This window comes from Phocoena phocoena, chromosome 5 (assembly GCF_963924675.1).
Source record: "Phocoena phocoena chromosome 5, mPhoPho1.1, whole genome shotgun sequence".
Taxonomy (NCBI): Eukaryota; Metazoa; Chordata; class Mammalia; order Artiodactyla; family Phocoenidae; genus Phocoena; species Phocoena phocoena.
Genome location: NC_089223.1, coordinates 126,146,628 through 126,290,806, shown reverse-complemented (window position 1 = coordinate 126,290,806; position 144,179 = coordinate 126,146,628). Strand labels below are relative to the sequence as shown.

The 144,179-nt window shown below is 42.7% G+C and overlaps 2 protein-coding genes and 1 pseudogene across 4 annotated transcripts in view; 2 read left to right on the top strand and 1 right to left on the bottom strand.

Moving 5' to 3' along the window:
* Nucleotides 1–52,843, top strand: part of SCLT1 (sodium channel and clathrin linker 1) — a 199,433-nt gene extending 146,590 nt beyond the window's left edge. The window contains 3 exon segments of the mRNA XM_065877281.1: nt 40,100–40,178; nt 48,696–48,791; nt 52,781–52,843. Coding sequence (XP_065733353.1) covers nt 40,100–40,178; nt 48,696–48,791; nt 52,781–52,843 — 238 coding nt within the window.
* A 16,528-nt stretch (nt 52,844–69,371) lies between these two features.
* On the bottom strand, nt 69,372–124,700 carry JADE1 (jade family PHD finger 1). 3 transcript variants are annotated; one of them, XM_065878322.1, is made up of 10 exons: nt 107,150–107,201; nt 97,174–97,259; nt 93,987–94,144; nt 91,842–92,029; nt 89,069–89,280; nt 85,937–86,104; nt 84,556–84,672; nt 80,369–80,890; nt 74,745–74,862; nt 69,372–71,293 (listed from the first exon to the last, which is right to left on the bottom strand). In XM_065878322.1, exons 1-10 carry the CDS (start codon nt 107,199–107,201, stop codon nt 70,383–70,385), a joined length of 2,532 nt encoding a protein of 843 aa, XP_065734394.1. In that variant the 3' UTR covers nt 69,372–70,382. The 3 variants fall into 3 exon arrangements, with proteins under 3 accessions (XP_065734394.1, XP_065734395.1, XP_065734396.1); XM_065878323.1 differs by having other exon boundaries at nt 91,842–91,993; XM_065878324.1 differs by lacking the exons at nt 69,372–71,293; nt 74,745–74,862 and adding an exon at nt 124,656–124,700 and having other exon boundaries at nt 79,918–80,890; nt 107,150–107,227.
* A 17,130-nt stretch (nt 124,701–141,830) lies between these two features.
* LOC136123654 (hsc70-interacting protein pseudogene) lies at nt 141,831–142,928 on the top strand (annotated as a pseudogene).
* The last annotated feature ends 1,251 nt before the right edge of the window (nt 142,929–144,179 follow it).

Below are 144,179 nucleotides of genomic sequence, written 5' to 3'. Positions count from 1 at the left end.
GGGTGGCTCTGAGCCTAGTACGACTTTTGGCAGCCTGTCTGTTGATGGATGGGGCTGTGTTCCTGTCTTGCTGGCTGTTTGGCCTAAGGAGTTCTAGCACTGAAGTCTGCAGGCTGTTGGGAGGGGCCGGGTCTTGGTGCTGAAATGAGGACCTCTGGGAGAGCTCATGCCAGTTAATATTCCCTGGGGCATCTGCTAGTATGCTAGTAATTGGCCCTGGTGACTCTCAGGCTTTGCTTTCACCAGGCCAGCATGGAGGCCTCGCAGACGGGATGGTGCCAGGGTGGTAACTGAGACATGCAAGCCCATTAGGCAGGAGGGGCCTGTGGTGGCAATCAAGGCGAGCAAGCTGCCCAGCCAGGGAGGAGCCGGAGGAGGTGGCGGCCAGGGATGCGCGAGCCCACTCCAGTGGGAACCCTCCCTAATACCTGGGAGGAAAGGGCTGGCTCATGAGGAGAGAGGCTGCAATGGTGGACCCGCCCTTTGCATGTCACTCAATGATGGTGCTTCGTTTCTCTGGTGGTCCAGGTTTCCTCCGTGAGCATTCCCATTTGCAGAGCTCCTCATTCCCATCCCTTCTGGCTGTATCCTCACAGCCGACAGCAGTCTCCTCCCCAGGTTTGCTCTCCAAACCCCATGTTCCAACACCCAGCCCCTGTGCGCACCGGCAGACACATGTCTCAGGATGGGATGCACAAGGCCGTGGTAAGGACCATCTGTGTAAGTCTCACTCTCTCCTGCCTGCATAGACTGGTTGTTGCACTCTCCTCCGAGCCCCCGAAGCTCCCCTTCGGTCCCAGCTGATCTCCCCACCAGTGAGGGGGTTTCCCCAGATGCGGGAACCTCTCCTCTCCTTCATCTCCCCACCAGGGGTGCAGGTCCCATCCCACTTCCTCTCCTCTTCCTTTTATCCCTTTTTCTTTCTTTTGTCCTACCTGGTTACATGGGGATCTTTCTTGTCCTTTTAGGTGTCCGAGGTTCTCTGCTAGTGTTCAGCAGGTGCTCTGTGAGAACTGTTCCATTCGTAGATGTGTTCTTGATGCGTTTGTGGGGAGAGATGAACTCCATGTCCTCCTCCTCCTCTGCCATCTTGACTCCTATATATATGTATTTTATTATCAAGGCATTTTCACATGATTCTCATGAGTTATCTCATTACTACATAAGAGCCTGTGAGTTGTGAAATTATCCATATTTTGGAGGGTATTATTAGTTCAGAGAAATCAAAGAATGTCTTCAAAAATTATAGATATTCTAGATTTTAAGTTATATACCTCTTAGATTCTGTACTTATATATTTTAACATGTAGGATTAAATATATTTGACTAATAAGCACCTTCATTTGTATGACATATGCCCTATAAATTCAATTCATATAACTAAAATTATTTTAAATGTTCTAAGATGTTTCATGCTTTTAAAGTAACCTCTAATATAAGTGTTCAGTGAAGGAAAATTTGTTTAGTTGTGTTTTCAATTATAGACAAATCAATGAATCTCATGAATTATTTTCCTCCAAAACATAAACTGAGGCAGAGATCTGGCATGGGCACAGACTATAAGTGTTCCTACATGTGACACACACAAAAGATCAAACTGGGGACTTCCCTGGTGGCGCAGTGGTTAAGAATCTGCCTGCCAATGCAGGGAACATGGGTTTAAGCCCTGGTCTGGGAAGATCTACATTCTGCAGAGCAGCTAAGCCCGTGAGCCACAACTATCAAGCCTGCGCTCTAGAGCCTGTGAGCCACAACTACTGAAGCCCGTGCTCCTAGAACCTGTGCCCCGCAACAAGAGAAGCCACCGCAGTGAGAAGCCCGCACACTGCAACAAAGAGTAGCCCCTGCTCGTCACAACTAGAGAAAGCCTGTGCACAGCAATGAAGACCCAACACAGCCAAAAATAAATAAATTTATTTAAAAAACAAAAAAGATCAAGCTAGAGAGCAAAGATGAGAAAGAAGAGTAGACTTCAGTCAACTTAGAGGAATATAAAAGAACATACCGTGACATTAAACCAACCAGATCGGCTATAATTGTAAAAAAAGAAAAAGTTGGATAAAATACTTTATTAGTGAAAATATGTGAGTAAATCTCAAAATATGAAACTGGTAACTGTGGTTATTTGATATAATCACTCAAGGCCTTTAGTACCTACTGATAATATTAACAAGGTGATGCTAGATTGGTAAAGTCATTCATCTTTTGGTAGAACTCTTCCTAATGAGCTAAGTCAAGATAATAAAAGGCTTCTTTGTTTACTCAAACCCAGTTTTCAAATATTGAGAGATGTAATAGATTTTAGGAATAAATGTTGATCTGGCTTGAGATTGAAGGTGGGAAATACACTGCAGAAGAAAAGATCCAAAGCTCAACAGTGAATGGTAATTTTGGAGGAACATATTTACTGGAACATAAAAATATTAGTAATCAAAAATTAATAGTAAATGACATCTTTAGTGATTCCTGGTTTATAAATTCTATAGTGACAAATGTTTACATAAATGAAATATGTTTACACTTGATGGAGGGGTTTTAAGGTGAAAACGGGTCTTGACACTAAAAGATAATTGAATGCTGAAATCTAAGAAAGAAGTATCACAAAAGGGAATTCTTGTTTGATTATATTATGGCATTACTATTCCCATAGATATTATTTTGATTTCATCTTCCCTGTTCAGGACTTCCATTATCAGTTTCATTAATGAATTACTAATCTCCTGAAGCTTTAAATGTGGCTCATTTGGGAAAAACATTATGACTTATGTGCCCAAAATAAAGAAACAAACTGATTAGCTCCTTCCCTTTCTCTCTCTCTCCTCTTGTTTAATAGTTTCATATGCCTATGCCAGTCTTTGAAGTGAAAATAGTTTTTCTTTCTTTTTTGCTCTTCTTCCCTGTGTTTTTAAATAATCCACCTTATTTTATCTGGCTGCTTCAATAATTTTTCTTTTACTTTTTTCTCTATTTTTAGGTACTCACACATAAACTTGAAATAACATAGACCTTCTGATCTCAAATTCTTTTCTTTAAAAAGATATCTATTCTTATACTATTAATTATCACCTCTTTGTTGTATTCTCCACTGTACCCCATCCAGCCCTACACCTTACCTAATGTTTGTCCTAATTTTGTAACTATCTATAGGATATTTACTATTTGTCTTGTTATTATCTTAATTTCTACATTCCAAAACCCAGTTTACAGTATTACATCTTCCAAATAGATTTCTACTTCTAATGGTCTTTTCTGTGTTATTGGTGGTACTGTTTCCCTAATCTCCTGGATATAAAACCTTTTAGCCATCTGTGACTCATTCTTTGTCTTCATTTTCTTTCAGTATCCAAGTACTGTTGATTCTTCTTTTGAAATGTCTCCTATTTTTCCACTCCTAATGCCGTGACACTAGAATTTCATTAGTTATCTATTGCTATGCAACAAATTCCCCTAAAATTTAGTTGCTTAAAAACAGCATTTATTCTTTCATAATGTCATGAGTCAGGGAATTTGGGAGTAGCTCACCTGGGTGATTCTGGTTCAAGTTCTCTCATGAAGTTATAATTAAGATGTGATGTGAAGATTTGATGGGAGCTGGACAGTCCACTTCCAAGCCCACTCACATGGCTGTTGGCAGGAGACCTAAGTTCCTAGTGGGTTGTGGCCACACCTCAGTTCAGTGCCATGTAGCCTCTTCACAGAGAAGCAAAAGTATCCTAATGACATGGAAGCTGTCTTCCCCCTTGGCAAACACTCCAAAAGAGAGAAAAAGGAAGAAATCATAATGCCTTTTATGAGGTAGTATCTGAAGTCACATGTCACTTGCACTTTATCATGTTCATTAGAAGCAAGTCTATGTCCAGCCCATATTCAAGGTGAGAAGAATTAGGCTCCACTTTTCAAAAAGAAGAATCTCAAACAATTTGGGGGCATATTTTACAACCATCACAAGACCAAATATGCATTGTTTTGCTCAGTTTACGGATATTGCCATTCCAGTTCAAGCACCATTATTTTCCTCAAGTTTCCTGTATTTCTCCAGTCCATACTAATATGTTCAGTAATTTAGAATGACTGAAGTTCTTGGAGTCCGAAACTATTTTTTATTAACTGTTTTTTAAAAATTATTTTCTTACCTCTTTTAGATTAGGGTCCATGGGCATACCCTCTTTATTCTTTTAAAATTTTTGTAATATAGTATAAATGCATAAAACATGTACAGTTTTTTAAAAGGTATATTGCAAACACCAATGTAACCACCTCCCAAGTCAAGAAATACCCATACTATTTCCCAGTTAGTATCCTGTTAGAGGAGTGATGTCAACATTATAATAGCATAAGACATCCTTCATTTTTGTTCCTCTCCCTTAAACAACAAAACTTTGTCATCCATCCACAAAAGTGCCTCTGTGGGAGTTGTGGGATCCAGGACTATACATACACGAAGTGACCCGGGAGGAGCCTTGCCCAGCCATGCATTGGGTAATAGAGACACAGACCTCGGTACGGGCAGTGGAACTGGCAGAAGCCTATCAACTGGCTCTAGCCCCTTTCAGCCACAATCTGGGAGCATCTGGAGATAACTGATTTGGGCAGTCACCCCAAATCAGTTATCTGGACAAGAGAGCCTTTGTAGAAGTCCAGATATTCAGAGGAGGAATTACAGCATTCTGTTAGAGAATATATATATATATATATATGAATTTTGACACATTGGAGTGGAATTGAGAGGAGAGGAATTGAGAGGAGACATATGAGCTTATGAATTCTGGAATTCTGCCACGAGAGGGAGCAAGGAGCATAAAGTAGGTGTATCCATGCGAGGTCAGAGAAAGCCCCAGAATCTGTATCAGGACTAACAAAAGGTATCTCTCACCTGAAGACAGTATAGATTGGAAGAGATGACTGCTACTTCAAATCCAAAATTAGTAACACAAAACTACAATGAACATGAAAAATCAAGGAAATGTGACATCACCAAAAGATCACAATTGTCCTCCAGTAACCAAACCCAAAGGCATGGAGATCTGCAATTTACCCAATAAAGAATTCAAAACAGCTGTTTTAAGGAAATTCAATGAACTACAAGAAAACAGAGAAAGATAATTCAGTGAAATCAGGAAAACAATACAGGGACAGAATGAGAAATTTAAGAAAGAGATAGAAATCGTAAAAAAGAACCAAGCAGAAATTTTGGAGCTAAAGAATTCAATGAATAAAATGTAAAATTCAGTAGAGATCATTAACAGCAGAATAGATCAAACAGAAGAAAGAATCAGTTAGTTAGAGGATAGGAACAATGAGGAGATATACAAGTATAAGACAGATAATCCAGTTAGAGGAGAAAAAAGAAAAAGACTGACAAAGAGTAAAGAAAGCCAATATGATTTATCAGACACCATCAAAAGAAACAATATCCAAATCATTGGAATTTCAGAAGGAAAGAGAGGAAGGGGCCAGAAAGCTTATTTAAAGAAATAATGGCTGAGAACTTGCTAAAACTGGGGAGAGATTTAGCTGTTCAGGTTCATGAAGCTAATGGATTACCCCATTATTACAATCCAAAATGATCTTCACATTATAATGAAACTATCAAAAATCAAAGGGGGGCTTCCCTGGTGGCACAGTGGTTGAGAGTCCGCCTGCCGATGCAGGGGACATGGGTTCGTGCCCTGGTCCGGGAGGAACCCACATGCCGTGGAGCGGCTGGGCCCGTGAGCCATGGCTGCTGAGCCTGCGCGTCCGGAGCCTGTGCTCCGCAACGGGAGAGGCCACGACAGTGAGAGGCCTGTGTACTGCAAAAAAAAAAAAAAAAAAAAATCAAAGAGAGAGAATCCTAAAAGCAGCAAGAGAAAAAAAGATTGTAACCTACACAGAAACCCATATTAGTCTATTAGCAGGATCTTTACAGGCCAGGAGAGAGTAGGATGGTATATTCAAAGTGCTGAAAGAAAAAATATTGCCAACCAGGAGCACTCTATCTAGCAGAGTTATCCTTCAGAAATGAAGACAAAATAAAGATTTTCCCAGATAAGCAAAAGCTGAGGAAATTCATGATCACTAGACCTGCCTTACAAGAAATGCTGAAAGGAGTTCTTCAAGCTGAAATGAAAAAATACTAATAAGTAACATGAAAACATATGAAAATATACAACACACTGATCAAGATAAATAATAAAATTCAGAAAACTCTAACACTGTCATATGATGGTGTGTTAACAATTGTAGTATAAAGGTTAAGGACAAGAGTATTAAAAATAACTATAACTACCGTAACTTGTTAATGAATACACAATATAAAAAGAGGTAAATTGTGACATTAAAAACTTAAAAGGCAGGGGAGTAAAAAGGTAGAGTTTTTGTATGCAAGCAAAGTTGCTTTCAGCATAAAACAGACTGTTCTATCCACAAGATGTTTTGTGTAAGCCTCATGGTAACCACAAAGCAAAAAACCTATAGTAGATTTGCAAAAGAAAAAGAGGGGAATCAGAGCACATCATCATGGAAAATCACCAGTTCACAAAGGAGACAGTAAGGAGGAAAAAAGGAGCAAAGGAACTGTAAAACAGCCAGGAAATAGTTAATAAGAAGGCATCAGTAAATCTTTACATATCAATAATTACTCTAAATGTAAATGGATTGAGTTCTTCATTCAAAAATAGAGAGTGGCTAGATGAATTAAAAACAAGACCCATCTATATACTGCCTACAAGAGATTCAGTTCAGCTTTAAGGACACAGGTCCAAAGTGGAAACTGAAAGAGAGGAGGGGTAGCTATACTTATATCAGACAAAATAAGACTTTCATGTTGCTGTTCCTTTTCTAACTTCTTGAAATAGAAGCATGTCTCACAGGTTTTCATATTTTTCCAATGCATGCATTCTTCTTTTTTCTTTTGCATTCTTAAATGTTATAAATTGTCCACTAGATACTGATGTAGCTTTAGCATACAAGTTTTGATATGTGTGGTATTTTCACAATTATTTAATTCAAAATATGTTTAAATTTTTATCTTTTCTTCTTTCAATTCATATGTTATTTATAAGTACATTTTAAAATTCCTAAATATATGGGGACATTTTAGTTATCTTATTGTTAATTACTTCTGTTTTCCACAGATATGTCTTTTAGAAACAATATATTGTTCTGTTTTAGACCATTTAGTTCATTTATATCCAGTGTAATCTAAAGTATGTTGAGATTTGTTTTCATTGTTTTATTGTAGTACATTGTATTCTGTCATTGCTTTCTTTCTCTTTCCTACCTTGTCTTCTTTATTGACTTAGTATTTTTTTCATCATTCCACTTCTCCCCCTAAGATTTGGAAATTATATACTATGTATTCTTTTGGTAGTTACCCTAGAAATTATAACATATATACTTACTATAGGAAAGTCTGAAGTTAATCAAAACCCTTATCCTCCTTCCAGATAATATAAGAATTTTGGAACATGTTAACACCAGTTATTTCCCTTGCCCAACTTATATATTATTGTTGCCAGATTTTAAAGTCTGCTTTGTAATGTTTTGGTTTCACCTTACTAATTGTTTTATGTAATTACAGTTCATTTATATTAGCCCATATATTTACCACTTTCTTTATTCTGAATTTCTTCTTCTATCTCAAACATTCCAGCTGGGACTACTTTCCTTATATCTAAATTAGATCTTTTGGAATTTCCTTTAGTGAAGATATGCTGGTGATAAAATCTCAACTTCTGTGTATCTGTGAAATACATTTATTTTATGTACATATTTGAATGATATTTTTGCTGGGTATAGAATTCTAAGTTGACTCTTGTTTTCTTCCAGAAAATTAAAAACAACAATCTGTTAACCTCTGGCCTCTATTGCTTCTGTTGAGAAGTTATCTGTCCACAGTCCTTTGAAAGTAATCTCTTTTCCTGTGGCTGCTGTTAAAATGTTCTCTTTGTTTTTCTATAATTTCATTGTGATGTGTTTAGGTATGGGTTTCATTTTATTTGTTGTATTTTGTGCCTTCTGAAAGTGTGGCTTGGCTTTGGTTCTAGAAAATTGCCAGGTGTCAACTCTTCAAATATGGTCTGTGGCAATCTCTACCTCCTGCCTAATGGAGAAACTGGTGCCAGACTTAACTTCCCACCAGAAACAACTAGAAAACTGGACAAAATATTTGAAACAATTGCTTTTCTGATCCATGAGAGACAAGAAAAACAAGATGAAATCTAGACTCACCTTGGATTTCTGCCTAAAGGCACTTTAAGGACCATAGTCCACAGAAGGGAGATTTCAGCCACTACCCAGTGATCCCTCTCAGTTGAGGAGAACAGAGATCAGAGTTTGATGCCTGAAACTGAAATTTGCAGGGCAGAGAACCAGAAAAGATGGAGTTACACAGAGAAAGAGATCTAGAAATCTGCATAGTGGTCCTCTTGAATGTGTTTCTAAAATCCAAGTCATGATGTATTAGAGTGAAATTCCTCCAAGAGGCCAGGCAAACAATGAGTGATGAGCTGTAAGCTGGAAAACGTCAAGAGCTCACACAGGGCTAGGAAATATATTATAGTTACACCCAAGTACTGTGGACAATTCTTGTTGAATACACAGGGCGTGCAGTAAAGATTCCAGAATCACTTCACCTTAGAACTAAACCAGTCCAGAATTAAAAGTATTCTAAATTCACCTTGGCAAGACTTAAAACCAAGCCTCAAAATAATGAAGCTGTCCTCAAGTAATCTAACTGCCTGCCAGACAAGTCCAACACTTTTAATACTAGATAAGCAAAAATAGTTTTCATAACCAAGAAAACTCAGTGCGTAGAAACCCACCCAGAAGTGACAGAGGTGATGCAATCAATAAACAAGAAATTTAAGTCAGCAATTATAAATATGTTCAGTCATTTAAAGTAACACATAAAAATGACAAGGAGAGAAATGGAACCAAATGGAAACTTGGGGATGAAAATTATAATGTCGGAAATTTTAAAATCTACTGGATGGGATTAATAGCAAATTATACACTGCAGAAGAAAAGATCAGAGACCTTAAAGACAGGGGAAAAAAAAAACTATCCAAAAATGGATGCATAGAGAGAAAAAAAAGAAAAAAATAATGAGCATTGAACCTCAGTGACTTGAAAGACAATATCAAGCAGTATAAAGATGGGTGGGGGTGGGGAAGGAGTAGACATATTTTAAGAAATAAGGCTTCCCTGATGGTGCAGTGTTAAGAATCTGCCTGCCAATGCAGGGGACGGGGTTCGAGCCCTGGTCGGGGAAGATCCCACATGCCTCCGACCAACAAAGCCCGTGTGCCACAACTACTAAGCCTGTGCTCTAGAGCCCATGAGCCACAACTACTGAGCCTGCATGCCACAACTACTGAAGCCCCAGCACCTAGAGCCCATGCTCCACAATAAGAGAAGCCACTGCAATAAGAAGTCTGCGCACCACAAGGAAGAGTAGCCCCTGCTTGCTGCAACTAGAGAAAGCCCAGGTGCAGCAACGAAGACCCAATGCAGCCAAAAAATAAATTTAAAAAATAAATAAATTTTTTTTAAATGCCAAAATTTTTCCAAATTTGATGAAAACCCTTTATATCAGTTATCTACTCTTGCCTAACACCTTACTCTAAAACTTAGTGGCTGAGAGCAACAGACATTTATTATCTCAGTTTCTGTGGGTCAGGAATGCCTGGCTCAGGGTCTCTCATGGAGCTGCAATCAGGGTGTTGGCCGAAGCTGTAGTTATCTCAAGGCTCCACCAGGAGAGGATTCGCTCCCAAGCTCACTCTATAGCTGGCAGGCCTCAGATCTTCACTGCTGTTGGCAGGACACATCAGTTCCTTGCCTTGTGGGCGTCTTCATAGATCAACTCAGAACATGACACCTTACCTCCCTCAGAGTGAGGGCTGAGAGAGAGAGAGAGAGAGAGAGAGAGAGAGAAGTGTACAGAGAGAAGGAGGTAGGGGGAAAACAAAGGTCCTGGTCTTTTTTTTAACCTCATCTTAACAGTGACAGCCCATCACTCTAACCTTTTTCCATTAATTAGAAGTGAGTTGTTGGGTATAGTCCCCTTGAGTGTAGGGGTCTGAATACCAGGGGGTAGGGAAATTATGGGCCATCACACCACTACATCACACTATACATAAAAATAATTTGAAATGAATCATGGTCTAAACATAAAAGGAAAACAAAAACTTCTAGAAAAAATGTGAAGAAAATCTACAGTAAGCAAAACTTTCTTACGTAGGACACAAGAACAAATCATAAAAGAAAAAATTGATAAATTGGACTACATCAAATTAAAAACTTCTACTATTCAAAAGCCACCATTAAGAAAATGGAAACAAAACTGCGAAAAGATTTGCAATTAGTATATCCGACAAAGGACTTGTATTCAGATTATTTTAAAAAAAAAGTCTTACAACTCAATAACAACAACAGTTTGGTAGCTTACTACAAAGTGAAATGAGTACTTACCATATGACTGTGCCATTTTACTCATAGGTGTTTACCCAAGAGAAATGAAAATATATATTCACACGCAAAACTCATGCACAAATATTTGTAGTTGCTTTATTTATAATACCCCAAAATGGGAAACAACCCAAATGCCCACCCACAGGTGCATGGATAAACACTCAGCAATAAAAAGAAACAAACTACTGACACATACAGCAAAAATGGATGAATCTCAAAAATGAGATGAAACAAAAGCCAGACAAAGAAGAGTGCATCCTGTATGATCTCATTTATATGAAGTTCTAGAAAAGACGGTTCTAATCTATGATTACAAAACAGCTTGGTGACTGTCTAGGGCTTGGGTTGGGCTTGAGGGAAGGGACTACAAAGGGTCATGAGGGATCACGTTGGGGTGATGGACGTATTCTATATCTTAACTGTGATTGTAGTTACATGGGTGTATGCACTTGTCCAGCCTCACCAAGCTCTACACTCATGGTGGCTGCATTTTATTTTCCATAATTATACCTCAATAAGGTTGATTTTAAAACAAAAAGCTGCCTTTGCTCAATTCCCTCTCTCCCATCCTTCAGGGACCCTGTTGTAAGGTGTATTAAACTTTTACATTACATTCTTACCTTCTTTATCTCCATCTTTTTCCTTCACTGTGCTATATTCAGACAGTTTCTTCAAATCTATCTCATATTCCATAAGTTCTCTGTTTGTATGTTCAATCTGCTTGCTGTATGTGCCCACTGGGCTTTTATCTTAAGGTATTTTTTTAAGTACAGGAATTCTATTGAGCTCTTTTTCAAGTCCACTATTTTACATTTGTAAAGCCTCATGTCCTTTGCTGATATTTTCAAGTTTGTCATGCTTTTCTTTTAAAGTGGTAAACATTATTTGAAAGTCTGCATCTGATAATTCCAACATCTGTCATCAGACAGGCCTGTTTCTGCTGGTTTCCATGCATGTTGTCTGGTGTCTCTATCTGCTTGTTAGTAACTGCCCTGGAAAATTTTTGTAATGAGACTTTCACAGAGAGGCTTTGCCTTTGCTTCTTCTGGGTTCCTGGGAGCTCTACCAGTTCTGAGCACCTCAACCAAGGGGAGGATTTCTGTCCTACTCTATGTATTGGTTCTTTGAGGTAAATCGGTAAGATCGCTAGTCTGTGGCCACAACTTCTCAGGAATGTTTCTTTTTCCTTTTCTTTTCCTGCTTTGCTCATGCCCAAAATAGCTTCTTTGTAGTCCTATGACTAAGGGGAGGGGCATGGATTCAGATATGGTTCACCTTTATCCCGAGGGGATACCTCTTCAGGTCCCAGATCAATGTTGGAGAGGATCTCTGTAAACCACCCCTTTCTCTGAGTGATAATAGAACCAGATCCTAAATGTGGGGTATTGTAAATGCCTTCCAGGGCATAAGAAGCATTGGTGACCCAATATTCTACTTATTTTTCTCATTACAAACTTTCATTCAAAAATTGTCTTGGGACTTTTTGCTGTGCTATATTTTCATCTCGTTAATGCTTTTCAAGTGTTGTAGAGTTTTTAATGGGTTGATTAATCTGAATAACGTAGTGTGCCTTTACTGGATCCACACATACACTCTTTAAAAATTTCCCACCTCATTTGGCATAGTAATGGACATATCTTGGTGAAAACTAGGCTTTAGATAACTTTTGTCTTACACAGAATTTACACGTGTCTGTGGTCAGTTACAGATCCTAGAAGTTGAAATGGACAAAATAAATCAATCAGGACTTTTACAGGAAATTAATATTAGGATCATTAGAACCAGTTGTACTTACACAACATGTTACTTGTAATTAATAAACATTAGCAGTTGATGTTAGTATTATTTCTTAACTAAAAGAAATATTGTATATCTCTGTGTTTTAACCATATTACCTTGAGTGAGATATATAGGGAGGCCAGACGCAGATCAAGAGACAGACACCAGAAAGAGTTTTACAACTTCTTATACTCACAGTTCTCTGGGGTAAACACAGCACACCACACAGGGCCACACGGGGGAAGCACCAGGGTCAGTCACAGGGCAGAAGGAGTCAGGGATGGGGGGGAACAGTGGGCAAGAGCCTTTAGTGTGATTTCTGCTAAGAGTGAGGCAAGGTAAGTAGGTTTAGGACTGGCTAATTTGATGATTGCAGTGGGCTCGGAGCATAGGGGCTGTCCGTGGTCATCTGATATCTGTCCCTGGGGTGGTTAAGGCAGGTGTACAGTGGCCCAGAGTGTGAGAGCCCAATAAGGGAAGTGGTCGTGGTGTGAATTTAATCGGCTGCTCATGAAGGGAAACTGATGGGCCTCTAGCTGGGGCCTCAAAACTAAGTCAAGAAAACATTTAAAAACAACTATTTTATGTTTCAAAGCAACTAATAATGTAGAGTCCTAAGCCTGGGATATAAGGACAATTATTCTTTTTTTGTTTGTTTGTTTTCTTTTTATAGTTTTTATTTGATATTGGAGCATAGTTGATTTACAATGTTGTGTTAGTTTCAGGTGTACAGCAAAGTGACTCAGTCATACATATACATGTATCTATTCTTTTTCAAATTCTTTTCCCATTTAGGTACAGAATATCGTCCAGCACTCCCTGTGCTATACAGTGCGTCCTTGTTGATTATCTGTTTTAAATATAGCAGTGTGTACATGTCGATCCCAAACTCCCAATCTATCTCTTCCTCCCACCTTCCCCCACCCCATACCCATAAGTTCGTTCTCTAAATCTGTGAGTCTGTTTCTGTTTTGTATATAAGCTCATTTGTATCATTTTTTAAAGATTCCATATATAAGCAATATCATATGATACTTGTCTTTCTCTGTCTGACTTACTTCACTTAGTATGTGAAGGACAATTATTTTAATGGGGCAGAAGTGCCTAAATTTGATTTACTTGTATCACAGTGTTGAAATGAGAGATGAAAAAGTGTGTGTCATTATTGACTGAAATCTTAAAAAGTCTTGAAAAATGTAGCATAATTTGTAACTATGCATCTTGCTTAGTGAGGGCCTGCCCACGCTGAGGATGTCCTGTAAAGATGTAACATCTCATTTTCTAGCATAATAGCTTTCTCATCAGTCAGTATGCTTTGGTATTTAGAAACTGTAAATCTACTCAGAGAAAGTTGCTGTCACTTGGCAGGTATTTTGCATCAAGTTTAAGAGAAAGGCAGTGTCACCACTTTGGATCCTACTACATTTGATTTTTCCACAGTTCTCAGGAAAAAAAGTAATGAGTAAATCAGTTTGGTTTAATATTATCTTTGTATTAAAAATTACATGTAGATTATTTGATGTATGTTAACTCTGCAAGAATAGAAGCACATTAATATTTTATATACTTTATTATATTAGTAAACTTATCTGAAAATATCCAAATTGGCTCTGATTCAGGGTTTTTGTATACCTTTAAAAGTGTCAGCAAGATTACTAGCATCTTAGCTATCTGTCCTTTCATTCTGTTATTAAGATCAAAATTACACCATGCAGTTTAAAACATCTAATACTTCAGTTTGCAGATTTATGCAAGTACTTCTGGAAACAAAGCAGATACCAAAAAACTCCCTTTTTATGTAACAAACATTTCAGTGACTGACCACTCTTTTCTAAGCATTCTGCTAGATGCTAGAAACACAAAGATGAATAAGACAAGACCCTGCCCTTAAGAAGTTACTCTATCACATTACCCACTTCTGTTTCTCTTCATAGCACTCATCACTAACAATAATCACATTTTATATTTCTTTTTTTTTTTTTTTTTTTTTTGCGGTATGTGGGCCTCTCACTGCTGTGGCCTCTCCCGTTGCGGACCACAGCCTCCGGACGCGCAGGCTCAGCGGCCATGGCTCACGGGCACAGCCGCTCCGCAGCACGTGGGATCTTCCCGGACTGGGGCACGAACCCGTGTCCCCTGCATCAGCAGGCGGACTCTCAACCACTGCGCCACCAGGGAAGCCCTATTTCTTTACATTTTTTAATTTTTTCTTCTCCAGGAGAATATCAGCTCTATAAAGTAACTTGTCTCCTGTGCTCTCTACTGTATCCTTAGACTCTAAAAGAATGTCCAACCTTAATAGGTACTCAGAACATACTTCTTGAATGAAACCTAGTGAATTTTTTCAATTACTGTTTCTTTTCTAGGCCAAACTCTCCTTCCAATTTTGATCCTTTCTGCAGAACATACTTGTTGAATGAAAACCTAGTGAATTTTTTCAATTATTGTTTCTTTTCTAGGCCAAACTCTCCTTCCAATTTTGATCCTTTCTGCAGAACATACTTGTTGAATGAAACCTAGTGAATTTTTTCAATTATTGTTTCTTTTCTAGGCCAAACTCTCCTTCCAATTTTGATCCTTTCTGCAGAATTTTAATTTTTGAAATGCATTTGAACTTTGTGAAACATGATGATGTATAATGTGCCCCCACTATTCAAGAGACTGCATCTCCAAGAAGCTTGAATTCCCATAATTATACCACTGCCTTACAGTGAAACTTTTTTCCCATCTTGTAAACTTTTAAAAATGTTATTCATTCTAAGAATTACTGGGAAGATGTAGATGATAAAGGAATACATAGTTCAGGATGTAGGCACTAGGATTGAGTGAACTAACCTTTAAGAATTAGTACTGTTCATAATCAAGATCATACTTCCAGAGGAGAAAATATGACACAGAACAATGTGGCAAGGATTATTTATCCAATCACGCTTGAACTCATATTTGAACTTCTGTTCTAAAATCTAAATAAGTACACGACGGTCATAGATTACAGACCTCTGTGAACTGTGCGTGTATGTCCACAGGCACCATCAGCAGTTATTGGCACATAGTATTTTTTTGAATGCATATGTATATATGAGTATAAATACTTATGTAAACATAAAATCCATAGCATAGTATTGGGCATTTGGTAAGTATTCTTTAAATGTTTACAGGCGATTCATTTGAGAATTACTGAAATATGATTTTTTAAGAGAGTTTTTGCTAGCCGACAGTACAAGACCAAAGAAGAATCCCTTCAGCCTGAATTCTGGGGTGCAATGTCGGCTTTATGAGTAAGCAGAGTAGGTCGCCCTATATATGACTGGTCTACAGGAGTTTGCTAGAATGAGTCCTGTGCCACAAACTCTCATCAGTCCTGCCGCCTGTCATCACGCCATCGTAATGTAATTCTTTCGAACATTGGAAGTTATTTGTTTTTCGTGGGGTTTTTGGTGGTTGTTTTTAGCTAAAATTCAGATACTACGGAAGTAGCCCCATAGGTTCCAATAGTTGGCATCTAGAAAACGGTTTGGATACAGTCCACAGAGTAACTTAGAAGAGCCAGCTGCCTTGGCTCCTTTCTCCGTACCTCCTTTCCTTTACCTCCAGTCAGTCCTTGAGGCTGATCCTGCCTTCTTAATGGTTTTCAAATCCGTCTGCCTTTACTCACTACTCCTAGCTTAGTTCAGGCCATTCTCGTCTCCTACCTGGATTACTGCAACAGCTTTCTGATTGGTTTCTGGAACCTCGAGCTTGTCTTCCCTCTAATCCATTTTCCATACTATGTCAGAGATACCTTTTAGATTATAAATCTTGTTAACTCATTCCACTCTCCCACCCTTCCAACCCACAATTAGGAAGAAATTGGCCACAGGGATTTTCTGACCTAGCCCTTACATGTGTTCTAATCTCATTTCTTATCACTTTCCACTTTTTATTACTCTCTTCTACTTAAGAACATTTTAGAGAAGTCCGCATCACCTTAAGGACTACTTATTATAATAAGAAATTAATATTACCAGTTTTAAAGATCAAAATTATATCCAGAGCACCTAGTCCTTTAAAAATAGCTGCTAGGCGATAAACGAGCCACTCACTTCTCTTTGTTAAACCACAGGGCAGTGGTGGGAAGTGGGGGAGTGAAATGCTGTAATAACTGCTTTGCTGTTATCCAGCAAGGAATCATACCTTTTAAAAGACAATAGCAGTGAGCACAGCACAAAAACCCCCATCCTTATGGAGCTTTTATTCTAATACGGGAGGCAGACAGTCAACAGGAGAAATTAAGTATATAATGCAATAGATATAATTAAGTGCAAAAGAGAAGAATAGAGTGGAAAAGAGAATGGGCAGTATATGTATTTTTAGAGGGAGTGCAGTTTTAGAAAGGGCCAGCAGGGATAACCGTTCTCAACTCTCCTGACCCTCTTTCTTTTCTTCCAGACAATCCCTGGTTAAATCCAACTCCTTGCCCTCTCTGTACTTTCACCCATTCACCTCAAGGTGGCCAGAGTAAAACACAGCCACGCTGCTGCTGTCACTCTAAATCCATAATTTCAAATGGGCCCTTATCCTGCCAGGCAATCAGTCCGTATACTCCTTGGTGACTGTTTCATTCCCTCATGTCTTTCCTCAAACCTTTTACATCTCCTCCCCTACTGCCACTTTCATGTGATAACTTCAGTTCCTACTTCACTGAGAAAAGAGAAGCGATCAGAAGAGAACTTCCACAGTTCCCATCATTGTACTTGTATTCCTGTATGCATCTTTCCCCACATACCCTACTGTAACAATAGATAAACTGTCCCTGCTCCAGTATGAGGCCAGACTCTTCATTTATTTCATAGATGCCATCTCCGCTTTGCTATATTACCGCCTCGTCAGTTTCGCAACTGAAAACAATTTTCCGTAAAAGTAGAACGCCTAACGTAGCAACATGAAGTGGTTATCTGCCCTAAGAGAGCAATAAATAGAAAGAATCGATGGAATAACCAACCTTCTAAGGAACATTCCTACTTAAATGAAATCTTGGTGTGTAGATTTGTATAGACTTTCCACAGTGCTGGTGCCCCGGGTCAGATATGCTCAGCCGATTATACTAGGTAACAAGGTCTTGCCCGGACTAGCCACACAGTTTATATCTTAACTCCAGGAGTACGCTTGAATCCAGTAGATCTAACTAGTTTTTTCAGTTTCAAAGCTGATCCCCTTTTCTGTCCAGCCTTTAAAAACCAAGTGTTGGTAAACAGCCTTCCAAATCCTAAACAAGTTAAAACTACCAAATTTCCAGTAATTTCGTGATTTTCTTTTACCTCTTAGATAAAAGGAAAAAATGGAAATAGAATATTTCCTCCAAAATCAAGAGAATAATACCATTACTTGATACCAAACGTCAGTAGGATATTGTTTTTCTAATATTATGCAGTATTCTTAAAAATAGCCATTTAACATCAGCATGAAAGTGAGCAAACGTCACCATGCCATCAGAGACACTATGTTCTAGTTGGGGAGTCAGACTATAAAGATGTATACTAACAGAGGTTTACTCTGCTACTTCATTTTTAACAATTTTATCTCTACTTTTAGTGAACTAATTATTTTTTTTACCACTCCTGTGAATTTGAATTTATACCAAACTCAATTTGTATGTCATTACTACAAACTTACACTGTTATCAAAGCTTATTAAGTAGTCTCAGAATTACTATGAACTTTTCAAATCATCCATTTAGCACATAACTGAAGGCATTATGTTCATTTTATTTCCAGTTTATACAGAATCCTAGAGGATTGTGTATGCCTTCCCAAAATAGTCTCCATCTTTTATACATAACTCTTAATTTGACTTTTAAATATTGAAAAACATAAGCTTAGAATCATGTATTTACCAATGGCCTTAAACAAGGAACTACTGAAGTATCAGTTTTAAAGACCTAAAAATTTTCTCCTAAACATGAGTGACTGACTTAAGATCTTAGTGTAGGAGTCAGTTGGGTATATAAAAAACTAACACAATAGGTTCAAGTCCAAGGTCTGCACCACAAATGTGTGATTATCTATAAATCGATTTTCTCAATTCTCAATTTTACCATGTATAAGAATAAAAACTACCTTAGTTTGCTGGGGTTATTTATAAAATGGTGTAAATATCAAAGCATCTGGTAAACTGTAAAGCATCATGCAAATATATATATATTATTATTAGAATTAGACATATTCTATACTCAGATTTTTTTTGGTTTGTTTTTTAATCGCCTACTGTCCCCAAATTGCTAGTTCTTGACTCTCCTTGAGATATTTTCGACATCCTTTTCAATTCTTATCATGATCTTTTCCTTTCAAGTTTAAATGAACAGTGTTGTTACTGCTTTTCCTTCTGCTGTTCTAGTTCAGCGTAGCACAATTTTTAATAAATTCACAATAACTATATAGGGAAAGAATCCTTCGTTGAATGCTCTTTTTTTTTTTTTTTTTTGCGGTACGCGGGCCTCTCGCTGTTGTGTTGCGGAGCGCAGGCGCCGGACGCGCAGGCTCAGCGGCCATGGCTCACGGGCCCAGACGCTCTGCGGCATGTGGGATCTTCCCAGACCAGGGCTCAAACCCGTGTCCCCTGCATCGGCAGGCGGACTCTCAACCACTGCGCCACCAGGGAAGCCCGAATGCTCTTATTAAAGACAAGAAAAAAGAACTAGATTTTTCCAGCTATCACCACTCCTTTTGTGGCAATGTGGTATGATCTTTCTTCCACTGTTTTTATTAAATTTAGAAGAGCCCATGTCCTGTGACATTTTTGGTAGATTGAGGAAGATGACTTAAAATGGTTATCAAAATAAGTAGGTCATTTATTACATGCTTTGAATGTTTAGATTTAGTTATATTCTTTAGACATCTTTTTAAAAGGAATAATTATGCTTAAGTAATTGCTTAATTAATAAGCATATTTATGCTTAAATAATTATGTTAAATATGTCTTGGTTATATAATTTTTATAAAATTATTAAAATGTGAGAAAATATTTTCTAAAATATATAAAAGGTTTAATTGTATATATTCAGGATTTTGCATGGGAAAAATCCGGTTTTCATAGGGTATAGTTAACCTTTGCTTAATATGCGTTACGTTGGTTGTTTAAGCCATGGGATTGAAAATGGAGATACATTCCAATATACTAAGAAAACTTTTGGCATGTCTCTACTACGTCACTAAAATTGTGTTATCATGCTCTGACATGTCAAAACTAAAATGTTGTCTTTCAAAGTAGAAAATATTTTCACAAGATTTTGCATTAAGATTATTTCCTTTCACGAAAAGATTATATATTTAATAATGTTGAGAAACAATATAATATTTTTAGTACATAAAGAGGTAGCACAGTATTATAGATAAAGAGCACTATCTCAGGAGTCAGTCAAATCTGAATTTGAATCCCCCAAAAGCCCAACCCTATAAACCCCATGTGTTACTACAGGCTTTATTTATTTGGTAACAAATTTAAGGTATTAACTTTAACTTTATGCCTGGCGTGTAAAATATTTAGGAAGCAAACACTGGGCTTGGGGAAAAACCTTTATATATACTAAGAGATTGTTGTATTCAAAGTAAACCATGATATAATGCATGAGACCTGTGTATGGGAAGCATACATGCTTATTTCGTTTTTAATTGTACAAAAACATTACTAGTTCTAGAAAGCACTAGATTTTATATAGGATTTATATATATGAATTGTATCTCCTTCCTTTTTGGAGACATAAGTAACACTGAGGACTCTATATGAACTCAAGTCAAAATTCTTTTTGCAATAAAAAAAGTAGCTACTAAAGTATTTTCACTGACACATCTCTCCTATTGGTCATAATACAGAATTACATGGCAGCCACAATAAATTTATATTTTTTGAAGTAGAAAATTAAAATTTATACTTATTCCAATGACAAAAATATGAATATGATGATCTACGCTAGACACATTTACAACAGCATCCTTATTGGGCATTAGCAGTTTGATGTATGCTGTGTTGTACCAATAGTGCACCAGCTAACTGCTAGATGGTACTTCCCTGTCTCTGGGGAAGGAGTCATTTGCTCTCCATAGAAATGGTTTTGTTTTTAGAATGATTCAATGATGCAATCCCAAGTCTTCAACCCAATTAGGTCTTTTATTAATAATAAATTGCAAAATAAACACAAAGCAATACATTAAAAATGCAAGTGGCTAATTTTATGCATTTGACTCTCCCAGTAAGGATTTCTCTGTAGGTACCATGAATTCTACCATTCTACCATTCATGTAAAAAGTGTTTAATAGCTATCAAAAATGAGCTTTTTCATGGTAGGTCCCAGTATCCTGCTTCCCAATGTATTATTATTACACCATATTAAGCATCAAAGCTTTCTTCCTAAAAATCTGCCCTTTAAAAACTTCGTGCTAGTCTGTCTCACCAAATCTTGAAAACACTTGGCTGTTCTTCTCTGTCATCTCTACTTCATAGCAATTAAATTCTTATAAATTGGCTGTTATCTTGTTTGCTGTGTGTCTACCTATTTACTACAGTTAGGAGTATATTAGAGACTAAATCAAATACTAAATACCAGGATAGCCGCAGAACACTTAGGATGCTAGAGTCCTCTCTGGACTAGTTTTGCTGGCTTTGGAAACCTCTGCCCCTTCTGACAACTGACAATTAAATATGATTACCAGGTACCTGTGATTTCTTAAGATCTACCCATAAGCAAGTATAGCCATAGTTAAATGTAACACAAAATAATTAAATAAAATAATTTTCCTACAGAAGGAAGTATTTTATCTTAGTATCAAAAAGCTTAATGTAAGAAACTTTTTAAAGATTTGAGCTCCTCTGTGGTAACTTCTTTCAGTTTGAAGTTTGTTTTAATTTGTAAAATTGTATTAATTCATCTCTAATTATTTCCTCTTAGTTACTCTTTTATCTTGAAATGTATACAACACAGAAAATTTTGAGCTTCCAAGAGGAAAGCATTTTAAAGCTTACATATTAACATATAACATCTATAAATGTAATATAGCTGTACTAATCTTACTTGAATGAGAAACTATTGTTATTTTTATAGACTAAATTTTAAAACTTCTTATGGGAAAAAAATGGGATGAGATTTGCCCTACCAGATATCAAAATCTAGAAAGCTGTATGGTGGTATTGGCACAGGAATAGATAATTTGAACAGAACACAGAAAAACAAAGCATGTAAAATTGGAAATTTTGTTCATTATAATATGGCATTTCAAATCAATGGTGAAAAGATGATGTTGGAAAAATTTTAACTCATTTAGTGCACTCTTTATTCACTATACAAAGTAAATTACAGATGGATTAAAAAGCTAAATTTAAAAAAAGTATTAAAAGAAATAAGATTAATTTTATTATCCTAGAATGGATAAGTCTTTCTAATCAAAACACAAATCCAGAATGCAAAGATTGATTAATTTATTTCACCATAAAAATTAAAATTCTGTATGAAGAAAGATGCTAAACAAAGATAAAAGACAGGGGCTTCCCTGATGGCGCAGTGGTTGAGAATCTGCCTGCCAATGCAGGGGACACGGGTTTGAGCCCTGGTCTGGGAAGATCCCACATGCCGTGGAGCAACTGGGCCCATGAACCACAACTACTGAGCCTGTGCCTCTGGAGCCTGTGCTCTGCAACAAGAGAGGCCGCGATAGTGAGAGGCCCGCACACCGTGATGAAGAGTGGCCCCCACTTGCCGCAACCAGAGAAAGCCCTCGCACAGAAACAAAGACCCAACACAGCCAAAAATTAATTAATTAATTAATTAATTTAAAAGAAAAAGACAAATGACAAAAGATAAAACAAAAGATTAATATGCAGAATCCATGGAGTTCCATAATTAAGGAAATGAGTGACAGCCTAATAGGTGGGCAAAGTATGTGAACAGGTAGCTCACAAAAGCAGATATACAAAGCTCCTTTAAACGTATTAAACCAAATTCAGCCACACTATTACACACTAAAGAAATGCAAATTTAAACAATTTTGCCAAGCAATTTGGCAAAAATGTAAAAGATGGTTAACATGCAGCATCTGCAAATATATGAGGAAACAGGATTGGGGTGTACAGTATTGGTGGAAATGTAAACTAGCAAATCCTTTGTATAAGGTCATGTAACAGTAGCTAAAAAAAGTTAAAACTATGCATATCCATTTGCAATACCTGGTATCAGAATCTGTCCTGCAGAAATGCTTGCATGTGTATAAACGTGAAATAGCATACTTGTCCCTGCCATCGGTCAGGCCTTTTCATATCTTTAACCATGGCTGTCAAAGTAGCCTGGATCACCCTGGTTTCCACCATCACTTTTTTTTTCCACTCTATTCCATCTTTCACACTGCTCTCAGAATTACTTTCGTAAAAAGCAAATACAGTCCTGGCCCTGCCTGCTTAAAAATTTCTGTTTTACTGTTGCCTATAGGTTTTTTACGATCTTTCCTCCCCCTGTTATCAGCAGTCTGCCTGTTCCTACTTCATGAAGGGCATGTTCCAGCCACACTGAACAGCCGCCCCAATAAACCAGACATTGGTAAGGGCCAGCCCTTTTACCACTCCTAGTCTTCACTCCATTCACTCCTCACATATTTACGGAGTGGTGGTGCTATTCTTTAAGTACTAAGGATAACAGCAAAGCCTTTTTAAAATATTAGAGTATTGATGGGAAAGTGGAAATTATCGAACAAATAAATGTATACGTATAAAATCGGATAATAAGTATCATGCAGAAAATTAAAGTAAGCCAATGTGATAATGGATTGGTGGAAACCTGAGACTGGTAGACGAGGAAGATCCTGTGAGGAAATAAACCTTAAGATCTAATGGTGAAAAGGATCCTATCATTTATTTATTTTTGCGGTACGCGGGCCTCTCACTGTTGTAGCCTCACCCGTTGCAGAGCACAGGCTCCGGACGCGCAGGCTCAGCGGCCATGGCTCACGGGCCCAGCCGCTCCGCGGCATGTGGGATCTTCCCGGACCGGGGCATAAACCCGTGTCCCCTGTATCGGCAGGCGGACTCTCAACCACTGTGCTACCAGGGAAGCCCCAGATCCTATCATTTAAATGTCAGGGGAAAGAGCTGTTGAAGCAGAGAGAACAGCTAGTGCAATGACCCCAGGGCAGGAGTACACTAGATGATTGAAGTAAAAGAAATAGTATGCTAAATGAAGGCAGTAGTGTAAGATTTAGGCAATGTATTGTATAAAGTAATGCCAGCCGCCACAGCAAACGATCTCAGGGGCTTAACACAACAAAGGTTTATTTCTTGCTCCTATTACATGTCTAAGGTGGTTTGGCAGGAAGGCTCTGCTGGTAGAGGTTACATCATCTTGAACACATGGTCCTCTAAGATCACTGGAACAGGGACAGAGGGGAATGGAAGAACACTGGGTTTTAACTAACTCAGCTCTGAAGTGATGCACATCACTTCCTTTTACTTTCATTGGCCAAACTAGGCATGTGGACCCAATGTAACTGCATAGGAGCCTGGGAAATGTAAATGGAGCACGTGGCATGTTTGGTGAGCTCTCTCTGCTGCAGACAGGGACCTGACCTTGTAGGGTTTCATTAGCCAGGCTAAAGAGTTTTAAGTGTGAATGAAGGCCAGTGGACAGTTTTGAAAGAAATCCCCTGATCTGATTTTTTTTTTTTTTAAAGATCACTCTGTCTCCTGTGTGGAAAATGGAAGTGAGTAAAAAGCTGAGGAGGGACTTAGAAGGCTATCACAAGAGTGTTAATAAGAGATAGTGGTGGCTTAAACTAAGAAGAAAAAGGTGGATTAGTTGGGAGTCTTTTTATTTTTAGAGGTAATAGAAGGTGCTGATGGATGTAGAGTATGAAGGAAAAGAAAGGAATCAAGGATGATTCTAGGGGTAATTGGTACATGTTATTTCTTTCTAGGGATGTTCTTTCCCAACTCCCCACCTGAAAAAATTTTCTTCCTTCCAGGTACCCAACTCAAATATATTTTTTCCTATAAAGCATTCTTTATACCTCTGACAGAATGCATCTTTCCTTTTCCTATACTCCCATACCATTCTGCTCATTCTTCTTTATGACATTTACTGAACTGTAGCATAACTATCATTTACCATCCATCTCTTCTACAAAACCATGAGCTCACATCTTGCCTGGCATATAGCTGTTCAATAAAATTTTACTGAATAAATGAATGAATGAATATACAATGGCTAATATTTTCTTCTCTTGCCCAGTGACAGGACAATTCATATATATTTATATGAATTATACAGCATTCGAGCCTAAGGAATTCTCTTCAGTCTCTCAAACATTATTCTTGGCTGTATATCTGTAATGTTTGGCTGCCATAACTGCTTTTCTAAAATTTTTTTTTTAGTTTTTTTTTTTTTTATTAAATTAACAGAATGAGAGGCAGCTGCAGGTACTGGCAGATCACAAAATGCATAATTACTAAAAGTAACTGAAGCATATTACAGTATAATTCAACAGAAAAAAAAACATCTGGCACATGCTATGTTAATTTGTCATAAGAGAGTTTCAAAGAAAGCATTTGCTGCAGCTGGCACATCCATCATTTCCCTGAAACGAATAGTACACCTTTTGTTTTTAATTGTCTCGTATAATATAGAATAGAGCCTTATGTGATTTAATCTTTAGTCATCACTAAAGGATTTCATGCGTTGAGGAAATTTTCCCTTACAGTGTATCAACCAAAATACACATGACCCATCCTTAACTTAAACTGTGCCTCAATAATAACGAAATGATCTAAGCAATTACAGTAATTAATTATAATGCCTGAGATATTGGCCCAAATTTCAAACTCTTATCCCATGCCTTAAGGAACCATAACTTCTCTTATTTTATTTAAAGTATTTGTGGCATTTTCAGAGACTAGTGCATTGTAGGGAAAACTTTGCTTTTAACTTCATAACCATACCTTTTCAGTTATATATATACCAGTGATATTGAGAATTGAAGTATATTTAGAGTAGAAATTTTCTCTTTCAGCATGAGTTAGGATATCTATTTCTATGACAGAGACAAGCAGAAAAAGGCTAATTATTGTTATAAAACAGCTTCTAATGCTGACCTTTTTGAAATAATGTTTTTCCAGCTGTCTACTGAACATTTCCATAGGTACCTCACACTCAATATCTTCAAAACTGAACTCATTATTTCACACCTAGCCCAAGTCTTTGTTTCATCCTGTATTTTCCACTTCCGTGTGTTAATATCTACCCACTTGCTCAAGTAAAACTCTAGATGTCATCCTGAACTCCTCATTTTCCTCACACCCCTAAATATCCAGTATTACTAATGCTACCTTCTAAATAACTCTTGAACCTGTCCATTTCCCTCCAATAGTTAGGCTATCAATATTGCTCACCCAGATTACTGCTAAAACCCCCTAATTTACTACAGGCATACTTACTTGCTATTTTTCCTGCTGTAATCAGCAAGACTTTCTGATGTTCAAATCAATCATGTCACTTCTTTCCTTAAAATACTTCAGCGCTCCCCAGCGTACTGATGGTAAAGTCTCAACTTCCTGTCAAGACATATAAGATCCTTGTATTTCCTTGTATTACCTTATACATATAAAATCCAAGCTGTATTTCTTTGTGATTCCAGCTTTCTTCCTCTGTCATCCGCACTCCCATATCCTAGTAACACTCTGTTCCATTCATACTGAGCTTTCTTTCAGTTTCCTAAATTTATTATCCCTTCTTATTTCCTGGCCTTCACACATGGATTTGATTGTAACACTCTTCGTTACCCTGGTTTTGTCCATCTAACTTCTATTTATCTTTCATGTATCGGCTTACGAGCCTACTTCCTCTGGAGAGACAGCTCTAATCCCCTGATCCTCCATATGTGTTCCCATAGCACTGTGAATTTTTTATAGCGTTTACTACCTGTATTATAAACCTCATAGCTTTTCAGTATTTCTGGTAGTTCCTAAGTTTCACTGTGGCGGAGACTGGATCTTGTTCTTCCTTGTCTCCCTAGCACCTAGCAAAGGCACTCGCTTCAGTATATATTCAACGAATGAACTTTGTAATTCCCTCAGTCTTATCCTAAGATTAAAATTATATGATGTAAAGAAAATTCACACGTTACTTTGAAACTTTGAGTTCAAGTAACTTAAAATAAGCTTTCTATAAATGATTTCTATAAATAGAGCTCGGTAGCACGTTGGTTTTTGTAGTAGTAGTCTCCTGTATTTATTACACAGTTTGACGGCTACTTTAAAATGTAATCACTGAATTGTCGAATTAGTTGTCAGATGAGAGCAAGTAGATGGAAACTTTGAAAAAGCGAGATATAGGATATTAGAAATGTTCTTATTGAATGGACTAGTTAAGTGATTCTGTGGAATTAACTAAAATTTGTCTAGACTAAAAACCACCTTATGTGTGCCAGACACTGTTCTAAGCCCTGTGAATGTAGCTTCTCTTTTAGAGCTTTCATTCCAGGGTGGGGAGAGAAATAATAAGAAGGTAAAATAACAAATAAACAAGATAATTCTATGTATTTTAAATGGCATGAAGAAAACAAATGCGATGATGCGATAGTAACTCGGACAGTGTGGGAGCTGAAAGGGTTGGACTGTTTCTTAAAAAGTAGTCAGAAAAGGTGAGATTTAAACTGAGGCCCAAATGATAGAAAGAAATCAACTCTATGAAAAAGCCAGGAAAATATTCCAGGCAGATGAAAGAATAGCAAGTACGAAGGTGCGGTGTTAGGGAGCAGACCCATGTGATTAGAGTATAGTGAGTGAGGGGAGAGAATGCTGTCAGGTTGAGGAACTAGGCAAGAATCAGACCATGAGAATCTTGTAGGCTATTTTAAGTAAGCTGTTTGTACTTACTTTAACCAGGATATTTAAGTAAGTCTATTTTAAGTTTAAGTCCAAAGTGCAGCAGTAGGAAATCATTGGAGAATTTTAGACATTAAAAGACCACTTTAGCTATTGTGTGGAAAACAGACTAGAGAAGGGGCAAAAATGGAGTCAGGGAAACCAGATATTAGATTATGACAGTATTCTAGGCAATAGATGATAGTGGCTTAGAACAGAGTGTTGTGGGTGGAGATGGAGAGAAGTGGGTAGTTATGAAATATATTAGGGAGGTGTAGGGTAGAACTCACGATAAGTCAAATCTAGGGGATGAGAAAATGGAAGGAATCTAAGATGACGTCTAAGCTTTGACTCGAGCATCTGGGTAGATGGTGATGATGCCCTTTACTGGGAGGGAGGAAACTTGGGAAGGTATGGATAAGAAGTAGTTGCCATTTTGGACAAGTTGCATTTGAAGTGCTCGTTTGTGTTCCTCCTCAGTCATGGCCTAAATGAGATCACTTAGGGGGAATGTGCAGAAAGGGAAAGAATGAACCTGGGCCTATGACCAAGGGTGCTTGAATATATCTAAAGCTGGCCTGTAACCTGTGGTATTTTTAGTTAACTGAATTAGATTTGAAACCTTAGGATGAATTTCCTTTTTTAGTAGTCAGGTCTTTTGAAGCCACACACGAAGTCAAGGTCACAGTCTTTGCAATTGCTGACCATTTTGCTGCATACTCAGGATTAAATTTTTTTCAGAGAATCTTCACTTTGCCTTTTAGATCTTGATATTATATAATGCCACAGATTTGCTTTACTAACATCTCTTGTAAATGATTGGGCTTAAGGTAAGAGGCAGTGTGATTTAGTTGAGAGAACACTTTGATTAAAAGACTGGGTATGAAGCCCATTTTTTCCTTCAATCATCGCCTGACCTCAGGAACATTAAATAACTTTTCTGAGTCTTAATTTCTTTACCTATAAGATGAGAACAATAACTACTTTGCAATATGAAAGCACTAATAAGATCAGTATTAACATTCATGTGCAGTAGAAAACCCTCTTGGCTGATGTCCACTTCATCGTGGGCAACATGAACCAGTGAAGTTTCTGTACAAAGCATACTGACCAGGGCCCGAGACTTTCTCTGTGCCCTTACCTGGTCAACTTAGACACTCTGCACTTGCTTTACAGTATCAGTGTGATTGTTCCCAAACCAGGTTATGCCAGTTATACCTGTTTTAGAAATAGATAATTTAATTAAATAAACCAGTGATATGTGAGTACAAAAAGAAAGTTATTGTTTCTTTTTAAACTGAATTGTATACTTTGGAGAATTTGCTGTTGAATTAAGTCTGGATAAGCAACTATAAAATAGAGGGAATACTGTAAAAATCTAGAATATTTCTGTATTTGGACTGCTTGCCAAGTGCCTTTAAATTCTTATACCACCTTAATGAAAGCAAAAGTGGAATGGGCTTCCCTGGTGGCGCAGTGGTTGAGAGTCTGCCTGCCAATGCAGGGGACACGGGTTTGTGCCCTGGCCCTGGAAGATCCCACATGCCGCGGAGTGGCTGGGCCCGTGAGCCATGGCCGCTGAGCCTGCGCGTCCGGAGCCTGTGCTCCGCAACGGGAGAGGCCACAACAGTGAGAGGCCCGCGTACCGCAAAAAAAAAAAAAAAAAAAAAAAGTGGAAACGATTATAGATGATAACATTATGGATGTGGTTTGTGTAAGAAAGACATACAACATTGAAACACTCCAATCAGTGTGCTCATACTTTAAAAGAAAAAATTCTTTAAGAACTTTGTATATTCCAGGCAAAAAGCTCAGACAAAATCCTTATCCTTCCTTAGGCCTCAGACCTCTTAAAAGTCTGAGGAAATCTGTAGACCTTCTTCCCAGACTAGGTAAACACACAAGATCTTGTATATAGTTCAGGGTATTTGTGAACGTACTACCTGAAGCCTGTCCGTGGACCACAGAGGAAGGGCTCTTGTGTTAGGTGCTCACCCTTCACCCACTTCCACCTCCAGCTGAAGAATTGGATGACTTCCCAATGTTGATTCTAATATTTTTTTAATAGATACAGCATTAATTATTTTGTTTATAAATTATTTTATAAAATTTTACTTACACAGAACATAGTAAATCAATTATATTTTACAAATAAATTTTAAATTATATTTTGTAGGCATGACTAGGATTTTCTATCACATACACATGAATTAATATAAGTGAACTAAAAATATTTAGGACACTGATGGGCTAAGCAATTCCCAGTGATAGAATAAGGAATTCCTTGTTCTTCTACAGTTACATTGAAATCGGTAGAAGATAATTTTACCTTAAACCTTATGATATGTAATATGTCAGAAATTATAGAGAACCTGGGTACAGTTCCATTTAAATTTTGTAATTAGTATAAAGTACTCTTTAACTGCCATAATGTCATAAAGAAACTGGAAATGTCATCTATCTCTGTACCTTCTGGCAGGATACACTTAAATCATTCCCGATTGGTAAGGATGTTTCTGTTTTTAAAGATTTCCAGTGAAGAGATTATATAGCTTTACTTGGCAAGTGTTTGAGTGTAATACCACTGTGAAACTTTCTAGAAGGTCTTATTTTATGTTTATCCTAAGTTACTAATGACATAGGAAACTCTCAATTATATTCTCTAATAAAGAGACATTTTTCTCATAGATAATACAGAGTCAGATCATCCTCCTGGGTCTTTCTGTTATCCCTGCAATGAAATATCCTGATAGAGAAATAAGGAGCTGCAAAGTACTGACAGGCAGGCTCCAGGAAGGCCTCGGGGGATAGAGTTGGTGAAATCACTTTTCTCTCCACCCTTTAATACATTCTAAACTTTCATTCAGGAGTGAGACTGAAGGAAATGCTTAACTGAAAAATTCTCTTTTCTTAGGCACTTCAAATCGTTTGGAGAAAGTAGTAGACTATAAATAAATCTAAATAAATGTTTAAAAATTTTTATCTAAAGTATGTTTTGTGGTAGATTCCTCAGTAACTGTTGAGCAAATAGCGAATAAAATTTTCTAACTGCTAGGTTTCCTAAACCTGCAAATATTTATTAAATCCCTATGTGTAAAGCCCTGTGGTGTATACTGTGGAAACTAAAAACAATCCCCTTTTTAAAAGTCTCCATTATACTTGGGGGCCTGTGAGTATGTGTGTGTGTGTATAAGTGTATATGTATATAAACACATAGATAAACCACTAATTAGAATTATAGTACAGAATTGTTAAGTCTCCTACATAAAATAAATAATGCTTTGATGCGAGAAGAGAACTGTCTGGATTAAAAGGAACTGGGAAGGAGGCATAGAAAGAAGAGGAACAAGAGTGGAATCTTAAAGAATGGGCAGGATTTTAATGGGAAATCTTCAATAGAGGGTACAGAAAGTGATACAAAATGAACCTAAAGATGATACATCTGTGATTTATTGGTGAGACAGTGAGAGCCTAACTGAAGTAGAAGGCTCCTATTGGAGATAAGGTTGAAAAGATAAATTACACAAAATTTTGGAGGAATTTGAATGCAGTCTCAGGAGCGTGGACTGTTTTGTCTGGTAGCAGAGAGCCACTGGAGATTATTGCTCAAGGAAACAAATTATTAAGCTGGTGCTTTAGAAAGAGAAATACGCTAGTGATGTGTTAGGGGAAACTCCGCCATCAGCTGAGCACTGCTATGTGCACTGGTGGAAGCTTTACAGACAGCTTTTCACTTGATGCTGAGAAGCCCGAGCAGGTGGCTACTGCAGTAAATCTAAAAATTAAGGTATAAGAACTTCAGTTGTGATGGTAACACTGAGTAGTAATGAAGCACAGGGAATTCCCTGGTTAAGGTTCTTCCCTGAAGAATAGGGAATTCAGTGGTTAAGACTTGGTGCTTTCACTGCCGTGGGCTGGGGTTCAATCCCTGGTGAGGAAACTAAGATCCTGCAAGCTGTGCAATGCAGCCAAAAAATGTATATGTGTACATATACACATATAAAGGAAGTGAAAAATGGATGCAAAAAACACTGCAGAGGAAGAATCTATTTAGGGGCAAACCAGATGTTGCATTCAAGAGAAAGTGAGAAACAGAGTTGACTTTAAGGTTTTTAACCTAAGTAGTGAGGGCAGAGATGTCAGTATAAAAACTGAGTAGCAGGATGAGAAGTAGGTTTTCTCTTAGGACTTTAAAAAAAACAGAGAGAGAGAAAAGTAGGTTTGCAAGGGGATGCAAAATGTTTGATGTTAGTCATGTTAAATTTGAATATAGGACTGAACCTTTAGGGAAGAAATCAGAAAGATATAACTTGTCAGGTTTCCAAGTAAATGTGTAAATATTTCTATTCCTTACAGTGCCTAATACACACATTCACACATACATTCTCTTTCACTTATTCATCTAACAAACATTTAGCATTTGCCTGCCATGGTGCACAGTACAGGGGAGTGGTTAAGAGCACAGACATTGGAGCCAAAGGGCCCGGTTTTTCAATTCTGACTCTCCAATTGACAAGCTGTGTGAGTCTAGGCAAGTTACTTAACTTTATTTTTAAATGCCTCTGTCTTTTAGTTTTCTCATATGTAAAATTGGGGATCTCACGGGGTTATCATGAAAGCTAGAAAAGGTAGTTTACATAAAGCATCTGGAACAGTGCTGGGCACCGAGGAAGCACTGGGGGATTGTTCGCTGTTATTACCACTGTCACCAACATCTTCACTGTCTTGACGAATAGCAGTGTTGCTTGCTGTCCAGTGGGGGTGACAGCGGTTGATACACGATAGAACAGATATTTACACAGATAAAAAGTAACTTAGAGGGCTTCTCTGGTGGCGCAGTTGTTGAGAGTCCTCCTGCCGATGCAGGGGACATGGGTTCGTGCCCCAGTCCGGGAAGATCCCACATGACGCAGAGTGGCTGGGCCCATGACCCATGGCTGCTGAGCCTGCGCGTCCGGAGCCTGTGCTCCACAACGGGAGGCCACGACAGTGAGAGGCCCACGTACTGCAAAAAAAAAAAAAAAAAAAAAGTAACTTAAAGTTAATAATTTGTATCTTTGTGATCTTAAATTTTATGGGAAATTATTACTATCTAATAGGAATTATTACTATTATTCAGATAAATTGTCATGGGTAAATGAATAGCTTAGGCATCAAATTATGCAGGAGGTGTTTTCTGAAAAGGTTTTATATAAACTGAGTTTTGGCTAACTTTATAAATACAATCGTTGTATCGTCTTCCTCTCCATAGTACTCAGAGGTTATTTCTCATCAGCACTAATGTGCATAACTTTTACCTTTAGTTACATTCTGCCTAGAAGACGCCACATTAGTCACTTTGCTTTTCTTTGTTATGTCATGTTGAGGAGCAGCAGTAACTTAAACTACACAAGATACTTTAAAGGAAGCATAGTCATTTATCCCGCATTATTATTACCACCAAAATAAAGCTGAGGTCAAACATTAGAGTTTGTCGCGCAATCAGTGATAGATACTCAAGCTTCTCATACTCAGTGACATGTATAGATGAAGCCACTGAGTAGGAATAAGTCGTTTCCCCTTAGTCTGTAAGTTCTGTTGTGGCAACATCCATGTGTTGACCACCGCATGCCTTGCACTTGGCCGTAAAGAATGTTCAGTAGATATTTCTGGAATTGATTTGTAGACATGATTTTTTGTCCTCTTCTATGTATTTATAATAAACTGCTTGCTGATTTTAACAGCTATCCACTCAAATATAGGACACTAGAGGGACTTACCAGGTTTTTAGGTTCACTTGGAAAAAATTCAAGGCTCATAATTGGAAGTGTTGATCTATCGATTTACTTTAGAAGCAGAAGTAAGGTCAAAGGATAAAACCCAATCCTGAATTAACTATTTTAATACTCAGAAATTGATTTGATCTTGTTTAAAGTTATTTTAAAGACTACATTGTATCTGCTTCTAACCTGGGACCCTGGAAATTATCTTTAGCCAAAAGCAATATAATGCTTATATGTTGAACAACACCAACAACAAAGACAACATTTCTGTCTTCTGTGCATAAGATTATTCCAGCTAATAAAGCATAAAAGATATGAATGCATAAAATAAGGCAAATACACAACCAACCAAAACATAAACTTTAATCCTGAATGCGCTACATTGAAATGATGTTGACTGATTAACATTACCTTAAATTTCCGAGAGTTGAGCTCTGCTAAGAAGCACCATATATGAATCTTAAAAATAACAAACACTATATCTGTTTCATATGAATACACTTTCATTTTAATGCCAAGTACTACCTCAAGATACTGATATTAAAGAGACTTTGGCACTTTTAAAATATGTGTATGTGAGTTTTTTGCTTTTTTTATTGTGGTAAAATAAACATAATATAAAATGTACAAGTTTAACCATTATTTAAATTGTGATAAAAAATTTACAGTCTTAATCATTTTATTGGCATCTTTATTGGAGTATAACTGCTTTACAATGATGTGTTAGTTTCTGCTTTACAACAAAGTGAATCAGCTATACATATACATATATCACCATATCCCCTCCCTCTTGTGTCTCCCTCCCACCCTCCTATCCCACCCATCTAGGTGGTCACAAAGCACCGAGCTGATCTCCCTGTGCTATGCGGCTTCTTCCCACTAGCTATCTATTTTACATTTGGTAGTGTATATATGTCCATGCTACTCTCTCACTTCGTCCCAGCTTACCCTTCCCCCTCCCCATGTCCTCAAGTCCATTATCTACGTCTGCCTCTTTATTCCTGTCCCTCCCCTAGGTTCATCAGAACAATATTTTTTTTAGATTCCATATATACGTGTTAGCATACGGTATTTGTTTTTCTGACTTACTTCACTCTGTAGGACAGACTCTAGGTCCATCCCCCTCACTACAGATAACTCAATTTGGTTTCTTTTTATGGCTGAGTAATGTTCCATTGTATATATGTGCCACATCTTCATTATCCATTCATCTGTCAATGGACACTTAGGTTGCTTCCATGCCCTGGCTATTGTAAATAGTGCTGCAATGAACATTGTGGTACATGACTCTTTTTGAATTATGGTTTTCTCAGGGTATATGCCCAGTAGTGGGATTGCTGGGTCATATGGTAGTTCTATTTTTAGTTTTTTAAGGAACCTCCATACTGTTCTCCATAGTGGCTGTATCCATTTACATTCCCACCAACACTGCAAGAGGGATGCCTTTTCTCCACACCCTCTCCAGCATTTATTGTTTGTAGATATTTTGATGATGGCCATTCTGACCGGTGTGGAGCGATACCTCATTGTAGTTTTGATTTGCATTTCTCTAATGATTAGTGATGTTGACCATCCTTTCATGTATTTGTTGGCAATCTGTATATCTTCTTTGGAAAAATGTCTATTTAGGTCTTCTGCCCATTTTTGGATTGGGTTGTTTGTTTTTTTGATACTGAGCTGCCTGAGATGCTTGTGTATTTCGGAGACTGATCCTTTGTCAGTTGCTTCATTTGCAAATATTTTCTCCCATTCTGAGGGTTGTCTTTTCATCTTGTTTATGGCGTCTTTTGCTGTGCAAAAGCTTTGAAGTTTCATTAGGTCCCATTTGTTTATTTTTGTTTTTATGTCCACTTCTCTAGGAGGTGGGTCAAAAAGCATCTTGCTGTGATTTATGTCACAGAGTGTTCTGCTTATGTTTTCCTCTAATAGTTTTACAGTGTCTGGGCTTACATTTACGTCTTTAATTCATTTTGAGTTTATTTTTATGTATGGTGTTAGGGAGTGTTCTAATTTCATTCTTTCACATGTAGCTATCCAGTTTGCCCAGCACCACTTACTGAAGAGGCTGTCTTTTCTTGCCTCCTTTATCAAAGATAAGGTGACTATCTGTGCATGGGTTTATCTCAGGGCTTTCTATCCTGTTCCATTGATCTTATTTCTGTTTTTGTGCCAGTACCATACTATCTTGATTACTCTAGCTTTGTAGTATAGTCGAAAGTCAGGGAGCCTGATTCCTACAGCTATGTTTGTCTTTCTCAAGAATTCTTTGGCTATTTGGGGTCTTTTGTGTTTCTGTAAAATTTGTTAATTTTTTTTTCTAGTTCTGTGAAAAATGCCATTGGTAGTTTGATAGGGATTGCATTCAATCTGTAGATTGCTTTGATTAATAGAGTCATTCTCACAATGTTGATTCTTCCAATCCAAGAACATGATACATTTCTCCATCTGTTTGTATCATCTTTAACTTCTTTCATCAGTGTCTTATAGTTTTCTGCATACAGGTGTTTTGTCTCCTTAGATAGGTTTATTCCTAGGTATTTTATTCTTTTTGTTGCAATGGTAAATGGGAGTGTTTCCTTAATTTCTCTCTCAGATTTTTCATCATTAGTGTATACGAATGCAAGAGATTTCTGTGCATTAATTTTGTATCCTGCTACTTTAACAGATTCATTGATTAGCTCTAGTAGTTTTCTGGTAGCATTTTTAGGATTCTCTATGTATAGTATCATGTCATCTGCAAACAGTGACAGCTTTACTTCTTTTCCAATTTGTATTCCTTTTATTTCTTTTTCTTCTCTGATTGCTGTGGCTAAAACTTCCAAAACTATGTTGAATAATAGTGGTGAGAGTAGGCAACCTTGTCTGGTTCCTGATCTTAGTGGAAATGGTTTCCATTTTTCACCACTGAGAAGGATGTTGGCTGTGGGTTTGTTATATATGGCCTTTATTATGTTGAGATAAGTTCCCTCTATGCCTACTTTCTGGAGAGTTTTTATCATAAATGGGTGCTGAATTTTGTCAAAAGCTTTTTCTGCACCTATTGAAATTTTAGTATGGTTTTTATCCTTCAGTTTGTTAATATGGTGTTTCACATTGATTGATTTGCGTATATTGAAGAATCCTTTCATTCATGGGATAAACCCCACTTGATCATGGTGTATGATCATTTTAATGTGCTGTTGGATTCTGTTTACTAGTATTTTGTTGAGGATTTTTATATCTGCATTCATCAGTGATATTGGTCTGTAATTTGCTTTTTAGGTGACATTTTTGTCTGATTTTGGTATCAGGGTGATGGTGGCCTCATGGAATGAGTTTGGGAGTGTTCCTCCCTCTGCTATATTTTGGAAGAGTTTGAGAAGGATAGGTGTTAGCTCTTCTCTAAGTTTTTGACAGAATTCGCCTGTGAAGCCATCTGATCCTGGGCTTTTGCTTGTTGGAAGATTTTTAATCACAGTTTCAATTTCAGTGCTTGTGATTGTTCTGTTTATATTTTCTCTTTCTTCCTGCTTCAGTCTTGGAAGGTTGTGTTTTTCTAAGAATTTATCCATTTCTTCCAGGTTTTCCATTTTATTGGCATATAGTTGCTTATAGTAATGTCTCATGATCCTTTGTATTTCTGCAGTGTCAGTTGTTACTTCTCCTTTTTCATTTCCAATTCTGTTGATTTGAGTCTTCTCCGTTTTTTTCTTGATGATCTTGCTAATGGTTTATCAATTTTGTTTATCGTCTCAAAGATCCAGCTTTTAGTTTTATTGATCTTTGCTATGGTTTCCTTCATTTCTTTTTCATTTATTTCTATTGTGATCTTTATGATTTCCTTCCTTCTGCTAACTTTGGTGGTTTTTTGTTCTTCTTTCTCTAATTGCTTTAGGTGTAAGGTTAGGTTGTTTTTTTTGAGATTTTTCTTGTTTCTTGGTGTAGGAATGTATTGCTATAAACTTCCCTCTTAGAACTGATTTGCTGCATCCCAGAGGTTTTGGGTCATTTTCATTGTCAGGTGTTTTCATTGTCATTTGTTTCTAGGTACTTTTTGATTTCCTCTTTGATTTCTTCAGTGGTCTCTTGGTTATTTAGTAGCATATTATTTAGCCTCCATATATTTGTATTTTTTACAGTTTTTTTCCTGTAATTGATATTTACTCTCATAGCATTGTGGTCGGAAGAGATACTTGATACAATTTCAGTTTTCTTCAATTTACCAAGGCTTTATTTGTGACCTAAGATATGATCTATCCTGAAGAATGGTCCGTGAGAACTTGAGAAGAAAGTGTGTTCTGTTGTTTTTGGATAGAACGTCCTATAAATATCAATTAAGTCCATCTTTTTTAATGTGTCATTTAAAGCTTGTGTTTCCTTATTGATTTTCATTTTGGTTGATCTGTCCATTGTTGAATGTGAGGTGTTAAAGTCCCCTACTATTATTGTGCTACTGTCGATTTCCCCTTTTATGACTGTTAGCATTTGCCTTATATATTGGGGTGCTCCTGTGTTGGGTGCATGAATATTTACAATTGTTATATATTCTTCTTGCATTGATCCCTTAATCATTATGTAGGGTCCTTCTTCTTCTCTTGTTATAGTCTTCATTTTAAAGTCTAGTTTTGTCTGATATGAGAATTGCTACTGCAGCTTTCTTTTGATTTCCATTTGCATGGAATATCTTTTTCCATACCCTACTTTCAGTATGTATGTGTCCCTAGGCCTGAAGTGGGTCCCTTGTAGACAGCATATATACGGGTCTTGTTTTAATATCCTTTTGGGCAGTCTGTGTCTTTTGATTGGAGCATTTAATCCATTTACATTTAAGGTAGTTCTCAATATGTATGTTCCCATTACCATTTTCTTAATTGTTTTGAGTTTGTTATTGTAGGTCTTTCCTTGTCTTGTTTTTCCTGCCTAGAGAAGTTCCTTTAGCATTTGTTGTAAAGCTGGTTTGGTGGTGCTGAACTCTCTTAAATTTTGCTTGGCTGTAAAGGTTTTAATTTCTCCGTCAAATCTGAATGAGATCCTTGCTGGGTAGAGTAATCTTGGTTGTAGGTTTTTCCCTTTTATCACTTTAAATATGTCCTGCCACTCCCTTCTGGCTTGCAGAGTTTCTGGTGAAAGATCAGCTGTTAACCTTACAGAGATTCCCTTGTATGTTATTTGTTGCTTTTCCCTTGCTTCTTTTAGTATTTTTTCTTTGTACTTTATTTTTGATAGTTTGATTGTTATGTGTCTTCTTGTGTTTCTCCTTGGATTTATCCTGTATGGGACTCTCTGCACTTCCTGGACTTGACTGACTATCTCCTTTCCCATGTTAGGGAAGTTTTCAACTATAATCTCTTGAAATATTTTCTCAGTCCCTTTCTTTTTCTCTTCTTCTTCTGGGATTCCTATAATTCGAATGTTGTTGCATTTAATGTTTTCCCAGAGGTCTCTGGGACTGTCCTCAATTCTTTTCATTCTTTATTCTGTACTCCAGTTGCTATTTCCAGTATTTTGTCTCACCTGTCACTTATCTGTTCTTCTGCCTCAGTTATTCTACTATTGAACCTTCTAGAGAATTTTTAATTTCATTTGTTGTGTTGTTCATCATTGTTTTTTGCTCTTTAGTTCTTATAGGTCCTTGTTAAACGTTTTTTATATTTTCTCCATTCCATTTCCAAGATTTTGGATCATCTTCACCATCATTACTCAATTCTTTTTCAGGTAGACTGCTTATTTTCTCTTCATTTGTTTCGTCTGGTGGGTTTTTACCTTGCTCCTTTATCTGCTGCATATTTCTTTGTCTTCTCATTTTGCTTAACTTACTCTGTTTGTGGTCTTCTTTTCGCAGGCTGCAGGTTCGTAGTTCCCGTTGTTTTTAGTGTCTGCCCCCAGTGGGTAAGGTTGTTTCAGTGGGTTGTGTAGGCTTCCTGGTGGAGGGGACTGGTGCCTGTTTTCCCATGGGTGGGGCTGGATCTTGTCTTTGTGGTGGGCAGGGCTGCGTCTGGTGGTGTGTTTGGGGTGTCTGTGAACTTATTATGATTTTAGTCAGCCTCTCTGCCAATGGGTGCGGTTGTGTTCCTGTCTTGCTAGTTGATTGGCATGTGGCGTCCAGCACTGGAGCTTGCTGGTTGTTGGGTGGAGCTGGGTCTTAGCGTTGAGACAGAGATCTCTCAGAGAGCTCTTGCAGATTGATATTACGTGGGGCCAGGAGGTCTCTGGTGGTCCAGTGTCCTGAACTCAGCTCTCCCACCTTAGAAGCTCAGGCCTCACACTAGGCCAGAGCACCAATACCCTGTCAGCCGCAGGGCTGCCACGGAAATAGATCTTCTCTCAAGAGCCAACTCTTTTTGACAGATTTGTCAGTTCTCTAGATGAATTCATTTGTGATCTCCTGACGTTACCGAGCCTGCTTGGTTTTGCCTGACAGGTAGCAACCAGAACACTGAGTTTTCGAGGTTTGCAACAAACAGAGGGCTTATTCAGTAAGCAGCCAAGCGACAGGATAACCAGTCTCAGATTTGCCTCCCTGAAGACAAGGGGCTCAAGCTATTTTGGGAATAAAGAATAAAAAAATACAGCAGTCTGAGGTGTGGTGAGTGTGAGGCACACAGGGATTGGAGAAAGGTGCAGAAGTTGTCCTTCTGCACAGGCATAACTAAGCTCAAGTGGTGTGTTCTTGAGGGGTCCTCAATGCCCTCTTGCTGCAAATGCAAAACAGGCTTCCCAGGGGTAGAATACTTTGGTCCTTGCCAGCCAAGAGATGGCTTTTTATCATGCAGAATATTTCTCTGTTGTTATTATTATTGCTGTCTTCTTTTTCGTTTAGCAGTTTGTTACAGGTTATGATAAAAGATACACATGAACATCAAATGGACGAGATGCATAGGGCCAGGCATGGGAGAGGGGTACGGAGCATCTTTACCCTCTCCAGGCCCAAAGCTCTGCCCAAATTTCCACGTGTTCACCCACCTGGAAGTTTTCCATTCACTTTAAGTGAACAGTTCAATAATGCTAAGTATTTTCACACTATTGTACAACCAATGTCCAGAATATATATGAATTTTATAAAGAAATGAGTCATTTCAGATATGGTCTATTAAGAAGCAACTTTTATTTTGCACACAAGATATTTTTGTTCAAAACATGAACATGTATCTCACTAATAAAGATTCGATTTTGTTAAATTTTTGAACAGCTATATTAATGGCTTTTTCTTCCATTCTTTTTTTTTTTTTCCTTCCTTGTCTCTTGATTAATAGGAGTGAGCTGAGTCGACAGAAACTTCATACCCAAGAGCTGCTTTCTCAGCTGGAAATGGCAAATGAAAAGGTAGTTGAGGTAAGATAATGACCCTCCTGGGAAGTGCTTTCTGCTGCAGGTTGATCCACACGTTATAGAATTTTACCTGAACCCAGTCCAAATTAATTCTCAACTTGGAAATACCATATGGATGTGAGTATTTCTTGTAGAAATCATACATAACCCTAAAAGTGCACACTTAATATAATATGAATAAAAGCTTTGAAAGCTTGTGATTCATCATATTTAAATGACAAAGATAGAGCTCTTATTTCAGTTTCACCAGTATACCTTGTGCTTTTTCAGAATTGTTAGGATCCCCTTTATTTCTGTGCATGTCTAAGACTTTTTTTTAACCCAATTCCTCTAATTTTTTTTTTAACATCTTTATTGGAGTATAATTGCTTTACATTTTTGTGTTAGTTTCTGCTATATAACAGACTGAATCAGCTATACATATACCTATATCCCCATATCCCCTCCTTCTTGCATCTCCCTCCCACCCTCCTATCCCACCCATCTAGGTGGTCACAAAGCACTGAGCTGGTCTCCCTGTGCTGTGCGGCTGCTTCCTACTTGCTATCTGTTTTACATTTGGTAGTGTATATCTGTCAGTGCCACTCTCTCATTTCATCCCAGCTTACCCTTCCCCCTCCCCATATCCTCAACTCCATTCTCTTCATCTGTGTCTTTATTCCTGTCCCTCCCCTAGGTTCATCAGAACCAATTTTTTTTTTAGAATCCATATATACGTTTTAGCATACGGTATTTGTTTCTCTCTTTCTGACTTACTTCACTCTGTAGGACAGACTCTAAATTCATCCACCTCACTACAAATAACTCAATTTTGTTTCTTTTTATGACTGAGTAATATTCCATTGTATATATGTGCCACATCTTCATTATCCATTCATCTGTCGATGGACACTTAGGTTGCTTCCATGCCCTGGCTATTGTAAATAGTGCTGCAATGAACATTGTGGTACATGACTCTTTTTGAATTATGGTTTTCTCAGGGTATATGCCCAGTAGTGGGATTGCTGGGTCATATGATAGTTCTGTTTTTAGTTTTTTAAGGAACCTCCATACTGTTCTCCATAGTGGCTATATCCATTTACATTCCCACCAACACTGCAAGAGGGTTTCCTTTTCTCTACACCCTCTCCAGCATTTATTGTTTGTAGATATTTTGATGATGGCCATTCTGACCAGTGTGAGGTGATACCACATTTTAGTTTTGATTTGCATTTCTCTAATGATTAGTGCTGTTGACCATCCTTTCATGTATTTGCTGGCAATCTGTATATCTTCTTTGTTAAAATGTCTATTTAGGTTTTCTGCCCATTTTTGGATTTGGTTGTTTGTTTTTTTGATACTGAGCTGTGTGAGCTGCTTGTGTATTTTGGAGACTGATCCTTTGTCAGTTGCTTCATTTGCAAATATTTTCTCCCATTCTGAGGGTTGTCTTTTCATCTTGTTTATGGCTTCCTTTGCTGTGCAAAAGCTTTTAAGTTTCATTAGGTCCCATTTGTTTATTTTTGTTTTTATGTCCATTTCTCTAGGAGATGGGTCAAAAAAGATCTTGCTGTGATTTATGTCACAGAGTGTTCTGCTTATGTTTTCCTCTAATAGTTTTACAGTGTCTGGGCTTACATTTACGTCTTTAATTCATTTTGAGTTTATTTTTATGGATGGTGTTAGGGAGTGTTCTAATTTCATTCTTTTACGTGTAGCTGTCCAGTTTGCCCAGCACCACTTACTGAAGAGGCTGTCTTTTCTTGCCTCCTTTATCAAAGATAGGTGACCATCTGTGCATGGGTTTATCTCTGGGCTTTCTATCCTGTTCCATTGATCTATATTTCTGTTTATGTGCCGGTACCATACTGTCTTGATTACTGTAGATTTGTAGTATAGTCTACTATAGTCTATAATATAGTCTGTAGTATAGTCTATAGTCAGCGTGATTCCTCCAGCTCCGTTTGTCTTTCTCAAGGTTGCTTTGGCTCTTTGGGGTCTTTTGTGTTTCCATAAAATTTGTGAAATTTTTTGTTCTAATTCTGTGAAAAATGCCATTGGTAGTTTGATAGGGATTGCATTCAGTCAGTAGCTTGCTTTGGATAGTACAGTCATTTTCACAATGTTGATTCTTCCAATCCAAGAACATGGTATATCTCTCCATCTGTTTGTATCATCTTTAATTTCTTTCATCAGTATCTTATACTTTGCTGCATACAGGTGTTTTGTCTCCTTAGATAGGTTTATTCCTAAGTATTTTATTCTTTTTGTTGCAGTGGTAAATGGGAGTATTTCCTTATTTTTCCTTCAGATTTTTCCTCATTAGTGTATAGGAATGCAAGAGATTTCTGTGCATTAATTTTGTATCCTGCTACGTTACCAGATTCATTGAGTAGCTCTAGTAGTTTTCTGGTAGCATCTTTAGGATTCTCTATGTATAGGATCCTGTCATCTGCAAACAGTGACAGTTTTACTTCTTCTTCTCCAATTTGGATTCCTTTTATTGCTTTTTCTTATCTGATTGCTATGGCTAAAACTTCCAAAACTGTGTTGAATAATAGTGGTGAGAGTGGGCAACTTTGTCTTGTTCCTAATGTTAGTGGAAATGCTTTCAGTTTTTCACCATTGAGGACGATGTTGGCTGTGGGTTTTTCATATATGGCCTTTATTATGTTGAGATAAGTTCCCTCTATGCCTACTTTCTGGAGAGTTTTTATCATGAATGGGTGTTGAATTGTCTCAAAAGCTTTCTCTGCATCTATTGAGATGATAATATAGTTTTTATCCTTCTGTTAATGTGGTTTATCACATTGAATGATTTGTGTGTATTGAAGAATCCTTTCATTCATGGGATAAACCCCACTTGATCATGGTGTATGATCCTTTCAATGCGCTGTTGGATTTTGTTTGCTAGTATTTTGTTGAGGATTTTAATTTCTGTGTTCATCAGTGCTACTGGCCTGGAGTTTTCTTTTTTTGTGACATCTTTCTCTGGTTTTGGTATCAGGGTGATGATGGCCTCATGGGATGAGTTTGGGAGTGTTCCTCCCTCTGCTATATTTTGGAAGAGTTTGAGAAGGATAGGTGTTAGCTCTTTTCTAAGTGTTTGACAGAATTCGCCTGTGAAGCCATCTGATCCTGGGCTTTTGTTTGTTGGAAGATTTTTAATCACAGTTTCAATTTCAGTGCTTGTGATTGTTGTTTATATTTTCTCTTTCTTCCTGCTTCAGTCTTGGAAGGTTGTGTTTTTCTAAGAATTTGTCCATTTCTTCCAGGTTTTCCATTTTATTGGCATAGAGTTGTTTGTAGTAATGTCTCATGATCCTTTGTATTTCTGCAGTGTCAGTTGTTACTTCTCCTTTTTCATTTCTAATTCTGTTGATTTGAGTCTTCTCCTTTTTTTTTCTTTATGAGTCTGGCTAATGGTTTATCAATTTTGTTTTTCTTCTCAAAGAAACGGCTTTTAGTTTTATTGATCTTTGCTCTGGTTTCCTTCATTTCTTTTTCATTTATTTCTATTCTGATCTTTATGATTTCCTTCCTTCTGCTAAGTTTGGGGGGGTTTCTTGTTCTTCTTTCTCTAATTGCTTTAGGTGTAAGGTTAGGTTGGTTTTTTGATTTTTTTTTTTTTTGTTTCTTGAGGTAGGATTGTGTTGCTATAAGCTTCCCTCTTGGGACTGCTTTTGCTGCATCCCATAGGTTTTGGGTCATCATGTTTTCATTGTCATTTGTTTCTAGGTATTTTTTGATTTCCTCTTTGATTTTTTCAGTGATCTCTTGGTTATTTAGTAGCGTATTGTTTATCCTCCATATGTTTGTATTTTTTGCAGTTTTCTTCCTGAAATTGATATTTAGTGTTATTGCATTGTGGTTGGAAAAGATACTTGATACAATTTCAATTTTCTTCAATTTACCAAGGCTTGATTTGTGACCCAGGATATGGTCTATCCTGGAGAATGGTCCATGAGCACTTGAGAAGAAAGTGTGTTCTGTTGTTTTTGGATGGAATGTCCTATAAATATCAATTAAGTCCAACTTTTTTTTTTTTTTTTTTTCGGTACGCGGGCCTCTCACTGCTGCGGCCCCTCCCGTTGCGGAGCACAGGCTCCAGACGCGCAGGCCCAGCGGCCATGGCTCACGGACCCAGCCGCTCCGCGGCATGTGAGATCCTCCCGGACCGGAGCACGAACCCGTGTCCCCTGCATCGGCAGGCGGACTCTCAACCACTGCGCCACCAGGGAAGCCCAAGTCCAACTTTTTTAATGTGTCATTTAAAACTTCTGTTTCCTTATTGATTTTCATTTTCATTGTTCATTCCATTGGTGAATGTGAGGTGTTAAAGTCCCCTACTATTATTTTGCTACTGTTGATTTCCCCTTTTATGGCTGTTAGCATATGCCTTATGTATTGGGGTACTTCTATGTTGGGTACATAAATATTTCCAAATGTTATATCTTCTTCTTGGATTGATCCCTTAATCATATGTAGGGTCCTTCTTTTTCTCTTGTTATAGTCTTTATTTTAAAGTCTTTTTTTGTCTGATATGAGAATTGCTACTGCAGCTTTCTTTTGATTTCCATTTGCATGGAATATCTTTTTCTGTCCCCTCACTTTCAGTCTGTATGTGTCCCTAGGTCTGAAGTGGGTCTCTTGTAGACAGCATATATATGGGTCTTGTTTTAGTATCCTTTTGGGCAGTCTGTGTTTTGATTGGAGCACTTAATCCATTTACATTTAAGGTAGTCCTCAATATCATTGTTCCTATTACCATTTTCTTAATTGTTTTGGGTTTGTTATTGTAGGTCTTTTCCTTGTCTTGTTTTTCCTGCCTAGAGAAGTTCCTTTAACATTTGTTGTAAAGCTTGTTTAGTGGTGCTGAATTCTCTTAGCTTTTTCTTGTCTGTAATGTTTTCAATTTCTCCATCAAATCTGAATGAGCTCCTTGCTAGGTAGAGTAATCTTGGATGTAGGTTTTTCTCTTTCATAACTTTAAATATGTCCTGACACTCCCTTCTGGCTTGCAGAGTTTCTGCTGAATGATCAGGTGTTAAGGTTATAGCATTTCCCTTGTATGTTATTTGTTGCTTTTCCTTTGCTTCTTTAATATTTGTTCTTTGTATTTAATTTTTGATAGTTTGATTAATATGTGTCTTGTTGTGTTTCTTCATGGATTTATCCTGTTTGGGACTCTGCACTTCCTGGACTTGATTGACTGTTTCCTTTCCCATATTAGGGAAGTTTTTAACTATAATCTCTTGAAATATTTTCTCAGTCCTTTTTTTTTCCTCTTCTTCTTATGGGAGCCCTATAAATCGAATGTTGTTTCTTTTAATGTTGTCCCAGAGGTCTCTGAGTCTGTCCTCAATTCTTTGCATTCTTTTTTGTTTATTCTGCTCTGCAGTAGTTATTTCCTCTCTTTTATCTTTCAGGTCACTAATCTGTCCTGCCTCAGTTATTCTGCTATTGATTCCTTCTAGAGAATTTTTAATTTCATTTATTGTGTTGTTCATCATTGTTTTTTGCTCTTTAGTTCTTCTAGGTCCTTGTTAAATGTTTCCTGTATTTTCTCCATTCTATTTCCAAGATTTTAGATCATCTTCACTATCATTACTCTGAATTCTTTTTCAGGTAGACTGCCTATTTCCTCTTCATTTGTTTGGTCTGGTGGGTTTTTACCTTGCTCCTTCATCTGCTGCATATTTCTCTGTCTTCTCATTTTGCTTAACTTACTGTTTGGGGTCTCTTTTTTACCGGCTGCAGGTTCGTAGTTCCCGTTATTTTTGGTGTATGCCCCCAGTGATTAAGGTTGGTTCAGTGGGTTGTGTAGGCTTCCTGGTGGAGGGGACTGGTGCCTATGTTCTGGTGGGTTGGGCTGGATCTTGTCTTTCTGGTGGGCAGGGCCTCGTCCAGTGGTGTGTTTTGGTGTATCTGTGAACTTACTATGATTTTAGGCAGCCTCTCTGCTAATGGATGGGGTTGTGTACTGTCTTACTAGTTTTTTGGCATGCCATGTCCAGCACTGGAGCTTGCTGGTTGTTGAGTGGAGCTTGGTCTTAGCATTGAGGCAGAGATCTCTGGGAGAGCTCTTGCCGCTTGATATGACATGGGGCTGGGAGGTCTCTGGTGGTCCAATATCCTGCACTCGGCTCTCCCACCTCAGTAGCTCAGGCCTGACATCCGGCCAGAGCACCAAGACCCTATCAGCCACATGGCCAGGTACATGGGGATTTTCCTGCCTTTTTGGAAGTCTAATTTCTTCTGCCAGCATTCAGTAGGTGTTCTGTGGGAATTTTTCCACATGTAGATGTATTTTTGGTGTATTTGTAGGGAGGAAGGTGATCTCCACGTCTTACTCCACCATCATCTTGAAGATCCTCCTCCATTTTTGTTTTAGTCCATCACAAAAGACATGTAGAAAATACTTTTTCCTACTGGGATATATTAAAACATTCCTTTAGATTAATGCTTTAGAACTAAATATAGCAAGGGTTTATCATTTTTTTCCTTTGAAGAAAAAAATTTAAACAATTTCCAGATTATTATTAGAACTTTCTAGAACTCTAGTTCTTTGTTTGATGAGCAAACTTCGAAGGTATTTGTTGGAATTTCATTAACAGGCTGTATGGTCCACTAGGTCTCTGTGGCCTTCTATAGGAGCCATAGTGAAGTCATTACACTTCAGTTTTATAGCATTGTAAATTGACATGAGCCATTTAGAAAACAATTAAACAGTAACCTTTCAAAAACTCTTTGATGTGCTCCCACTTCCAGGAATCTGTCCTAAGGAAATAATTTTAAATTTGAAAAACTTTAAAGGGAAATATTCAACACAGCAATGTTAATTATTTTGGAAGCTCAAAAGCAACTAAAATGATCAATTAAAAAAGAACAGTTGCATATATTATGTTTTATCTAAGCTGTACTGTGCCTTAACCATTATGGTAGCAGCATAGTAAAATGTATATATAGTCTGATTATAACTATGAAAATGATTATTATAGATGATGGCAGTTTTTCCTCAGGTTTTCTCTAGTGTTAATGATGTGTCTCTTAAATTTAAGACTACGTATTTAAACATCTTGGTAAATTGGAAAAGCCAATATAGTTCTCTTCATACAATTTAATTTTGCTTTTGGGCACACTAAGAAATAGAATTAAGCACATTTTAGCAGGATACTGTTAGTTCAGTATTTTGTATTACTAGGCATGACATTCATTCTTATCACTTGTATGTTATGACATGGGAAGTACCTAGTTCAAAGAACTGTATAACAGTTTTACATGTGCAAAAACTTTTTTTTTAGGCTTGTTTGTATGGAGAAGGCTAATACATTTTTTAATTGATAGATTCTTTTAACTTGTCTGCATGACACCATGTTGTGACAGATTTATATTCATGATGCCTATGTAGTTGCCTGAGGCTGCTCTAACAAAGTAATACAGACTGGGGTGGCTTAACCAACAGAAACTTACTGTCTCGCAGTTCTGGAAGCCAGTAGTCCAAAATCAAGAAGACAGCAGAATTGGTTCCTTCTGAGGGAGAATCTTTTCCAGGCCTCCTTCCTAGCTTCTGGTGGCCTCAGGCATTCCCTGTCTTGTTGATAATGTTCTCCCTGTGTCTTCATGTGTTCTTCCCTTTGTGCATGTCTGTCTCTATGTCCAAATTTCCCCTTTTTATGAAGTCACCAGTCATACTGGATATGGACCCACCCTAATGACTTCAACTTAATCATCAACAAAGACCCTATTTCCAAATAAGGTCACATTCATAAGTACTAGGGGGTTGGGGCTTCAACATCTTTTTTTTAGGGACATAATGCAACCCATACCAATGCCTTAATAATGCTATTGACCCTAATACCTTCTGGAGAATACCTTCTGGAGTATACACATGTATTGGGAAACATGTAGACTGATTTCTTCCCCTTTTAAATAATACCGTAAGCATATAAATCATTTAAGATAAGTCTAGCTCTGTAAAAATCAGGATTTCTAGAATGAACATTTTCTGTTTCTTGACCTTAATAATGCGTAGACTATGTCACAGTTCCCCTGGAAGCTTGTCTAGCACAGTGGTTCTAAATGCGCTAGCAGACAGCATCGACACCACCCAAGAACTTGATAGAAGTGCAGATTCTCAGGACCATCCCACCCCTACTGATGCTCTGGTTGTGAGGCTCAGGTCTGTGTTCTCACACTCTCTGGGTGATTCCAAAGTAGTGATATAGGATCTCAAGGTTAACAAATCACAAACTGAAAGCCTTGGTCTTAACTTCAGATTCGCTTTGCTTTTAGATTTAATTCACTTTCTTTGGTGGCATGTGGTGGAGGGTCAGGGGAGGGGAACCAGTTTAGTCATAATGTAAAACCAGCTTTGAACCTTGAAGTTCATGACTTGAAAAATGTAAATTTGGAGATATATTATCTTTGCATTTTGTAAGTGGTAAAATGATGTCCAGATTTTTCATTGACTATTCCATAAAACATCTCCGTGCCACATATGGATTTCTAACTTGTTTGTCTTATATTTACCCTTAATAGAATGAAAAGTTGATTGTAGAGCATCAAGAAAAATCCAACAGACTTCAGAAACGACTAAGTGAGGCGGAACAGAGAGCTGCTTCAGCCTCCCAGCAGGTAGGGAGCTTCCTCGTTATCCCTGGATAACAATAGTCTGAGTAGAGTGGAGATAAGAAAAGCTCCTTAGAAGTTTCCAGAGAACTAGTAGTTTTATTTTTATTTGATTAAACTACTTAAAATTAGTCTCTTTAATGTTTAAGGTTGAAAAAGTAAACTTCAGAAACAGAAATAAACATCGGTCTCCGCCATTTGACACCTAAATCTGGAACTGCACTGTCCAATATGATAGCTGCTAGCCACAGGCAGCTGTTTAAATTAAAATTAAATAAAATTAAAATTGAAATCTTCAGTCACACTATTCAGATTTCAAATGCTCAAAAGTCACATGTAGCCATGTCATATTGGACAGCGTAATATAGAACAACTCTGTCACCCCAGTAAGTTCTGTTGAACAGCACTGCTCTAGCATTATGTTCTGTCTAAAACTAGGCAGGTATTCATTGACAGATTCGGAAGTAAATGACATGCTTTGAATGTAGTGTTTCAAATTGCAGTGTTTTTATTGCAGTTTTTAAATGGAAAAAAATTACCTAGCTTATAGGTTTAACTTCATTTAATGGACATTTGTATATGACCATATAAATCTAAAATACCATATAAAAGTCGTCCAATGGGAAATAGAGTAAAAAGTGCAGAACATCAATGAAATTATAAGGGGCAATTACTCCTAATGCACACGTATCACATAAATGAAATGGGCCATTTGTTCTAAAGTAGGAGCAGTAGTCTCTCCTGTTAGGATCAAAATGAAAAGAGTTTAGTGATTATAAAGATAGGCTTGAAACAGACTGTTTAGATAGATAGAGAAAAACAAACCGAGTTACTGTATTAATAATTATATAATATTTGGTACTGTTTCAATCAAAATCAACAGTATTCTTAGATTTTATTACAGCAGTGACTAACTCTAAATACTGAATTCAGTTTGTGTTCATGATGTTTATAGATTTTTTTTTGAAATCTACTTGTGGTATGAACATGGCATAGCACTTAAAGAAAATCCAATCATAATTTGCCCTTCAATTTTCCTGCCTCTTGAAAGTAATTATAGTTTTACCATGTAAGTTTAACTTCTTATGAAATTATGGATTACTGGATGAATTAATTAATTATTCAAGAATTCATTTAGATTATAAGGTAACAGGAGCCAAGGTGTATGGGACGGTATCATGAGAGGAGGTATTTTGGAGTCAGGCAGATAGCCTGGTGCCATTAAGTAGCCATGTGACTTCGGGCAATTTCATCTTCTCTAAGCCTCAGTTCCTTCATGTTTAACGTAGGATAATAACACCTCCCCAGTAGAGTTATTGAAATATCAAAGTAATTAGCACATACAAAGCACTTAGCATAGTCATTAAGTGGTAAATAAGATACTTATATGTAGAAATTAAATTTCTATATCACAGTCTTTAAAGGTTCAAGTTTACCTTTTTCAAGGACTGTGGTAAAGAAAATGCCTACCTGAAATCAACTACCCGCACAAGGGTACAGTTACAGAACCTTAACGATATAATCCAGTTGACTTCTAGTTGTCTCCTTCCTGACAGAATTAAACCTAAACAGTCCAACAAAGATGTTTCTCCTGTTATTTAAACTCCCTAATGGCAGAGGTTACACCATTCCCCTTGTGAGCCTTCTTTTTAATGTTTGTCGGTAACCACTTCACAGATTTTTCCCTAAGTTTTTTTCCTTCCATTCTGTTCTCATTTGAAGATGGAAAGTAATCATTCAGCATTTTCCCCATACACAAAAAGGAATTTATTCCCTGGAGTTAATTTTTTTTTCTATTTTAAATGTGTCCAAGTCATAAACTTTTTTATAAGACATATATTCAGTCTTTTTTAATCTTTATCTTTGCCTTCTCTGAATCCTTTCTAATTTTCCCATTTTCTTCCAAAAACTGGAAACTCCTGTTAAAAATGATATCCTGGGAAGGGCTTGATATTTAATGAAGTAAAGGCGTTTAAACAGAAATCCCCAACCCCTGGAACCGGGCCACACAGCAGGAGGTGAGCAGCAGGCGAGCGAGTGAAGCTTCACCTGCTGCTCCCCATTGCTCCCCACCACTCCCCGTCGCCCCCCGTCGCTCCCCATCGCTCCCCATCGCTCTCCGTCGCTTCCCGTCACTCCCCATCGCTCCCTGTTGCTTGCCGTCGCTCTCCGTCGCTCCCCGTCGCTCCCCGTCGCTCCCCGTCGCTCCCCACCGCTCCCCGTCGCTCCCATCGCTCCCCGTCACTTCCCATCGCTCCCCATCGTTCCCCACCACTCCCCATCGCTCCCCATTGCTGGCAGTACCACCTGAACCACCACCCGCCCTCCCCCAATCCGTGGAAAAACTGTCTTCTACAAAACCAGCCCCTGGTGCCAAAACGGTTAAAGACCGCTGCATGAAAAGATGAATATTGGCTCTCACATGTCATTCTTACCAGTGCAGCCAAGCATCATGTCATTGCTTCAGCACAAGCCCTGCAGTGTAGTCATTCAGTCACGCTCGAAATGTGCTGTTCTGATTAACTTTTTCTATATCTTCTTCATCCATCTCTGGACAACAGTTAGATGTTCCAAGTGTATCATTCTAAACTATTGAATGCCACACTGTGTTCTTTTGACGGGATGGGATTTTAAAAAATCAGTGAAGCCCTTCTCTGCAGGACACAAAACCTAGAAACTATGAAAAGAAATTAATAAATGTGACTATTTAAATTTCAGATTTCTGCAGAGAAAAGTCGTAAAGTCAGTGACAAAAGAGAAAAATATTTGCAAGACATATGACAAAAGGCTTGTATCCTAAACACACATAGAGTGGCTAATCAACAAAAAAAAAGGGCTGCAGTACAATAAAGTGAATAAAGGATAAAAGACAGATGGCTTTTAAACATTTTTTTTAAATGCCCAGCTCCTCCTCACCCAAAAGGCAAATAGAGACTTAAACTGTAATCACATATTATTTTTCACCTGTCAGGTTGTGAAGGTTGATAATGCATTGTGCTGGCACTTGCACACATCACTGACATGAGTGGGTATTGGTACAACCTCTTTGGCACCCAACTTGGCAGTATCTCTCAACAGTTGTAAACCTAACCTGGGACCTAGCAGTTCTAAGAATTTATTCTGCAGGTAGTGTACTTGCACCTGGGCAAGTCTGTGCAAGGAAGCACGTAAAAAGACTAATTGCAGCATTGCCTATAATTCTAAAAGATGAAAGACCATCTAAATGCCCATCAATAGGAAACCAGTTAAACTATGGAATAACCATACACGGGAAATTCTGCAGCTGTTAAGAGGAATAAAGTAGATTTAATGTGGAGCTATTTCTAAGGTAGATCATTTAGCAGGAGAAAAATATGAAAAGTGTGTATAGTACTTTATCATTTTTTAAATAAAAAAGGGTGAGGAAATATGTGCATGTATTCTCACTTAGAATATTTCAAGAAATATACTTAGAAGCTGGAAATAGTGGTTTTGCCTGGAAAGAGGGATGTGGAATGAAGGACAGAGATGGGAAGACTTCCTTTATGCTGTATACTCTTTTGTACTGTTAGATATCTTTTACCATGTGTCTGTATTATCAATTCCAATTTAATATTTAAAGATTATTTTCTTATTAGACTTACTGTGATCTGTCATCATCTTTTTATTACCAGCCCTGCATTGTGCTGGCTCACACTTAGTTTGTGTTCTAGCCTCTTTCCTGATTAACTTTTATCTAGATGTTTTTCATTCGTTTGTAAAATATGTTTTGGAATGCTCAGTGTATTACTGAGCTATGGAATGCCATATTTGACATGCATATCTCTAGGGTAATACAGGCATTTTAAAGTCTCAAGAGTAAAAGAGAAATGAACACAAAAAGCGACCTCTAACAAGACCCTTTACAATAAGATTATTTTCAATAATTGTAAGTTGTGATGCATTATACTTTGTATTAGTCTAAGATTTTTCCACAGAAAAAGTAGCTACTTACTCATTGTTTATTTCAATTGCAGCTCAGTGCGATTACAGTACAGAGAAGAAAAGCAGCCTCCATGATGAATCTGGAAAATATTTAAAAATATTCATAGTTTACTCACAGAACTTTATACTTGGGAAAGCTGTTGGACTAGAAGTTTATTAAAATGGTAAAACCTGCATAGAATGGTTAAGGCTTGTGTCGTTTTGCATAAGCATTTTCCATTCTGTTTTGAGGGTTATTGGAAAACAGAGCAGCTTCCTGTAAGTAAAGAAAAGGTAATCCTATATTGAGCTTCAGTAGAGAATAAAGCCAGCTGGGAAGAACTCATTGCCTTCATCAACGTGTCTATTTTTTAATTCCTCCTTTTTCCCTTGGAAGAGCGTAACAGTTTTCAAACTATGCTAATCATGAGAAAGAGTTTTAAGAAATTGCTTGAATTTTAATATTTCAGGTTCCAGAATTTGAGAATTTTGCATCTGTTACTCGTAACTCATTTTTAAAGTTCCCAAGTATCCGTTTTATTATTAACTCACATGTAATAAATTATGCACTTTCTAAAATGATGCTGTCATGTATTTTATTTTATTTATTTTTTAATTATAAATTTATTTATTTTTTATTTATTTGGTTGCATTGGGTCTTCGTTGCTGCACGCAGGCTTTCTCTAGTTGCAGCTAGCGAGGGCTACTCTGCCGTGCGCAGGCTTCTCGTTGCAGTGGCTTCTCTTGTTGCGGAGCATGGGCTCTAGGCGCACGGGCTTCAGCAGTTGCGGTGCGTGGGCTCAGTAGTTGTGGCACATGGGCTTAGTTGCTTGTGGCATGTAGGATCTTCCCAGACCAGGGATTGAACCCATGTCCTCTGCATTGGCAGGCAGATTCTTAACCACTGCGCCACCAGGGAAGTCCCTGTCATGTATTTTAATGTAATCATTGTAGTGATTCACTTTTACCTTACACGATTTTCAGTATTTATCAAATATTGATATTTAAAAATTTGGGAAGGTTTTCATTTGCTTGGGGTTTTGGGGGTTTTATTTTGTTTGTTTCTGCTATTACTCAAAGCAGTATTAATCAAATGGAATCTTAAGTTCTGAGACAGCGTGGGCATTGAACTATTGCAGTCCTATTGATTTTCATAGATCCATGTAGTTAGTCACTGTCTGCTCCTAGTTTGAACGTGGTGTACCCTGCTTTCTGGTGATTAGGGTAGATGGGTTTGCATCTGGACAACAAGTTAGGAGACCGTTGCAGTAGTCCAGATAAAAGATAATGAGTTGAGTTTGAGGTGACTTGAAAACATGCCTGTGTAAATATCCAACCAGCAGTCAAAAGTTTAGGACTGGTGCCAACAAACTGGGATAGTCATGAGGTCTTTGGCATGGAGCTGAGATTTGAAGCCGTGGAGTGTAGGGGCTTGCCTCCGGGCCTTATGTGATGTACTGACTACCTCTTCCCCTCCATTTCTCATGCTGTATCCCTGACGATGGCCTTCTTTATCTTCCATCATTCCATTATCCTCCCTCCCCACATAGGGTCTCCGCACATACTTTGCCACTTGCACATTCTTCAGATCACTACTCAGACAACACTGCCTCTGAGAGCCTTCCCTAGCCTCCAGACTGGGTTAGGTCCCCTTGTTGTACTGCTCTTAATATATGCTATATTTTTTTCCTGTATAGCACTTACCAAAATTTGTAAATAACTCTTTGAAATTTTTTTCTGTAATGTCATCTCCTCCCCAGCAGACTGCAAGCTCCTTGAGAGGAGGACTCATGTTTACTATCCTTCATCGTTGTATTCTTAGCCCTCAGCACGGTTCCTGGGACATGGAAGGTATTCAAAATTGTTTGTTCAAAAACTGAAGAAGAGTCTTTAAGGACAGGCCCTTAGAAAATGCCTTCGTTGGTTGAATGAGCTCAGGAAGAAGAGTCACTGGAGGAGACTGAATAGGAGCAGTGAGAGGCTGGTAATCAGGGGAACCCAAGATGACAGAAACTAAAGGACGGATGAAATCTGATCTTATAGGCAGGAGGGGGCAAATGCTTGCTAGTGTCAAATACAACGATGAGACCAAATAATACAGGCATGCCAGTTAAATGGTAGGTAGGCGCTTAGCTTATTTCCATTTCTTAAAGAATTTGATTCTCTAAGTTCCTTGCCGTGTCATTCACAGACTGATTTCCATGTGATAAGAGTTATGTTCATATTTATGTTTATAGGATATAGTGTTTATTTTTTACAACTTTTAATTAGAGAAAACGTTAGAATTATATCCGACAAAAAAATGAGACTGCAAGAGAAAGCACTTCAGAAACTAACATTGCAGACAAATGAAATATAAGTATTATTACCCTGTTTTAAAAAGAAAATCTAACTTTCCAGACTTATTTCTTTAAGGAAAAATCTTTCAACATAGCACTTTCTCCAAACTTCGGCCAAAGGTGCCTACTCTTGACATTTTAATACTAACAACCTCCCCCCCTCCAGTTGGCTGTCTTTCTTGAATACTTAGATATTCTCCAGGAAAAGGATAAGCTGCTAAATAAAATGCCGATAATAGGCCCTTCTGACCTCTGTTCGATTTGAAGAGACTTAAGCTATTAGCAACAGAACGGAGCGTGCATGGTTTTTTCTTCCAGAAAAGTTTGTTAGCTCATGATTTCTAATGTAAAAATGTCGCGTTTTTGACATTCCTCACATTGGTCAGTCTTAACTTCATTTACACAGACAGTAAGTATCATTTACTCTGTGAGCTTTATTTTAGGAGACAGGGGAAATGAATAGGAAAGGGAGAAAAGAAATGATATAAATCTGAAATTGGGGGTAACATAGCTAGTTCCTTTTATTTATTTGTGTGTCTATATCGTGTCTCCCTGAGGAAGAAAAGAGATATGATTACCTCTTCTTCACTTTGTATACAAATATGCAAATTGGGGCAGCCAACAATCTTCTAATTTCTCCTCTGGGGTGAGAACTATGGGAGAACATTAGTAACAATTCAGTCATTCGTTTATTCAGCAAATATGAATATTTCATAGCTGCGCAGTCTGCCAAGCCAACTCAGACAAACCAAGGAAGAGCGAAAATACACTTTTAAACATTTTATTATAAATTCTGTTCTTTAACCATAATGTGTTTTATCAATTTTTCCAAACTAAATCTGTAATAAGCTTTTTTTGGTAAACCTCTTAATCAAAAATAATGACTAATTTTTTTAGCTTACTTTAAAATGTATGTATACATATAGATATGTGTACAGAGAGGAGACAGACACTGCAGCACCCCAGTGTTGCCTATGAAATCTGTCCGCTACCGACTTTGGTTTTTTTTCCTTAATTCCCCAACCAGGGGTCGAACCTGTGCCCCCTGCAGTGGAAGCACAGATCCTAATTCCCCAACCAGGGGTCGAACCTGTGCCCCCTGCAGTGGAAGCACAGATCCTAATTCCCCAACCAGGGCTCGAACCTGTGCCCCCTGCAGTGGAAGCACAGATCCTAATTCCCCAACCAGGGGTCGAACCTGTGCCCCCTGCAGTGGAAGCACAGATCCTAATTCCCCAACCAGGGGTCGAACCTGTGCCCCCTGCAGTGGAAGCACAGATCCTAATTCCCCAACCAGGGATCGAACCTGTGCCCCCTGCAGTGGAAGCACAGATCCTAATTCCCCAACCAGGGCTCGAACCTGTGCCCCCTGCAGTGGAAGCACAGATCCTAATTCCCCAACCAGGGGTCGAACCTGTGCCCCCTGCAGTGGAAGCACAGATCCTAATTCCCCAACCAGGGGTCGAACCTGTGTCCCCTGCAGTGGAAGCACAGATCCTAATTCCCCAACCAGGGATCGAACCTGTGCCCCCTGCAGTGGAAGCACAGATCCTAATTCCCCAACCAGGGGTCGAACCTGTGCCCCCTGCAGTGGAAGCACAGATCCTAATTCCCCAACCAGGGGTCGAACCTGTGCCCCCTGCAGTGGAAGCACAGATCCTAATTCCCCAACCAGGGGTCGAACCTGTGCCCCCTGCAGTGGAAGCACAGATCCTAATTCCCCAACCAGGGCTCGAACCTGTGTCCCCTGCAGTGGAAGCACAGATCCTAATTCCCCAACCAGGGCTCGAACCTGTGCCCCCTGCAGTGGAAGCACAGATCCTAATTCCCCAACCAGGGGTCGAACCTGTGCCCCCTGCAGTGGAAGCACAGATCCTAATTCCCCAACCAGGGCTCGAACCTGTGCCCCCTGCAGTGGAAGCACAGATCCTAATTCCCCAACCAGGGGTCGAACCTGTGCCCCCTGCAGTGGAAGCACAGATCCTAATTCCCCAACCAGGGGTCGAACCTGTGCCCCCTGCAGTGGAAGCACAGATCCTAATTCCCCAACCAGGGGTCGAACCTGTGCCCCCTGCAGTGGAAGCACAGACCCTAATTCCCCAACCAGGGATCGAACCTGTGCCCCCTGCAGTGGAAGCACAGATCCTAATTCCCCAACCAGGGGTCGAACCTGTGCCCCCTGCAGTGGAAGCACAGATCCTAATTCCCCAACCAGGGATCGAACCTGTGCCCCCTGCAGTGGAAGCACAGATCCTAATTCCCCAACCAGGGGTCGAACCTGTGCCCCCTGCAGTGGAAGCACAGATCCTAATTCCCCAACCAGGGCTCGAACCTGTGCCCCCTGCAGTGGAAGCACAGATCCTAATTCCCCAACCAGGGGTCGAACCTGTGTCCCCTGCAGTGGAAGCACAGATCCTAATTCCCCAACCAGGGATCGAACCTGTGCCCCCTGCAGTGGAAGCACAGATCCTAATTCCCCAACCAGGGGTCGAACCTGTGCCCCCTGCAGTGGAAGCACAGATCCTAATTCCCCAACCAGGGGTCGAACCTGTGCCCCCTGCAGTGGAAGCACAGATCCTAATTCCCCAACCAGGGGTCGAACCTGTGTCCCCTGCAGTGGAAGCACAGATCCTAATTCCCCAACCAGGGGTCGAACCTGTGCCCCCTGCAGTGGAAGCACAGATCCTAATTCCCCAACCAGGGGTCGAACCTGTGCCCCCTGCAGTGGAAGCACAGATCCTAATTCCCCAAACAGGGGTCGAACCTGTGTCCCCTGCAGTGGAAGCACAGATCCTAATTCCCCAACCAGGGGTCGAACCTGTGCCCCCTGCAGTGGAAGCACAGATCCTAATTCCCCAACCAGGGCTCGAACCTGTGCCCCCTGCAGTGGAAGCACAGATCCTAATTCCCCAACCAGGGGTCGAACCTGTGCCCCCTGCAGTGGAAGCACAGATCCTAATTCCCCAACCAGGGGTCGAACCTGTGCCCCCTGCAGTGGAAGCACAGATCCTAATTCCCCAACCAGGGGTCGAACCTGTGCCCCCTGCAGTGGAAGCACAGATCCTAATTCCCCAACCAGGGGTCGAACCTGTGTCCCCTGCAGTGGAAGCACAGATCCTAATTCCCCAACCAGGGATCGAACCTGTGCCCCCTGCAGTGGAAGCACAGATCCTAATTCCCCAACCAGGGGTCGAACCTGTGCCCCCTGCAGTGGAAGCACAGATCCTAATTCCCCAACCAGGGGACGAACCTGTGCCCCCTGCAGTGGAAGCACAGATCCTAATTCCCCAACCAGGGGTCGAACCTGTGTCCCCTGCAGTGGAAGCACAGATCCTAATTCCCCAACCAGGGGTCGAACCTGTGCCCCCTGCAGTGGAAGCACAGAATCTTTTTTTTTTTTTTTTAATTATTGTATTTATTTTTGACTGCATTGGGTCTTTGTTGCTACGCGCGGGCTTTCTCTAGTTGCGGCGAGCGGGGGCCACTCTTTGTTGCGGTGCGTGGGCTTCTCGTTGCAGTGGCTTCTCTTGTTGCTGAGCACGGGCTCTAGGTGCACTGGCTTCAGTAGTTGTGACGCACGGGCTTAGTCGCTCCGTGGCATGTGGGATCTTCCCGGACCAGGGCTCGAACCCGTGTCCCCTGCAGCGGCAGGCAGATTCTCAACCACTGCGCCACCAGGGAAGCCCCAAAGCACGCAATCTTAACTGGACCGCCAGAGGAGTCCTCACTACCAGCTGTTAAAGTGTAAAAAATGTGTAGCTTTTTTGACAACATTAATGTTCTTAGTATTTACATAAGGAAGAACTAAGTAAATATGTATATACTTAGATAACAAAAATCATAGGATGGAAAGGCATTTTTAAAGTAATTTTTTACAACACTGGCACCCACCCAACCACCAAGAAAAAAATCTACACTAAGTGGCCCTGTAGCCCAAGGGTTCACCACAAAAATTCACACGTGCCCCCACATGCCTGTAGACGCTCCCAATGCACTAGCTCTAACCCTACACTTACTTCTTCCACTCAAAAAGTATTTTGGAATGTAAGCAAAGGAGAAAAACATTATAGAGATAACTTTGAACCTGCTCTAGTTTCTTCCTTTTTAAGTACATGTTCTTATAGCTCAGTCCTTTACTTTTAGTAACAAATTACCAGTGTTCCTGTGCACAGCTGTTGAAGTTCACGGGGGCGGGGAGGGCAGCTCCCTCTCCCTTGAGGTGGCCCAGTCCACTCTGCAACAGCCTTGACCACTAGAAAGTTCTTGCTGCTACTGAACTGAAACATGTCTCCTCCCTTCGTTCTGCCTTGTACAACAGAGTAAGTCTAAACCATCTTCCACATGGCAGATCTTCAGCCTTTTAAAAATAATTATCATGCTCTCCCTGTACTTAGTAAGCATCTCCATTTCCTCAGAGGACTTAGTTTTGAGTCCTTGCGCCAGCCAGTCACTGGTCTCTGAAAACATATATATCTTCTTTCACTCGTTCAATAGATATTTACGAGCATCTTACTCTACACCAGGTATGCTTGGGATGCCTCAGTCTTATGCCCAGAGCCAAACATTATTTTCACGGTACAAACTATTAATTCCCTTGTTCTGGATCGTGACTGGGAATGGTGGGGAGAGGGTAAGTGATACCTGCCCAAGGAGGGGGGGAGGACAGCTTATTAGAATCTCCAGGGAACTGTAGCTTCACGGTACATACCCTTCCCCTTTCCCTCGCCCCAAGAAGAGTGACATATTCTCTTACGGAAGCCTGCTTTGACAGTTACTGAGTTAGCGATTCAGGAAAATGTTCATATAATTTCTCATTAGTACTTAGGATGACAAAAAAAATGAGAATTACTGGTCTGGAGTCTACGCCTTCCATTAATTCAGCTTAAAATCATGTTAGCTGTTTTGGAAGTTGAATCACACTGTTGGACAGGTATTGAGCATATTGTTGACTGAAATCTTAATTTTTTTTCTAAAGGTTTTGTTGCTAAGCCAGATCTTTGCCCCAGAAGTTGGACTGGTCATTTATTGCTTTTCATTATATTATTACAGCGTGCTGAGGTCATTTTACCTCCTAATTCTGTCATCCAGTTTGTTACCTATAAGCATAGGAACTGTGTCTAATTTTGTTTTATTGCTATATTTCTTGCATCCATGACAATTTTTTATTTACAGTGAATTCCATCTACAGCTTTGATAAACATGCCACCCGTATTTTCATGAAAATCACTGAAAAAATGAGAACTAGACAGATCTGAGTACAGTCTCTTCGAGCATACCAACCACCACCTCCCATGACGGGTTATAATCAGGACCCATGAGGCATGGTCAGTCAACCTGTTTTTAATCTAGCCCATATTGCTGCTTCCACACTATCGTAAAAACATCAAGAAAGACCTAGGCTTCTGCCTAGGAAAGTTCATTTATGCTGCAACTGTCATACTTCCCAGACCTAATCTAGTAATCCTGTCTGAGAAGGCAAGTTAGATGGGTTTCTTCTTAGTAAATCCATGTAGCATCCTAGTAATCACTGCTTGTTCCTTTTACGTTTATCTAAAACCCTTTTGGTCCTTTAGTATGGCATGATGGAAACTCTCGGTCACAATTTTTATCCTTTTTTCAAAGAATAAGAAAGCCATCAGATCATAATATGATGTATGAGGAAATCTGTTGGCACTTAGATCTGTGAAGATTAAAAATATGAGACTAGGATTTCCTGTCATGTGAACTGTGTTCTAGGGGATAAGGGAGAATGAGAGTAGCTACAGTCATGTTTCTGCAAATAACCAAAAGAATCCATTGGATCCATTGGAGAATCTTCCCCTGGATCTACAGTAACCATGCTGATCTGTATTAATGTCTATTTATTGAGCACCTACCTTATACAAGCATTGTGCTAGCATTTTGCATTTATTATCTTGTATAATCCAACAACCCTGCTAGGTAGGTGTTGCTGTTAGGTCGGTGTTGCTGCTAGGTCGGTGTTGTCATTCCTTTTCTGAAGAGATAAGGTGTCATAAAAGTTAAACACCTGGCCCAGGGTCACAGAGATGGAAAGTAGCACTGCAGGCTGTCAAACCAGGTGTCTCCAACACCAGGTTCCTTCTGCCAACACTGCATCCTTAGAGTCTGTGGAATTTGTGCTTTTGACATCTCTCCCATTTGCTGACAGTGACCGGGCAGTCACCTCTACAGGTTCTCTGAGTGCCCCCGGGGTTTTTTTGTTTGTCTTTGTTTTGTTTTTTACATTTATTGTGTACTTCACTTCTATTATTATTACATTGTAATATATAATGAAATAATTATACAACTCACCATAATGCAGAATCAGTGAGAGCCCTGAACTTCTTTTCCTGCAACTAGATGGTCCCATCTTGGGGGGGATGGGAGACAGTGACACCGATGTGTGTTGCTTATGTCCAGTCTACTCTGTGATCTCGTTTTGGTCGCCGTCACTGCAGAAAACCCTGCTTCACAATGACTTTAATCCAGAACGTATGGAGATTAGAAGTTGTCTCAAACATACTTTTAAGGCCACCGTGATTCGCGATCTCAAGCGGTTGATCCTCTTCTAGCACGGACAAAGTCGATTCACCTGGCTTATTCACAGATGGGTCGCAGATCCATTCCTTCCCAGTTTGGGGTCTTTTGTGGTTGGGAAGTAGTGCTCAAAGTCTTTGGAAAGCTGAGATAGGTGATCATGCACCAGCTGGGAGAAAGAACGCCCTGGCTTAGTCTCTTTCAAAATCTCTGCTAATGTTTGAAACATGTCAAAAATCCCAGTGTTCACACGTCTTCTCTTATGCACAGAGGTGAGGTGGCTTCTAAAGGTAGATCACTGGCCAGAGCTTTTGAGTTACAAGAGCCACTTCAAAGATTTCTTTTAGAAAAACAGTCACCACTGGCAGCACGTTTCAGTGGCACAGAATGGGTCACAAAACTTGCTTACTTGTGTGGCATATTCAACCTGCTCAACAAACTCAATCTGTCACTTCAGGGGAGAACAACTGTGTTCAAGTTGGCAGATAAAGTGACTGCATTCAAAGCCAAACTGGAATTATGGGTGCCCCGGGGTTTAATTCCTCTGTGTCACGAGGCTCGAACTCACTGTTAACAGCTCGGTACTCTCAAACAAGTGCTTCACCCTAGACTTCAGGTAACTCTTACTAGTGTCCATTCTTTCCTTTTCAGTTCAAGGATTCGTGTTCTTGATAGAAGATACAGACACAAAATAGGTTTTGAAAAATTCTGCGTTCACTTTTTCATGCATCAGCCTTATTGTAACGATCCGGAGCTGCGACCGAGTCTTTCTTTGCCTTTTCTTACTCTTGACTCTAACCCAAAAAGCCCTTTTGGTTATCAAATTATATGCATTACATAGAAAACTTCCTAAGAAAAGCATCTTCATATCTAGTAGGATTTGGGTATTTTTTCAAACCTTGAAAAGAAATTGGCCATCACCTAAAAAGTCAAGTAACTTTAGTGAAAAATACAGATCTAAGCAAAGGAAGTTATATAAATTAGTGGGTTACCTCCTTTAAAGGTTTCCAGATTTCTTTTTTTTTTTTGATTGCCTTACAAAGCTTTCTTTTTTTTCAGTTGAAGTACAGTTGATGTACAGCATTATGTTACAAGTGTACCATATAGTGATTCACAATGTTTAAAGGTTATAAGTTATAAAATATTGGCTATATTCCCCATGTTGTACAATATATCCTTGCAGCCTATTTTATATGTAATAGTTTGTACCTCCTAATCTTCTACCACTACATTGCCCCTCTTCCCTTCCCTCTCCCCACTGGTCACCATTAGTTTATTCTCTGTATCAGTAAGTCGTCTTCTTTGTTATATTCACCAGTGTGTTGTATTTTTTTAGATTCCATATATAACTGATATCATACAGTATTTGTCTTTCTCTGTCTGACTTATTTTACTTGGCGTAATACCCTCCAAGTCTATTCATGTTGTTGCAAATGGCAAGATTTCTTTTTCATGGCTGAATAGTATTCCATTGTGTGTATGTGTGTGTATATATACACATACATATACGTGTGTGTCTATATATATATATATATATATATATATATATATATCCTTTATCCATTCATCTGTTGATGGACACTTAGGTTGCTTCCATGTCCTGCCTGTTGTAAATAATGCTGCTCTGAACATTGAGGGTGCATGGGTCTTTTTGAATTAAGAGTTTTCATCTTTTCCAGTTATATGCCCAGGAGTGGAATTGCAGCATCATATGGTAGCTCTGTTTTTAGTTTTTTTAAGGACCATCCAAACTGTCTTCCACAGTAGGGAATTTACATTCCTACCAACCACATCCTTGCCAACATTTGTTATTTGTGTTCTTTTTGATGATGGCCATTCTGACAGGTGTGAGGTGATACATCATTGTGGTTTTGATTTGCACTTCCCTCATGATTAGCAGTGTTGAATATCTTTTCCTGTGGCTGTTGGCCGTCTGCATTTCCTCTTTGGAAAAATGTCTATTCAGGTCTTCTGCACATTTTTTAATCAGGTTTTTTTTTCCTGATGTTGAGTTATATGAACTGTTTATATATTTTGGATATTAACCCCTTATCAGCCATATCATTTGCAAATATTTTCTCCCATTCAGTAGGTTGTCTTTTCATGTCGTTTATGGTTTCCTTTGCTATGCAAAAGCTTTTAAGTTTAATTAGGTCCTATTTGTTTATTTTTGGTTTTATTTCCTTTGCTTTAGGAGCCAGATCCAAAAAAAAAAAAAATACTGACAGATTTCTTTAATAAGTGGTGACAGTTTCACCAAAAAAAATTTACCAAATATCTACCAAAAAATAATAAATATGTTAAATTGTGTTTAGCAGTTATAAAGTGGTTGATACTATATTATATGATTTTCCTGTGTCAAAATAAGCATGGTATTTTAAAGCGAGGTATTTGAAAGGTATTTACTTACTTTGAGTGTTTGGGACTCTTTGAGGCAAAGATATGACCACAAGCATTTGACATGAAAAAGAGAAGCTCAAATGATTCAAACGGTAAAGCTGGAGCAGAGCCAAAATGAACAAGAAAAGAAGGAAGGCACGTCTGAGGCTGCTACATGGAGGAAGGAAACACCAGAGGAAAAGATTTGCTTCATGAAGAAATGGCCTCACGCTGATGATAATCTGGAAATTAAGCCATCAGCCAGATTAATAGGTAAAATAACCATAATTAACCCATAATTATAAACGTACTATTTAGGACTCAGCCGTATATAAGCCAAGTAGTAGTGAGAGTATCAGGATACATTAGTGATACATTAGGAATGATGGTATACATTTTTTTTCTTTTATCTTTGCTATTTAATTTGCTTGACTTATTTATAAAAGCTAACCAGATTTATTATACTTTATATCACAAAAATACTGATTCGAAGGTTTTGCATAGCATGAGAGTTTTAAGACGTTAGTCCTAACTGCAGATTCATCGTCTAGAAACAATGTGATTTTAAATAATTCTCTTCAACTTTCCAGGTAACGTGTCAGGATATAGAGAAATTTATTCTTTGAGTTCTTGATAGCAGTGCTATTTTTTATCATAGGCGTATATTTTATATCTGTAAATACGTGTGTGCGTGTGTGTTACATAAATGTATAGGACACTAAATTAACTAATTCCATTCTCCCTAGAAGAAAGCAGGGACGAACTGACTACAAGCCAACGATATTGCTCTTTATCCATTAGGTTATGTTCATAGTCATTCAAGCAGTTACATTAACATAATATTTTAAACCAAGGGAATTAGCTTTACTTTACAGAAATTCATTCAACTGAAAGTTCACATGTATACTCCTCCGTATACTCGAAAACACATGAACTACTTTATGTGAACTCTTTTTGTATTCTGAGAGGCAGTAGGGCCCAGGGGGCTTAGTTGCAGCCTGGCTAGGATTGACGCCCAGCTCTACCACCTACTGACCTTGAGCAAATTACTTAACTTCTGTGCCTCTGTTTCCTCATCTGCAGATAGATAATAGTGCCTTCCTCACATGCTGTGAGGCTTAAACAAATTAATACGCATAAAATACCAAGCAGTGCCTTTGCCATTTGATAAGCCTTTTGTAATCATGTACAGAAGCCTGGAGGTTCTCTGACGAGCTTGTGGAATAACAAAGCCAGTTTTTATTGTGGAAGTTATCACTACGGAGATAGCGCTGGCAAGACCGCAGCTAACTGGGAGCAGTGATTGATTTCAGCAAGACTTGAACCAAGGAAACCAGGTAAGAGGCTGCTGTGACAATCCAGGCAAGAAATGATGAGGCTTGAACACTCTATGGCAAGCGGTAGTGGGATTAAGAGAAGCAAAAGTTGCTGAAGAGATACTACGTATAACACATAGATCTAGATCAGCATTTGGCTACAGGAGTTGAAGAAATAACAGGTTCCAGGCTTGGTTGGCATTCTCTTAAGGCAGGATATAGAAAAGGATGAATTCCAAAACCTCAAGCACCTGCATACATCAAAGAGGAAACGCCCAACAAGCGGTCCACCAGAACTCAGGAAAAGCTGGATTGCAGCAGCATCAAACTTAGCAGCACAGGGAATGGTCAAAGTCAAGGAAGGAGATAACAGATTTGCTTTTACCCCCTTTTTCAATCAAAGGTCTGTTCTGCCCCGGACTGGAGCACATCATCTAAGGCAGTTCTGAGCACTGAAGGGAAGTCATATTGAAGATTTCAACCTTGAAGTTAACTGCGAAGTTTGCTGCAGACGGCGAATGTTTCAAAGGTAGAAACCGTTTTCTAAGTCACCTGGCTAAAAACACATACACGAGTCCCCGGTGCCACGTTTCCCATCACATGTTGCAGAATTGCCAGCGATAGGCCCTATCCTCTGGCTCCTGGGGACTTAATTTCCCTAGAGAACTATCGTGGTTATTCAACTTTAGACCTTGTAGGAAGAATCACAGTTATTTCTCTCTGGGGTCTTACTCAGAGCAAGCTATGTGGAAGTGAATAGTCACTAAGGAGGAACAAGGAGAAATAAACAAGCTTTTAGCCAAATGTATGAACAATTCATGTTTAAAAAAACTGGCCATGGGCTTCCCTGGTGGCGCAGTGGTTGAGAGTCCGCCTGCCAACGCAGGGGACACGGGTTCGTGCCCCGGTCCGGGAGGCTCCCACATGCCGCGGAGCGGCTAGGCCCGTGAGCCATGGCCGCTGCGCCTGCGCGTCCAGAGCCTGTGCTCCACAACGGGTGAGGTCACAACAGTGAGAGGCCCGCGTACCGCAAAAAAAAAAAAAAAAAAACTGGCCACATTTTTACAAAAATTGTAAATTAGGGACTCTGTACCGCTACCCTGTTGTGACTCCTGTACATTGTAATCTACATGAGAATATGTAACCCTCCCAGCTCTTTGCTGTTCCCAGCACAAAGGTGCATTTCATTATATGCTAATGCCTGCATGTAGGGGTTGAGTAAAGCCTGTTTCAGGCAGGGAGAACACCAAACTAGGAATTAGAACTAGGGCCTTGGCCCGGTCCCGCCAATGCCTAATGCTATGATCTTGGACATGTCTTCTCTGTAGAATAGAGATACCTCTTCTTTGCCCTAATGTTCCAGAATTCTGTGATCAAAAGAATGCATTTAATGAAACTGCGCCCTTTGAAAATTATTTTTTAAGAGCCTTATAAACAAAGTCTCCCTGTCATTCAGAAATAACCTTTTTTTTTTTTTTTTTGCCTCAGAAGGCTTATCAGTCAACATTATGTTGAAGAAGTCAGTGTCTTGTTCCTAATCATAATAGCCAGACATTTACCAAATGCCTACTACGTGCTTTATATGAGATGCTCTATGAGCTTGCTTTAAATATCACAGCAACCCCAGGAAGATAGTAGGATGTCACTGTCCTTTCACAGAAGGGAAAATTGAGGCTTATAAAGGTTAGGTGACTTGGCAAAGGTCACACGGCTGGTGAACTGTATGTACTTCAGCCTCTAAACTCAGGTGTCTCCAACCCTAATGTGTAAGTTGCTTCAACTGGTTGTTTTCAGCTCTTAAACTGTATTCTGGAAAGAACTCCAGGTGGGGAACACTAAAATCAAACCATTATCGTATATCAGTGTCCCACCATCAAAGTTGAGCCAGAAAGCAGCCTAGTGAATCTGTGCTCTTCCACAGTCTTGGTCATGTTCCCTGCAGTTCGCGTTCCTGATCTAAGCTGTGAGACTGTCGACATGTACCATCATGTGAGACACCACATACATATGCAGCTAAGTCATATACATCCAAATATTTAGCAAAACCAGATTTCAAGACACTCTAAAATGTACTGCAAAATGTACAGCATTTATTCACATACAGACAAAAAGGCACAAATTCTACTAAATAGTTCAACAAAAAAATACAGCTGTCCTCAACTAGTTTTATAAATACTTTCAAAAAGGGGGCAGAAATAAATACAGGATTGGGCCATGTAATATAAAATAGTCATCTCTACATATACTTTGTTTAATTCTGATTTTTAACTCTTCATGCACCTTTTTTTTTTCAACTTTAGCTGAATGGACACCAAGCTAGGCACATAGTGAAAAATCCTCTGTACAAGGTTACAAATGTAATGACAAGTTTGTCCATTTCAAAATAATTAAGATTTGTACACAACACATATAACCCTTCATTTAGATTTTGTGTTTATAACCTAACAAATGACATTCCAGGCAACTTTACAAAAGTTTAACTAGCCTACATTTTGACATAATACATTGATCATAATCAAAGATATTTCTTGGTCAGGATGCACAAGGAAAGATAGAGAAAGCTTTAAAAAAAAAAAAAGAAAGAAAAAAAGGAGGAGGAGAAGGAGAAAAGAAGAGCAAATGGTTCCGTACTGAGTGCAGGTGGGCAGGTTCGGCTGGCTGGTTGCCGCTCGTGCGGCCTCGCGCATACAGAGTTCCCAGCAGGACCTGAAACTCACCCACTCACAGAGCTATCATTACACTGTGCCAGAGAAACTGAGCCCTGTACCATTTGCATTTCAAAGCAGGAATTAAAAGTGTGGGCTTTTTGTTTTGGGGTGTTTAGTTCTTGTGTGGGTTTTTTTTTTTATTTTTATTTTTTGTTTTGTTTTGTTTTTGGTTCAGCATAACTTGGAACGTTTGAAAGCTTTTCAACCTAAATGTGGGGAGAAAACAGGTAAGGCATTATTTTTGCACAAAACTAGCATTCCTAATAGTGCAAATGAATCTGGTACCTCTTATAATGGTGAGAGGTCATACACTTCACTAGAATTAATTTAGATTTTCTTTTTATGGCTTGACAAATCATCCCTCTATATAGTCTACTCTCACCCAGAGCTGTTGCTGTAGTCAAAAGATAACTGTAAATCGAGTCCACCTTCTCCTGTATCCAGCAAAAGGTTTTTTGCTCATATGCAAAAAAAAAAAAAAAAAAAAAAAAAGATTTTTAAATTATGCCGAGTTAATGTACAACTTGGATTCATAAGAAACTTCTAGTATCTGTAGCAACAGTTTATCTGGACAACAGTCTTTGAAAAATGAGCCCCATAGCTCAAAAATAGTCAATCTAAAAACCTGGGTCATTCTTTCCCCTCCCCTGAATTAGCTACTAAAATGTATTCGAAAAGTTAAGACTTGGTTTGAAAAATGTCATACATACAATGGGGATGTATCAGATCCACTATTTGATCATCTGATAAAACTTGCATAGCAAGATGGAATTCAATAAGCCTTTTTCCTTGTTGACAATCGTCCGGAAGACTTGAAAGGTAACTACAGAACTCAAAGCATTACTCATTAAGTATCAGAATGTCCCTGCCACATGGAAACAAATGTATAAATGAATCAGGAATCTGAATACTGATATTAACAAACTAAAGGATAATTTAGGGGAAGTTGGGCTTGTTCCAAGTGCCCATAACTCTAAATCTCATTGCTACTTAAACTTTCCTTAAGTTTGATTCACAACTACATTGAATTCCAAAAAAAAATTAACAGGACCTTAACACTATCCACTGTCTTAATACATAATGCACTGCAGCGAGTGCAAAAACAGAACATTGTACTCAAATTTAATGCTAAATTTATTATTGCTGATAACTTACTGGTTATTGCCGTTTGCAATTAGAAAGTCCAAGTTACGAACTAGAGCTTAGAACTCTGACTCCAGAAAACCTATTACACGTCAATCTCTTTCCTGTATAACCTTGGTCAATCAATGGTAAGAGGTTATCGCAACTTATTGCCTTTCTTTTTTTTTTTTAATATAACCTATTTTGCTTTTTTTTTTGTTTTGTTTTTGTTTTTTTTTGTTGTTTTTTTTTTTAAAGGAATCTGTTCATGTTGGAAGGCCGGATTCCCCAACATATGCACTAGTGGTCGGCTCTGGGAAATATGAGTCACCAGAGTCTGGAAGTTCATCACTTGAACTTGAATAGCCATTGTATTGTTGGAAGCCAGATGGCCAGTTTTTGCCAGTGGCCAGCGAAATCCCAAGCTGGCCCGAAAGGCAGTGGTTAGGGAAGAGAAAGGTCAAAAGGACTGGTAAAGAAAGACGGGACCTCAACTGCCCTCTCTCACAGATGGAACTTTGTAATGGCTTCACCCTCCACCGGCCCTATATCCACAACACATTCAAGGGCTTCTGGCAGCAGGACCTTGCTTACATTTACCCTAAATCTCCAAGCTCCAGCGGCTCTACCCTGTCCCTTCAGAGCTTCCAGTAATGACTTTTAAATTTTCTCTTCCCTCATCTGCTATATTTACACATGAATTCCCTAGAGTTACTGAAGCTTCAGAGCTACTGCCCGTACACTATAATGAAACAAAAACAGCCTTGTGGGCCAAAGTAGAAATATGATTTCAAGATCCACCACAGTCCTAGAAAATAAGTTTTATGGGCTATTAAATGGTACGTGAGCGTTTCTCAAGAACCATATCTGATTCTGTATATTCAGGTAACCAAGAGTTTGTGCTTTGGGAAGAATACAGAGGGCAGTAAAAACTCATGAGGCTTATTTAGAAGCCTTGCCCTCTTTAGGAACTTAATTCATCCATTCTTATTATTTTAGTGTTTAATTAATTCAGCCTCTAGTCTTAGCAGTGTCTTACGGTTACAATCTAACTCTTGTGTTTCCTCAACAAGTTGCAAATAACACACTTCTCACAACAATGATTTATAAATGACTCAAAAAACAAAAAAATTCAATCTGAATTGCAAGTAAATGTGTTTGTGCAGGAGTGACGGGTTTCTGCTCGTCCCCCGTGTCTGAACTCTCGCCTACCCCGTGACAAGCCCGTGGTGCTCCCAAGCCATCTCTGCTTCATCAAGAGGCCAAAATGCTTCTCCTGATAATGTCTGTCCTCCTGTTTATGGTGCTGCTGGCATGTATACATTTCTTTTCTGATGCCTCGCTCTCTGAGTCACTCATCTCTACATCAGGGACGTACCCGTCATTCTCGTTGTCAGATTTCAACTTGCTCTTTGCCCTCTCCTTGGCTGGAACTCGGCCTAAGCCCAAATAGGGGTAGTCTGAGTGCTGCTGGTGGCAGGCCCCCTCGTGGGCCTCTCCCTGCTGCTGCCGTTCCCCCTTCTTTGGAATCCGGAATCCTCCCCAGTTTTTCACTGGGCTGGCAGGTGTTGTAGGCACTTTGACTGCAGTCTGGTTATAGTTTACTTTGATTAGGGAGCCGTTGCACTTGGGCACCGTCTCTTTCCTCGTGCCGGGTGCTGACTGCCCCACCCCAGGGGAGGTGGCAGCTCTTGTGTTGTCCACATGCCTCTGGGACATGTCTGTGGACCTGAGAGGCTTGTGGCTCTGTTTGAAAGGTCTGTCCTTCAAGTCTCCCTTACCAAGATCACAATGAAAACGATGGTCTCTTCTGTTCCCGTGGTCTGGCATCACCACACCATTTTTCTGTTGTGCTGATATGAGACGTGCTTCTGCAAAGGTCTTTTCAAAACTCAAAAAGCTCTCTGGGACCACCATCCCCTCCCTTCTACTGCCCAGGTCTGGCTGCTTTAGCAGGGTTTTGCCTTCACTCCCAGCACTGTTCTGCAACGGATCTCGCTTATGGGGCTTTTTCATCGAGTGAACCAAGGAAGTACCCATTTGCTTCCTGAAGAACGCAGAATGCCACTTCAAGTCCTCTATCTTGGGGGCATCGGGGCCCACAGAAGGGCTGTTAAACAGAAGCGTGTTTTCCAGTGACGAGGAGGAAGACGAAGGCGGCGCACCTACGAACACAAAAACCACACGTCAAGGAAAGTTACAGCAGAGGCAAATCCAGAACAATAAAGTTCCAGACCCTCAGCAGGGCCTTCCCACCCAACAGTAAAACACACAGCCACCCACTTTGTACAAGTTCGGTATTTATAGTAAAGGTAATTACCTGCCGTGAAATCTGAATACTCAATATCCTCTATTTTCTAAAACAGCTTAAGTTCATGTACTTTTTCATGAAACAATGTCTTTTCAAGGAATACATTTTCCGTCAAACAAAATAACTGATCTGATTTTCAAATGGGATTCACTGCGGAATCCGTCTGCGGTGAAGCAAGCACTGCTTCCACCCCGTCTCAGAGCAGCGCCTGCCAAGAGCTGCCACCTGCCACGCCTACAGACTGGGGGGGGTGGGGGGGGTGGGGGCTGGGGGGACTGGGGCTTTTAAGGTTCTTTCTCCAAATTATCTACACCCTCACGGCGCGACATGGCTATGATGAGGATAAATACACGTCAATTGTGAAATGAATAAAGGAAGGTGTTTGAAATCGTTCTTGACACAGAGTACATCTGTTTACTCTCATATGTAAAACCCATTTGTGGAACTCAACTGAATTGCCATCCAACACAAGGATAAGTTAAACTGGTGTTTTCCAAACATTTCTGAGGCAAATCACAGTAAGAACTAAGTTTCACAATGTAAGCCAGTAAAAGCTCACTTTTCCTGCAATCCTATTAGCCTTCATGGCCTGATAGGCACTCTGACAGTTTCTGTTCTATTTCACGTGTTTTAATGCTAGTGATGACCTGCTAAATTCATCTCACAACCCGGTAATAAACTGTAACCCTCAGTCTGAAAACTACAGGGTGAATTCATAACGTACTAGAGTTCATCAGAAGGACCACGTTCCTGCAAGAGCCTCCAGAGCACCTACAAAGAGCAGTTTTCATGTTTCCCGAGTTATGAACCACCAGGAAAACAAGGTTCCACCCCAGAGTAGCAGGCAGGAGCCCACGTGAGAGTTTAACTGCTGAGTGGAAACGGACACTGCACGTAAACAGAACAGAGCTAGCAACTCTAAACGTAAAATTATCATGACCGTAGGCAGGGGAGGGTGTTTTACAATCTGCTGGTTTAGAAATGGCTGCTTTCTCAATAATCAAACTCAGGGTCAACCATCACGCCACACGTCTTATTTCTTTCATGCAGTCAACTAATGTGGGAAAATAGGAAGGTTAAGAGGGGCTATTTTCCAAGCTCTGATTTCTCTCCTGACTTGGGATCCATGTCTCTGAAGGGCCTCTGACTCTCCTAAGTATTGTCTCCACTGAGGACACGCATCCAGCAGAAGGGCCCTGCCCATTCTCGGAACCACGGGACAGTTTAAACTATGGATCCTAGTGACACATGTTAAGTCAGGGCCATCTCTGCCTCACTCGGAATCCTCTCTCTTACAAGGTAGGTCAGTGTGAGGCACGAACGACACAACTGAAAGTCTGAAACTGGAAGAAGAAAAAAGGCATCCCAAGGGGTTTCCACTTCATTCCCTGGGGCAGTTCACAGGGAGATTACCATTGCTTCCAACCCGTCATACCTAGTGTGGGTCACTCCTCAGAGGGTGGTGAGGACCCCTTTTCCTGTTCTGGAACAGCAGTAGGACTTCTGAACGTAGATCTGCATTACATCTGTTACACAAAACACTTCCCAACCTTGTTGAGAAGCCCAACCACTTACCAAAAAACCTCAGCCACGAAATACAAGGGAAAAAAAAAACAAAAAAAAAACTGCCTGCAATAACCGTGAAAAACGACTCGAGTGAAATCAGATGAAAACGTTCTTTACAGCTTATTTTCATAGGTAATCACTCATTACGTAAGGACTTTTAACAAGAGTCACAGAAAGCCCTCCACTGGCAAAGCTCCACAGACACAACCTGCACTAATGATCCCGGGCGGCGGCAGCTCGGCCTCTGCAGCCGGAGGCTGGGTGACCCGCACCAGACAGCCTTGGGGTGGGGGTGGGGGGGCCGCTGTTTACACAAGGACACACCAGGGGCAAGGGAGAAAACAGGTCCCCTATTTTATCTGCATTCAAGTAGGAATAATGAAGAGACAGAAGTTCACCTTAAAGAATCTGAGTCAAACTGCTTGTACTCGTGACCCTAACTCAGCGAAATCTATTTTAAAAGTTTGACAACTCTAAAGTCTAGCTGACGATATAACACTTGATATATCTGGGAAGTATTTACTCTTGGGAAGGAAATTACCTAGGATGATATTATTAATACGTTAATGCTATCAGAACAATGTAACACACTTCAAGAATATCATTTAAAACTCCCCAAGCTTTTTCTCTCTTTGTTCGGCTGACCAGTTTGCCTCTAGTCACACATATCCAGTTAGTTTTAGGTCAACCCAGAATGTGGATTTCAACATAATAGGTTATAACAACTTCTTTGTTGTATCTGTGTTTCCTAATCTACAGAGACGAAAAGCCACAGAAGCAGAAGGAGAGTAAGCCGGTGGACTCTGCACAAAAGGCAAGCAGGGCAGACACTGCTGCTCTAACTTCAAAGGGCAGCAGACACGAGGTCCCCTAAGACCCGCCTGCTCGTGGGTCATGGTTCTGCCTCATCCGCACTCGACAGACTCTTCCTCCTCTGAAATCCTTATAACGCCTGCTTTCTGGGGCTTCTGATCACGGAACGCTAGTGTGGAAAAGCACTTCAGAGGGCAGGATTCTGGACCAAACCTCTTACAGACCAACAGAGTCCCGGAGAGGTTAAACAACTTGCCCTCCTAGGCACTTGATCTCAAAGTCACTCAAGTGTTCTCCGGAGGTGGGGGAAGTCCATGTCTTGGTTTTCTTTTTCTCTTTGCCAGAGCAATGCAGCATAGGCAGCACTAAATACATATGTTGTGCTGAATCTCGAAAGTATTCAAAATTCCAACTACACCAAAAGAATCCACTGTGAATGTTACCTAAACATGGATATGTACCTTAAGTACACAGTCTTAAGATATATTTACCATATGTTACAGGTAGATCCAAAGGCTAGATAATTATAAATCTTTTTAGGTATCCCCATGATACTTTACATTTATCAAGTGCTTTGCAATATGTAAGTTACTCTTTCGAGTCTCACAGTTGTTCCCAGGAGGTAGCAGGAGATCTCATCCTCACGTTACATGTGAGGAAACGAGGGAGACTTGGAAAACTTAAGACCTGCTTGTGTTGAGCCTTTAAGTAGCCAATACAGGATTTGACCCATATGTGAGGCCCAGTTCACAGCCCTCTCCTCTAGACCACGGTGCCTCGAATGCCTAAAGATTTTCTTCAACAACAAAAGCCTTTGCTTCTTCTACAGTATAAAAGAAAATTAAAGAAACTAGCATTTTTTTCCCTTAACAGAGGGCTTACAAACCCCTGCCCTATTGTTTGACCTACCAGGGCTTAATGCATACCTGAAACTCTTTCTTGCTCCAAAAGCTTAGTGTAAAGATTGAATATCTGTTCCTGGACTTTGCACACAGATCGTTTAATCTTTTCCCTGCGGGTCACCATGTAAGTGAGGTTCCGAACCTAGAACGTAGAGAATAAAGATTCTAAGTAAGCAATACATTATAACAGGACTTTGGTGTTTTTTGTTTTTTGTTTTTTTCCCTCTTTACCTGAGAAAATTTTGTCCTACTAGGTCCTTGAGTGACTTTTGATATCCAAATGTACTTTAAACATTTTAGCTAATCTCTCAGCCTCCCTTTGGGGTGCTAACAAGTATTCTGCGTATACCCCTCAAGGTGGGTAGCAGCACAAAAGAGGCTGTCAGAGGAGGTCCTGCCCCTGCACCACACCTGGCCACAGGCTCCTCCTGGCGAAGAGACAGACGCCCATCGGTGTCCAAGTCCAAACATGCCAGCTCTTGCCAAAGGACTCTGCTCATCGCCCCTTCAGTATCCTCTTCCCAGGAATTCTATCGTCAGAGGCTTCAGAGCAGTTCAGAGCCACCTCTGCTTTACTTTATCAAGCATCTTCTGAAGATGGAACTAGACAGCATTAGGGTCGAGGGCCATCAGAGGGAGAAGCCCCTCACAAACAATGTCCCCACACGGGGCTCACTAGAAGGCCAGGTAGTCACCAGGAGTCCAAGTAAACTTCTTTTGTTGACACTGAACTCCCTGAAGTACCTTGGAACTTACAGGCCGCTGTGTTCCTACAGCGTGTGAACACCTAGGGAACATCCTTCTTGCTTTGCCATTGACTTGCTAGCTCAGCCTCTCAAGGCCAGCTTTCTGTATCACCACCTGAAAAACTGAAACTGCCCTCTTCTCGATTCATCGGTCAGTAACCGAGAAGACCGCAGCACTAGGAGCTCCGCTTTGCATCTGACGTGCAGCCACTGGGGAACGGCATGCAGGTGCTCATTCACCAGTAGCAGCCAATCAACACTTAAACTTGTTCCCCATTTTCAGAGCCACCTGTGATCAGTCAATATGGAATCAACTTTTAATGACTTAATCAATAAACCCCCTTAAATCTCTCAGTCCTAAAGCCTGCCGGTCAGACCTGATTAGATTGCACGGGCCTGAAAACACAAAGGTCAAATGCAACACAGCAGGTAACACAATAAACCTTTCTTCAGGAAGATGTGGACAAGACCACCCCAGTAAGCTCAGTGGCAAGACTGAAAACAGGGACTGCGTATCCCCATCAGCTCCTACACCAAAGGCATGACTGCACTCTCCTAACGCTTGGGCTATCCCTTCTCCTGCCACCTTCCCCCAAGGCCACTAACCTTTCGGCAGCGAGAGTGGCAACAAGCGACACACACAGCCCTGCATTTTGGCTTCTGTACAGATACACCACCCCTGAAGGACCCTAAGAATTCCAGCTGTTCTTCCCCAGCTGTGTTCAAGGCAGCCTCCTCTCCAAGAGGACACGAGGCATTAAGAGGAACAGGTCAGCTGGCTTTCGCATTTGCATTGCTCACGTTGTACGTGGTATAGTTTCCTGGCCTAAAGCAGGACCACCAAGTCAGGCTTCTCTTGATCCTAACCTATTCGCTATTTGTTTAGGATCTTCCTAACACTTCTTGATAAAAATAAAAATTATCTTAAAGAACTGAGAATAAAACCACTCTTCCTGTCTCAAAGTAAATCTTATTTCAGTGTCATTCACCCTGGTTAAAGCACATTCTTTCTGACAGCCACACACCCTCGGGCCAGGAAGTAGGTGTCCTTTATAAGAATTCTGACCAGCTTGGGGGTGGAGGTAGCTAATAGGCGACCCTCTTTGATAAATATTGCTCCACCCAGGGGAGATTAAGAGTAGAAGGTCAGAAAGAGGAAGGGGCCGAACCTAGATCCTCATCACAGGCTCAAAACAACTGGAAAACATACAGAACGGTTTTTACATTAAGACAGGGAATCCAACTTGTGGAAATAGGAAATGGAAACAAACTCTCTGACATCCTAGGAGTGGACAAGGTTACTCTCCTATTCAAGTCAGATGTACAAAAGAGATACATCGTTTTTTACTTAAAATTGTCAATGGAAAGAGCAGAGCCAGAGAACCTGAACTTCGTATATTACTCGAATTTAATTTTGGTGTCTTCACTTCCCCCAGGAAAGACTTCCACCCTGGCTGTTAAGTGGGAAATTCCCCACTTCCATTCCCCATGATTTCTGATACGAGACATCTGTGACCCCCAAGAAGCAAAGGTCTGGGTTTTCAACTGGAGCAAATCAGCCCCTGAATAAACCAGGCCGGCTGACCACATTAGCACGGTTGAGTGCCCTAATCCTTACCTCTCTCATGCACAGAACACCCTAAAGGGCAACTTCCATAAGCAGCCCCTGTATGTAGAGCTGAACGGAGGCTCTGTCCTCATCACACACCCTGCTTGGCCCTTCCTGTACACTGCTAGACTGCTAGACCTAGCCTCCCGCCCACCCCCGACCCCCCGCTTCATCTTCTCCCAATCGCCAGCGAGGTGGTAGGCAAAACCACCAGCCCTCGGCTGCCACCCCTCATACCACGTTAAACCCAAGAGTCAGGCTTTCCCCAAAAGCAGTGGTTCCCAAACAAACACGTAGGGGCCCTAAAACACAGAATGCTGGCCTCCAACCCCACCGTTTCTGGAGTCAGAGGTGGGATCCAAAAACCTGCAGGTCACGTTGCTGCTGGTTGAGGACCACGTGCTGAGAACCACTGCCCTCAGGAACTCGATAACGACCTCAAGTTTTCCTGAATCCCAAACATTGCTTGCAACACTAAAGCTTAACATGCCTCTTGTTCGGGGACAACTGTAGCCTCTGTCAGACTGTCAAGAGGTGACCATTCCACCAAATGTTGAGTAAAATGGTGCCCCGGGACCTGACCCCTTTCGATGCCCCAGGCAGGAGTGCAGAGGTAGCATGTTTTTTTATCTGAGCAAGTACTCATTTGCTGAACTCACGTTTATTGCATCCTTTAGAAGACAATGTTTGGGGGAAAGGAATCCCACCAGAGTGAAGTGGCAGCCCTGGGAACTTGGCATGGCACCCGCCATATATCGGCAATCGTGTCTTCAGGTTCCCAAACCCACCTGAGTCCATTCCTGTCATCTAACTTTCTGATCCAGAACTGGAACCCGGGTGTGCAAAATGCCCCACAGTGTATATCTGCAGGAAAGAGCCACTACCGTTATCACTCAGAGTTGTCTGCCTCTCTAATGAAGGGTACTCACTTGTCAGTTCTGAAGTGACCACACGCCTTGATCACAGTCCCACATTAACCTGCTACGAAATGCTGTTGTGTGAACTGGGCTGGACTTTAAGTTACTTGAAAAACAGACTTATGATTTATTCTTACTGTCACCCCTGCCCTGATGAGTCTTTGGCCTAATACACTTCTTGTTTATAATCACAAATAACTGTGCACTCTGGGGCACGGCGGCCAAGATTTCCACTTTTTAAAGCCTCCACCATCGCAGGCCTCGTGGAACATTCTGGAAAACACATTTTTCATTTTAATAAGCCCGTTTTAGACTGACGCTAAATGCCCTCACATCTCTTAGACTCTTTAATAAAGTAAATATAAGTAATAGCACACACACAAAAATCCTGATTTATTCCCTGTTTCTCATACATCATTGGCATCATTCTACTTAAAATGCAACAGTGATGACTCCAAAGAAAAAATGTTTATAATTTAATCGTAAGTGCGTGTTAATCTGAGTAACTTAAGTACAGAAAAGAGTTAGTACACCACAAGCATTTTCTACACTTTTATTTTGTGGTGATTGCGAGACAAACACAGTCCAAACATGAGACTTTTCGTCCTCCCTCCTGAGGACTATCTGACTCCAAAGCTCATGCACCCCAAGTACAGCAGTTGTCAGGCTGGGATAAGGCTTCTCACCAGGATTCGAGTTTCTCCCTTCTGAATCCCTTTCTCATCTCTAACAAAAAGGCCACACATACATGTGGTTGAGAGGCGAGGTCTTCTTTACACTCACCACCGGGGTGGGGGTGGGGGGGGCCCAGGAGCACAAGAGCCTCACACACCCTCTTCCCGCCTGGCCTCCGCCTGAACCCGCCTGAATCCGGAACCTTAACCTGGTGCCTGGAAGGGGCGTCACAAGCAGCCCGCCCGCACTGTCAGGTGCTCAAAGGGTCTCTTCTAAGGAACACTTAGAAACACTCTCACTGCTACGCCTTCTCTACCAGGGCAGGGCAGGTCTCTGTGAGAGCTCGGTCTTTCGGTTCCATACTTCTCCCCTGTCCCTATTCTTTGCCTACACTCCCGCTGCAAATCACCTCTGAGTCAGATTCTCTCCCAGGCAGGTGAACCACAGCCCCCATTAATAAGTCAGGTGCCTGGGGGAGACGCGTTAACCGTTTCAGGACACTTAGGTGCCTTGCAGCACGGGCTGCTGTGGGCCCGAAGCCTTCGTTCCATCTGTGCACTAATGAGCTAATCACTGTCGGCGGTCGGGGCAGTCAGGGGCGCTGACGCGAGAAAGCGCTCTAAGACACATCGCCGACTAGCAAGCTTCAGTCACAGACTACCTGCAGGGAGGCGGCGGCCCTGGGGAAAAGCCAGCCCGCTCCTAGAGTTATGCCTGTAGCCGGAAGGGAGGTCCAGACTGGGACTCCAGAGGTACTGGAGAATGGGCGAGACGCCAACCAGCCAACAGCTGCAGGAAGGCGCCACCAGCCGAGGCTCCAGGCAGCCACGGGCCACCACACGGGGCAATCCAGTGGTGAGGGCGTTCGAAGCGCGCCGCGCGGGACGGCGGGGGGGCTCCCCGGGTCAGATCGGAGGCCCCTGTGCACCAGGAGTCCTGCCCCACGCCCACTCTAGACACAGCACACAGACACACACGGACACAGACACACACGGACACAGACACACATGCACACACAACATATACACAGCCTGAGTGATGACTTAGCACCTCACTGCCGGAGTACCCTGGGGAACAGATATGCACGTGTATGGCAGCTCATGCCCACACATCAGCACCCACAGCCTGCTCTGCTCGGCGACTGTACCGGGAAGGCCCCCGCCAGTTAGGCAAGAGGCGGAGCTGGGTCAGAGAGGCAGTGCTTCCCTCTCCTTAATGAGCCCATGACCAGCACCTAGAAAGTGTTTCCCCAGGTTCAACAAGAGACTGCCCTACCTCGGCCCGCCCCACCCACCCCCTCACCGTTAATTAAATCCACTCTGGTTTTCTAACTCAGTCTGTAAACAATTCTGAGCCCACCCCTTGGGCATCTTCCGGGGGGGCTCAGTTCCCTCTAGCTCTAGAATGAAGGGGGGCGGGGGAGGGGAAGACACACCCCATTTGATCTTCCAGAAGAACAGTAAGAACTAACGAGGAAGTGTTTAAATCAGAGAGGCTCCCCGGGCTCTGCGGCCGTCTCGTGTGTGCGCACAGTGAGTTTACCAGCCCATAAATAGATTCAACCAACACGACCTCATGCTGAAGTATGTACAAGGGTCTGAGAGGAAATGCACTGGCTACCACTCCTTGCTCTGGGCAAGCGGTCGCCTCTTTGCAATCTTCTTCTCTACGTCACCACAAGGTGTCAGTGTCGACCATTACCCTCTCCAGGTCCTGCCGCAGGTGCGTGAACAGCTGCAGCCTCCTGAACAAGACATCCTGCTCCCGCTTCGCGAGATTGTCCTCTTCGTCCTTCTTTGGGGTGATCAGGGGCTTGTTGAAGTTGACCTTCCTCTTCAACTTCCAGTACTGGTACAGGAAATCCACGACCTCCTCGGGCAGCCGCAGGGCCCTGGCAACATCCAGCAGGTTGACGAAGGTGTAGAACTCATCCTCCAGCTGCTGCAGCTTTTGCTTCCGGACACTCACCCGGTGGGCCTCCTCCTGATTCTGCTCAAGGCTGCCAAAGGGCTCCAGCGGGTCCCGGGGGGGGCGCTCAGGGGCCCCGTTCTCCCGAGCGGCCCCCTCACCGAGGCTCTCGTCGGGCTTGCGATGTGAGCTGTGCTTCGGGCAGTAGGACTTGAACTTGACTTCGTCGTTCTCGGCCAAGATGGTCTTCATCTCCAGGCCCCGGTCGAAAGCACAGGTCACGTGGAAGGCTGTGCGGCAGTTCTTCACAGAGCACTGGCAAGAACACGCAGACAGCAAGAGGAGAGACATTAGGGAGTGACAGTGACTGAAGCCCCGGGTGCCAGGCACCCCCTCCCTACACACGCACGGGAAGAGCTGCACTTGGAGCTCGTGCCGGGACAGAGCAGCTTCACGCGGATTCACCCTGGCAGATCCAGTCGTGTTTTAAACAAGCTACAGCTTGGGATTTAAGAGAACTCTTTTTTCATAAACCGAACCATAACTCTCCTGGAAAAGCAACTGCATCCAATAACCGCCTCTTAAAGCAGACACGATCACACAGATGGCACGTGTAGACAAAGGGGGCCCTGGCGCTCCGATTATACTCAGAAGAGCGTGTGCCCAACATGCAGAGTATATCCTGAGGCAGTCATCGGTCTCTTCTCATAGGTCTGGGCTTTTTTAATGCTTATATAAAAAGCCTGAGTGGCGAGAATCTCCTCAGGGAGAATGACCACCAACCAGAGTTTTGAAAGGCACGTGGATCCTCCTTCCTAAGCCACAGCCAGGACGAGTCCCAACACCAGTGGGAAAATAAATGGCACACTCCTCCTCCAGCAGCGAGGGTTGCTCAAGACTGAGGAGGGTGAATTAAAAACTCCCAAAGACTGGAAAGGAAGAGGAGACCAGGACAATCCAGGACAGGAAGGATGGGACTGGTCTCCGCACCCGAGGAAGCTTCCGCCAGGCGCAGACGCTTCCAGGCCAGTGGGGGACAAGCTCTGAGATCTGTGTGCGCTTCGCCTGGCAGGGCAACCGTGAGGGACCTGCTGCCTGTGGGTCGAAGGCAGGTCAACGTAGAGGCCAGGCATCACCCAGCTCTGCCCCGGCCTTACCAAACACCTCCCACCTCCCTCCCACCACCCCACCAGGGGGACCCCGTAGTGCCTCCGATCCAGACGGCAGGCCAGAGGCCTAGCAGGAGAAAAGTGATTTCTCCCCATCTGATCTTGCTGGGCGAATTCCTGGAAGGAGGCTCCCTGTGGTGACTGAAGCCAGTCCCTTAAAAAGCAACAGTGTATTGTGTGAGGCCAAGGGATCCGGGCACGCCAGGGCTGCAGACAGGAGCAGAACTGAGTGGCCCCAGGCCAGCTGAGAAGCTTAATTAATTAAACGCATTCAGTAGGGCCCTGCACAGCACCACCACAGATCGCAGCGGCGTGGGCTGGGGCTTCTTCCCCTAATCATTGCAGTCCTTAAGAGGTGACTCGCTGCCAGTCGTGATTTCTCCCATTATTAAAAGTCGCTTTCACCCAGAAGTACAGAAAATCTAGCTCCCTTCACAGAAAATCAATTCCCCCACTGAAAACACTTAAAGCGCATGAACTAACATAAATCTGTAATTTTATCTATAATAATAACCTCAATTCCAAGGAATGTGTCAAATCAGCTTTAGTGGCAGAACACACACAACCTGGTCACTATCAGTACACACACACACCTGGTCACTCATTATACACACACACACACACACACACACACACCTGGTCACTGTCAGTACAAGACAAAGTGCTCCTCCCTCCTAGCAGGCAGCCAAGTGGGAAGTAAAGTGGGAACAGATGACGGAGACACTACCAGTGTTTGGCTTAAACGACACTTCAACTCAGCGCCCCGACCTGAAATGAGGAACTCGCCCCGGCAGAACATTTATACGGGGCTTTGTAAAGACGCCAAATGGCCTTCCTCTGGGTTTTCCTATTCAGGTTGACTCAGCAAACAGATGTTACAGAAACGTAAGCCAGAGCCTTTCCAGCTGCAGACATTTCAGACAGGAATTCTTTAATAAAATCAGTCTATTCTGTGAAGATATGAAAAATCATCAAAAACTTCCTTGGCCTCTCCTCCTTCAAATTCATGTTCTGGGAAAAAGAGGTCAACGGCAACAAAAAAGTCATTTTATCGTCTCTCTTCAAAAGAGACACAGAGATCCCAATCGACCGCCTCCTGGAAACATCAGTGAAGGACCTACTCAGTAAAGGGCGTAATTTCTATCCTCAGGAGAACATCGGGTAACTTGGAAGAAAACGATGTCCATTTTCCTTGGTTTGCCCCAGCCTGTTCCCTGCAAGTGTTTGCACGGGCCGTCTGCACACACACACACACACACACACACACACACACACACACACACACAGCTCTGTGTCTTCTTTTATTTTGTGGCTTTATAACATTTCTCCTTCACTCCCTCCTAACACAACGCTCAGGCCAGAGGCTTTTGTCATGTTTTAATTTTAAGCAGATTCCATTCACATACAAAAATCTGCACTATTTTCAAGGTCCACAGCCAAATCCCACCAGCTGTCTCATGCCTCACCCTCTGAATATTCTGTTACATTTTGGATTCTTGAACACCAGTGGAAGTGATAAGGAAGAAAAAGCACAACAGCTTGGCGTGTAAAATGAAAACTTTTAAAAAGAAACACCAGTCAGTGGATACCTTACACAGAGAAATATTTATCAGCCAAAATACAAGTTGAGTTTGCCAAATGAGGTCATTTCTTTAAAAGCCCCGACCGGCAGTTTGACCGAGCTTGTGGAGTGAGTGAGTGAGAGAGAGAGAGTGTGTGTGTCTGTGTGTCTGTGTGTGTGTGTGTGTGTGTCTGTGTGTCAGTGTGTGTGCCAAGCCGTTGCGTGTCCTGCATCAAGAGGGCAGCCGCCCCAAACCGGCACCTCTGCCCACGGACTGTGACGTGGGGACCAAGGAGGGGCCGGCGTCCCTGAGCTGGCGGCCCCACAGAGGCAAAGGGCCAACGGCAGCCGCAGACAGCATCTGGAGACCGCGGTGGGACAGCACCTCAGGCCTCCGAGGTCACGCCTGTCTAGACGCCAAAAGCGTGAGGCCCGGAGAGGAACTTCTCAGGCAGCGCTTAAGACAACACCAAGAAACAGCGCGCCATCAACAGTCTCTCCGTGATCCTGTTATCTGCCTCATGGCTGTCTACACCTGCCTGTACGTGGACACAGAAAACGCAGGCTGGCTTCTTACGCACAAGCTCCCCTCCCCCAGCCCCACCCTCCCCCACACTGTACCGTAAAAAAATCAGATATTCAGACTGGGCAGAACCCCTGGTGCAGCACCTCATGGGTGTCCCTCCACCCACCCGGTCGGTGCTCCAAGGAGTCCCCGTTTTGCCCAATGCAAAAGGGTTGGCGTGCCAAGCTGATTTCCAACAGTACGCACCGCACCAAGACACCCCACGCGCACACCTCCGAAACCAGCGGCGTCGGGGGCAGCCACAGAGGCAGGGCTGCCGCTCGGCAGGCGAGAGGGTGACTAAGCCTCCAGTGCCGAGACTCCAGTTCTTCCCCAGAGCTGTCGGCCTGTGGAAAGAGCTGCAATGCCAGGCTTTGGGCAGGGAGGGAGAAACCAGATACGAACTGGAACTGCCCTGCAGCTCGGGCGGACTTCTGAGTTGCCCTGTGATGGTTACACAGCTGGGGCTCCGGTCACACTGGACACTATCCACCAATAGAAGGTGTGTATACTGGGCTGGAGACATCCCTCAGCAACCTCAGAAGGGCTGTGAGAACCTTGTCCTGCTTCCTGGATTCTAGCCCCATCTCCAAACCCTGTGACGGTTAGCTCACAGAGCCCTCCCCCGTCCCGCTCCCTGGAACACAAGGAAGGGTAATAATGCCATCCCGACCAGGCTGGTTACCTGTATGGAGGCCCCAAACTTCTCATTGCAGAGGCTGCACACCAGCGCCCACCGACTGCTGGGGATGTGAGACACCTTCGTGATGGGCTCCATCTTCTCGGGACTGCCAATGCTCACCTGGAGGCCCAAGAAATAACAAGACAGGGTGGCAGAGGTCGTCAAGACAGGGGCCGAACACAGACAGCAGCAGCTCAGAGATCCATTCCTTCCCCACGGACCTCCTACCGGAGGATGCCAAGGGGCTCTCACCCTCCGAGCGCAGGTAAAACCCCACTTTAAGGCATCAGGACAGCACAGGGACCAGCTAGGGGCCAGCTCTGGGCCAACTCTACGCCCTCCTCGGGGGGTCATCTGACACAAACGTCCTGTTTGTAAAAACACTCAGACACCCCAATGCTCACTGCTCACCCGAGTGACAGCAAAGACAAGGTAATCCACCTACTACACCTCTGGTCCACTAAGAAGTGGTCAGGACTGGAAATCCGTCTTCAACATATTGCAATCAGTTGTGAACGATGGAGCAGAAGGAAACACTGACCACTTTTAACCTCTCTCTCACTAAAGAAAGCCATTCTCCTCAGTCAGAAACTATCACTACACACAAAGCGGAAAGCTACCAAGATAAATAAGGTCCCCTCCCTCTCCCCTCAGCCTGGTTCACTGAACTGCATCCCTGTTAATACCAAACCGTGAGATTCCCAGGCTACCAAGACCCGAGTCGTGAAGCCTCAATCCAAATCACTCCCAGATACTTTTCCTCGGGAGGAAAATGCACCAAAATCATAGGCCAAAGAAGGCTGAAATCTGAATCACAAATCATAGTCTCAGAGTGAGCAAGCAAATTCAATCAGTCAAGGTCTGGGACTCAGAATAAATTAGACCAGACCTGAAATTAAAAAGGTTGAGGTAAGTAAGAATTTTAATAAAAAAAAAAATCACAAAAATGTGACCTAGAGCAGTGGTTCTTTAACCGTGACGGTGCTGTATGCATGGCTCACCAGGCCCAGGGGTTTACGGCCCATCCCGGGGAAAGGACGGAGCCACACCCAGGCCGCAGCGCGAACGAACGCCGCGGGTCCGCGGGGCCGCTTCTGGGAGCGTGGCAGCAGCGGAGGGTCAGCTGCAGTGGCATCAGAAGGGAAGTCTGAACACCTCCACCCAGAGTCCAACTCACGGCTGCCTCCAGTTAACATTTCCACAAATTTACACACCACTGACCACATGACAGCATGCTCGAGGTTCAATTTAAGGTGGGAAAATGGGTAGCAACTCAAAGGTGTCTTTTTACTCGTCGGCTACAAAGTGGCCCAGTGATGAATGCCTCCCTGTGAGGATGAACAGCCACGGGCTCCCAAGGGGAACCACCAACACGGGCACCCACCTCGGGGATCCACAGCGCACAGCTGACGTGGACCCACTTGGTCCCACTGCGGGTAGGCTTCATTGCTCCACCTTTCTTGGGACACAACAAACACTTGGGCTGAACCCCCAGGGCACACGTCCGGCACAGCCAGCTGCCCTCTGGGACCTTGAGAATTCCGTAACAGGCCTGTAAAGCCACAGCACATCCCCAAGGAAAAGAGAGAAAGAGAAAAAAAGAGTTATTTTTACCCTGTCTACGAATTTTAAAACGCCTAGAAAGACTTTAACAGAAGCACCCCCAAAATAGAGGCACTCCTTTTAGGAAGAGTGCCGGGCAGCCTCACAGCAGCAGTCAGGAGGTGGGTACAAGGTACGACGTACTTACCTACCAGAGGGTGGTCCTGAAAACTACTTGAGGACAGAAAGGTTTGTAAAAGATCTGCTGTGTTGCTACAGATACCCATCTATATCAAGTTTCTAAATACTTGGGCAGTAAATCCTCAAAACTCTCTCCAGGGCTAGATGGCGGAAGGCATCCCTCTCTGATTTACTGATGTAGGTGGGCTATAAAGTGAGGGAAAAAACACAAAGCAGTTGAAAGCCTCCCAGAGCTATTACACGAGACACCAGTGAAAAGGGGAGGGAACTAAGGACCAGCCTCGCTCCCTGGGCTAAGCAAACTCTACTGACCAGGCGCCGACACCCCGCCCGCCTCCCACACACAAGGGAGCACAACAGGCGCAGAGAAATGAGACATTCTAGACAAAGAGAATTTGGTCTCTTCGGCAGATATTTAAAACAAAGCCTGCTTTGCGTAAGACGGTAAATTACACAAGACAGCAAAAACTGCAGGAATCAAGGCAACTTAAAGTCATTAAGACGGTTCAGAGAAAGAAAAGGCAAACGTTAAAGAAGTGAAGAAACAAAACCATGATGGTACCAGGAGCACATTCAGAGCCTTTTAAAAACACCAAACTGTTCAGAACTTTATCCTTAAATGAACTACAAGTCAGGAAGTGGAGAGACAGTAACGTAGTTCCAATTCTCCAGACAGGAAAAACACAGCCACTGGGCAATCTGAATATCCAGGGCGCAGAAAGGAGACCACAGGATGACAGTTCAGGGAAGCTAAGTGACACTAAGATTGGAGCCTAGGAGCACTGTGTCGGTGCCATGAATGAGCCACTGTCAACACAGACTTGCTGAAGGAAAAAAAAAAAATTTGTTTTTAATAGAGCTAACTGACACTATTAAGGTTTCACATATCAGAAAGGTCTGTATCAGGCACTCTAGACAAAGTCTCATTTGAAGAGGTAATTTTTTTTTTTTTTTTTTTTTTTTTTACCGGAAAAGCAAGTCTAAGTAAAACAGAAGATTAAATAAAGGACGCCTGAAAGACAAGTCATGAAGAACATCTCAAAAGAAGCAAAAGGAACCACAGGAAATGCTAATAGGCAACGTGGTGTGGCTGAAAGAACAGCAGACCAGGCTCGGGGCAGGGGTGTGGGGGTGGGTGTCGTCCAGAGCTCCCCGAGTTCCAGTTCCAACTCTGCCACACAGTGGGACGCTGAACAGCCCACCCTACCTTCAGTTAACTCATTTATAAGCAGAGGGTTTGAGCAGTTTTCAAGCAGAACCCTTTTTTTCAAACAAGATTTGTCTCGTGGGGGGGTGGGGGGGGAAGTAAAATGGCAGGAAAAGAACTGAAACATCATCCAAGGAAATGGCACCAACAACGTAAAAGCAGCAATGGCAGCCACAACGCTCATGGTCTTGAAACAACAAAATCTCTCTCAGAATTCTCCATTATCCCAAGGAAAGCGCCTAGATAACTTGAAAACCCAGAGCTACAAGATGGGCTATGACGTGACTTCATAAGCAAGAGACCTGTGGTCTCCCCATCAGGATGAGACGGGACAAGGCCACTGCTGGTAAAGTCCTCACGCAGAAGGGAAACCCAGGGAGCAGACACATTCTAAAGAAAACAAGTCAGGAACTTCACAAAGCAAACCTGATTCTTCTTGCCAAGAGGTCACCCAAGCCACTGTCCCACACAAGCCTTTAAGTTGGTTGTAAATCTCAGCATCAACAGGTGAATTCAAAGAAAGTACCTCTGGAGAGCCTATTAACTAAAGAGTGTATGTGAACACACGTCCCCACAGAAATACAAATTACTTCATTATTGCATGAAAAAAAACAAACGAAAGAGGTAAGGGTCCAGACTAAGATTCTCCCGAGCTTTTAAAATCACCCAGTGCCCAACCTTACTGAAGCAACCGCCAAATCCTCTCGACATCGCCTAGGACAGGAAATAACTTTCAAGAAAAGGGGACCCTTTCCGCTTGTTCAAGGGCTCCGTTTATCTACTAACATGTTAGCAAATGTTATGTGTTGACCAGTGTCCGAAAAGTATATGTTAAAGCAAGTCCTAACACCCCAGGTACCTCAGAATGTGACCTCGTTTGGAAACAGGGCCACAGGAGATGTAGTCAGTTAAAATGAGGTCACACTGGAGTAGGGTGGGCCCTTCATCCAGCGTGACTGGCGGCCTTCCAAGAAGATGGCGACGTGTGAAGACACAGATGCGTGGAGAGGACACAAAGTGACGGCAAAGCCAGAGACCAGCGTCGTGCGGTTGCAAGCCAAGGAACGCCCACAACCGCCAGCAAACCTCCAGGAGAGGCGAGGAAGGGTTCCCCGTCCAGGTTTCAGAGGGAGCGTGGCCCTGCCGACACCCTGATTTCAGACGTCTAGTTTCCAGATAGCAAGACAATAAACTTCTGTTCTTTTAAGCCATCCAGCATTGTGCAAGGGCAACGAACACAGCAAACTAACCACCTTTTCAAGAGTCCCCCCGCCCCCTGCCCTCCAGTGTTCTCAATAGCTATAAAGCCAGGTGTTGGAGCAGGGCAGAGGGGCTCATACAGTCTCAGTAAACCTGACTTCTGTGGATGGGAATAAAGACACTATGCGAAGAAAGAATGAGGTCCACAGAGGATCCTATTCTCCTGGTTGTAAAAGTAACAAGAAATACTTCAAACACTAAGCACCCGTCAGCAACAAAAAAGATGGGCCCACGTCTTTAACTCATGGACCCTGTCTGGAGGAACCACTCCAGGGGGCCTCCTTCCGGGCCCCGCTGCCCACATACCTGGTGCACACAGATGTTGCATTTGTCACAGAACACCATCTCATTGCCGTCCTCACCGTCGGGCGACTGGCAGACGTCACAGACAACGTCTTCGTCGTATTCAATCCCCAGGCCTTCTTCAGTCTCTATAGCATGATTCATATTATCGTAGCATCGCTGTTCAAATTCCTCCAGGACCCTTTCCATGGTGTATTCATCTAACTCAGGCATTCCTGGAGGGAAAATGCCACAAAACCATTTTAATAAACCCATATTAATAAATATAATACTATTTATACTAATAAAAATGCACAATGAATAAATAATATTATCAACAAATCTATCCTGAGTGCCCCCCAAATATTTTCTATTGGATGTCCCTCAGACCCTTCCAAGGAAGGGTCTTGAAATTCAAAGGCAGAAAGAGACTTGCACCCAACAGTTTGTTCCTTACGGTCAGGCACTGAAGATGGAGTGCTTGCTGTAAAAAGAGCATTCCCCAAATGGTTCCAGGCTATTAAATGCATATATTGTTAGACTGTCGTTTCATTACAATATTATATATACCAACTAGGGTGTAAGTGGCTTCAAAGCCATGACCACCTATTATGGTTTGGGCATTTTTTTCCAAAAACACATTCCATTCTTGCTACGTAAAATGGTGCTCTGAGAACAGATTTCACTGTGAACGCTCAAATGTTTTTTACCTGGTTTATCCCTCCTCACCCTCTGAATTTACTACGCTGAGATGCATAGTTAGTCAGACACATGAAAGACGGAAACACAAGGGACGTCTCAAGCAAAGGAGGCAGACAGCTCCTGGTGAATCAAAGAAAATGCATTCCTATGCAAGAATGGCCAAAAACAAACTTCAGGCGGTTATCGTGGTGTGGTTACGGCTTAGTGGTGGGGATGAGACTTTTATTTTCTTCCATCTGTGGACGTATCCCAAACTTCCTACAATGAAAATACTCATGCAGGACAGAAAAAACAGCTTGTAAAAAATATTCAAACACATGTAACTGGCAAGAAACAACAGAAGTGTCATTAGGGCCAACAACAACTTATATGCATTATCATAAATTTCATTAACACTTCCAAGTTTTTGAAAACTTGGAGCACACATTAGCGCTGACACTGTGATAAGCCCTAAACACACAATCAAAAAAGCCACCTATCATCTCAAACCTTATTTCATGACGAGGTCGTTTCTGCGCGGCCAGGAGGTTTCATCTCAATTCCTCCTACCAGTTCCGAAAACACCACTGGCTCTGAAAATACAGCCCTATGCCCTATAATTAATTTTTACCATTAAAAAGGCCAATAAAAGCTAAGACAAACGTCTTTCCGCATGCGTTCTATACATGTTATACAACTGCATCGCTTATCCTGCCCAAGTATTCAGCACCGCCTTGCAGTCTGATGAGTAAGCCCAGCACTCACCACGTAGACCATCCACCGAAGCCCCCGGCCCCTAGCCGTCTGTCCTTCTGCCTTAACACAGGACACCCAGTCAGTCCAGTGCGTTACAGTTGTCTTTACAGAGTAGAATTTTATAGTCTATGAAGCTAAAACATAGTATTCAGTTCCAAGAGAGCACTGAAAACTTCTGAACAGACTGCCACCTCCTAGCCTGCTAACATCCTGGCCACTAATACCTAAAAACCAAGGACCAAAAGAAAGGAAATCTACTTTATCAAAATATCAGAGTAACAGCTTTCCCAGCTCAGTCCACACCATCATTCCCATTCAAAGGCTGGGGAGCAGCATGCATGGCAGCATCTGTCACATGCCAGGCCCTGTGCTAGGCCCAGGCTTCCACAGGAAACAAAGTCTTAGCCCTTCAGGCCTTTGAAATCCGCCATGAAACACTCCGTAGATATTTACCATGTGCTAGACTGCAAACAAACAGCCTGTGCCACCACTTCCCGACCTTGACCTACACACAGCACAACGCTAATTAAGCCTCACGTCTCTCACAGGAAGCCCAGACGTGGTCTCCCTGACTTGCCATCACCACACTTTCAGGCAACTCTTAGCAATCGGAAGTGGTGTGTGAGCCGAGATCCAAGTGTCATCCTGGTCGTGACACAAGGAGATGCAAGCAGACGAGGTCCTCTGAGCCGTACATACACAAGAACGGTTGACTTGTAGAAAAGATCGCAATGGGCAGGGCACCCAGCTAAGGTAGGGCTTCACCAAAGGAAAGCCAGGACAGATCGACGGGTGAGAGGAGAAAGCACTCAGGTTTGGAAAAGGACCTAAGGGGAATCACTGAGGTGAGAACACGAGGGACGTGCTTGGAAAATGGTGAGCTTTGGCTGGAGTGGCGTCTCCTGTGAGAAACTGCAGGCCACGGCTGAAGAAGGCGGCATCCGAATAGCACTGCCGGAGGGGGAAGAAACGGAACACCGGAGCAGGAAACTGTGGACCAGACCCTTGTGCGATCTCGGGGAAGCGCTGCATTTCTCTGGGCCTCAGTTCTCTTGAGGTAACCGGCAGGGTTGCGGGGTGCAGGGCAGAACTGGGAGCCCCCGCTTTCCTGCCCATGGAAGACACCCCTCCTCGATCCCACCTCTCTGTCCGCGAGATGCACACAGACTGAGTCCCTCTCAGCACACCTGCTGCAGCAGGACACGCGCATCTCCAGCAAAAAGCCCGTGATCCCGAGACCAGACTGAGGCCGAGATGGAGCTGGCGTCGCCAGTGGTGAGGAGCCTCGCCCCTGAAACGCAGGCCTCACGCACTCGCCGCTCGTCATCCACAGCCAAGCAGCAGAGCCCCCGCCTCTCACCCATCTCCTTGAACTCCTCGTTGGTCAGTTCCAGCCATGCAGCGTCCATGTCGTTGAGGTCGTAACGACACACGCTGTCGGCCAGCGTCCGGATGTCAACGTAGCCCAGCTCTGGAGGCTCAGAGCCCGACGAGACGATGTATTTCTTGGGCCTGATGAACATGAGGGACTTCTCTTCAGACACGACCCTGGTTAACAAGAAAACGAGGCAGCCAGGTCACCCTTCCTGCCACAAGAAAGGAAGTCTGCCAGGAGGCCCCCAAGTGAGCTTCCACCTCCAACCCCCAAACCTTAGGTCACTGCCGGGTTCAGAGAGTTAAAACCCTAACGCCACCGCTGACAAAACAAAGCAGGAGTCGTTAAAACCCCTAAAATAGAAAGAGATGCAAGTGAAAACGCTGCAGAAGTCTTCATAATCAGCCTCTCCCACATGGCCTCCCAGGACGCTGCCGTGCCCAGCCACCAGCTGTGACAGCAGTGTCAAGGGTTAAAGATGACATCCCTTTCCACTAACCAGGCCTGCCCGCCCCTGCTGGAGGCCACCAAGCCCTGGGTTCTCAGGGACACGGAGGCGGCCAGAGCAGCCGCATGGCAGGGCACACACAGCAGAAGGCCGGGAAGCCAAGGGGAGAAACCCGTCACCTCTGGTTCTAGAACTCAGACCTTGTCCATCACTAAGCAGTCTGAGAACCAGAGTCCCAGCCACGGGCGGGATGCTCCCGGCACAGCTGGGGACCCAGGGAGGAGCGCAAGTCCCCTCCGCTCCTGCACGTGCACCCTCGCCCCGGGAACGCCTGGAGAAGTGCCGGGCCCCGCGAAAGCAAGTGCAGGAAGAGGGCAGACCACTGCCGACGGGGAGTGAGGCGCCTGGGGAGCACCACACGGCCACCGGCCCTCCACCTGCACGTCTCAGCGTGCCGGCAGCTCGCGTTAACACCCAGCTGTCCAAAGAGGCCGTCGAGGTGTTTCCATCGCCCTATGATTACCAGGGTGGCTTTACCTACAGGACACGGAGACAGGCACGGTTAAGGAGTTATTCGTCTCACTCAGCTACGGGCAGGGTTTTAGCTGACACTTCCATGAGCTGTGTCAGCGTTTACTCGTCTTGTGCTGGGCTCTTAACCCCTGGATTGGGATCGTCAGTGCTGCACAGCTAGTCGGTGCTGTGCCCCAGAGGCAACCCAGAGGCAACCCTGAGGCAACCAGACCGTGTTTCTCCTACAGAGCCCAGTGAAACACTCCGTCCACTCCACAGGCTGCAGTCTGACCTGTGGAGGCATCAGAGCGGTCATTTCAGCCTGCATCTTTATGGGGACATTTGTCACAGAGATCCCAGACACAATAACCAGACTCGACCACCGCCGGTGCCTGAGGGACAGGACGTGGGTGAGGGCCAAGGGGTAAGTTCAGTTCACACTTGGCAACGGTGAAAGAGGTCATTTCGCAAAGCAGGCAGGTGACTGACCACGCAGCGGCGGCAAAGCCGGCTGCCAGCTGAGCACAGAGGGCACTCAGCTCCCTCGCCCCGCGAGGAGCCTCAAGGCCAGTGGAGCCGGCCGGAGAGGAAACAAGAAAACCGGCCCAGCTTCACGCTGAAGCCGGTCAGCAAAGAGCCGACCCTCAAGACCCCTAAGGAGAAGAGTGGTTAGAAGTAAATCCAAAGAAAGCCCATGCGAGGAGTACACATCGACACACTCCTCCTCTAAGCTCCCCGCCCACGGGACCCGAACCTGGCAGGACTGCTCACACCCGTCCTCCCCCAGAGGTGGAGGGACCACGGCAGGACCCAACCGATGACAGGCACCTCTCTCCAGCACAGCGGCCCTCCAGAGGGAGGGGGGAAGCAGCTGTGCAAACATCCAAATGTCCCTCTCCCCCAGCCAGCCACTTCCCAGGGAGCCTTGGAATTTACCTTCCTCTCTAAGAGAGAGGCACCTTCCCAATTGGCTGCAGTGTTAAGTTCGGAGGCCCATGGCCCTTAAAAGCACCACCTTCGGACCTGAGGTGTGTTTCTACTGCATTTCTCTTTCCCCAGAAGCCTCACTGCTGACCCAAACACCACTGCTCCTCTCAGGCACCCGGCTGTCAGGGCAGAAAGGCAACTGTCAGGGGAGAGGCGGCACCCCTGCCCTGGGGCACGTCTACCTGGCCACGGGCTGAGGGATGGTCCCAGGGCTCACCGGCACCTGGACCCCTTTCTCCCACTCCTGCCTCCAGGGATCTGCCAGCACATAGTACTCATCCGGGTTCAGCTGGTAGGAGTCATGCAACTTCATGGCAGTGATCAGGTCTGTCCTAAACACCTGGAAAGGGAAAGAAAGGGTCACTGACACTGGATATTTGCATTCTTACTCAGAGCACTGGCAGCTGCAGGGTAACCATGGAGCTGCCACGTAACAAGGTCACTGTTTCAACAGAGAACCAGTCTGACCTATTACAGGAAACCCCTCGGCCTGCCACGCCCTGGGCCTCGCTCAGGGTCGGAGGTGGCAGCAGCTCACGCTGCCCTCCCTCCCTCGCCAGCTCCGAGAGATGGCGACGTCCGCACCAGCTACTGCAACACAGGAACCTCGCTGCCGTCCCCGGAAAAACTTCTAAGAACTCCCAATTCACCAAGCAGGCTGCTGAAAACACGCGCCTAAAGAATCCCTGGAGGGAGATATTTCACTCAAGGGTGACTTTCTTGTAAATGTTTAAGAAATAAAACTCCACTAACCATGTAACAACTCCAAGCCAAAACCCAGAGCCACCAGGGACCCCTCTTCTCTACTCAGACTGCCTCTCCCCACCTCCCGCCTGCCCAGGCACCCGGGCTTAACAGCAAGGTGTCCAGGGAGGGCGGGTCCTGGTTGGCTAGAGCCGGGCAGAGTACAGGATGGAAACGTCTGGGAGAGAAGCAACAACACACCAATGGAGGCAAGGTAGAAAATGGGCTGGTGAAGAATGTGTTTGCACACCTTCACCGGGCATAACTTCTACTAGGAAAGCAGCATTTGTGGGGAAAGGAGAGGAGGGAGGGAGGGGAGGAGACAAGAGAGGAAGAAAGAAGAGAGCAAGCAAGCCACCAGCCTCTCTTCACCCTGCCACAAACAGACGCACAAGACTCAAAAGCGCCCCTCAGGCCTCATCTGGGCCCAGGAGGGGAACAGCACCAAGGTGGCCCCTGCGTGCCCGCTCCTCCTGGCAGGGCGGGAGGTGGCCGGAGCCCAGCCCACTCCTGTCCCAGGGCCGCACGAGGAAGCTCTGACCCTGGCATTAGCGCCGGCCCAAAGCTGTATTTGGCACCAAGCGTGCCTGCATCTGTAAGCTACACTCCCTGTTTACACAAGTCACAATGCTGAACTCTCTCTTCTTGGGACAGGGAGTTCTTTCTTGTGCTACCAAGCACAGTTCACACTATATGCCTGCTAATAGGTCCGTATTTGTTTCTCCCGGTGGCTTTTCGGGCTGGTGATCACTTAAATGAACGTCACCGTAACGAAGTCTGAGGCAGTGTCTGAGGAAGAGGGCCACGTCTCCAGCCGGCCGTCTGGGGCCCGACTTGCCCCCAGTCTGCCACTCCTCATCTCTAAAGTCCCAGTAACAAGCAAGAAACCGGATGTGCACCCCCCCACAAAAGCACAAGATCAGGCCCCCCTGCAGCACCAAGCCCTGCGGCAGACGCCCGCCCGCGCCCCGGGGAGCATTAACTTTGTCAGCCGTGCCCTGCAGACCCCCAAAAAGTCCTTTCAAACAAAGTCACAGATCTACACCTTCAGGAAGCACATCAGTTAAAAACACGTTCCAGCTAAGTCTGGTAAGTAATAAGTAAGGGATTTTGCCCAAGGAGGAAAATCAGACTGAAGCAACAAAATGAGAAAAGGCAGCCCAACGTTCCTGCGCTCAGAGACTTGGACGAGGACGGTCAAGGACTGAGACAGATGCCCTCACATGGACGTGAGCTCCTGAGTCCCCAGCAGGGCTCCACCTTAGCACTCCATCCAAAAAAAAAAAAAAAAAAAAAAAAAAACAACAACCCTGGAACAACAAAACACAGGTCAGGGACAAGACTGGCGCCATCCACACTTGCCAGTGCCGACTCCGGGAGGGGTTTCTAGCTGCACCCGGGGCACCGCTGCTCTCACACAGGTATCAGCTCCCTGTTGGAGCACCCTGTACTCCTGCCCTGAAATAACAGGAGTGCGGTGTGGACATCAGAAGGGTGTTGAGGGGGTTGTGGAGGGAATTAAAGAGAGAAAAAAGAGCAGCAGAGTCACTCCCGATAACCAGAGGAAAGGAAGGCAGCGCTGCAGGTTCAAAAGGACAAAGGCCTGGAATAAATCAAGGTGATAAAACGGACACCTTCTCATGAGCATCTGATCTAATGTTTAAGTGTCCCCTGGGATGGTTCTGCACAATTCTAAAGTATATTATACGCTACTCCCTCGTGGAGGAAGTTATTCCACAACTAAACAATCCTACGCTCAACACAGCGCCCCCGGCTTCCCTGCTACCGACGAAGAAGTTCCTCATGGATGGCGGCCTCTGCTCAGTCGCTACAGGATGAGGCTGTCTTTGAAGTCATCCCACTAAGAGGCAGTGCAAAACCAAGGGGCTGGACCGAAAACTCTCTTCCCCATAACCTGCTCACCTAATCACTGTGACCAATTAAAATGCCTTTTCTTCAATCACTTAGATCCTCAGAGCCCAGTCCAAGGTTTTCAGAGAACACAGATCTCAGGAGTGGGAGGGGCCCCTAACCAACAAAAGCCACAAAGAAACTCACCCAAAAACAATTTTGGATAGATAGATGACAGATAGGTAGATAATAACAAAATGTGAGGGAGCAGGGAAATGTAAGGTGAGAAACAAATTTCAAAAGAAGGGGAGAAAGCCTTAAGCATAATCCCCTAAACAGAATCCCAGAATTACACTGGGTTTTGCCAAACAAACCACAAATGCATGACTAAAACGAACTTGAGGCTGGCAGTGACCGGCAGCAGCTGAAGATGCTGATCTCCAGGCCATAGGAAAAGTTGTTGGGAGCCAGCAAAGGTGAAACAGAGAAGGAAAAAAAAAAAAATTAAAAGAATTAATAATAGCTAACATTCACTGAGCAGGATTTACCTTCTACATATTAACCCACTTAATTCTCACAAAAATCCTACGAGGTGAACACCTGTATTATCCCCATCTTACAGATTTGGAAACTGAGGCACAGAGAGGTTAAGTAACTTGCCCAAGAATGCACAGACTGACACCAATATCAACCAACCAGGCGTGTGTGTGTCAACCATATGTACTCACGCACACACATACGACATGCACAGTCACGCCAGCATTCAAGAAATACCTCCGAAGGCTTTCGATCTTCATGTCTGGAGCATGAACTTCTCCTGTGCTGGGATCTGGAATTCTGTGACCAAGTAGTTGACAGGCCTAAAGAAACAAATATCCGAATAGGAATAAATTAAAAGTACACAAATCACTGAGGGTTCACAGGGTTCTTTTTTTTAACCAGACTCAGCAAGGCACCCCTCAGCACCACCCCAGGAGACGGCCCGATGCTCTGCCAGAGCTCTCCTCTCTCCCCTGGAGCTCCTCCACCCCCATCGCTCATTTAAACGCTCACTTCCCACAGCAGGCCAGCAAGACCACTCCGCACACACTGTGTTCGGGGCTGCGGCGTCACAGGTACAACTCATGGGGGGAGAGGCCTTTCAAGAACACCGTGCAGGCAGAGCCTTCACCCATAAGCCTGCACTTCCTCAGAGGTTCAAAGCCTTGCATTGGTAAATATAAATTCAGAAGCTTCTCTCTTAATTTCCAGTAACTTTTTAAACACTACCATCATTGTGCTAAATCCTAAAGCCATGCCCCAAAAGGTCTGACTCCACAACAGAACTTAGCAATCCCTAAAAAAGAGAAACTCAGACCCGCCGTAGACTAGGTGCTCCGGCCAAATCACCTTTAAAATTGCCTACTCCCCTTTCCCAGAGAATGCCTGTCAGCTCTCTTCTGAGCTCTGAGGACAAGATGCTCTTATCCTCTGTCGTGGGGCCTTTCCCCCGCCAAGCCATGGAAACTGGAAGCCCTACCAGGCCACCTATGTCTCAACTGCCACCGAGTCTGAGCTCCTTTCGCGCCTGAGACCCCTCTGCAGCACCGTCTCCACCCTGCCTGAGACGCTCCCTCAGCCGCAGCGGCAATTCTCCTTCCTGGTGTCCCCACTGTGGGTCCCTGCCCTCCCGCATGAGCTCTCTCACCTTCTTGCTCCAGTGCCCTCCCCGGGGAGCGCCCATCCACGCCCATGGTCTTACCTGGCAGGCCCAGGAGACTGTGAGACCTGCGTCCCCACACTAACCTCCCTCCCCGGCAGCAGGTCCACGTTCACCCTTCAGATCAGACATCAGTCAAGCCCACGGAGTTCCTGAGGTCAGTCAACCCCAGCACAACAGCGACTGGGCTAGACATTCTACTCAAACCTGCTCTCCTAATTCCTACTTTGACGCATATCACCACCATCTCTACCTGAATTCCGAAATCAGAGAGCCATTCTAGTCTCTCTCCACTCAGGACACAGCCACTCCACGGCCCAACAGCTCAGAGCCCAGCTCCTCTTCTCTGCCTCTGCCACCGCCTCTTGTCCGTGGGTGCCGTACTGACACCAGAGATCTGAAACAGCCCTCCTAACCACCTGTCTACCTTCCCAGTAACTTGCCTCCATGGTGAACAAACTGTACCATTTCCCAGAAATTAACAACTCCCCGCCCCAAATAAAAGCTAAAAACTGAGGGAACTGCCATTCTACCAGTAAAATCACTTGCCACTCAAAACAGGAAACCCTTATCTCTATAGAGTCCAGAGACAAGGGACACAGAATCAAAGCATCCTTAAGACCTTGGGGGCATTAGGAAGTAGGTTCTGCCCATAAGCCTATCATCAGATTTGCAATGACAGAGACTAAAGGGGATTGCCAAGCTTCCCTCTGACAGGGAAGGGCACGACCCTTGATGGCCAGTCCTGAGGCTTGTTTACTGGGTCAACTGACTGACGGTCTGCTGCTAGGCCAGCAGAATTATATTTCCTATCGGTGACCCTACCGCACTGCTCAGTAACAGTCTAGAAAATTCTTCTTTAAAAAACAATCCTAAGTATGTCTCTTTAGACTCCCAGATGAACAAGAATAAAGTTCACACCCACACTGAAAGAAATACTCTGGGCACACTGGGTTAAGCCTGACTCGTAGGAAGCTCTGAATCTGGTCACCACTGGAAAAAGGAAGACAGAAGCCGAATGAGGAACCTGATGAGGAAGGCAGCTGAGCAGCTCATGTCTCCAGACAGGCCTCTCCTCCACCGTCCGGTCCTGCAGGCCATGGTCTGGCCAGCCCACAGGCGGTAAGAAGAGACGGGGGGGGGGGGGGGGGGGGGGGGAAGCACAAGACAATTGTAGACGGGACAGCCCCGGGGCTCAGGGAGGGCGAAGAGGTGCAGGGCAGACAGGGATGCCCCCTTTACTGTGAATCACTAGGTACAGGGTTATAAATGACAAGAAATTTTAAGCCATTCCATCCCTGTACTTCAATGACTAACATGGGGTCCGGGGACACAAGCGCTCACGGCGAACACTTTCAGAGTTAGAGCAGCAACAACAAATTCATGCATTCTTAAGTTTTATGACACTCTTTTGCCTCCTTTTGGGTCAGGATCCCTCCAGGGTGGTTTCCAGGGTTGCCAGGAAGCTTGCAGCTTTGCTGGCACAGGACCCATCCAAGTAATTGCAATCATTTAGAAACTTTTTCCAGGGCTGCTTCTATATTCTTGAAAAATGTTGCCTGCTTTTAAAAACAGATATTCAAAAAAGCCACAAATCTGGTATCTGATGGTATTACCCAAGAGAAATTCTGGTCCACCCAGAAAGTCTGTTCCTCTTCCTTTTAATTTGCCTAATGCAAAAAGAGGAAGAGAAAAATTAATCTTATTAAGCTCACTTTGCAGAAAGGGAAAGACTGGGGGGAAAGCTAAGTTTAAATTATCACTGGCATAAGGAATGTTCTTAGCTTATTTATAGAACCACCCAAGCATCCACTGACAGAGTGAATGAATAAACAAACAGCGGCATGTCCATACCACGGGATACTACCCAGCAACAGAAAAGAACGAGCTGCTGATACACACAACACGGACGAATGCAGGAATAATTGTGTGGAGTGAAAAGATAAAAAGAGTATGCACTGTATTATTCCATTTATATAAAACTCTGGAAAATATGAATGCAGGAATAATTGTGTGGAGTGAAAAGATAAAAAGAGTATGCACTGTATTATTCCATTTATATAAAACTCTGGAAAATATAAACTAATCTATAGGGACAGAAAGTAGATCAGAGGTTGACTGGGGACAGTGGGGAGAGAAGGGTTATCGTGAGTTTTATGGTTTCATGGGTGTAAACGTGTCAAAATGCATCAGAGTGTACAAACTTAAATGTGTGCAGGAAATAAGTGATGGTCTCTACCGTCCACTAACAGTAAAGGAACAGAACGCGCTCCGTTTTGCCCTGCACAGTCGTGTGTGTAAAACCTAGACTCTGCTGCTAAACCGTGAGAAGCTGGGTCCTCCCACATCCAGCAGCAGACAGCTGTTGATGGTGATTTCCTCCTTCTAATTCACTTTAAAACTGTGTAGTAACTATTTACAACATACAGTATACCTAAGTCAGTGCTGTGCACACAGCAGATCCTCAATTTTTTAAAAAACGTCTTTAAGTGAACAGAACACAGTGTCGTTGTTTGGGACTGTAACTCAAGAGCCGAAAGCGGCTCTGTTTCACCTATGAGAAGTCATGCTTTTGATCTCGAGGAAGATGAGGCCATGGAAAACAAAGCACTAATGCCTTTAAAGACAGCATGGCAGGGGCACTGCTTCCCGACTGGAACACACCTCCATCTACAAAGACATCCACGGCAAGTCCACAGGAGACTCCAAGAAAAGTGCCTTGACTCCTACGCCAGTTCTCCTCCCTCACCCATGTTCCCTCTGGATACTTCCCCAGAACACGATCCAAGCAAAAATAATTCGCACCCATTTTAATTTTAAAAAGTTATGTCACAGAACATTTTTTTTGAAAGTATGTTGGAGGAAAAAGAATTTTAAGCCAGAAATTAAGAGTATTTCAAACACCAAAAGGACTGGCAGATTCTGATTTACACTATAGTAAAACACTGGCCACTTGTTAGTTCTTAAAAACCACGTGCTAAGATTATGCTGGGCTGGTGCTGCATTTTGTTGTTTTCAGAATGCTAACATTTAATGACAAGCTAAATTAAGAATATGGCAAATAGAGCTTCCCTGGGAGTCCGCCTGCCGATGCGGGGGATACGGGTTCGTGCCCCGGTCCGGGAGGATCCCACATGCCGCGGAGCGGCTGGGCCCGTGAGCCATGGCCGCTGAGCCTGCGCGTCCGGAGCCTGTGCTCCGCAACGGGAGAGAGGCCCGCGTACCGCAAAAAAAAAAAAAAAAAACAAAAAGAATATGGCAAGTAAAATTTTGTTTTATTTTCTCGTTGCTTTCAGGAGAAGTTAGGAACTCTAAAAATTTGGCAATAATATCTAAAATTATCTTATTGCCCACACACAAGATATTACTACCTAAAGTTAAGTCTGCTCTAGTGACAAGTGTACGTGACTTTTAAATTCTTGACATATACGCTGTTTGAGTATCAACAATTAATCTCCATGAAACACTGAGAAGAATTAACAGAAAATAAACCCTTGCTTTGTTTTACTATCCCCAACTTCCCTTAAAACAGAAAGGTGGGGGGAATACTAAAAGTTACAGAAGGCTCACAGGTCGCAGCATTGTGAGCGTGGCTCCTGTGTGTGCACTGCGTTATGAACCCTGCCTTCTGGTGCTATTATGCATTTATCTCGAACACTCTCCTTTGAAATATTAAAAATAGTCACGCTGTCTTGCCCTAGATCTAAAATAAGGAAGAAAACCTCAAGAGCAAATCTAATACATATTGCACACACCTCCGACATTTGGTAGTTCGTGTGTGTTAAGCCTCCCAGGTGGTGCAGTGCATGAAAGGTTCAGAAATGAGAATGAGTGGCAGCCTGGGTGGCTGCTCACGTCACCACAAATGCAAACTACAAAAGAACCTCACCACTGACCAAATGGCGAATCTCCTGTGTCTCAGACCCCGCCTCTAGATGCTAAACACTACTCTGGTGTCTTCAGGAGTGTTAAACCAGCTTAACAAAGGAAGGTGCTCGGGGACCGGCAAGTGTGGAGCCCTGCAGGCCAGCTGGTGTCACCACAGCAGAGCAGACTGGAGGGAGCAAGGCCAGGCCAGCCCTGTGCCAGTAAAGTGGTGCTATGCAAAGTCCTATCCGAAAGAAGAAAACAAATGTAATGTAGTTCTACTTGCTTGAACCGCATGATAGAAGACAAGCCTCTCACACCACTGCTGTTTCTATCAGGGTCTGACTCCACGTCTCTCACAGCCCAGCCCTTCCATCCCAGCATGGCTTAGCTCTAACCGTCCAACTCACTTCCACCTTCCAAAAAACAAAGCTTAATGGGTACCTTAAGAGAACTGGCCCAGGAATGTTTCAACATACTTGGGCCTTTGACCAACTGACACAATGTTTCATGGTCACCCGGCCCTTCTGTTAAGTCCAAGTCCACAGACCGGATCATGCTGTGCTAGTTACTCCTCAAGCCCAAGATGATGCTCTGCCCACCCATGTCAAGGACAAGCCACAAGTCGGGTTTGAAAAGGGGTAAAGCCATCTCCATGTGCCTGGAGGAGACACGGGTACAGCCCACGTTCTGTAGTACTTGAGCCGAAAATTCCACATTTCAAGAATTCCTACACAACTCTGCGGTATCACAGGATGCAACTGAAGCGGGGAAAGGAGCAAATTAAAGGTACAGTCAAACAGAAAGAGAAGTGGAAGCAGAGTTAACTTTTATGCAAAAGAGATACCTCCAAGAAGCCTCCAGAGACTTGCCATGAAGGAAACCAAGCACAGCCAAACCAAAAACATGACAGCAAGTTATTAAAAAATGTAACATAAAGGGTCCAAAGCAGAGAGCACGTTTCACCCACTAAAAATTCTGGTCTTTCTTCATTTTCTATCTGTAAGCTGGAGAGAGCCCAGAAAAACAGAAGTCCTCACAAAACTTCATGTTTGCCACTCATCGACCTGCATTACTAAGTGCAGAATTAGTAGGTTTGAATTTTACTCAGCTATTCTCTGTGCCTTCGTTATCACCAGTGATGGAGCAGAAGCTGGCTGGATAACCGGAGAAGACAGAAGTGTTTCAGGGTCAGCGCAGGTGTGAAAAACCGGGAGACCAGGCAGGGCCCTCACAAGGTGCCTGGCCCCGGAACCCCTTGCCACACGCCAGGCCTTCCCACGGGGAGGTCAACACAGCCCTGAAATTTAGGGCATTAGGCAGGTGACAATGGTTCCCAGACCCAATTCCAACACGTGCTTGTGGAAGCTTCCCCACACCAACGAGCAACTGTCAGACGCCAGCGGCGTGTCCAGGAATTCAACTCAATTCTGACTCGGAGATAGAAATAGATTCCAGACCCAGTCCCATGAGACCAACTTCCACTTCAGATGCCAGTTGCCAAGCCCAGGTTATTACCCGTGCTTCTGACTGGCAGAGGTTCCCATGAGCCCCTCTCCTCGGGTTCAACTACTTTGTTAGAGCGGCTCACAGAACTCAGAGAAACATGTTACTGACTAGATCACCAACTTAACTCTAAGAGGATATTGAAGGATATGAGTCAACAGCCAAATGAAGAGATACGTAGGACAAGGCATGGGGAAAGGGCACAGAGCTTCCACGCCCTCTCGGCGTGCACCGTTCTCTCCCAGTCACCACGCGCTCGCCATCTGGAAGCTCTCCGACCTCTGTCCTTTCGGGTTTTTACAGAGGCTTCATTACCGAGGCATGACTGATAAAATTATTGGCCAATGATGACCGATTCAACCTCCAGCTCCTTCCTCTTCCCCGCAGGCTGGATGGAAACACCAAATATAGCAACGACCGATTCAACCTCCAGCTCCTTCCTCTTCCCCGCAGGCTGGATGGACCCACCGCCACATTTGCCAAAACCCCTAACACAGAGGACCATGGACTGGGAAGCAGGAAATAAAGTGCTCGTTTCCCCGGGCCACACCCTGGCACAATGCATAACTTCAGAGACTGGCTGAGCCACCCAGTCCCAGGAGCCCAGCAATTACAGACACAGCCTGCAAACACCCCAGTGCTACTTCATCCAACTGCCAAGGCTGGCAGTCCAGGGCACCTGGAGAAAGGCTTCAACAGCTATGACTGCAGCTGGATGAGGGCTTGCACTGGCACAGAAAATGCCGGTCCATCCCCAACTGTAAATACCACACGGGTATTCCCCTGGACCAGGCCAGAAATCAAAGCAAAGGGCTCCATCCAGCCCAGGAGGCCAGCGGGGCCTAGCCGTGACCGTGGCTGGTGCTGGGGCCCCAAGCTGACGTCCGCAGCTGCCTCTTCTCCACTTTGACATGCTCTGCATTGGGCCAGGAGCTGCTGCCAAACTTCCGTCGGGACTGCAGGCTGGAAAGGCTGGGGAGAGGCCACTGCACGGACCGCCCATCTCACAAGCAGGGCTGCCAAGTACTCAGACTCAGCTAAGGGCAGGCTCAGTTCTGTGCACCTGACTGCAGGGGCAGAAGGCACCTACCCACACCCACCACGTGCCTACACAAGGGGATGGGCTCCAGTGCAAACAGGCAGGCTGGTGGCAGAAGCCCACTCTGGGTAGCAGCTGCCCTCAGAAAGGGCGGAGAGTGTGTCCCATGGCGCAGGTAATGTACGTGTGTTCGTACGGCTTGGCATTCTAGGGGTCTTAATGAGAGCTGTTTACCACGACCATCATCCACCGTAATGACCAAATCACTAGGCCTGGACAGACAGCACAGCCATGAAGTGTCACCACTCGCTTCACACTGAATCAACTATAGGACACAGCCAGCTTGCCTCCTTTCCACTAGCAGCTAGCACCCTCATCCTCTACCACCGCCACTCTATTTCCATGTGTAGCCTGGGGTAGAACAAAACCCAGGTTGTACCCTGTAGGTATTTACCTTAGTCCTCCATCCCTGCCTTCTTCAGGGAGGCCAGCACACACACAGGCATATTAGCTGGAGGACGAAAAAGGCACATTACCAGGAAGATGACCTGATGGATAGACTTTTGGTGGGGACTTTGGGTACTCTCTTCCCCTAGAGTTCTGGGTGGAAATATAGGTTTAGATGAAGCGTTTGGTCTTCTAGGGCTGTTATGGGCTGAACTGTGTCCCCCAAAATTTCATGTGTTGAAGCCTAACCCCCCAATACCTCAGAATGTGACTGTATTTGGACATAAAGCCTTTAAATTGGCGTTTAAATGAAAACGGTTGGCCCTAATCCAACGTCACTGGATTACATTTAGACACACACAGAGACGTCAAGAATGCACACCCTCTAGTCCAGAAAGGGGAAGAGTCTAAGTCTGAGAGAACATTCCAGGAGAACCTTTTCTAACCCAGCTCTCCCAAAGTGGATATGAGGCAGTGCTGAGAGTCAACGAAGTGAGCATGGACCGGCTCCTCAACCAAAATCAGAGGAAAACAGGACTCTGAGCCTCTTACCAGGCACTATTAGTACACGGACATAACTCATGAACCCTTCTTCTGATTAATTCTGAACTTAAAAAGCAAGTTGTTTTCTTTTTTAATTGCTGCAGGACAAATTGTGTACACGAGCTAACAGCAAGCGTTTATTGAGTGCTTATAACTCCAGAGGACACTTTGACAGGCACCACAGGGGGCAGAAAAGAAATACCTAAGCATGTTTTTGCCTCAAGGAGTAAAGAGCCTAAGTAAGTAGAAGAAAACAGGTACTGAGGGCCGTGAATAGATAAGCGCTAAGAAGTTCAGGGTTCCCGAAGGCTCCCACAGACGGGGTACAGCCCCTTAATACCGCTCCCTGAAACAGAAGGAACGCCCCTCTCTCTGGAGTGCTTACCCAGCTCACTCCTCCCTCATGCCAAACATTAGCTCCCACCATCTGTCCCAAGAGCTCCCAGCCCTTCACCGTCCTCCGGTCTCAGCTTACTTCGCAGGTACCCCCGACACCCAACACCCACCCATCACCACCAGTTCTCCTTCCCACTGCTCCATGCCTGCACCCAACGCTCCAGTCAAACTGCTGTGTTTGAGTTCTTCTGTTTTTAATGTTTCCGGTGGCTGTCAGTGTGGCCACCTACAGCAAAGCTTTGCTTTCTAATTTGCCACTTTTAATCTGCCGAAAACTTGGAGCGCCGAAAGACAACCCTGTTTGCCTAGAACGATTTCAGCCTTCAGGACCTGCCCAACTTTTATCTCCTCTGTAGGTTTCCCTTGCCCTCCCCCTCCTGAGTTTGTGTCTACATATATACATTTCCACAGTGCATCAAAAAGGCATCTCCGACTGCCCTGATGACTTTCCACCGGAGCTCAATCTTATATGTGCCAAAGACAGAGTTCCTTGAAAGCGGGCCCAATACTTTTCCCATCACTCAGCAGAGCGAGCGTTCTTTCAAGGTTTCCCAAATTTGATCTGTAATATAAAACATAAGATAACGGGCCAGAGCTCAGGCACCGTGCTAGGTACAAAATTTCCTTGTTATCTGAAGGGAGCTCTTCCCCGGACCGTCTGTGAGCTTCCCATCACACAGACGCTGCGTGACATTTATTTTGCCCGCCTGGAAGCCGACTAACTTCTGGTTCTCAGCTGTGCTGTGAAAACACGAGGATGCCAGAGAGCTGAGATGCATACAGTAGTATTATTAAATACAGGCATGTTCAAATCAACTGAAGGCCGCTGACTCGTGTACTTAATATTTTCACATCACACTAGGCAGTCCTCAATCTCCCTTTGTATCGGGGGCTGGACTAGTTAATAATTAACTGGCTTCGATTAAGTTCCCTTTTCATAAAGGGCAACTGTGAAGTGCTGTAAATGATGTTTAGGAAAAACAGACACACCAGTGACTCTTGAAACTGGATTATCCATCTCTGGAAAACAAACGGGAAGCCTGAGGAATGCCTGCCTGCAGTCAACCTTACCCAGGAAGATTTGGTTACAGACCTGCAGTATCACACTCAGATGTGTTTCTCAGGCCTCAGCTCTTCGCTGACCTCCCTGATATTCGAAGGGCCTCGGCTATTTAAAGCATTACATTAAAGAACCATGTTTTTACACTGACCCAAACCCTGGTAGGTTCCAAGAACAACAAAGCAGGACTTACTGCCATTGTCGTCAGAATCCTCACTGCTGCTGGGAAGGCGACCTCGTTTCATGATCTCCCCGGGAAACAGCAGGCAGCCTGCAAGGCAATGAGACAGCACTTAACCCAAGATGATAATACACAATCATCAAGTTGTGCTTCAGATGGCAGCCCAGGATTCACAGCACACAAAAGCAAACAATCGGCTTTAAGTAGCGTTTGAATCGTAAGCAGTAGAAAGACCAAAGATACATAATTAGGTGCAATTATTAACAGAACAGGTTCAAAAAGGAGGGGGAGGGGTGGAGAAGTCACACATCAGCAGGTCTCCCCAAGGTGCCAGGCCTTCTCTCTTGTTCCTGTGACATTATCACTACGACTACTCCAGGAGTCTCTTTAGGGGACTGGCAGCGAGCTCTGCAGGAACAAACCCCTGGCAATGAGCACAGGGCTTCCTCACCACAGGCAGATTCGTATTTTACGCGTGTGCGTACGCGTGGGGACGGGGCTGTGCCGGGACGTGTGAATATTTACGCTGCTCTGGGCACGGTGATGCTTCTCGGGCAAATTTTGCTAAAAGCAGCCTAAAAGCTGAGTACCTGGAGTCCTAGGAACAAAACCAACGGGACAACTGGGAATGCAAATGTATCCTCTGGTCATCTCCAACCCCTCAGTGATCCATTGGGATCCAGAACCCTCCCCTTCACTCATTAGGAAACTCAGGCTTAAGCGGCCACTTACCCAAGGTCACATTGTGAGCAGGGAACTTCTAATCGCAAATCCAATTTCACTACCCTTCACCCCAGCTCCTTACAGGCCTTGTCCAACCTAACTCAGCCAAACTAAGAAAGAAGTTTGTGCAGACACCCAGCCCACCTTGCCAACGCCTGCCAGGTGGTAACAGGCCTCCAGCACCACAGGATAGAGAAAGCCTGCATTTAGGAACGAGGGCAGTGCACCGAGATTGAACGGCCACTCACTGAACTTACACAGGTGAACTCGAGGTTATATTCACACAGGGCAGCTTTCTAAACAAATCCGAAAAGCTCTTCCAAACTAAAACTACGGATCACCTCGACATCTTTAGGGCCCTGATCTTACTGCCAGATCAGTGACTCCCAATGAGGAAGGAGGGCTTTCCAAGTCAAAGTATGGTTGGTCATCCATTCCCTACCCATCCAGCCCCTCAAAAAAGTATATCCCAACCTCTCCCTCATTGGGAATCACAGCATTAAATGCGATGAGCTTCTAAGAGTGTGGCACACAGGAATGGTGTGGGAAAACAATGTGGAGAACCACCGTGCTCGAAACAAGACAGAAACTGTTCTACAGCAAGTCGGAAATTAAAAACCCAAAGGTACACTCTAAGTGGAACTGTAAAGCTGAAGTCAAAAAGGCAGAAAGCACCCCATTTTGCAGTCTGCTCCCACCTACAAAACAGACCTGTATGATTCTCTCAAATATGCAGGCTCCTAATCTCTATTTTATATTTTCTTTCTGAGACACTCACCAGTTAAAGTTTGTGTGTTTTTACCAAATGATCCTTCCAAAACCATTAAAAGAACTTCCACAAGGAAGCCCGGGGCGTGAGTCCTCACTCGGGTCATGGGCGGGGTCACAGTCCTAAAGTCCACCCTCACTGCCCCTCCCCGGCTTTGCTGCAGAGCCCCGTTCACCCCTAACTCTGACACCCAGCAACCTACAACTCGGCCTGGGGCAGGCCCACCCCCGGAAAAACTTCCGCAGACAACACACTCCGGTGGCCCCCTCCCCTCTTGAAAGGATTATCTTCCCCGCCCTGTCACCATGTGCCAAAACACCAACTGCTGACAGCCGAACCCTCCTCCAGCCTCCTAGAAGGCACCCTGCTCCCACTCCGGACCTGTCAGGATGCACAAGGAGGGGACGGAAAGGCGAAGACCACTCGTTCCCAGCAAGCGCTTCAGCCTCAGCTCCCTAGGGCCTACATTACAAGAGAGCTTTCCAACAAGAAGAAAAGAAAAGGAAGGTGCTACCGGAAGAGGAATTCCTTAAAAGTTAACAGCGTGAAGCAGCAGGGCAAGAAGAATGCAGTTCCCACCTGAGGAGCGGGTGTAAGAACTGTGAGTCACAGCTTCATTGACTTGGACAGCTAACGTCTACCTAAAGGGAAGAGTTTGGAAAACGGAGAGTCTTTTAAAATCAAAATGTTTTCCTGCTAGCTTTCATACACAGTTTCCCAGAGAAAGCACGCGCTTCCGTCACTGTATGCGGGATGCAAGCGTTGACCAAAGTAGAATGTTCCTAAACACACACACATACTCTCATGCAGAATTACGCAAGAGGAGTAAAAATAGTACTTTTGTTCCCATAAATTCCGTTTTCACCAGCCCTAAGAGATCTTGCTTGAGTAAAGAAGGTTGAGAATGCTGTGCTGTACTTCTCCAGGGAACCTGGTACAGGAACGGGGTGAGCACACGCCAGAGTCGCCTCCTCTGGGGCTCTGACGTACTTAATCCTTGACATCAGCCTGATGTACCTCACCTGGGGTTACTTACTCCACCACGAAATCCAAGTACACACACGTTACTGTCTTTAAGACAGACACTACAGCGGCTGCATGCTGCAAACATCTGTCCAATGAAAGCCAGTGAGAGAAAGCAGAGGGCCCTTAGCATCATTTAGGGCAATCACTGATTATTATCTAGGTGGTAGTAGGATCAGTAATAATCAATTAAAAGGGCTACTTGCAACACTCCAGAGAAAGCAGCAAGAAAATCTAACAGCATATATAATGCATCCCACGAACATCTGAATACCTAATATATTAGGAGGCGCTGGAGCAAAATGACTATCCCTGATCTTATGGAGTTCCTGGTCTAGCAGAGAAGACAGACAAGTCCACAGGAATTCAGTATGCTTAGTGCTCGACAGTGGTAAACACAAGACTCTACAGAAACACAGCTTGACTGAGTCGGAAAGATTCTGAGCCGGAGTCCTGAAGAGCAAAGGGGAGGTAACAAGAAGCAGCACATTTTGGGCAAAACGCTGTAATACTTAACATACATATAACCTAGCATATTCCTCTGTGCGGCAACTTCACGTTCAGAATCTTGCTATTTGCTCATTTATTTACTAATATACATCCCTTCTTACCTTTCTATTCAATTGCCAAGGCTTGTCATTTCATAACGTATGACCCTTTCCAGTCCCCCTACTGCCCCACGAGGTCTTCAGCCACCTATACCGAAGATTACTTTAGGCACCACCCTTCCGTTCTCCATGCCCACAATTTTTTACCCCTTCCAATTGTTACAACAAATTAAACCATCCTACGAGGTGACCTCATCGAGCTGTTCCCTATGCCAATCTCTCCCTCCATTCCACACTGCAAATGGGTCCAGCCAGAAACTCAGAGGTTTTCCACCACCTGGCCCCTCCCTGCTCTACCCAAACATCTCTCCTAACAAGCCCCTGTAACCAGTTTGCCTGGCTTCTATCCTTGAAAACGCCTCTTCTTTCCATCCTCAGTCTCTGCTGATGGTGGTCCTTTGGCCCTTTCCTCCCCCGCCCCCATCCATCCCAATCCCACCTCTTCTCCAGGGCACAGCTCAAAGTCACTAAGTACCCTGTCAACCATTCCAATTAAAAGCATTTACATTCTATACCACTCATTTCACACTTTTCCTTCTTTTAGAACTTTTTCACCCTACTTTTTAATGTACTATTTTCTTTAACAGCCAATCAACTCCTGCCTTGCATTATCACTTAAATGTTCTATATACGTGTCTCTAAAAGGTTATAGTAAGTTCCAGAAAAGAGATTCTCTCGAATTAAATGTGAAATAAAGACATCACAGAGAGAGGTCTTGAGCAAAACAAGACTTCAAAGGGCAGCTACAAAAGATACCCCCAGAACTCTGGGTCCAGTCCTCAATAGGGCTTGTCCTGACATCCTGTCTGATTTCATCAAAACTGGCTCAAAGTGATGCAATTTATAGGAGCCCGGAGTGTCCATTTGCCATGAGGAGCATAACAGCTAGGCAGACAAAACACTAATTATTGGGCATTTGGGACTTTGCCCAAAAAGCGAAAGATTACCTAGGAAGCCTGATTATAATCAGAACATTGCCTGGAAAGACCAAGTAAGAGGAAGTCACTGGCCAAAGACGCTGGCTGCATCAGTCAAGAGACAATCCTTTGGCAGCACGGAGGGACATGCCAAGACAACCAGGCACGAGTGGCAGCTGCTCAGAGCACCATCTCCTCAGGAAGCACAGGTAACATCCTACACGCAGATCACTCTTCCTGCAGCCTCTTCTGTCGCAGGGGTTAAAATGTGGTGGATTAGCTAACATATTAATTCAATGAAAACTGTATCAAGTTAGATGCCAGAAATATGGTGAACAAGATACGGAATGGCCCACAGGGAGATACAGTGAGCAAGTAAGTAGATAAGTAGCCTCAGTGTGATAACTACTATAAAGGTTACAGGATTCACGGATCATAGTGGGACATGGGATATGTATGTGAGACAGCAAGGTACCTCAAAACCTTCAAATTTAAGTTTCCTCAGACTGAAATGAAGGGGGGAAGTCAGCAGGCACTAAGTTAAGAGCAGCCATTAGCTGAAGGAACCCATCCCCAAGTGGTTCAGGAATTTGTAAGGGACCAAGTTCAGTGACCTGGGTGTGGTGCCAGGGAGGCAGGACTGGCATGCGACTCCAGCTAAGAAAGAATGGGAAGTGGCCTGGAGGACAAAGACAGAAGAGCTTTTACAAAGGAATAAGATGATTAAGAATCTGAGGATGTCTGTTCAATGCTACTCCCAGGAAGAAGACAGATGTGAGGAAAACAAACTGTCCAGTCACTAGAATTACTCTCTGTGGTGGAACAGGGACCATTTATCAGGCCATAAACTCTACAGCTACAATAAGGACTACACCCTAGCGGTTTTAATTATCTTATGGTTTATATGCAGAAAGGCTGTTTTTTTCCTTCAAAGTATCAGTTTTGTCCACTCTGTTTTCATTCTTATTTATTTCACTCTCAAGAAGTTCTAGAACTTCAATTCAATTAAAGTTCAATTAAAGACCTCTACATACTACTTCTCTATGTATTACCTAATGCAATGTATTGGATTAGCTATGTGTTAAAATAACCTATAGGATGAAAGACTGAGTTCCTGTACATAAACTGTATCCTATGTTCACTCAGCTTTATGGAATTTAAAATGCTTCACTTTAATATCTAAATGACCTTTCACTGGAGTAAGTTCCACTACTTTATTTTCAAATTTATAGGTGCCCTTCCATTCTCTGTCAAAGTTAGTGATCTAATACTTAAATGTACTACATTTTAAAGTGTATTTAGAAAATGTATAATATAAAAATGTACTTTAAAGAATGTATTTTCAGACACCAAGTAGTCTTACATAAAGATAAAGGTATTTTATAATGAGCCAGTTCTGCTTGCTAAGTTCACACAATTCAAATATTATTTCTAAACACTATGCAACTGATAATTTTATTGCTAAGTTATTGGTCATAGACTATTACCTCCCCTAAAAAAATGATTTACATTTCCTTAATGTCTTCTTTCTTTTTGTCTTCTATGAAGTATACAGTACCCAAGGCAACAAAATACCCAAATATAATAATGACCTATACTTCACAGTAATCTCCTATCCCTAAATGAATGTGAAGGAAATCCAGCTGGTTTCTTACCTCAGTTTTTAAAGCAAACATTAATCGCCTAGATAGTAAGTTTTCAAATTGACAACACTATCTAATTCATATGCTCAGAGCATAAAAATACTAGTGTGACTGTAACTCAAACCCAGATTTCTCACTTTAACCAAAGGGTTATATCTGGTCAAAAAGATAGTCACAGATTTGACTTAACTGACAAACTGCTTAGATATTAAATGTTAAAGTTTTAACCTTGTCTAAATATTTCAACCCAGAAAAACGGAACTTTTAAAAATGTGTCCTTTATAATGTCGTACATCAAAATGTGTTTAAAGGGGGCTTCCCTGGTGGCGCAGTGGTGAAGAAGCCACCTGCCAATGCAGGGGACACGGGTACAAGCCCTGGTCCGGGAAGACCCCACATGCCACAGAGCAACTAAGCCCGTGCGCCACAACTACTGAGCCTGCGCTCTAGAGCCCACGAGCCACAACTACTGAGCTCTTGAGCCACAACTACTGAAGCCTGTGCGCCTAGAGCCCGTGCTCCGCAACAAGAGAAGCCACCGCCACGAGAAGCCCGCGCACCGCAACGAAGAGTAGCCCCCGTTCGCCACTAGAGAAAGCCCGCGCGCAGCAACAAAGACCCAACGCAGCCAAAAACTAAACACATTTATAAAAAAGAAATGCTGCCCAAGCTATTATAGAGCCTTTGCAAAGACATCATACTTGAAAATATTCAGCAGAAAAGAGTTTATATTAGCAATAATCAACCACCTCTCCCAAAAGAAAAGATTTTAAGAACTGACCAGATAATCTTAACTGCAAGATTTACTCCTATGAAAGTTACTAATAAAGTCCAAGTGCTACAACACATTAGCTCACCATAAATTCTTTACAAATTATTTTTAAACTCAGACTTTAAAAGTTAATAAAACAATTTTTCAAGATTTTAAGGAATTTATAAGAAAGAGTGGTTCTGAATGAATTAGGCAGCTCCCATTTGGCAATTTATAAATAATCCAATCTCTGCTTATGAGTCCTAAAACAATCTATTAAACCCTTCCCAGGTCTCTGTAATTGATGACTCAATTAGAGTCAGTACCTAAAGAGCAGTTATGACAAAACACTCCAATCACTTGTATTTGTAATGTATCTTTTTTAACTTCCCTTTACATGAGAGTAAATGAATTCACCCCAAACAATAACAGCAATCAAGCACGTTGGCCTCCAATCCTGAGCTTCTATCCCTATTTCCATCTACCCCAAATTCCTTTCTGTTAGATCTATATGCTCAGATATGGAAGATCCCAAAGACATATCAAGAAAGAAACACCAGCAAACTGTGTGTGGGGGGGGGGGGGGGGATGAAATATCAGTCCATTTACATATAAAAAAGGAGAGAAGAGAATATATACACCAGATGCTTGCATACTCAGGGAAAATTTCTGGAAGAACATTAAGGTTAATAGTGTTTATCTCTGAGAAATGTGACTGAAGTGTTCGAAACAGAATAGGTTGGGAACTTTTACCTCCCTTTATGACCTTTTACATGTTCTTAATTTTTTACCATGATCCTGTACTACGCTATTTATAATAGTAAAGATTTAAAACCCAAAACCTTTCTTCCCTGCTCCTCACATTATAGAAGAGGCTGGGAACACAACTTCTTGGCCCCTGGCAGGCACCAGCCTAAAATGAGCAACCATCAATAAACTATATACATTCCACCTCCTTCCCGAGATGGGGTATCAAAGGCTTGTCTTGTTTCAAAATACCTGATAAAATAGCACAGGAGGAAGAAACAGAAAAGGTAACAGGATAGTGCTGTAAAATGCTACTATCACTCATTCACTATTTACTTCAAAAGTAAAGGTTTCAAAACATAAGAATATCCAGTGCCAGTAGCAGGTCACTAAAAACATATGCAATTAGAAAAACTAAGCCAGACAGGAAAACTAGGGTTTAAACTACCTTTAAAGAATAAATACTCAACTTCCTATTCACTTTAAGAGCAGTACTATTTTGGGAAAAAAAAGTAAAAAAAAAAAAAAGCTACATTCCAGAGATGGTTACCAAACACACCATTTCCTCTACCCATTGCAGGCAGGCATGGTTAATAAATTAGGTCACTCTCCACCCCCCCTCCCCCGCCCCCACCGCAAACCCAGGCGTGACTTCAGAATCCTCCTTAACACATTGCTATTAGTCAGAATTCAAATGAAAAACAAAGCCTATTTGCCCTATAGGTCCTCTTTTCACACTTTTCTTTTGACAATTTACCAGAAAAAACTAACGTAAGACCAAACTCTTCAGAATATCTTCTTGGGATCTCTGAACCAAATTCTCATTTATAACACACACACAAGCACATCTTCAGATCAGACTCTAAAACTTCATTGAAGAATAACACTTTAGAAAATACTAAGTGTAACTTAGCTAGCAGGAGATAATTCTGAATGAACCAAGGTAAGGATAAGGATGAAAAGGAGTCTACAACCCCTTATTCTACCCTTGGAAGAATAAGCCAATAAATGCCAAGTGATAAAGCGTAATTTTAAGAGATTTTTAAATGCTCAAACCAGATGTTCTTATACAGGATATACAAAGCAGCTTCTGCAGAAACCAGACTCAACCAGTTAATGACAATTACACTGCGCACAGATTGAGATGCAGCTGTTTTGAGGAACTTTGTTCCCTGATTATAGCCGCTTGTCAGAAACGATCAGTTACCACTAACAATGTTAAGTCACCAAAAATTGTTAAAGTACTGTTTAAAAAAAAACTCAGACTCCCGGTGTTGTACATTAGAAGACCAAGATGGCACACTTAAAACTGCATTTACACATCAGCTGAATTACGTATGAAAACAAACATTTCATCACAATTGTACAAGTTTCGTTATTATGGTCATGGAAACGGAAGACAGTCTCAAAGCCTAGCAACAAGGTCTGGAAAGTATTCTCCGAGGCGAAAGCCGAAGAGTCTCACCCTTTTCATGGATTGTGTCTACAGGAAACCCTCCCCCAAAGAAACCCATAAAATCATAATTGCGGCACTAGAAAACATTTTAGAGATAATTTACCTGTCCCGACTTTAAAAAGAGGTTAAGCAGCGTGAGCGGGGACACACGGGTAGGTAGGTCTAGGGCAAAGCCAGTGGCTGAACCAAAGACCCGTTCCCGAGATGGGTGGCCCTCCTGTGCCATCCACCCTCCTCCCAGCGCCTGAACCACAGGCTTCCCGCTCCTGGACACCTCCTGCGATTTAGAAAGAGGTCATCTCAAAGATTAAGGCCATGGACTACATGTTACCAGGGAGCCGACGACTAAAATGTACTAAGTAACAGTCTGTTAACTTGGAACTTGAAAACACGGTTTCCTGGAAGCTGATGTGAATGTGGCTGCAGATGCCATTTTGCCCGGTGGAGCCTACGAAAGGTAGAGCTGGAAAGAGAGTGTGCCCGTAGTTCCCTGGACACTATCACAGGGGTGTGAGTCCTCTGAGCAGCTGGCATTAACTTCTGATCGGTGACACATACACCCTACTCGGAGAGAGATTATCTTCCTCTGGATGTATCTCCCTCTGGAGATATTCCCAGGTTATAATGTATATCCCCAGGTTATAAATGTATACCCTTCTTGGCCTGGTCCCCTTGGAGGGTGTGACTCCCTAGCTGTGCTTTCCTAGGTACACAGGGTCCTGTATTACACATCCTAGCCTCAAAGGGGATCTAGGAATCAAAGAGTTAAGAGCCACAGCCCTCAGACTAGCCAACTCCCTCCATATTTATCAAACAAACTTCTGATTTCAACTTGCTACTGCAGATTCCTATCAGAAAGGGAATTCAGCCCCAGCAGAAACAATCTGGTGACTAGGTGATGCTGTTATCACTACACTGTACTACAGGTATATACTATAAGTCCATATAGTATGGTAAGGCTGCATGACTATAGATCAGGGGTCCATGTCTTTTTTTGTCCAGCCCCTAAGAATGTTTTTTACATATTTAAATGGTTTGGGGAGAGGGCATCAAAAGAACATTTCAGAACACCTGAAAATTATATCAAACTTCACTGTCTGTAAATAAAGTTTTATTGGGAGACAGCCACGTTCATTCATTTACCTCTTGTCCACTGATTGCTTTCGCAACAATGGCAGAACTGAACAGCTGTAATAGAGACGTCAGGCCCACAGAGCCTAAAATATTTGCTATCTGGCCCTTTACTAAAAAAGTTTACTGATCCCTGCTATAAATCAACAGACTGGCAGTAAGGGGGTGAGAGGGAGGGGCGGGGTGGTGGTGGTGGTGCTCTAAACAACTTAAATAAAGGCCAAGAAACCCATGAATTTTTCTCAAAGGAAAACCCCTGAGGCTCCTACTTGGGGCCAGTGCACACTAAGTTATAAAAACTTCTAACATGCTTATCTGATTTTCAAGCCAGTGACCAATAAGCAGAAAAATGACTGTTCTAGACAGGCATTTTAACTACAATACATGGTTAACAGGGATGTAAAAGGATCAGAGAGAAATCATAAAAAGAAGTCACCAGAATTTAAATGCTAAACTGAAATCCCAGGATGCACTTAAAGGTATTCATCCAAACCCGGAAATGACATGCAAATTTCGGTGCAACTCGCTTTTTCTGTGGGAGAGATTCCACAGGTTTTGGAACTCAAGTGTCCTTGACATAAAAAAGTTACAAGCCACCAGAACTCAGCCTCCACATCTTTAAGTGCATCATTTTATTTCAACAGTGAAATAACTGATGCTTATAAAAATGACCATGAGTCATTAAGAAAAACCTTAAACCATGTTATGTGTACTTTGTGCTAAACAAATGCAAACCAGGTAGCTCAAACTCCAGCAACTTGTTAACCTTGCCAATTCTTGCTGCTTACTTACCCTGGAGTAAGGAGTAAAAGAAAAAAAAAATGCTCTTTTATTCTTCAGTTTGGACCCTCAGCCATGAAACCTTCACTTAACTGCTTAGAAACTGTCTTAGCAGCTGTCATGAATTTTCAAATTAAAACCTCCTGTGCAAACATTAAATGCTCAATATTAAAAAGTACATATTACTGCCAATTGGAAGAGCTTTCAAACCAAGAGAAAACTGTGGATTAATTCCTTCAGCAAATAAGCCCAAAAGAACCTGAAGTTTTAAAAATGAACTTACTTCAACTGTCCTCAGTCACCTTATTATGTCTTAACTCTACCTGAAGAACCAAAAGCAAAAAGTTAATATATGACTTGTTTTAGAATATTCATCAAAAGCTTGGTCCTTGAACATCTGTTAGGCACACATAATACACCACTGCTCTAGAGTTAATAAAGGACTCAAAAATGGAAATACCCAGTCTCTTCCCCAGAGACCAGGCTTTCCATTCCATTTCTGGCAATCTATTTTTGTAGCTTTCAGGTAAGGAAGACATCCTTAATAATCATTCAAGGTCTAGGCTAGATAACGCCAGGCCACAATAACATGGCTGGAGTCAGGATCAATAATATCCTCTTAGACTAGATTTTCTCTGTTCCATGAGTTAACCCTAGCTAAACTTAGAGACAAGATGCCACTTCCAACTCAAAGGTAAAAAAGCCCTCCAAGGCCACTCTTCCATTTGTTAGGAATGCAGAGTTAACTTATTCCATCAGAGCCCACCAACTGTGAAGACATCAAAATATATACCCCTCACAATCACAGAACAATATTGCCGTATAAGTACACCAGGCAAATGGCAAGATTCTGTTCCAATTAAGTCTCAACTTTTTGAAATATTATATACTACAAATAATAAACATATTAATTGTCCAAATTTTAATTCATAACCAAATAAGGTGCTGCCGGGTCTTGAAAAGAGACAAAATAGACTGAACACTAAAACGTTCAAGGAAACAAACAACTTACTGTCTCAGGAACTAAAACTTTCCCAATAAAGGTTCCTACCAGGCTTCTGATACCACCTAAGAAACTAACAATTCCAAGCAAAGCCAGCCTTCATTTGAAAAACAAAAAATTCTTTTTTTAAGGTATCTTTAAACGTGGTGACAGTTCTAGCTATCACAGGCTTGCACAAGGAGGGGAGGAAAACATTTAACCGGTATAACTCCCACTGTTTGAACAATTTTTAATTCCAATCCAAATAAAAAGCAAGATATTGGCTAAGATGTCATATTTTCCTCCAGAGGATGTCTTACTGTTATTAACCATGTGGGAAAACTGGGTTTATAATGCAAATTCTGACAGACCATTAAGAGTGCAACAGATGCCCCGCATCACTAAATGAGGAAAGAGCTTCCCCAACAGAAAGGAAGCAAACAGAACCATGACATTCTTATGTCTCCTCCTCAACTCCTGACAAACCCTAAAGATAAAGTATTTGGTCAGTACCTGATGTCTTTTTTTTTTTTTTAACATCTTTATTGGAGTATAATTGCTTTACAATGGTTAGTTTCTGCTTTATAACAAAATGAATCATTTATACATATACCTATGTTCCCATATCTCTTCCCTCTTGCGTCTCCCTCCGTCCCACCCTCCCTATCCCTCCCACCCTCCCTATCCCACTCCTCTAGGTGGTCACAAAGCACCAAGCTGATCTCCCTGTGCTATGCGGCTGCTTCCCACTAGCTATCTATTTTACGTTTGGTAGTATATATATGTCCATGCCTCTCTCTCGCTTTGTCACAGCTTACCCTTCCCCCTCCCCATATCCTCAAGTCCATTCTCTAGTAGGTCTGTGTCTTTATTCCTGTCTTACCCCTAGGTTCTTCATGACTTTTTTTTTCTTAAATTCCATATATATGTGTTAGCATACGGTATTTGTTTTTCTCTTTCTGACTTACTTCACTCTGTATGACAGACTCTAGGTCTACCCACCTCATTACAAATAGCTCAATTTCGCTTCTTTTTATGGCTGAGTAATATTCCAATGTATATATGTGCAACATCTTTATCCATTCATCTGTCGATGGACACTTAGGTTGCTTCCGTGTCCTGGCTATTGTAAATAGAGCTGCAATGAACATTTTGGTACATAACTCTTTTTGAATTATGGTTTTCTCAGGGTATATCTTGATGTTTGCTGTTCTAACCACCTCAGTACTGGAACACAAACAGGTGATAATTCTTTTTCCAGCAAGTCTGTGGATAAAAACATCACGCAAATGTCTTTAAAGTAGTTTTCAAACAAATAATCTCCAAATTGAAGACTTCCAAATTACAGTAAAATGCTAGTTTAATTCCAACTCTTTCAAATCCAGTCATGATTGATTCCAAAGGCATGCCTCCTCAATGCCAGAGGTTCTGTCAAAGTTACTACACAGACTAAAACCTACTTACGGGAAATAACCAGATGCAATAAATGATCTCTGACTGGACAGCGTTTTAGACAAAGCTGCTGTGTTATATTTCGGGGCCAAGTGAGGAAATCTGAATATCTCCCAATAAGAGACAAGCTTGCTAACAGGGGGAAAAAAAAAAAAAAAACACCAAAAAGCAAAAACTCCTTACACAACTGTATAGCCAGTATGACTCATTCCGATTAAAACATACGTACAAACGTATACACGATTATCTGGAAAACGATACAATGCTGATTTCTAGATGGTAGGAATGTGTTTTTATAGTTGCTTCTCTAATTTTCAACAATGTACACGTAACACCACTTCTGTAATAATACTTTAAGCCACTAAGGGCTCCTTGAAGTCCAAAATCAGTATTTATGAAGGTGAAACACATGGAGATCTGCTTGTATTCTCACCAAGTCCTCCAAATTTTGTTTCTGTTTTTAGTTAATCCTTCTCCCCACAGTGTCTGGGCTAAGCAATTGTTCATTTCTAAAATACAACATGTCCTTAAATTCCAGAAAGGTTTCTCTCCCTGGTCTCTCCAACACACTCATCATTTCTCACTGTTTTCCCTTTATAGCTACTCTTTCAACCTCCGTAAGAAATACAAAACTAAAATACTAATTTATAGGCTGAAAACCTGTCAAGTGATGGAGGAGGAACTTGGGCGGGGGGGGGGGGGGGGTGATCTTTTTCTTTCTAAATGAACATATACCTACCTTTGTCAAAAGTTAAAAATCTGTGACAACCCACTCAACTTTTCTTCTTGAAAAGCAGCCTATGACCTTAAGATGGAATCAAGTTCAAGTTCTACTGCCTTTATCTCTGGCTGGTGTAAGGAGGAAAGGAGATGTGTAACACTTACGTAGCTGAAAATGCCAGGTCATCAAAAACACATATAAAAATACACAAACTTAAGGAAGAAAGCAAAATAACCAAACAATCCGAAAGTCATCTGAGTTAAAAGTGACATTAGATGAGACTGAAACCTTTGGGACAAAAGGACACTAAGAATTCTCAGTTCCAGGTATCTGCTAGAGTGTCACACACAGAACATCCTGTTAGCTCTCCAGTGTGTGTTGCCCACTCTACTACCACACATTATTGTATCAAGAGTGTTGTCTGTGGAAGTAAGGTCCAGTTACACCGAACGCTTCCTTCCTCCACCTAAAAGCGATTAAATCTTGATTAGCTGTGATTTGGTCAAATACCACTTACTAAAGTAGTCTCCAACCATTGGTGGATCACTGCCTAAATCAGCTTTCACGGAAATAATTTCTCTGGATATTAAAACTAGTTCATTAACTTCGAAAGATATTAGCCTCGAGCCACGTAGGTAACTAGAGAGCTAGCCTTTCGCAGCGGGTTTTCTAAAAAGAAAAAATAGTTCCCTAATAAAAACCTTTGGGAAAGAAGCCCCTAAGCATTGCCATTAATGGAAACTTCAGATTCTCTCGCAATTTCCTAAAAATGTGGCCGCGCCAAGTCATTCAACTGCAGCTATCACTTTACAAAAAGAAAATTTAAATTCCCCCTCGGCTGTGGTAAACAGAGGGCGGCAGACCTTCGCCGCCGCCGAAGCGAGGTGGGCGCCTCCCTCCTCGTTACTAGAAAACCAGCCCAAGCTGCTTTTGAACGGTCTCCGGGTGACGACGCATTCCTAACGGGTTTCGAAGGCACGTTTAAATCGCCCGCTTTTTTGTTTGCACGCTGCATTCACCGGGTGCCGGGACTACGGCCGCCCCCGTGCGCCGGGGAGGGGGAGCCCAGGGTGGGGAAGCCGAGGCGAGGGTGTACGACAGGGCAGGGAGCACCCAGGGCGAAGGACCCGTGGATGCGGAACCCGTGTGGGAGGGGGGGAGAGTGCGGGTGGGCTGCGCAGAGAGAAAGCTGAGGACCCCAGGAATGGGGAGGGGGGTCCCGGGGAGGGGAGAACTGAGCCGCCGCCCCGCACCGGAGAACGCACCGCGCGGCTCCCGCGGCCCGCTGGGGTGTGCGCAAGGCCGCGGCTTCGCGCGGCGACGCTGCCCCCTCCCTCTCTCTCTCTCCTCCTCCTCCTCCCAAGGCGACAGAAACAACAGCGCGGGAGGAGGGGAAAGTAACTCCCGGCACCTCCGCCGGAATTAGCCCCGGTGCAGTGATGACACCTTCTCGTGGCGCAACCAAGCCCCGCTCCCTCCGCAGCGGCGTCCCCGCCGCCGCCCTCTCCATTTGAAAGTGGCCACCCCCCGCCGCCGCCGCCGCCGCTCCTCCCGCCCCGCCGCCGCCAGCTGCACCAATCCGCTCGGCCCCAGTTGCAAATCAAACGCTCCCTCGCGTGTAGAAGCCACTTGCGCCGCTGGAAACGGCCGCGCCGTCCCCCTCCCCGAGTCCCTCCCGGGCGGCACCTTCGGGCTGGGGCGGGCGCGCCGGCGAGAAACGGTTGTGAGACGGGAGCGGGAGCTGCGGCAGCCGCGAGCAGCTAGGAGAGGGCTCGGCGCCCGCTCCCGCCCCCAGACAGTTCTGGAAACTGTGTATCACCTCTGTCACAGGAAGCCATCCGACGAGGAAGGCGGCGCGGAACCAACAAACAAACGCCTGCGGCCGCCCGCCGGAATCAGCGCGGGGACGGCGACGGGCTTCGGGCAGTTCCCCAGGCGGGAGCGCGGTGGCCGCCCCCGCGCCTCAGGCTTTGTGCGGGGTTCCCGCGGCGCGGGCGCGGTGGGCCGGGCGTCCCCGCCCCCGAAGCCCCCCACCCCGGGCCCAGCAGCTCTGCTGGGACCGTTAGGTGACGCTCCAGCCGCGGCCGAGAAAGCAGCGCCTCAGCCGCCGCCCGCCCCCATTTCCACATGGAGCCACCTCTCCTCCAACGCCAAAGGCGGGCCACAAAAGTTGGCCCCAGGGCCACCCAGCACCTGCCCACGTGCCGCGGAGGCTCGCTCCCGGGTATCCCCCGTCCCCTTCCCCCCGCCGCCCTCGGCCGCCAGGTCACCTATTACCGGTGGGAGGGGAGAGAGGCTGCTATTTAAACGCCCGCGGAAGTTGAGGCACCCCCACTGGCGGGTGCCGTGCACCTGCCTCCCGCCGCCGCGCTCCACCACTTTGAGCAGCAGCCGCGTCCTCGGCCCCGCCTCCAGCCCGCAGGCGGGCGGGGGGAGCGGGAAGGAGGTGGAAGGGATCGAATTTCTCCAGCAAATGGGACCGTTCCGACAGGATTCGGTTCCCCGGTCAACATTCCACATTCCATCCCTCTCCCGCATTTGCAAGCCAGCTCCAACAACCCGGAAAGCCTGCTAGCTATCGAACAACAGCCCCCAACTCACAAATACACACTCGCAGGCACAAGACACGTGCACTGAAGGGCTTTGCAACTTGCAGTCCCGGGGTGCACACTGCACGTTCATTTCAGGCAGCGAAGACCTAGCGATACCACCTCCACAATTTGCAGATGGTGCCAAAGGTTGCAAGTTGCAATCCGTTTTAAGTTCATGGTTAATCGGTAGTTTGCTCTACCAGTGCAACTCCTTCCTAATTTCACCGATAAAGGGTTTTACACTTCACAGGCAGTCTCGCTATAAGTAAAAGGTCTGATCATTGGAAACCCAATTTGGAAGAATCTAATTTCTAAACTGTCCCTCCACCCCCCACCACCACCCCTCCCTCACTGCCCTTGAATTGATGCAATGAATATTTTGGACATGTGGTGACGCGGTGACAAGAGCTAAGGCTGCGGCCACCCTACACAGATGTACCTATACACACACACCTATGTTTGGACAAATACAGTCGTCGTCCCTTCCCCCTGCACCACCACCACCATCACCACCACGGTCACACACACTCTGGATTCATATATGTACACGGACCTGTGTTCTGCCATTGCCATCTGTCTACCAAGTTGCTACTATGCTTTCCACTTTCATACAACCTAATGCACTTCGGCTTTTTAAAAAATTCTAATAAACTAAAGCCAACTAAACTGGGCTTCTGCTTCTGAACGCGTTTTAATTGATGATTGGCCTGAAAACCGCATGTTCTTCACAAACCCAAAAGAAGAAAAAGCTCTAAGTCTTCAGTTCCCCAAAATTGAAAAATAATCATAATAAAACTTACTGATCCAACATAGATCAATTCTCAGGATCCAAAAATCATCCTCTCCTCCTCCTCCGGCCCCCGCCCCGGCAATGCCCAAGTTACTGGTGGGATAGTAACGCTGCACTCGGCGGCTGCGTGCCCTCCCTCCTCGCTACATATCGAGAACCCAATCTTTTGGCGCCATATTAATGACGTACTATATTATTTCCACTAGGCAGCGACCTTCGGCATTAAATTACTCCCGAGAACTCCCGAGCAAAGCAACAAAACCATCAAATATGGCTGAGCCTCTCTGCTCGTCCTGCCGCCGCCGCCGCCGCCGCCGCCGCCGCCGCCGCCGCCGCCGCCGGATCGGGACGCGCACACAGACCCACACGCGGACACGCGCGGACCCTGGCCCGGCGCACCCTCCCCGCGCGCCCCCCGCGGCCCGCGCGCGTACCTGCTGCGGAGGGCTTCGGCCACGGCGCTGGGCTCCTCGCCGCTCGCTCCGCGCCGCATGAGTTCGGGCCGCGGCGGGCGGGCGGACTGACTGGCGGGCGGGGAGCCGGGCGGGCCCCTGCTCTCGCCCGCGCGCACACACCCGGCGCTCGCGCAGGGAGGCACTCTCGGACGGGCGTTTGGCTGGTTATGGAGGAAGGACTGTGTGAATCAAACTCATTTCTGGGTCACTGCTGCCACAGGGGGGAGCACTTTAATCCCTTGCCAAAACGAGAGGGTGGGGACAGGAGGGCGGGGGGAGCGCGCGGAGAGCCCGAGGCGAGGGGGGCTCGGTCCCTTGTTAACTCTTCGCGGCCCTCGCCGCAGCCGGCTCGGCCTGTGTCCGCAGGGGCTTGCCAAGAGCAGCACTCTTCAGCTTTTAAAATCTCTTCCTTCATATCCCTTGTGAGCCTAGAAATTCTTGAGGTGTCTCCAAGCAGGGGGGTGGGCTTTTAAATTATCCCTTTCACACTGTCCCAGTTCCAACTCTTGTCTGACATCACTGCACTAGAAATGGATTCTTTCAACTTAGTTTAAAATTATGTAGATTAAAATGTGGCTATTAAGGAGTGTAGTTTGGGTGAGAGGTTTTATTTTTAGGCTGAATGGCATAGTTCTTTCGTAGTAACAGTTTTGGGGAGTTGCGAATTAGAATGACATTTTTAAATACAGAAAATCCAGTTTTGGAGCCGGAACCCATCTTTAAGTTTGTATCGAAATGATAGTTGTAAATGATCACTAATTCATTAGGAGACAGTAATTATTTATAAATTGACACCACCTTTATGTTACACAGTGTCACAGAACTGGACATCGCCTTGCAAATATGAGAATTGGGCTTAATTCTAAAACTGGAGCTGCAGACTAATATAAAATTAGTTACCAGAGATTAATTTAGGAGTATAACTTACTTTTTCATTGGAGTTTAACATACGTCTTTTGTGGGTCCCCAAAAGAAATGAGTATATATGACATTCAGCTTCAGAAAGGAAAAGACCTGGGTACAGATTAAAAATCCCATTCAGTAAACAGGAACAGAGATCGCTAATTACAAAATTCAATATCAAACCCAAAGGCATATTTATCCACTGGGAGAATTGTTCTGAATATATCAGGTTTGATTTCACACAATCACACACCAACCCATCCACCCACATCAAGAACATAATAAGCTGATAAACGTGGCAAAAGAAAACTAATTGAGCCTTCCAAATATTTTTCAGAAAGCAAAGTAAACCAAAGGAAATCTTAAGTATATGTCCTCTTTCTCCCTTGCCTGCTTCACTAATGAAGAGTACAAAGACAGCCTATCAGTCTTGTTCATGTGCTCACTTAATCCCGTTCAAAGAGAGCACATATGTAAAGCACTATGCTATCATTATTACTGTTATTAATATTGCACTGCAGTTACTGTTATTTTCATTGGTTCACCTTTCACATACTCTACTGCAAAAGTAAAAGGGCACAGGCTTCGCAGCCATACAGACCCTGCATTGAATCTGACTCTACAGGTTATCAGCTGTGTGACTGTGGGGTAAATTACAAAACTGCTCTGATCCTCAATTTCTTCATGAGTAATAAAATGAGGTTAACAGGCCCTATACCTAAAGGGGTGTTAAGGGGAATGAGATAACTCCATAAAAGTGCCCAGCAGAGGCTCTGGCAGTAGGAAGGCCATCCCTCCCCATCTCTCTTTCTTGGCCTTCTCTCCATTGAAAATTGCAACTTTTCTACATTCCAGCCAACCTTACTTCACTCATTCCCCTGCAAAAAAAATAAATTAAAAGTAAAAATAAATCACATTTGCCACTTAGCTTTTAACTTATTTTCTTCTGACTATCCCCACTCCCAAAACATCAGGCGACAAAATGAAAGTGTATTGAATAAATGGATGAGAAAAATAAAGAGGTAAAATGGCGCACAAACTCCCAACACTGATAACGTTGATCAAGACTGATGGTCCCAGAAACATCCTCTCAGTTACGCCACACTGTTTCAGAATACTGATCTGCTGAGGTAGTGCCATGTGCCATAAATAGCCCTGGACTAAAAGTCTGGAGACTCCCATCAACTCACACTATAACTCTGAAAAATTTCTTTGGGTCTTAGTTTCCCAACTGAGATGATAGACAAGATGATATCCAACATCCTTTTCTCAGTAATTTCTGATTGTTCTTACCAAACTTAGAAGGTAATGATTATTTGTAGAAATGGAGGACAACTTGAATCAATAAACAGCATGTAAAAACATTTTGTCATTAATGATCAGCCATTGACATTTTTTAAATAGATGTCTTTTGCCTGACCACAAAGGAAACTTGTATACAACCTATTTCTAAAATGGGACCCGCAATGACATGGTTTGCCTTGTGGCAGCACATTTAATACAGTCTAGAATAAGAAGTACTAAGCTGGCAATTAGGAAAATGAGTTTCTGGTTCTACTCTGTCACTTATTGTCTTAATTTACCAAATCATCCATGATCACCATTTCCTGGTCTCTAGAAAGGTCCTGTTAATTCACACTTTATTATCAGAGATAAAAGGACATTCAAGAAAATAGGTACAGAGTAGTCAGTGCAGTTGAAATATCGAGATTCTAGTCTTTCTTTGTCTGATCAGTGTGCATGGTCATAATTAAAATTTTATATGTCCCTTTCATTTTGCTGTAGGCATACAGTTTAATTATTTTCTTCCATAATTATAGATTTTTATAGAAAAAATTTGAATATATATTCGTATTCCTGATTTTGAAACCATACATGATTAAACCCATAAATGTTTACTTAGTTATTTCATTTGTTTCTACTCTGTACGTAAAGAATTACAAGGCCTAGACACAAAATTCAGAATTGTTCATCTTTGAAACGAAGTAGATACATATGCCAAAGTCCTATATATCTCATTCCTTAAAGAAATGCGCAAGAAATTCTTCCTGGCAAATACCATTGCCAACTGGTATATGTTATGACAAATAATGTATACACAATATTTATTGCACAAGTGCTCTCATGGATAAAACAGGTTATGTTCTAAAAGTTTATATGTACTTTAACTGTTTGGAACTTTGAATTTATGCCCCAAATAAACCTTGTTATTAAGAGAGCTTAAGTTGTCAAGCAGTTTTTTATTTTAATAATTTTAATAAATAAATTACAGAAAAAAATAATGTTTTTGAGTGATATTATTTGGCTGGGAGGGGATCTAATTCAAAGAGGGATAAGTAGGTAGAACTCTGTACAGGAAGAGTAAAGTTGGGAGCGATCCTCAGCACATGCCTGACCCCATGAGAAGAAACAGGAGGTGATGGGTAAGAGATTAGGAATAGAGCTCCCTGACTGACCAGTCGATGAGGTCACCAGTCATGAACAGCCTGGCAGGCAGGTGGTTACAACCTCCAGGCAGGTGGTTACAACCTTCCAATATATAGAATGATCGGAAGGCCGATGACCAAGATACTTTCTTGCTGGTGTCAGGACTGACTAAATTATTTCTCTTCTTCAGGTTCTTTCTTCCTTTTCTTTGTTTTCTTTTGCTTCTCTTTGATTTGATTATTTTAATTTTGTTGATTTTCATACTTCTGGCACAGTTTAAGATGTCAAAGAGAAATAAGTCTGACAGAGGGACAGAAGAGGAAATAATTTAATTCAGCCAGATGGAAATGCCCAAGACTGAGGAGGTTCAAAACAGGAGAAGCTTTTCTCAGTCATTAAAGGAAAACAAGATGATGGAGAGAATTTTTGAAATTTAGAAAGGCGAAGGAAGGTGATAAAACTCACCCATCGGGATAACTGTTATAAACATTGCCATATCTTTTCAGGTTTTTTCCTAGGCATTTTTAATAAAATTGGAATGATGGTACATATTTCATTTTACAATCTTCCTTTTCACTTCTTTCATCTTTATCATTTCAGTATTTTACTTTTTAAAGTAACTTTTTTCCAGGTCTTTGCCAGCCTGCATATCATTACTTCATTTACAGGCCACTTCAACCATGTATTCTCATAGTTACTCCCTCAAACTTGTCAACTATTGGGAAGTTTTGCCAAATTTAGTATTGAATTCAAATATCTCTATTTTAGCCATACCTCCAAGACTTCCAAAGCTTGTTTCCCACCCACCTTTCTTCTTATCTGAAAAGTCACTCCAATCTACCCCTCCAGTCTTCTCTAACTAGATGCAGAACGGTAACTCAAAATGTGATCTCCAACCAGCAGCAGCAACTGGTCCTGAGAACCTGTCAGAGATCCATTATTTCCGTCCCCACCACAGACCTACTGAATTGGAAAGGGGGATCCAGCAATGTGTGTTTTAACGAGCCCTCCAGGTAATTCGGATTCACGCTCAAGTTTGAGAACCACCTGAGTAGATCTTGCTTCCATCCACCACATTCGAAGCACGGGAGACAAGGTTGCAAGTAAAGAGGCAAATAGGTCTATTCTCTGCCCGTAGAGTAGTTAAAAACATAAACAGGTGATGACGATTAACTACAGGGTGCGGGGGAAGCATATACACCTGAAAGATGACAGGTGTTAGCCAGATTGGGGTTGGGGTGAGGATGGGGGTCTAGTGGGGTGTTGTTTGGGGTTTTGTTTTTAAACAAAACCTCTGGCTTCTGTGTGAGGAACGGATGGTGAAGGTGACACGAGGCAGGAGGCTTTCTGCAGTTACCAGGTGAGAGACGGAGGCGTGGAGGACAGCCACTGATCACGCACGGAAGTACGCAAAGCAGCCTGTGATGAAGGCACGCTTAACGCTGTCCCATTCCTCCGGAGGTCTCTAGCGCGCCCCGTTCAGCGCCTGCTCCGGGCAGGGCTGTGAGAGCTTCCCCCAGCCATCTAGGTGCCCAAGGGATGTTGCTGGGGCTTACGGGGTCCCTGTGGCGTCCCTGGAGGGAACAACGTCTGGGCAACCCAAGGAAGGTCCTGTTGGGCAGTGAACAGGTTGAGCTGTCCAAGCCCTGTCCCTGCACGCAAAGCGGGGGGCGGACAAAGAGCCGGCCACGGTCAGGAGAACTCGGGCCCCTCGCAGGGTCCTTCTCGGCCCCCCTTCTCGGAAAAGTCTGGGTCAGATCCCAGGCCCCTCCTCCCTCGAGTCGCGGGGTGCTCCTCCACAGTCTTTTTATCCCTCACCGGAAAGCTCCATTTTCCTCTTTTCTTCCACAAAACACCTTAATGGTCCATTATAACCTGAGCCCAAATCATTAGCAAATGAAAAACTCGCTCCCACTTTCTCTAAGGCTGCAGAGGGGGAGAGAAAGCAGGGAGGGAGGCACCCCACACACACTGGTTTAGTTCCAATTTTAAGGAAGCAAAGAAAAGGAGTTAAAGCCAACACTTAAGTTTCTTTGTTAAAATTGTTTGATAATTTACTTTTTTCTTTTTCCTGCCATGAGGCATGTTTAGTTGTGGACACGACTTGTGTGAGATGGATTGGATGTTAGAGGTGAAGAAGTTGGGTTAAAAGATGACTCCCAGGTCTCTGGCTTAGAGAACTGAGTGGATTCTTCATTTGAAATTCCACCAGACATTCACTAAGCGCTGAGAGGCTTGCGTGGTGAAAACGACAAACCCCTGGCTCCCGGAGCAAAGGAAAGGAAGGAAATTGCTGAGGAAAGGAAATGCGAGAGTGGAAATATGATGAGTTCAGCTTCAGGAGACAACTGAAGATGCCCGCAAGGCAGATGGGCTTGAGAGTCTGCTGCTCTAGAGGAAGGCTGGGTTGCAAACATTGGTTAAGGATTCATCAGCATAGAGAGGTTAACTGAGGCCATGGGAGTGGATGAGATCAACTGGAAGTGTCTATAAAGTAAGAAGAAAACAGAGTCTAGGCTCCAAACTCAGGAGTCATATTTAAAGGATGGCCAGAGGGAGCTGCAAAGGTTCAGTGGTTTCGTTAACGACAGTCCAGTTTACTTGTCCTCATGCCTAAATCAGGACTTCAAAGCATCATAGGAAAAAAAATCACAGACCTGTGCTGGTTGTTTCCACGAAGTTTTCATTATCCTCCACCACGTCCTGAAATCACTCACTATTTCCCCAGACAGTTCAATCTCCCGTTCTTATTGGGATCTTTTTGTGTGTGTGTGGTACACGGGCCTCACTGTTGTGGCCTCTCCTGTTGCGGAGCACAGGCTCCAGACGCGCAGGCTCAGCGGCCATGGCTCACGGGCCCAGCCGCTCCGCGGCATGTGGGATCCTCCCGGACCAGGACACGAACCCGTGTCCCCTGCATCGGCAGGCGGACTCCCAACCACTGCGCCACCAGGGAAACCCTCTCATTGGGATCTTGCTCAGAACTTTCTCCCTGTCCTCAGTCTGCCATCCTGCCACTTACCTAGGCATTTTCAGCAGAGCTCCTAACCTTCTACATAACAGATGTAACAGAAGCCACTGGAGAGGAATGCCTCTGACCTTCTACCACCAAACTTGCCAAAGGTCTTCCGTGCAGGCTCACCCTCCCCCTTTTCTATCACAATGGGAGGCATGTGACCTTCCCTTCACCTGGGCTCAGTCTCTGCAGGCTGGCTTCACCTTTTTCTGATCTCTGACTCAAGATTAGCCCTTCTCTTTCAGGTACCTTCTACTTCTCTGGCTACTGACTCCTTCCTAAACATATTTAATATACTTCTGCCTCCCTCTAAAATGAAACAGCCTCAAATCTCCCTTCCCCTGTCTTCCCCTTTGTAGTCACACTTTTTGAAAGAATGGTCTGTACTCACTCAAGCCTACTGAAATCTGACTTATGCCCCCCAATCACCCCAGAGAAACTGCCCTTGCCAAGATCACCATTGACATTCTTACTGTTAAAATCAGGAGCAATTTCTCATCCTTGTTTTACTTGACCTTTCACTCACATTTAACACTGTTGTCTGTTCATGCCCTGTCTCTTGAAATACTTTCACCTGGTGAAAGTCTTCTTTCACATAACATCAACACTCTTCTGGTCTCTCTCCTATCTCTGTCCTCTTCTAATTCTCTTGCAGGCTCCTCTTTCTCTTTTGTTACAGCAATGCCTCAGACAAATCGTTTCTGAGTAAATGAGAGGTTTTTTAGAAAATTCAACTGCAGGAGTAATTTTGGTTGAGACATTTTATAAGAAAAAAGGAATGGTTCACCAGCCATGTTTAGAAATGGATACAAAAAAAAAGAACATCTGGTTAAAGATTATTAGGCTAGTCAATCAGCTGGATGGGTAACCCTAGCTTCCCAGAAGGAGTTCTCAGTCTTATTAAAGTCTGTCAGAAAACTGTTCACGCACTTTATCAGGAATGCTAATTGCTTCCCAGAAGGAGTTATAAATTACATCACACAAAAAATTTCTGTCCCAGACGAGCTTTGAGTCAATTTGCTTTTTCACTTTCAGTCTCTTAAATGTTGGTTTTCCTTAGGGTTCTGTCCTAAGCCCTATTCTCTTCTCATTCTACATGTATCTCTTGGTGTTCTCATCTACTCTCATGACTGCCCCCCAAAACATACATCTATACTTGTATCTCCAATAACTTTCTGAACACCCCATTGGACTACCCACAGGCAGTCCAAACTCGGTATAGCCAAAGTGAACTCATTTTCCCTCCCACTTTGTGCTTCCTCATGTGTTCCATATCTCAGTTAGTGGTACCACCATCCACAATTTGCAAACCCAGGAGTCAAAACATCATCCTTGACTCTTGGTTTTCCTTTGACATCTCCTCCACTATCATCACCACCACCATCAATCCAATCTATCACCAGGTCACATCTACATCAGGCTTCATCTCTCCATCCCTACAGCCACTACCATCTTCTCAGTGACTTAAACCACCATCTAACTTGTCTCTCCCCCTCCAATCCCGTCCTCCTCTAATTCATTCCCTACTCAATGGTCAGTGTGATCTTTTAAAGCAAAAATATGATCTTAGCATTCCCATTTAACACCATTAATTGCCATTTTTTCTGTGTTTACTCTTAAGGATAGAATGTGTATCAACACAGCTACTTACTTTTGCTAGTTCCCCTTCCAAACCCTCCCCCTGCTCCATGGCTTTTAACATTTCTTCAGCAGTATCCATTCAGAACCTTTGAAAACGCATAACCGTAAACTTGGATCATTCTTCCCTATCTACACCCCTTCTTTTGGCTCTAATGCACTCAAGTTCTACCAAATAGGCTTATCCTACCTCTCTAACCCCACCTTTTTCTAGGCTTCTAAGACACTCAGTATTATCAATATATTCCCTCACTGTTGTAATTTTTTGTACCCCTCACTAGACTGTGATTCAAGGACTTTGTCAGTTGTTCTCTCTGTTATGATCAATATATTTGTGTAATTAAATAGTCTCCAAAACACCATTTAAAAAACAGATAACTTTTATTCTTATTTTCTTATGCTAAAAGTATTAAATACTATATTTTAGAGAAGCCAAAATTAAAGTTAAAATCACCAAAAGGCTATTACTCAAAGACAATTACCACTGAAATTTTGGAGTATATTTTTCCTGTCTTTTGTCTACTTATGTGTATCTAAATAGACATACATTTTTTAGACAAATGGGATCATACTGTATTTCTGTTTTCTGACAATATTTTATTTAACTTATCCATATAGTTGGGGGTTTAGGTTATTTCTGTGCTTTTACTAATATAGAGTGCTTTAGTGAATATCCTTATAGTTCTATAATCCATGGTTAGGAAAATGGAATTTTATTGACAGTGTAATCATCCACCGTATAAATGGAATTTGCATGATTCCTGATTCTTTATTGTTACACATTTATGTTTTTCTCTAAGCCATAGTTTTACAAATAAGGCTGTAAGAAATATTCCTATGCATAAATTTTTGTTTAACTATTTGACCATTCTTAGGATAGATTTTGAAAAAGTAAATTACTAGGTCAAAGATTTTAAGACTTTGGAATAATTTTGCCAAATTGCTTTCAATGAAACACGTTGTCATTTATTTATTTTTTTGGCCGCATTGCACTAGCATATGGGATCTTGGTCCCCAAGACCAGGGATCAAACCCATGCCCCCTGCATTGGGAGCATGGAGTCTTAACCACTGGGCCACCAGGGAAGTCCCAAACATGTTGTGACTTAGATTCACCACTACCATTGTATTGGGGACTTGCTGAGTGTTTGTTTGACAGTTACCCAGCATAGAGCTAGACTCTATGGAGGGCTAGGAACATGCCCTCAAAGAGATACATATTTGGAAAGATACATAATACGTACATGAAACAATAAAGGTAACCTGACCACAAATATAAATACCACAATAATTTGGAGATAGGAAATTCTATTAAATGCTAAAATAGGTTAAACAGGTTTCATAAAAGAAGTATAATGATTAAGACCAGGAGAGGTAGAAAGAAAGAAGTGGAGGCTGTGGGGAAGACTGAGTTGGGGAGGGTGCCTAGAGAATCTGCACAGGGAGCAGGAAGGGGAGCAACTAACAATTATTGAATGTTTTCTGTGCACGTGCCAGGCACTGCACTAAGCATTTTATACCTAATATGTCATTTCCTTCTCGCAGCAAACCTGAGAAGTAGGTATTATTATTTTTACCCAGATCTGAATGATGTGAAAAACTGATGTTCAGAGCGATTAAGTAACTTGCCAAAGATCATAAAGCTTTTGAGAGGCAGCACCAGGATTTGAACCCAAACAGTCTACATGCATAGTTCATGCTTTTAAGGACATCACTCAGCTAACTCATTACAAAGTCAGGATCATGTACCCAGTCAGGAATTGTATCAGTGACTTGAGTCAGTTGGCACTCAGTAGATGCTTGAGAAAGAAAATGAGGGCAAAAAGGATTCCACATGCTCAGGCTTATTTCAGACAGCAGAGAACTAAAAACTTACTTTAAAATATGTGGCATGAGGCTTCCCTGGTGGCGCAGTGGTTGAGAGTCCGCCTGCTCATGCAGAGGACACGGGTTCGTGCCCCGGTCCGGGAAGATCCCACATGCCGCAGAGCGGCTGGGCCTGTGAGCCATGGCCGCTGAGCCTGCACGTCCGGAGCCTGTGCTCCGCAGCGGGAGAGGCCCGCGTAACGCAAAAAAAAAAAAAAAAAAAAAATATGTGGCATGGACTTAAATGTAAAATTATAAAGTCTTGAGAAAAATATATAGGAGAAACCTTCAGGATCTAGGGGTAGGCAAAGAGTTCTTACACTTGACACCAACAGCAGAATCCATAAAAGGAAAACTTAGTAGATTGGGTCTCTCAAAATTAAAATTTTTTTCTCCAAAATACTCTGTTAAGAGGATGAAAAATCAGTCTACAGACTGGGAGAAAATATTTGCAAACCACATATTCAACAAAGAACTAGTATCTAGACTATATGGAGAACACTCAAAACTCAATTTTTAAAAATCAAACAATTCAGTTAGAAAATGGGCAAAAACCATGAACACATTTCCCAAAGAGGAAATACAGATGGCAAATAAGCACATGAAAAAATGTTCAACATCATTAGCCATCAGGAAAATAATGCAGATTTAAACCACAATGAGATATCACTACACTACTATCAGAATAGCTAAAAAAAAAAAAAAAAAATAGTGGCAACACCAAATGCTGGCAAGGATGTGGAGAAACTGGATTGCTCATACATTGCTTGTGGGAATGTAAAATGGTCCAGCCACTCTTGAAAACTGTTTGGCAGTTTCTTATAAGACTAAACACGCAACTACCACAAGGCCCAGCAATTGCACTCTTGGGCATTTAGCCTAGAGAAATGAAAACTTATGTTCACATGAAAGCCTGTATACAAATGTTCATAGCGGCTTTACTCATAGTAGCCAAGAACTGGAAACAACCCAGATGTCTTTCAATGAGTGAACAGTAAACAAACTGCACTACATCCATACCATGAAATATTACTCAGCAGTTAAAAAAAACTATTGATACATACACAAATCTCCAAGAATTTATGCTGAGTTTAAAAGGCTGATACCGAAAGGTTATATACTGTAGGATTCAATTTACATAACATCCTTGAAATGACAAAATTATAGAAATGGAGAATAGATTAGTGATTACCAAGGGATACTGAGGGGGTTAGGGAAGCACTAAAGTGTATGTGACTGTAAAAGGGCAACATGAGGGATCCTTGGTGATGGAAATGTTATATATCTTGATTGTATCAATGCCAATGATATTATACATGAATGTATCCTACAATAATATTGAACTATAGTTTTACAAAATGTTACTATGTGGGATACCGGATAAAGGGCACACAGGATGTCCCAGCATCATTTCTTATAACTGTATGTGAATTTACAATTATCTAAACATGAAAAGCTTAATTTTAAAATACATAGCCAACTGGAAAAGAATTTAAACACTAACATATTCTTAGAAAGTAACCTAAAAGCTAAAGAAATCTCCCTGTTATTCCGCAGAGCCACATGAATGAAAAAGTCACCTGGCCTAAGGTGGTACAGATGTATACATTCCTAAGACTTCCGCTCTGTTGCAGGAAGGCCCACCTTTTCACTACTAGTAGAAACAAGAGGCTAAGGAGGGTTGCAGAGGTAGGAAGAGAAAAGGAGAACTGAAAAATTTAAAAAAAAAAAAAATGGAGTGGTTCTTCTTAGAGCCCTTTATAAATATTCTCTGTCACCTGGCTTTCTGTTTTCCATCTAAATGGCCGAAAGGAATTAATGACTATGCCCTTTCTATGGTAGAGACTCACCAGGGCCCTGAGGGCGGGGGAAGAATCTGAGTCTTGCCTCACATCAGCCAAATCTTACCTAATCTCTCACACATATTTCTCCCTTCCAGTCCCGAGGCTTCGCCCTGAATGCCCTCCCCACCCTCCCAGAGGCCCATTCCCCTAGCAGCCCCACTACCCAGAACAGAGCATCCATGCAGACATCTAATATATCACTGACTGACTTCTAATCATGGGTCAAGCCCACTAGGTCACTCTGTAACATTCATCTTAGTTTTAAAAACATGAGAGGGACATTGTTGGCAAAAATCCAGGAGTAATGAATTCTATGTTCTAGAAACAGAGAAACTGAACTATTTCAGTTTGAAAGGAAGAGCTGGCAGAAAACCAACAGAGCAAAGTCCTCTGGGGGGAAAAGAAAGCAGGCTGGTTAGTTAACTTGTAGGTCTGTAAGGTGGGCAGATTTCTTTAAAAAGCAAACAAAGCAATTTTAGACTTGAGAGACTTAATTGGCATCCAAGGCCAAGAATATGAATAATGTTATATAAAAACCTTGCTCAAGTGAGAATTCTGCAATCGAAGCATTCTGACTCTAATAGCTAAAATTTAAGGGAGAAGAATATAGAAAAGGCTGTTTATTTTCCAGTCATATATTATAATATATACCATTCATGGTATCAAGATTTAAATCTCATCTTTTGTTTTCATCATCATGGCAAGAAAAGTTTGATGCTTTTCAGAAGTTCGATGTCTAAGAAAACAAAAAGTTAAGCTGCTTTTGTAGGTTACAGACAGTGCTAGGATACTAGAATGCATTTGTTCTTCCCTCCATAAAATGAGAAACTTCATCTATGCATATAGTAAAATTAGGGAATTAATAATGGCTTAATACAATTCCAGATCACTTTGGTAGTGAATAAGGAATAGCATATACTAATAGAATTCAAAGAAAATTAAAAATCTATTTGTTTTAACCCTTTCCTTTTCTTATAACTCTCTCAGTCCACCTAAAATATTATCAGTGAAAAGAAAGAAAGGCACACAGGAAGAAAAACAACAAAGCAAGAGCCTGAGGAAATTATACCTATGTCATCCTCTTTTAAATTATAAGTTTCATTGTAAGTATCATTGGATGGACAAAGACTTATGTATAAAAATGCCCATTTCTGGGTTATTAATTTCATTACAGCAAAAAATGGGAAACAATCTAATGTCCAAAAATAGGAAAATGTTTAAGTATTTTACGGTATGTTGATATGGCGGAATGTTTTGCAGCCATTTAAAGAAGTCATATTTTCAAATAGCAAAAATTATAGAGTGAAATACCTACTAATCGTGGGAATAAGGAGGAAAGGGAACTCTCATACAATGCCAGTAAAAAAGTGAATTGTTACAGCCTTTTAAGAAAGTAACCTGGCAATATCTATTAAAATTAAAGATACAATATCCAGACAAAGAACCTGGTGTAGATAAAGAATATTAAAAAAAAAAAAAAGCAGGACTTCCCTGGTGGTGCAGTGGTTAAGAATCCGCCTGCCAATGCAGGGGACACGGGTTCGAGCCCTGGTCTGGGAAGATCCCACATGCCGCGGAGCAACTAAGCCTGTGCACCACATCTACTGAGCCTGTGCTCTAGAGCCAGTGAGCCACAGCTACTGAAGCCCGCACTCCTAGAGCCCGTGCTCCACAACAAGACAAGCCACCGCAATGAGAAGCCCACGCACCACAACGAAGAGTGGCGCCCCCAGTCACCACAACTAGAGAAAGCCCTCGCACAGCAACAAAGACCCAATGGAGCCAAAAGTAAATAAATAAATAAATAAAATAAAAATTGGGTTTGTTTAAAAAAAATTTTTTTTTAAAAAACAAAAGCAAAAGCAGGTGAGGCTTATGCCATGGAATCCTCTTATACAAACGTAGAATACTTTTCATGGAAGTAATCCCAACTGAAAGAGCCTACTTCCAACTCCCTAACCACTCATAATGTCACTGGGGTCCACCACTGTGGGATCGTCAAGCCTTGCCTTTCTCTTTAATCCCAGCCCTATGGGTAATACTATCTCTCATTTGGCAACCACTCAACGATGTTCAGGGACCACCCATATTGTTCAGCCCCCTACACACTTCCCTTCCTTCACTGCTTCCTCCCACCCACCACATATTAATTGCCAAGTCTGGTTAACTCTGAATTTATGATACATCTCCCACTTGTCCCTTCCTCTTCTTCCTATACCATCTATCCTGACTCAAGACTGTATTACATATCACTTGATTATCCAATGATAAAACTGGTTTTCTTTCCTCCTTAGCCCTCCTGCTCCAATTTACTTTACACACTGTGACCAAAGCAATCCTTCATGAAACTCTGACCATGATATTCTCCTGCATAGAGCACTTGATGCCTCCTCTTTGGGTAGAGAGCAAACCTCAGCATCCTCAACACAATACTCCACGTCCTCAAGCACCTGGCTCTAAACATGGCCTGAACTTGCAGCCCCAGTACCTTTGTGTGTTGAATGGTATACTGTGTTGAATAGTATCTCCCCAAATTCATGTCCACCTGGACCCTCAGAATGTGACCTTTCTTATTAGGAAACGGGGTCTTTGCAGATGTCATTAGTTTAGATGAGATCTTGCTGGATTAGTGTGGGCCCTAAACCCAATGACTGACTTCTCATCCTAATGAGAAGGCCACATGAAGACACAGAGAGACATACAGAGGGAAGATGGCCATGTGAAGATGGAGGTAGAAATGAGAATGATGCAGCTACAATCCAGGGAATGCCAAGGATTGCCAGGAGCCACCGGAAGCTAGGAAGAGTCAAGGAAGTATTTCCTGGAAACTTCAGCAGGAGGTGATGATACCTTGATAGTGGACTTACACCTTCCAGAACTATGAGAGAATAAAGCGTTCTTTTAAGCCACCAAGTCTGTGATAACTTGTTACAGCAGCAATTGGAAACTATGCTAAAACCCATGGGAAGGGCGGCAGGGTCAGGCACTAGACAGGTGCCATTTCAAAGAGCAGGGCATCTGTGACAAAGAGCAGCCCCTGTTTTGGCGCTCAGGACTGCTGAGGCTCTCCGCAGGCACCTAGACGCCATCCCAGGCAAAAAGCAGGAACTGGGAGTTGAACTTTCATGGAAGACACAAAAATACAGTTAATAGGAAATTTTTTTTTTTTTTTTTTTGCGGTACGCGGGCCTCTCACTGTTGTGGCCTCTCCCGTTGTGGAGCACAGTCTCCGGACGTGCAGGCTCAGCGGCCACGGCTCACAGGCCCAGCCGCTCCGCGGCCTGTGGGATCTTCCCGGACTGGGGCATGACTCTCAACCACTGCGCCACCAGGGAAGCCCCAGTTAATAGGAAATTGAAGAGCATTCCTGCCCACAACCCATCTGGGTAGGGTGTTCAGGCATAGTTCAGTTATAGTAAATTAAAAACTTCCATATTACAACCCAAAGCTAAATGTGAGACTGTGCTACCCCATACTAAGCAATGTTTGGCTATTTTTTTGTTTTCTATCTGTAAGTCATATCACTACAATGTGGTGAATTTGCAGCTTTTACGTCCAGGACCCTCTGATGTTCTTTTATTGTACTCTCTGCTTAATACAGCCACAGTTAGTCCTGCAGGTCCGTTAGAAGTCCCTTGGACAATCAAAGAGCAAGTTAATAAGGACCATTGTACCATGTGCTCAGCTTCTTTGCAGAGAGCGAGAATCACGCTGTGGATTGGTATTAAGGCTAGTGACGCACTTATTACATGCACAGAGCACAGTGAGATCAAGGAGGTGGGAGGGGGGAACAGACAATCCAGGTGGAGGCCTGGCTCCCTGCCCTCTGCCTCATCCCTTCTGGCCCTGGCAGGGAAGAGCTTATACTGGTGGACCAGCTCAGCCATCAGGCAGGAACAGGAGTCAGGCCCAAGCCTAGTCAGGCAAGACTTGGCCCATCAGCCAAAATCTCTCTTCTCCCCCTTCCCCCACTGCCATCCAAGTAAAGTGAATCTATTTACTTAAGGTTAACTTTTGTGCATTCAAGGAAAAGTATTCAAAAGTTACTTTGGTTTTGAAAAATTAATGCTTGACTTTACAAAATCAAAACCCAAGGAGATTTTCCTGTAAGCTTATAAATTTATAAAATTTTATAGATATAGCTAAATTTAAACAACCCCTTGTAAAGGGGCTTTTTAAAATATATACATTTATTTTTGTATTTGACTTGGTTGCACCGGGTCTTAATTGCCGCATGCAGGATCTTCCATGAGACGTGCGGGATCGAACCAGGGCCCCCTGCATTGAGAGCATAGAGTCTTAACCACTGGACCAGCAGGGAATTCCCTCTAAGGGCACTTTTGATGAATGTTTGGTCACAGTTAATTAACCTACTTTAAATATTTTAACTACATTTATAAATTTAATATATTCAATTTATTTTTTTTTAAGTTCTTCAGTTGTCTGACCAAAACACAAACCAAAACCAAAAAACACTTTCCAGGTACTTAAATAATTCACATATATCTAATAAATTAATCTTATAAATATGTTAATTTAAAGTTTTTTAAATGTCTAATAGTGTATTTACATTTGAAAAATTTCCACTTAAAATCACAAATGTAAAGCGATTACTTAGTTACACATTTTAAATAAGCATTACACACACAACGTGTCATTCCAATAGGTCGTATTCTCCTAAACATTATAAAAACTTAAAACACTAAATATACAGATTCTTTTCCACAAAAATACTAATACCATGTGTGTGATTTTTAGAACACTACTATATTTAATTGTAAGCCTTCTCAGTGTTTTAAAAAATGCTTTAAAAAAATATCTTCTCAAATTCTTTTGATGATATTTCTAAAGCTGGTTGAATTGCATATGAGGTCTGGAGCCACGAGTATCTAGGGGAATTTTTCTCATACACCACTACGAAGATGAGTCCCTTTATACTGCTAATATAACATAAACTACAAAACTTAAAAAGGGAGCTGACACCAGCCTCCAAAAGGGCCTCTGACGATGCTCTCCTCCTGTCAGTCACTTCCCTGTGTAGACACTTCTACTCTGAATGAGGCTGACCTGTAATCAGTAGGATATTGTGGAAATGATGGAGAGTGACTTCTGAAGCTAGGACATAAAAGACATTGCTTCTTCTACCTTGCACACTCTTGGATTTTTTTGTGTGTGGAGGAAGTCAGCTACTCATGCAGCCCAGGGAGCCGTCTACGTGGTAAGGAACTGAGTCCTCCTACCAACAGCCAGCATTAACTTGCCATGTGTATGAATCACCCATCTGGGAAATGGATTCTCTAGCCCCAGTCAAGCCTTCAAAAACTGTAGCCCTGGCCAACATATTGACTGCGACTTTAAGAGGGACCTGGACTCAAAACTAAGCAGCCTCACCCTTCTACATAGTCACGCTGAGCTAGCGCCCTGAGCTGGAATCCGACCTCAGCCTCAGCCTTGCCGGACCATGGACCTTCCCAAAGTGAGCGAGCTTTGAACCTTCATGAAGACGTGTAAGCAGTGCCAGTGTCCTGAACACTGAAGAAATGCACTTCCTGAGGGAGCGGGTGGAGGTCATTGGAGGAAAAATACCACCTGCTACTCATAGAACTAAATCAGCACATACCAAGAAAGAAAAACCAGATAGTGAGAAATCAGAGGAAAACATAAAGACAGATGAAACATCAAGTGAGGAAAGTGATCTAGAAATTGAAGGTGCGATTGAACCAGACACGGTTGCCCCCTCAGGAAATGGGAGATGAAAATGTTGAGATAACTGAGGGGATGATGCATGAGGCAAAGGATAAAAATGTGACTGCCATTGAGGCCCTAAATGATGGTGAACTACAGAAAGCCATTGACTAGTTCACAGATACCATCAGGCTGAATCCTTGCTTGGCCATTCCATATGCCAAGAGAGCCAGTGTCTTCATCAAATTACAGAAGCCAAATGCTGTCATCTGAGACTGTGACAGAGATATTGAAATAAATCCTGATTCAGCTCAGCCTTACAAGTGGGCCGGGAAAGCGCACATACCTCTGGGCCATCGTGTAGAAGCAGTCCGTGATCTTGCCCTTGCCTGGAAGCTGGATTGTGATGAAGGTGCTAGTGCAATGCTGAAAGAAGTTCAACCAAGGGCCCAGAAAATTGCTGAACATCAGAGAAAGTATGAGCGAAAACGTGACGAGCGAGAGATCAAAGGAAAAAGAGAAAGGCTTAAGAAGGCTCGGGAAGAACATGAGAGAGCCCAGAGGGGGGAATAAGTCAGAAGACATCAGAAACTCAGTGTGGCTGTTTTTCCGTGGCTTTCCTGGGCCGACACCTGGTAACTTTCCTGGAGGAACGCCTGGAATGGGAGGGGGTATGCCTGGAAGGGCAGGAATGCTTGGGCTCAATGAAATGATTAGTGATCCAGAGGTTCTTGCGGCCACGCAGGATCCAGAAGTTATGACGGCCTTCCAGGATGTGCCCCAGAACTTGGCAAATATGTTGAAATATCAGAGCAACCCAAAGGTTGTGAATCTCATCAGTAAATCTTCAGCCAAATTGGGAGGTGAAGCCTAAGGCCCTTCTCACAGATAAAGCCCATGAAGGAAAGATCACCTAGTGGATGTCGCAATCATACAAACCAGTGTACCTCTGACCTTCTCAGGAAGAAAGCTACGGTGCTTTGAAAATAATCTCTCTCCCTCTGTCCCAAATGCAGGTGAAACAATTTACAGTGGTTTGCTATTAGAACAATCATTCAGATAACATTTTCCTACTGGGAATTAAAAGCTTTATAGACACTTTTTACACCTGAAAAATATTAAAACAACAACAATTAAGCCCTTTCTGCTGAAAAACAAAACTCACTAAGCTGTTCCCAAATTCCCGATCCACAGAAACTATGTGAGATAATAAACATTTATATTGTTATTAATATAAATTTTGGGGTAGTTTGTTATGTAGCAGCAGATAACTAACATCCCTAAATCCAAATCATATCATTAGCTAATTTTCAAGCCTCATTAGTTCTTAGAAACCTCCAGTCAGGTGACTACACCATTGCTTGGATTCAACTATTTATTGTTTCATCTCATCCTCAACATTTTTTTTTATTCTCTCTATCTGTTGGGTCCACAGTCATACAGAAACTTTAAAGTATATCTAATTCTGCTTCTCATAAGCCTGTTCCTGACTCTATCACAAATTCAAGGAACTACATTCTACTGCCACCTATCACCACAGCATCCTCCACTGGACCAGATTGAAAGTTTATATTTTAACAATAAAAGATGGAAGCATCTTTCCCAGAAATCCGCTGCTGAAATACCCAAGAAGTCTAATAAACATCTCAGACTTAACATGGTTAAAAAAGAGCTCCTGATCTTCCTCTCCCTTAGCCTACTCATCCCAGGCTTCCGCAGCTCCGTAAATGACAGCATCACCCATCCAGATGCTTATAGGAAAAACCTAAAAGTCATTCTTGATTCCTCTCTTCTTCTCACACAATCAACAATGGGGTTCCCTCAGCTTCTACCTCCAGAGTTTATCCTGAATTTGTTGACTTCTCTTCCTCTCCATATCCTATCTCCACACCATCTCCAATCTTTCATCTCCATCTCCTTAGCCTAGACTATGCCATCATCTTTCACCAGGACACTGCAGAGCTCCTCCTAACTGTAACCCCTGTTGCTTTTCTACATACACATTCATGTACAGGTCTTTGTGTGAGTCCTTTTTCATGTTTTGAATTGAGGTAAAATCCACATACGATGAAATGTACAGATTCTAAGTGTACAGTTCAAATGAGTTTTGATAAACGTGTATACT

Coding starts and splice junctions, on each gene's coding strand:
- JADE1 (XM_065878322.1), bottom strand. CDS start 107,201: ATGAAACGAGGTCGCCTTCCCAGCAGCAGTGAGGATTCTGACGACAAT. Junction 94,145..97,173: donor AAGATCGAAAGCCTTCGGAG/GTATTTCTTGAA, acceptor TTCCCTTTCCAG/GTGTTTAGGACAGACCTGAT. Junction 80,891..84,555: donor AGTTTGGGGCCTCCATACAG/GTAACCAGCCTG, acceptor TGTTCTTGCCAG/TGCTCTGTGAAGAACTGCCG.